The sequence below is a fragment of the Globicephala melas genome, chromosome 7, assembly GCF_963455315.2.
Source record: "Globicephala melas chromosome 7, mGloMel1.2, whole genome shotgun sequence".
In the NCBI taxonomy this organism is placed as follows: domain Eukaryota; kingdom Metazoa; phylum Chordata; class Mammalia; order Artiodactyla; family Delphinidae; genus Globicephala; species Globicephala melas.
The window spans coordinates 15,087,061-15,231,239 of record NC_083320.1 but is presented as its reverse complement, the minus strand read 5'-3'; the positions used below and the strand labels follow the sequence as shown (position 1 = coordinate 15,231,239).

Here is a 144,179-nt window from a genome sequence, read left to right as displayed (position 1 = left end):
TGCGTATTGATTTGGGAGTTACAATAAATTTTCGCCAGTAGGCAAATTTGCAAGTAGGGGATCTGAATAATGAGGAATGACTAACTAATCACTTAGAAACAAAATTCGCCCCTACCGTTGAGGAACACTACACTAGCTGCAGAAGCAATAGAGTAGCTGAGCTGACCTGTGACGCAGAGCACGTAGGTGGGGCGGAGCCACACGTGGGGTCAGCTTGGGGTCTGACGCTAACATGTTGTGAACGTCTGAACAGGTCGTGGAAGTTCATTGTGCCTCCAGTTTTCTCATCAGCAAAAATGATCTACTTACTTCAAAGGGGCGTTCTGAAGCTAAAATATACATAGGAAACCCAAGTGGATTAAATAAATTAGAAAAAAGAATTCAGGGGTGGTTATTCTATGCGAGAGTAGTAGATGCCACTTTTATTTTCTTCTTTGTAGCTCTCTAAATTATTTCACGATAATCTCGGTTTGGTATGCATAATATTTATAATTAAAAAAAAAGTTAAGGGGTAATAGCACCGGTGAGAATAACATACATTCATATGAAACTGCTTTGAAAAAAAGTACTGTTAAAGATTAAAAAGTGTCATTTTCCATGCAATAAATCAATGGGTACAATAGGTTAGTAAACTGAAATGAAATTCCAACTAGCTCTGTCACGGCTAGAAAAACAAGACCCACCTGGTTTGTGTAGTAATCTTGTCGTGAGAGGTGTTTGGCTCGGACACCTGCCTTTATAACATTAACGGGAGCTCTCCTGCACTCTGCCTACCTGCCTCATGGAGCTGCCAGAACCGCCCTTGTCTTATTTACATTGAAAGAAAAACAGAGGGGGTGGAAGTTGCTGGGCTATTTTCCACTGTAACAACACCTACTCTAAGCCAGGGAGAAACGGAATCTAAGTGTATGAAGAAGTCTGCACTACCTTCCCCTTGATTTAGTAAGGTAATTTATTTTTTTTCTTTTTTTGGGTCGGGGCCACACCATGCAGCGTGTGGAATCTTAGTTCCCCTACCAGGGATTGAACTCATGCCCCCTGCTGTGGAACCTCAGAGTCTTAACCACTGGGCCACCAGGGAAGTCCAGTAAGAAAAATTTTAAAATGTAACACTGTTGTGTTCTTTCAGTTCCAGGAGCTAACTTGACCCACTGTTTTAGAAGCACACTTCATCTTGGCACTTTTGAACAAAGAACCAGTTTGTCTCAGTGCACTCAAAAGTGCACTGCCTTCCATAAACAGATTTCTCCCTGTCCCTTTGATGGGAAATGTGATTCTTTTTCATTTTCTAATCTAAACTGTCCCTGGGTGGGGCTGAGGGCAATTCCCCAGCTGTGATGCTGCATGGGAGATGGTTGGCTCTCCATGCTAGGTAATGTGATCCTAAAATAGATTAAAGAATGAAGCCTAAGCCTTTTCGGTTCTGGCCCCTGACTTACATAAAACACAAACCTGGTTAATATATTTTATTGATTCCTAAGGAATTAAGTCCCTTGCAAAATTCAGCAAGAGCATCACGGTTGAAAGGTTTAAAATTGGTTTTAAATACACCAGAATGGAAAAAAAAGTGCAGAACTAACAAGGAATGATCTATGTGGTTATTACTATTTAATAATAAGAAAAATAAAGTAATTAATGTTTACTGAAGTGAACATTGTTTTAACATTAATTCTGTTAACAGAACTAAGGTACTGTGTTAGGCGGATTTAGAACATGAACTGTGTTCCATGAAGATTGTCCACATAAAAGTCTACAGTTTCACAGTAATCCTTCTAAAGGTCACTTGAGAGGAACCCAGAAATGCTAGTTAACTTAGTAAGGGAGTAGAGAAACAGCAAAAATTGGGGGTAATTAGCAGCCTACATGGAATATTTTTGTACCCCAGACAAATTACTTAGAGCAATCCAGACAAGATCTGCTCCTAGAGTAACAGAAAACAAACCTGACTCCATATTGGATCTATTCCTTTAGCTTTAACCCTTATGCTCTGTTGCCTGTGCTTCGTCATGAGGGCTCTGCAGCTTTGTAGAAAAAAATGTTGCCTGTAGCCTGAAATATACAAGAAAGTCCATTCTCAAGGTTCTGACCTTTAAAGGTATAACACTTTTCCATTCATATAGAGATAAAAAGTTGCAGAACAGGACCACTTATTGAAGAGGCTGTCTTTTCTCCATTGTATATTCTTGCCTCCTTTGTCGTAAATTAGGTGACCATATATGCATGGGTTTATCTCTGGGCTTTCTATTCTGTTCCACTGATCTATATTTCTGTTCTTGTGCCAGTACCATACTGTCTTGATTACTGTAGCTTTGTAGTATAGTCTGAAGTCAGGGAGCCTGATTCTTCCAGCTCTGCTTTTCTTTCTCAAGATTGCTTTGGCTGTTTGGGATCTTTTGAATTTCCATACAGATTGTAGAATTTTTTGTTCTAATTCTGTGAAGAATGCCATTGGTAGTTTGATAGAATGAAGGAAGTCGGAAAGAGAAAAAAAAATACAGTATGCTAACGCATATATATGGAATCTAAAAAAAGGTATTGACAAACCTAGTGGCAGGGCAGGAATAAATATGCAGGCATAGAGAATGGACTTGAGGACACGGGTGGTGGGGAGGGGAAGCTGGGGCAAAGTGAGAGTAACATTGACATCTATATACTACCGAATGTAAAATAGATAGCTAGTGGTAAGCAGTCACATAGCACAGGGAGATCAGCTCGGTGCTTTGCACCGACGTAGAGGGGTGGGATAGGGAGGGTGGGAGGGAGGATCAAGAGGGAGGGGATATGGGGATATATGTATGCATATAGCTGATTCACTTTGTTGTACCACAGAAACTAACACAGCATGGTGAAGCAATTATACTCCAATAAAGATGTATAAAAAAAGTTGAAGAACAGAGACTAACATTTCTCTTATTGGAGGTTTATAGAAACATTGTGGCCAGACCTACATGGAGAGCTGCAAGAACAAAGGATTCCGGCACCAAGCAATCTGCAACAATCAGCCACACCCCCTCCCCTTTTAGTACAAAAGAAGCCTGAATTCTAACTCCGATTAAGATGGTTCTTTAGGACGCTAGTCCACCATCTTCTCCATCTGCTGGCTTTCTGAATAAAGTTGCTATCCTTTGCCCCAACAGCTCATCTCTCAATTTATTGGCCTTTCATGAAGCGAGCAATACAAGTTTGGACTCAGTAACACTAGAACTATTCAAATGCATGAAATTTTGGTTAATCCATTTATAATTTTGTATCCTGGATTCATTAGGAGGATATTGCTAGCTACAACTCTCTTTGGGGAAAAAAAAGCCATTACTATACTGCTATTAGAGAATCACTAAAAAGTACTTACGTGAGTGAGGCAGTTAATCCTGATTCAAGAGTAGGAAATTTGATTGTGGCATTTGTAAGAATATCCTTGGAGGGAAACTGAATCTGGAACACGGCAAAGTTGATGACAATAAGCCTGATGGAAACAGGCCTATTTTGACTCTCTATTATTTCATGTAAAAAGTCCTATTTGAAAATATTTAGTACAATCTGGTACAATTTAGACATCTGAGAAGAGTTTTGAAGGTTGTTGTATTCTCAGACTGCTGGGATTCCTCCAGCAAGAGGCAAAAGAGAGAACAACAAAGAGAGAGAGGTAAACAAGGGAAAATAAAATAAAGAATGGGCCATTGGACAAAGATTTGGTTTCATGGAACATTCAAATAAATATACCGACCAAGTATCTTTGCTGACATGTATAGAATATGTCTTTCTTTGAAAGCACAAGACATAAGCAGATATCCAGAAGAGGTAAGAGGAGGAAGAATCTTGGGTTGACTGAACTCAGAGGGACCCTTGACATCATTGTACCAACCTTGTCATCTTACAGCCAGAGGCATTGAGCTCCAGGAACTTAGGGGAGTTGCCCAGCTGAGACTCTTTCCTCCATGAGTCACTTCTCTTGAAATACAGCACACTAAAAACTCCAGCAGTTCATAGAATCCCTCTGTGACTGAAAGGAAGAACAGAAGGAAGGGGAGAAGGGGGAGGGGAAGATCCTTGTTCCAGGAAGAAGCCATTCTTCCTGTGGCCCAGCCCAGAGCCCCTTAAACACATTTTTGTTAAATTTCAAGTTGCCTCTTCCTCTCCCCTCTTACTCCTAGTTATCTTTGCTAATATCATTAGTTCCCAAAGTTCTCTGCCCAGTTAAAAATGAAATGAACTTGAGGCTAGAATGCAAAGAAATTTTTAAAACAGCACATGATATATCCATATCAAAGAAGAATAAATTGACTGTTTAAATTTTAATCCTAATAACTAACTGTCTTACCAAAAAACATTTATGAGAGCGTATAAATGCTAACCTAATAAAAATATGCTCCGTGACCTAAATGTCCCAAATATTAGTTAGCCGGATGGATGGATGCTTGCAAGCTTGGAAGAAAGATTTAGGAGTCTTGGGTTTTATCTCTAAATATATTTGACCTTGAGCATGTCATTGTACTTTTGTTGTAGCTTCTCAGTGCATAAAAAGGATAATAAAATTACCCACCAAAGTTACCTCAAAGAAGTGTTCTGATGATTAATGAGTTGATGGTGGCTTACACGCATGAGATGGAAGAAGTGTATAAAAATGAAATATCATTGTTGTTGTAATTACTGTTATTGCTCACACATGAGGAGCAAATACGGGGGCTGGCAATACAGTCAGTCACAGCTAAAGACCAATCTGCCCAAGAAAAAGAATGAGACCATTTATGAATGGTGACTTCATTTGCACTTTACTTTCAAAGTTAATTATTTTAGTGAGAACCATCTTAACTTGAATAATTGGTACAAAGGAACATTTTCAGAACCTGATTTCCCGGGGAGGGGGTGGGATTTGGAACATGTGGAATGTTCTTAGTAGCCAGCACTCTGACCTTAAAAGCACCTTTTGGATCTCAGTTTCCACGTCTATAAAATCCAGTTGTAGGACTGGATGATCTTCGAGTTTTCTACTAGCTCTGAGAGTTTACAATTCTACCACTCCAAAAACCTCCAAGGCTGATCCTGCAGCTGATAAAAAAATAGAAGCCCAAAGGCAGCCGTCATTGCTAGTTGCGGAAGGTTGGTGACAAAACTGAGCAGTACAGTGGAGAGGTTTTGAGCAAGGACTCTGGAGTTAGAGAGCTGTGCTGGAATTCTTGTTCTGCAACTTCATATTAGCTTGTGGGCAGGTTTCCTCCCTGGAAAGTGGAGCTCAAATAGTATTTCCTTCAGAGGGTCGTTAAGAGGGATAACTGCAGGGGTTGGGAGAGCACCTGGTACATAGGAAATGCTCCATCCATGTCAGATCCTATCTCTGAGCTCTAGGCAGAGGTCCTCAGCACTGACATCATTTCTCAAGTACTCACTGAATGTTCATTAGGCACCCACTGTGCTCCTAGCGTGGTGCCCACCACCCAGTAGATGCTCGTGCACAAGTTTTTGTTTTTTTGTTTTTTTTTCAAGAAAACTTTGAATTACTCTATGAATTCAAATTGTTGTTGTAAGTGTTAGGAACTGTAGTGAACCCAAACATGAAGAAAGCATTCTCGGGGGCCTGGGGCTACCCCAGATGTAATAAAAATACTTGAAGCTAGGAGAATAAATTGGCGGGAACCAGACTAGGAGGAAGAGTGGTGAATGTTTTCCTTTTTTGGCTGACTAGACTCCAACCCCTGTACAAGGTTCGGAGAATTTCACATTGTATTTTATCTTGGCAGAAGTGATGCCCCATCTCCCCAAATGTTCAGATCCTCTCTCCCCTCCCTCCTCGCAGCCACTGCTCAGGACAAGAGCTAGCCTCAGTCAGCGGTTGCTTCCTTCAGGGATTTTGAATATCAAGTAATAAGGCAAAGAGGAGATGGTTGAATTCATGAGTGTTTATGGGCGGTGGGAAGCAACGCTGCGATTTCCAGATTGTTTCTGCTAAAAGAACACTGTTATGTGTCCTGCCTCACGGCTCTCCGGAGCTGCCCAGGTTTCCGAACTCTTCTCCAAGTCTGATCTGCAGCCCTCCCATCAATGCTGTGAGCCTCTGCTCCCTTCCAATTCATCTCCTATTAGGATTAAAAAGAGGTAAAGAAGACTTCTGGGCCTCCTGGTACCCTATTAGGGGTTCCTGGTGCCAAACCATCACTACCATCACTGATGAAATGGATCAGATATGGATTGGGTATTAGATGTTGTTTCTGTGACATTGCTAATTTTCTTAGGTACTTTGAATGATTTTGTGATCATGTAGGAGAACATACTTATTCTTAAGAAATGCACACTGAAGCGTCATGATACCTGAAACTGAGTTTTAAATGGGTTAGCCAAAAAACCTACTACATATTACACATATATAACATATATACAACATATATGTGTTTGTATGTTTATGTGTGTGCATATAAACACATTATCTATCTATCATCTGTCTATCTATCTATCTATGAATTTAACTGTTGGGCAAATTGGTAAAGTATTAACAATTGATGGATCTAGGCGGGTTCATTGTACTGTTTTTTCAGTATTTCTGTAGGTTTGGAAATTTTGAAAAGAAAAATCGGGGGGGAAATAAAATGACAGTATATTATGAATTGAGACATGTCTTTAGGAAAAGTCCCTATGATAGAAAAGTCCCAGGGATTTCCCCTGATCTTGGCAGCTGGAGGATACAGCACATTAACTGTAATAACCCAGTGTCCAGCATGTCACTGATATTCAATGAATGAACAAGTGAGTGGACATTTCAATGGCTTTTTAGCCCATTTCCTGCCACCCAACATCAACTCCCTGCAAAGTGCCTCCCCCCAAGTATGTGGGATGGCTTTCACATGTGCTCAGAGCCAAGGCTGGTTCTCAGACTTGTCACCCATCCATGAATTCATTCACCTACGCACTCTCATTTATCTAACAAGTACTTCCTGAGTCCCTGGCATGCTATGTACAGTAGCATGCTAAATGCCAAGATACAGTATTGAATCAGACAGCCCCCTCAGGGATCTTACATTCTAATGACATCTAAACTGCTTCTTCCCTCCTCTCTTCCCCTGGATCCTATTTGCTTATACCCTGTTGCAGTCAGGGACCTTTGAGGTGACAAAGCTCCCCAAATCAATATTCACTTGGAAAATGGAGAGGTGCTTCTCTCCCTCCACGTTTTAACACTGGCTTGATATCTGTGACAGTATGCACAGTTCTTAATCGTGACAGATACCATCTACTGAATGGTTTTCCATGCCAGGCACTATGCTAAATGCTTGTTTCCATGATCTCATTTAATCCTGTCCATCGAGGTAGCTACAATTAGCAGCCCTTTTTAGCAGGTAAGGAAACTGAGGCATAGGAAGTTTAAAGCAGCTTGCCTAAGTTACAGGTCCAATAAGTAATAAAACTGATATTTCAGGTTTAAAACTGCCTGGCTCTATGTTGCCTCTTTGTCTCATGGAGGTTTTGCTGAAATACCTGTTTTGGATTTAACTTACAGTCCCTCTCACCCTACCACTCCTTCCCTGTCTCAATAAGACTGATGGTCTCTGTGGAGACTGTGAAATGGGACTGTGAGATGTGAAAAAGGGACTTACTGCTATTCTAGGAAACATCCCTCTTCTCCTCTCCGGGGTCGAAGATTTTGCTCTTGGGTCCAGCCTCTTGGGCACAGCTCCACTGTCCCTTAGAAGCAGTTCATTCCCAGGAGGCTCCTAGCCCTTCATGCAAATGGACTTCCAGCAGGCAACTCCAGTCCCAGACATCACTGCCCTGTCCTGAAGAATTAGGCAACACACAGAAGTTTGAGGGATCTAGGTTTTCATTAATTCTAAGTAGGATATCAGTGAAACACCTTCATGATTATTGAGGCCTCATTCCATCTACATACACTAACTTTTTTTTTCAGCATTATCTTCTCTGGGCGTAACCAACGTATGCTTGTATGTAGCTGTTGGGATGGATGAGCAACTCCATTCACCTTCCTATACCCAGGTGCCAAAGTAGCAGTTAGCTCGCGTTAGGGTGCTGCCAGTTTGCACTACCTCCTCTTTCCAGAAGCACATGTATAGGTGGGTTACAGAGAGCTGTGTCATGAGTTGGAGAAGGAAGCCTGCCCTACGCTAAGGGGTAGGTTTAATAATCAGGTCAGCTCGCTGTCCCAGGGCAGGGGAGTGAGATCCAGAGGCCAGCTTTCTTGTAACATAAGTGAATGTTGTTGGAGTATATGGTCTTTGCTGATACGTAAAAAGCCACGTATGCCTCAAAGTCACACAGGCATAAAGTGTGAAACCAGCGTTATCTGTCCTCCAAGAGAAAAGGGATGCAAAGAGATTGTAGTAGAATACACCAGAGGTGTGTGCATAGGAAGTTCCAGGGACCTTAAAGAAGTTAGGGAACAAGAACTCACCCTATGTAGGATGAAGGATTAAATATTTTGGAGGGGATGGACAAGTACCTTTCGACTAATGTTTCTTACTGTCACGCTTCTCAAACTGAGAGCTTTAGGCGTGGGGGGCAGGAAGTGCATTTAGTTTAAAAACAAGTTATTAAAATATAGTGAAATAGTAAATATCAGAGTTCATAATCCATGATAAGTGTAAGTGTTGTTCTATGAAACCTTTGTTTATACTTACATATGTGTATTTATACTGTGGGTTGTACATACTTCTTTCTGTGGGTTGTGGTCAAAATATTTGAAAGTCACTGTTGATATCTTCAGTAATGACCCAGAATATTAATTAGTTTATATTATAAAATTATTCTTTCTTGTCCCCAAAATGATCACGGGTACAGTTTAGCTCATTTTAATTTAATTTTTAAAAAGAAAACTACAAATTTTAATCGAAATATATAAAAGACGTAAATAAAGGGAGAGAATCCTACGTGTCCTTGAATACAAAGACTCAATAGCATTTCAAGTCTATTGCAAATTGGATTTTCATTCCTTCATAGGTAAACTTCGTTTTTTAGTTTCATTCATTCAATCCTTCTGCTAATATTTGCTCGTTACATTTAAAATTTCCAAGATATGTAGTTATTTCTTTTCTATGATATCCTTTCAAATCTTTCTGAGGATGTTAACCTATGATGAAATCTTCTGCCTGCCTAATTAACTGCATTTCCTCAGGCGTTCATTCTTTTCTGTTGTTGTTGAATTTGGTGCTTTTTTACATAGTGCTTCTCCCTAAATACTTGGTTTCCTGTTGATCTTTGTATTGAAATTTTCTGGCCACCTGCCAGTTATACCTAATGTTGTAGAGAGACATGAGAGTGGATAGGAGAAGCCTTGCTGACAGGACAAGTCTTCCTTTAGCTTCTCTAAGTCTGGACGCTTCCAGTGCCCATGTTGATGTGTTATTCTCCAGATATTGCCTCTCTAGCATGTGTCCACACTCAAGGTTCTGTCCGTGAGCAAAAGCCCCAGCTCTCCAAATAGCCGACTCCTTCTCGCACATCTTTCCAGTTCTCCACCCTCTGTGTATGCTTCTCCTTCGATCTGTTGCCTCTCAGCTGGGCGCTCTTCTGGGACTTCTCCCAACAGGAAACTTCATTTTCCTCTGATGATTAACCCACAGTGCTGACCCTTAGGGCTCTCCTTCAGTAGTTCTTCAAATTTTCTGGTCCATTGAGGACACTCTTGTTTTCCAAGATGATATTAATTAATTGCTATTGATCCGTCTTAAAGTTTGCTCCAGCTCCCCAAACATGAAGTATGACATCAGGCATGTATCTTCTGACGCAGTCTTTTAACAGTCCCTTTGAAGTTTAATATTAACTTTTCATATCTTAAATCACTACCTCTCCCAAAGTGGGTAAATAGTATGTCCATTATCAGTCCTCTCATTTTAGCAAAGCAATAAAGGGTTTTTTGTAATCTTTTAGCAAAGCAATTTAGGTTTTTTGCTTAGAAAAAGTAAGAGAGAGCAATCCCAAGCATATAGAATTATTTTTTTCTTGTGGGATTGCTTATATCATTGATACAGACTGGGTCACAGTTAGTGCTTTATATACAAATATATCACCAAGTGAAGTGGCAAACTTCAAATCCAGCACATTGGTGAATCTATATAATAGGTTTTCATGATAGGTGTCATTTTACTTTCCACTGGAACATCAGGGCAGACACTTAAATGATGTCTTTACCAGACTTGCCTTCTATCCCCCAGTAGATAGAAACAAAGAAAGACTTGAATAAATTGGCTCAAAAGCCAAAAAACCTCGTCTTCTGAAGGTTCAATTTCCCTGGAGTGGGGCTTATTGCCTCCGTCTTCGTGTTTCTGCAGTCTCTTTGCGTCTTAGGTTAGTTGCACAAATTACAATCCATATCCCATTCAAGTACAAAGGCAAAGGAGCCTTCTAGGGTAGTTATTGAAGAAAAGGCTGAGTCTCTGACTAAAAGAAATGCTGACCTAGAACCAGACAAAAACTGTATTGATAGGAGACCTTTCCCCTTAATGGATCGATAAGATCAATCAACAATTGTGCACTTCCCAAAACTAAACAGGAAATTCCTTTAAGTTTCAACAGGCCTAGTTTTAAAAAATAGGAGAAAACAAGGAGACCAGAGAAACTACCAAGAAATCACTGCAGTGACAACCTGGGAATCATTACAGGAGGGATTTGGGGATATTTGCTTTCATTTTTGCTGGCATGGTGGATGAATTGGGTCTGCTTTTTCCTCTGCAGCCTTTATATAACAGTCTTACTTTTTCAGGTTGAATGGAGTTCACAGTGATTCTTAATCTCATTCTCTTCTGGCTAAAATTATGACTCATTTTATATACGCAATTGCCTTACTCTTTCATTTTTCAGTGGAGCTAAAGGGAGGGAGGGAGAGGGAGAGGGAAAACAGAGGAGAGGGCAGGTCTTTAAAGGGAAGCCTGAAAGATGGTGTGAAAGATACTAATGCTGACAAAGAATCTGTCTGCTTGGTTTTCTGGAACTAGGCCTCCCTCCTTCTGCTTGGAATGTTGTCTCCATTCTGTCTTAGTTTAAAAATCATGTCCTCTGGGGCAGCCTCACCTGACCCTCCGGACTGAACATATCCTTAACTTTCTGTCCTTATCCTTCTTTATATACTCATGTCTTTGTGTCCCCAACTGGACCTTAAGGTCACAAAGACAGTGTCTTTGTTTTGCTCACGAGTGGTACTGCTAAGATATTACAGAGTTCCTGGTGTGTACTGGGTGCTAATAAACATTTGCTGAATGAGAAAATGGTTTCTTCTTTCCCACCATTTACACTGAAGGTCTAATTGGGTGTGGGAGTCCGAGGGGTTGGGGAAAGTGAAGTTTCCCTGGCACTCAGTGGAATATTTTCCCTTGTCCTCTTGCCTCTATTTCAGTTTTCTTTTTCATTCACGCATTCCCATCTCAAGCTTGGCTCAAAAAGTGCTAAATATGACTTCGGTATTTTGCCGAAGGATTGTGTCTTGTTATTATCTGTCTGAATATATTCTTGACCCCGCATTAATATGCTTTGTAAAAAACAATGAGAACTCAGTTATAAAGCCTCTTGGATAAACTGGTTATAATTTTCATAAGTTGGAAATGAAATATTAATGATGTTGTACGAGTTCAAGCTGTTATATGGCTGTCATTGTAGGAAGTCATCTCTTCTGAAATCAAATCTGTGACTTAATTCTTTCTAAAAAAAATAATATTTTGACTATTACAAATAATCAGGAAAAAAATGTCTTTAATCATAGCAAAGGGGCTCAATCAGCTTTCAAAATAGAATTTGTCTCCCTGATTATCTAATGTTACCAAATGAGGCATCATTTTCACAAAATGTTTAAAATTAAGGGGAAATAAAAATGTATGAAGCAATTTAACCTGAAGTATTAATTAAATGTAGTAATTTAATAAGCAAGAATGTTAAAAAATTTTAAGAATGACTCCAAATGCTAGAAAATATTAGCAGTATAACATAGAATAACAGATACAGGAAACCAGAGAAAAAATTGATTAAAACTATTAAATAAACTAATTTTTAAGTTAATAATTATGTTGACAAATAAATTAGTTGTATGGATTTATTCTATTAATATATCATGTTAATAAAGTTTAATTTATCCTCTCTTCATACTTTCAACTTGTGATTAAAAATACATTAATACTCCCTTTTAAAAATTCATGTATAGTTTTATACTGCAGGGAGAAATTTCTAGAAGCTTCTATCCAAGGTGAGTTCCCATATAAATTGATAAGAGACGTTAAATAAGTCAATTTAAACAAGTAGTACATGAAATGGTTTTACTTTAAAGGTTGTTTTATCTGATCATAAATGTTAAACCTATAACTTATTTAGTTAAAATATTAAAACATTAGGAGGCAGAAACATTAAGGTATAAGTAACAATAGAAAGATAGTTTATATCGTTTTTATCAGAGATGACAAAACCCAAATGTAAGATGTATTAACTTAGACCAAGTCTACATGTAGTTAAAGGTTATATGTCTACCATTGTAGCCTGGCCACAAATACAGAGGGAAGAGTTGTACTGAAGCAAACATACCCCACTTGGCCAATTATGAGTCTAGCATAACGATAGCTGTAGAGTGTCTAGTACCCACTGAGATCAGAGCTTTATATTATTTTAATTAGTATGACTTGCTCTATCATGTTCAAGGTTCAAATAAGGTCAAATCTCCTTTAATAACCAGGTTAATCACTTGGGGCTTACTTGCCCAGATGTTCAGGAAGTCTGCTTTCTCTCTTGGGGGCCTCTACCAAGAACACCAAAGGGTTATTACACAGTCCAGCTGGGCCAGTCCTGCTTCCAAACGTCTTGCCAACAGAATCTGGAGAATCTGTTTAGTCTACTGATGGATCTTATTTTCTGAGGTTGTTGTTTCTTTGAATGTCCCTGGATTATGCTTACATGTTCAGCCACAGCTCCCCAAAGCACAGATTCCTTGCCAGGATAAGCCATGCACTCTGCTGGAACCAGCTTTCAGTAATGGAGACCCTGATTTTGGGCCTTGGAGTCCAGGCCAGTTTGTTCTTTCCTTCTTGGCAAGATTCCCCTTGCAGGCAATCTCAACCCCTTCGAGAGAATCAGAAGCCCCAAAGGATAGGAATTGTAAGTCTCTCTGTGTTCCCCCAAGCTCCCGGTTCCCTTTGCAAATGTGCCCACCTTCTCCTCAAAACCTACCACTCCAGCTTATCAGGGAGTATTGGAAGGAGCCTACTCTGATAGGTCAAAAACAAAACAATTCCAACCAAAAATAAAAATTAAAATGAAGGAGCAGTTCTTCCTTAAACCAGGAAAATATGCTTCCAATTTTTTTGCTGGGTGAGAGGTGACCGACATTATTTAAATGGCAATATCTCTAGGTAAATTTTTCAACACCAAGCAGTAAAAACATATTCCAGTTTATCACTCTACTCCTTCTTGTACTAACCGTACTTTCTTCCAAGCTTGTGAGTAAATTATCTCTATTTTTGGATGAAAGAACTTTTTAATGACCACTCCATAACATGTTGACAAAGAATGAGGCCACCCTTACAGCTTTTTCTCAATGTTATTTTTATTTATCTATTTGTTTGTTTTTACATATGCATATAAAAGTATATATTCTTTTTACGTTCTCTTCCATTATAGGTTATTACAAGATATTGAGTATAGTTCCCTGTGCTATACAGTAGGTCTTTGTTGGTTATCTATTTTATATACAGTAGTGTGTATATTTTAATACCAAACTCCTAATTTATCCCTCCCCCCCTTTCCCCTTTAGTAACCATAAGTTTGTGTTCTATGTCCATGAGTCTATTTCTGTTTTGTAAATAAGTTCATTTGTATCATTTTTTTAGATTCCACATATAAGCGATATCATATGATATTTATCTTTCTCTGTCTGGCTTACTTCGCTTAGGATGATCATCTCTAGGTCCATCCATGTTGCCATTCCATAGCACATTGACAAAGAATGGGGTCACACTTATAGCTTGAAAATATATATATTTCATGGTATATACAGCCAAGAAATAACTCTTAATTTTCTATTTCTCCTAATTTAACTTCCTGTATTTTTGAAATCCTTACTCAACTTCAAAGGCTCTCTCCTTGGAAGAAAATTATGAACCAAATCTAAGTTATCTGATTAAAATACAGCAAGAAATAATTAGAATTTATTACAGATGGGTTACAATTTGATTATTTCCCTCATGTTCAGCAAACCTTGGCAGTTTGACCATAATCAGATATAGACTTTCTATCTGAATCAAATGAAATCAAACAACCAAAAAAACCTCTTTAGTTTAGTTATCTTTCAGTCAGTTTTTGAATATGATGTTTTTAGATTCTGTGTCTTTATGGTAGAGGCATTTGGATGTACTTTCTTAAAAACACATGTGTGGTTTTTATTCTTCTCTTAATATTCATGCTTGTACTATTTAATATCAGAGCTGGAATTTATTTTCTTCTATACTTTTCAACTTAAAGTCTTATTTTTGGGAACAAAGACTTTCTATTTCTGGCCATTTGTGGGGTCTCCCTTTGAATTTCAAGAGTTAAACATTGTTTGAAAATCACTTAAAAATTTTTTTTTCTCAGTCAAATCTAGATGTCTCCAGATTTTGATGTAATATAAAAGATTGAAATACCACACGTGTAATTTTGATTACTTTATATTCAGTTTCCAGTGATTTGTTAAGTAGAATTAATAAATTGAAAAGTTTTGTAGGAATTCATAAAAAACTACTCAGGGTAAAACCTCTGACACTGATAACTAAGTTTATCCTGACCAAGTTCTTTCAAAATATTTAGAAGTTCATTTTCAAGGTCAGAACCCCACGTATATGGTACTCTCAGACATTGACTTCTGTTGGACTTTATGTCAGAGTTTAGCACAGTAGCAACACTCCATCTAGCGTGGAGGAAAGAAGATCCTCTGCATTAATTAGGACTTTTTCGCAAGTGACAGAAAAATACCTCTAGACAATGAAGGGGGTTTATTTGTTCACGTAATTAAAAGTCTCAAAATAGATAGCTTTCAGACAAGGTTTGAACACACACTTCAATGTCTTCAAGAAGGATAACATCTCTGGTTCTCCAGGGTATCTTACCATCCTTCATTCTGCCCAGCAGCTCCAATGGCAAAATGATGGCAGCATTCTAACACCTCACATTTTCATATCATACCATATGGCATAGCTTCACAAGCCTTGGGATTTACCATCTCTCTTTTTTTTTTTTTTTTTGGCGGTACGCGGGCCTCTCACTGTTGTGGCCTCTCCCGTTGTGGAGCACAGGCTCTGGACGCGCAGGCTCAGTAGCCATGGCTCACGGGCCCAGCTGCTCCGCAGCATGTGGGATCTTCCCGGACCGGGACACGAACCCGTGTCCCCTGCATCGGCAGGCAGACTCTCAATCACTGCCCCACCAGGGAAGCCCAGGATTTACCATCTCTTTGACCAAAATTGTTTAACTTGCTCATCCCTGCACCAATCTCTGTGGCCAAGAGAATGGAAGACATCCATAATCTTAGATTATTCAGCCACCATCCCCTTCCCAGAGATGAAATGGATCCGTTGGGCAGGGGTGAAATTCCTGCTATACCGTGCTGGCAGGAAATTGGGATCATGGATATAGAAGAGGCAACCATCAGGTACCCATGACACTCTTCCTCTCCATGCTCTTTTCTTTCCCATTGCCTTTTAGTAGGAGACACATGAATGTAGGAAAAGCTACCCAAGGTGTCAGCAGCTTATCTGACTGCTTTCAGATGGGTGTCCTCCAGGGTAACCTGTCATCTCTTTCCACAAGCAAAAAAAAATGTTCGTACTCCTTCTTGTTGATGTAATTTATTCAGCCATCAGTTCATTATTTTCTTCATTCATTTGTTTATTCAATATATATTTATGTGTCAGGTGTTGTGTTTTTCTTTCCATCTCTTCTTTTAGGACTGAATGAAGGTGCTAGGCCTGGTTGAAGGAGTTAAACCCAGGTAAAGCCACCATACTCAGCGGTGATTAGAGCAGAGGGGACAATGTTTGAGTCATCTTCTTTTCTAATACGCAGGCCTCCAAGAGCTTAGCTTCATGAGTTTATAACCCCACTCCCACTCTTACCTAAAAATGCCTGGAGATTTCAAGGATTGTTAATTAACTACTCAAAGATAATCCTTGGAAAACTCCTATTTTCAAACCAAGTATCTTTTAATGGTATCTTAAAATTCTCTTCTTAGATAACAAAGGCAATCACTGTCATTTATTGAACGCTTTTGAGACAGTACTTATTCATTTTACTTACATTATTTTATTAAATCTTTACAACAAACCTCCAAGGTAGGAATTATAATTTTACCCACAAAAAAATGAAGACATAGAGAGGCCAGGTAAATTCCTCAAGGTGGAGAGTGACAGAACCAGGATGTAAAACTGGATCTGTCCAAGGCCAAAGCCAGTATTTCTTCCATGGGCTTCTCTCCCCCATAGGTACACCGCACCCTGTTAGTAAACATCAAGTCTTATTTTCATTATTAGGTCACCCTCAACCTCAACTATCATATCAGTGTGTATTCAGTTCAATTCAGTAAGTCATTCTGAAACTGATATCTGGACCTGGAATGGACCTACGAGAACATGCAGTAGAATTGAATTTTCCAGAGCTCAGGTTTCCAGACTCCCAACCCAGAGTTCTTTTCTGGATCCCACAAAGGAGATGACACAGACCCCACTTAAGCTTACACTCTAGTCGGAGAGCAAGACTTACAGAAGACAACTTCACCTTGGTTGTCAAAGCAAATTGTACAAATACAGCAGAACATCAAATGGAATGCCATCAACAGTAAGAACTACAGGAGGAACCCCGAGTGCGCTCTGTTTCTGTGATCTCTTTTACTTTTCACAATTCTTGGGAGAAATCATCTTTCGCCTTGCCTCATTGCTCCACATGGAGGAAATCCCATCAGAATGACATGCCTGCATTAGAAGAGAGTTATCTGACTGGTGGATAGCCAGGATCCTACAGACAATGGTGCAAGTTCCTTGGTTGGGTAAAATTAACCTATTTAAAATCTGCAAGGCTACAACCACTGGAGATTCATCCTCTTCCCTCTCTGCCAGACCAGTACAAGGCAGTGACTCCAGACAAGTTCATCTGCTCAGGGGGCTGGCGCCACACTTCAGATGATGGTGTGGGCACAGATGATTCACCAGCCCTGCCCTTTTGGCCACAGGCTTAAATCCATGTTCTCCAATCTGCTGCCACTTTCGTCTCTATCTTTCTCCTGTGTCTTATTTTTCAGTTGCTCCGGAATTCCACAGGGGAAGAAAGAGGTGTTATTATTTACTGATCTCTTAAAACTCCCCCAATATAAAGCACCCACTTTCTTCTTCATTTAAAACCCAGCAACAATCATGGCTTATTCCTGAGTCAAAGGAACTCAACATAAACCTTCTTTGTAATACTATTTTAGTTTGCGTCATAAATGCTCAGCAATGATTTGCCGAGGTCTACCTTTTAAAAACATGTGACTGCTTTTCCTTGGGCTCGTGGCTGTTTATTTGACTGTAGTAGGGGTCGGTGGTGGCCTGTATCACAGCCCCCCACCCCTCTGATCTCAGCCACGGCAGAGGTGGAGTGTTCCTTGCGAGCTCAGACCATCCCACCTCAGGCAGATGTCCTGTATTGCTCCTTTTTCAACCTCAGAGCCCTCTCCCAACCTGCAAGCAGAGCCTGGAATTGTGGAGAGTCAGTGTTTGCAGGGGCAACCCTCAGGCAATGAAGGAGAGGAGTCCGTAAGTGAATAAATGCTCCAGATGCCTGTCGTTTGCATGGACAATTCTGGGAGGTATTGGGAACATTTCTCAGGAGGTCCCAGTGGAACTGAATGCCTTTTTCCCACAGAAATGACGGATTATACACCCTCTCATTAGCATTTCCTCTTTCCTCTCTCTGTTCTCTCACTCCTGCTTCCAGGGATTACCTGTCAATTAAACCACCTGCAGTCTAATTCTGGCTCTGCCTTTGGGGAGACCCAACATGGAGCAATGACGTGAAGCAATGACATGAAGCAATGACAAAAGAGGATATAATCTGTCCAGGAGGAGCAGACTCCTCCTCCCTTGTGGTAGATGATCCCCCTCAACCTACCCGACACACAAAACACACACCAACACACACCACCCCATGTGTGTACATACACACTCAGGAATAGGTGTGCACACACATTCACCGAGACATACACAGAGACACACATACACAGACTCACACAGTGACACAAACACAGACACAGACACATATACACAGAGACACACACACACACAGACACACAGAAACATACCCAGACACACACACAGAGCAGACCCCGGTCATTGTCTCAGGTCAGGTTTTGTGTCACTACCTAAGGGTAAAAAGAGAGACCATCTCACCATCAAAACCATGCCTCTGAATGCTGGCCTTCCTTCACAGCCTGGGCTTATCTAGCTATCTTCTTAATTTGTCTTGTTCACTACAACCAAGCAACTTGTTCGAGTGCAAGACAACATCTTACAACACTGAGAAAATGTCAAGGTCTTAGTTGAGCTGAAGTACAATAGAGTTTCAAGTTCCTGTGCTGGCTTGTCCTTACTTGGAACAGTTAAACTATATATATATATAAAAGTTTATGTATATTTGCTTTCGTTTGCCCATTTTAGCCAATAGGCCTTTTCTTTTAGATCCTGACTCCTAAGTTTTTCCTAGACCACCTTCGTTCTTTTTTGGGGTTATTGCTATTGAGTTCCCCTTGGGGTTTTTTGGAGGAACGCAGTTTTCTTTCTACTTGGGTTCCAGGACTATTCCTTGAGGTGCAGGATAAAACAATTACTTTGGAAGCAGCTTTCCACACAGTCTTTCCTGCTGTCTCACTGTAGCTGCAGCCTAGAATCCTACTCCTTTTGTATCCCCATAGATGTTTTTCTCTCTTAGAGTTTCCATATTTGGGGTCCTGTGACAGGTTGGGGTCCCCAGAAGCATACACTGAAAGTACCATACAATACCTTTTGAAGGGAATGTTCACGAGATCAACAGCTGGGGTAAGAGTAAGGCACGGCAGCAAAACTAGACAGAGGGAGAAGATGGGGTGCAGCACAGGTGCAACAAGGCCTTATCCCACAAAGAGTCCTGAAACTAGGAAGCCTCTTTGGGGTCCTTCTGAGTTGTGGCAAAAAGCTGGCCTTCAAGATATGGAAGCATCCTAAGGGTTCATCAAGAGATGAACAGATAAAGAAGATGTGGCATATATATATATACACACAGTGCAATACTACTCAGCCCCACAATAGAATGAAATTTTGCCATTTGCAACAACATGGATGGATTTGGAGGGTATCACGCTTAGTGATAAGTCAGACAGAGAAAGACAACTACTGTATGTTATCACTTATTTGTAGAATCTAAAAAATAAAACAAACTAGTGAATATAACAAAAAAGAGACACAGATATAGAGAACAAACTAGTAGTTATTGGTAGGGAGAAGGAAGCGGGGAGGGGCAAGATAGGGGTAGAGGATTAAGAGATACAAAGTACTATGTATAAAGTAAATAAACTAGGATATATTGTATAGCACAGGAAATATAGCCCTGTTTTATAACTTTAAATGGAGTATAACCTTTAAAATTGTGATTCACTATGCTGTTCACCTGAAACTAATATAATATTGTAAATCAATTATATCTCAATTAAAAAAAAAAAGCTTGATTACCTCCTTGGGGACAAGTCCTTGGATGCTGGCTGCTCAGGGAAGAGATAGTGACCTTGGGCATGGAAGGGTGACTCAGGCCAGGCAATTCCTAAAGAGAACTGACAGCTGAGGGCTGTTGGCTGCCAACATTCCCAGCAGCTGAAGAAATAGATCCTTCAGCACCAAAGGAATGGGGTAGGGATCTGGGAAACACAGTGCAACATCCACAATTCCTTAACCCTTCTCTCCTTATTCCTTCATGAGTCATCCCTCATCCTCTAAGTCCCTGACGCTCAGCTCTGTCTAGAAACCTTCTGGGTGAAAATCAAAGATCTAGCAATGTCTTAAAAAACAACAACAAAAAGCCCTATAAAAATTGTGGCACAAGGTAGTCCAATTTCTTACAAAGGATAAATTGAAACATCAAATCTTTTTTTATTTTTGTAAATGAAGGTTTATGTTTCAAAATATATTTCTGAAAACTAAGACCTTCTTTTCCAGATACGCTAAATTTTGTGAATTCTGTAGGAAATGGAAACTTTCTTTTAAAAATAAACGTTGAAGCAATTTAAAAATAAAGAAGACCTTCCTTTTGAAATGATGTTAAAAGTTAAGCAAGCCCACGGGCACTATGAACCAAACTTCCTAAGAGTTTAACATTTAAAAAGATTGCAATAACAGATGTCCTAGAGTATGTGGTAAGATTCTTCAGTAGTTTAGGGAATACCGAGCAGACGTCTGGTTAGAAATTTAAACGCTTTTTTCCTGAATTTAAAATACATTCCAAGGTCCTTCAGACATTATAAAATCAAGTGCAAGCCCATTTGGAGGTTCAAACAACTCAATATTAAGTCACTGTTACGACCTGAGCTGTGTACTCCCCCAGCCCCCCAAAATAAGATATATTGAAATGCTAATCCCCAGTACTTTGGAGATAGGATCTTTCCGGAGGTAATCAAGTTAAAACAAGGTAATTAGGGTGGTCCCTAATCCCATACGATTGGTGTCCTCATAAAATGCAGATCTTTGGACACAGAGACAAGACACACGTAGAGGGAAGACAATGTGAAGACACAGGAAGAAAGCCATCTGCAAGCCAAGGAACGCCTGAGGCACTCAGAAGCCAAGAAAGAGGACACAGAACAGATTCTCCCTCACAGCCTTCAGAGGGAACCAGCCCAGCAGACACCGTGATCTCAGGCTTTGATCTCAGACTTCAAGCCGCCAGAACTGAGACAATGAATTTCTATTGTTTAAGCCTCTCAATGGTGGTACTGTATTACTGTAGCCCCAGGAAGGCTGGGCTTCTGACAGCACCTTCTTCATTCAGATCACACTATCGTCCATGAAGGCAGCAGAAGTTAGGGGGACTTGATCTCTGTTCAATCATTCGGGCAAGTTACTTAATTCTCTGAGCCTATTTTCTCATACGTAAAATAAGAACATTAATAATGCTGACTATATTCTTTTGAGTATTAAGCAAGCTAAAATAGATAAGACCCTTCTTTTCTAGGTGCATATAAATTCAAGGGCACCACGTACAGCCTATTGACCATCTTCCAACGAATGTTTATAAGTCTAGTGGTGGGTAGTCTGACCCTTGTAATTTTTATGCCCCTTAGAGGTTCAAGTTCAGCATCACGTCCTCTGTCCATTAGTGCCCATTGTGAATATTGCTGTTAACGCTTCTTATTAATTTTCAATGATCAAAGCCGTAAAGTCTCCTGGAACAAAACAATGAATTATCTGTATGTACTGAGGAAGTCATAAACCAGAAAGACAACCTTAGAGCAAGCACCCAGCCTTTCTGGACATGCCATTGTGAATCAGTCTGGGGACACCATAGACTAATTAGCATTATGAGTCAAGGCCAAGGGGTCACCCAGCCAGAGACCAGCTTCCAGTCTCATTTTAGGCAGAAATGTACACGGGGCTGGGTCTTAGTTCCCCCCAACCAGGGATTGAACCCGCGGCCCCTGCAGTAGGGCTGCGGAGTTTTAACCACTGGACGGCCAGGAAAGTCCCTCCATGCAATTTTTAACCAGATAATCACCCTTGGTTTGTATGGCACAGACTCTTTCAAATAATACCCTAATCTTACAAAACTACATAGAGATGATCTCTGGACTATTGTTTAGATTTGACTATCTGAATTATTTTCTTGCATTGATAGAGATAAGTAAATGTTGATTAAATCACAAGATACCATTTCACACTTATTAGGATGGCTATAATAAAAAAATGTGGGAAATAGCAAGTGTTGGTGAGGATATGGAGATGTTGGAACCCTTGTGCATTGCTGGTAGACATGTACAGGTGCAGTGCTGTGGAAAGCAGTTTGGTAGATTCTCAAAAGAGTTTAACATAGAATTGCTCTATGACCGAATAATTCCACTCCTAGGTATTTTCCCAAAAGAATTGAAAGCAGGGACTCTGACAGAAACATGTGCACCAATCTTCACTGCAGCATCATTCACAACAGCCAAAGGGATGGAAGCAACCCAAGTGTACATCAACAGAGGAGTGGGTAACAAAATGCCGTATAGGCATACAATGGAATATTTGTAGAAAGAAATGAAGTTCTTAATTATTAGAGAAATGCAGATCAAAACTACAATGACGTATCATCTCACACCAGTTAGAATGGGCATCATCAGAAAATCTACAAACGACAAATGCTGGAGAGGGTGTGGAGAAAAGGGAACCCTCTTGCACTGTTGGTGGGAATGTAAATTGATACAGCCACTATGGAGAACAGTATGGAGGTTCCTTAAAAAACTAAAAATAGAATTACCATATGACCCAGCAATCCCACTACTGGGCATATACCCTGAGAAAACCATAATTCAAAAAGACACATGCACCCCAATGTTCATTGCAGCACTATTTACAATAGCCAGGACATGGAAGCAACCTAAATGTCCATCGATAGGCAAATGGATAAAGAAGTTGTGGTACATATATACAATGGAATATTACTCAGCCATAAAAAAGGAACAAAATTGGGTCATTTGTTGAGACGTGGATGGATCTAGAGACTGTCATACAGAGTGAAGTAAGTCAGAAAGAGAAAAACAAATATCATGTATTAATGCGTATATGTAGAACCTAGAAAAATGGTACAGATGAACCGTTTTCAGGGTGGAAATTGAGACACAGATGTAGAGAACAAACGTATGGACACCAAGGGTGGAAAGTGGCACAGGGGAGGAAGGGGGTGGTGTGATGAATTGGGAGATTGGGATTGACATATATACACTAATATGTATAAAATGGATAACTAATAAGAACCTTCTGTATAAAAAAATAAAATAAAATTCAAATATTCAAAAAAAAAAAAGAAATGAAGTTCTGATACATGTTACAGCATGGATAAACCTTGAAAAAGTTATAGTAAGTAAAATAAGCCAGACATAAAAGGAAAAAATGTGACTCCATTTACATGAAATATCGAGAATAGGCAAATTCATGGGCTCAAAAAGTAGAGTAGAGGTTACCAGGGGCAGGGGGTGGGAGATAAAGGGAGTTAATTGCTTAATGGGTACCAGAGTTTCTATCTGGAGTGACAGTGTTAACAGATAGTGGTGATGGTTGCACAACAGTGTACATGTAATTAATGTCACTGAATTATACACTTAAAAATAGCAAATCTTATGTTGTATATGTTATATTTTACTACAATAAAATAAAAAGAAAAAAGGTCGATTACATAACCATTCTATTCCTTTCATGTGAAACCAGGGGCTCTATACACATTGATGATCCTATTTCATCCTCACACAATGTTGTGAGGCAAGGATCACTGTCTCCATCTGACAACTAAGAAAACTAAGGCTCAGAGAGGGGCTCGTGGCCAAATAGCTACTACCTGAAGAGCCGGGACTGCACTGAAGTCTGAGGGCTTCCTCGGTGCTAAGTAGATGATACATAAATTTTTCTACTTATGATCTATCAAGAGGTCCAAACATAAATATCCATTCCTTCTTTACAGTATCAGATCCAGGTTAGTAGTGGAGACAGTCCCTTTGGGCCCCATAAAGAAGCACTTCCTGCCTCTGAAGGGAAATTGAGCAGTTTTCTCAAATCCAGTTGATTATTTGTAAAGATAAGGTTTGCCTTGAAAGCGTCACTGGAATCTTTTATGTATGTGTGATCTCAGTTGTCTGGAAGACAGCCAAGGATCCAGAAGTGAGGAAAAATCACCTGTTAACAACCTATAGGAGAGCAGAAATGAAGGAAATGATGTTCAGCTGGCTGTGATGTTGACGCTGCAGCCCTTTTGCATATTTTTGTAAAGGCTTCTCTTACCCCAGCTTCCCATCTGCAGCTTTAGCAGAGACGAGCTGGAGTGGGGAGGGGAAAGAGATAGTTTCTCCAAAGAGAATTAAAGGGGCTTTCCTGGTGGTCCAGCAGTTAAGACTCTGCGCTCCCAATGCAGGAGGCCCGGGTTCCATCCCTGGTCAGGGAACTAGATCCCACATGCCACAACTAAAAATCCTGTGTGCTGCGATGAAGATCCCACGTGCCCCAACTAAGACCTGGTGTAGGCAAATAAGTAAATAAATATTAAAAAAAAAAAAAAAGAGGATTGCAAATGACTCTGAAGAAGAGAATCTCCCCTTCCTGGTGAGGTGGACATCATCACTGCTCCCTTCCATGTCTCGTCCTTTTATCTTCGTCTCCTTCTTGACTCCTCTTTATCTATTGGAATTTTAGGTGTTGGTGGTGCTCAGGATTCTGTCCTGGCAACTTCTCTTTTCATATTATACCCTCGCCTTGAATGACCCATACACACACATGGCTTCAGCTACACCTGGTCCCTGATGATATCTGCTTCAGCCATGTTGGCTCTCCTGAAACTGGGACCCTTGTATCCATTACACCTCTCCAACTGGATGTAACTGTATTTATACACTTCCTCTGAAACCTCAGTTTCTGTTGGAATGACAGCATGAAGCAACCAGTCACCCAAACCAGAAACCAGGGAACCCTTCCAGACTCTCTTCTCCTCTCTCTTCTTTTACTTCATGCTCCTTAGTTTTTCTGTCTTATCAACTCTATCTCCTGTATGTAGTTAATCCAATCCCTCTTTTCCACCCCACAGTATTTTTTGTTTTTTTTAAAAATTATTTATTTATTTTTATTTTTTTGGCTGTGTTGGGTCTTCGTTTCTGTGCGAGGGCTTTCTCTAGTTGCAGCAAGCCAGGGCCACTCTTCATCGCGGTGCGTGGGCCTCTCACTATCGCAGCCTCTCTTGTTGTGGAGCACAGGTTCCAGATGCGCAGGCTCAGTAGTTGTGGCTCATGGGCCTAGTTGCTCCGCGGCATGTGGGATCTTCCCAGACCAGGGCTCGAACCCTTGTCCCCTGCATTGACAGGCAGATTCTCAACCACTGCGCCACCAGGGAAGCCCTCACAGTGTTTTGTTTTTGTTTAATGTCTTTATTGGAGTATAATTGCTTTACAATGTTGTCTTAGTTTCTGCTATATAACAAAGTGAATCAGCTATACGTATACATATATCCCCATATCCCCTCCCTCTTGCGTCTCCCCCCCACCCTCCCTATCCCACTCCTCTAGGTGGTCACAAAGCACCGAGCTGATCTCCATGTGCTATGTGGCTCCTTCCTACTACCTATCTATTTTACATTTGGTAGTGTATATACGTCAAAGCTACTCTCTCACTTCGTCCCAGCTTCCCCTTCCCTGTCCCTGTGTCCTCAAGTCCATTCTCTACTTCTGCGTCTTTATTCCTCTCCTGCCCCTAGGTTCATCAGAACCATTTATTTTTTAGATTCCATATATATGTGTTAGCATATGGTATTTGTTTTTCTCTTTCTGACTTACTTCACTCTGTATGACAGACTCTAGGTCCGTCCACTTCACTACAAGTAACTCATTTTCGTTTCTTTTTATTGCTTAGTAATATTCCATTGTATATATGTGCCACATCTTCTTTATCCATTTATCTGTCAATGGACACTTAGGTTGCTTCCATGTCCTGGCTATTGTAAATAGTGCTGCAATGAACATTGTGGTACACGACTCTTTCTGAATTACAGTTTTCTGAGGGTATATGCCCAGTAGTGAGATTGCTGGGTCATATGGTAGTTCTATTTTTAGTTTTTTAAGGAACCTCCATACTGTTCTCCATAGTGGCTGTATCAATTTACATTCCCACCAACAGTGCAAGAGGGTTGCCTTTTCTCCACACCCTCTCCAGCATTTATTGTTTGTAGATATTTTGATGATGGCCATTCTGACTGGTGTGAGGTGATACCTCATGGTAGTTTTGATTTGCATTTCTCTAATTATTACTGATGTTGAGCATCCTTTCATGTGTTTGTTGGCAGTCTGTATATCTTCTTTGGAGAAATGTCTATTTAGATATTCTGCCCATTTTTGGATTGGGTTGTTTGTTTTTTTGTTATTGAGCTGCATGAGCTGCTTGTCTATTTTAGAGATCAATCCTTGGTCAGTTGCATCATTTGCAAATATTTTCTCCCTTTCTGAGGGTTGTCTTTTCATCTTGTTTATGGTTTCATTTGCTGTGCAAAAGCTTTGAAGTTTCATTAGGTCCCATTTGTTTACTTTTGTTTTTATTTCCATTTCTCTAGGAGGTGGGTCAAAAAGGATCTCGCTGTGATTTATGTCATAGAGTGCTCTGCCTATGTTTTCCTCTAAGAGTTTTATAGTGTCTGGTCTTAAACTTAGGTCTTTAATCCATTTTGAGTTTATTTTTGTGTATGGTGTTAGGGAGTGTTCTAATTTCATTCTTTCACATGTGGCTGTCCAGTTTTCCCAGCACCACTTATTGAGTGGCTCTCTTTTCTCCACTGTATATTCTTGCCTCCTTTATCAAAGATAAGGTGACTATATGTGCGTGGGTTTATCTCTGAGCTTTCTATCCTGTTCCATTGATCTGTATTTCTGTTTTTGTGCCCAAACCATACTGTCTTGATTACTGAAGATTTGTAGTATAGTCTGAAGTTAAGGAGTCTGATTCCTCCAGCTCCAATTTTCGTTCTCAAGATTGCTTTGGGGATTCGGGGTTTTTTGTGTTTCCATACCAATTGCGCAGTTTTTTTGTTCTAGTTCTGTAAAAAATGCCATTGGTAGTTTGATAAGGATTGCACTGAATCTGTAGATTGCTTTGGGTAGTATAGTCATTTTCACAATGTTGATTCTCCAGTCCAAGCACATGGTATATCTCTCCATCTGTTTGTATCATCTTTAATTTCTTTCATCAGTGTCTTATAGTTTTCTGCATACAGGTCTTTTGTCTCCTTAGGTAGGTTTATTCCTAGGTATTTTATTCTTTTTGTTGCAATGGTAAATGGGAGTGTTTCCTTAATTTCTCTTTCAAATTTTTCTTCATTAGTGTATAGGAATGCAAGAGATTTCTGGGCATTAATTTTGTATCCTGAAACTTTAACAAATTCATTGATTAGCTCTAGTGGTTTTCTGGCAGCATCTTTAGGATTATCTATGTATAGTATCATGTCATCTGCAAAACAATGACAGCTTTACTTCTTCTTTTACAATTTGGATTCCTTTTATTTCTTTTTCTTCTCTTATTGTCATGGCTAAAACTTCCAAAACTATGTTGAATAATAGTGGTGAGAGTGGGCATCCCTGTCTTCTTCCTGATTTTAGAGGAAATGGTTTCAGTTTCTCACCATTGAGAATGATGTTGGCTGTGCGTTTGTCATATATGGCCTTATTATGTTGAGGTAACTTCTCTCTACGCCTACTTTCTGGAGAGTTTTTTTTAAAATCATAAATGGGTGTTGAATTTTGTTGAAAGCTTTTTCTGCATCTATTGAGATGATCATATGGTTTTTCTCCTTCAGTTGGTTAATATGGTGTATCACATTGATTGATTGCGTATATTGAAGAATCCTTGCATTCCTGGGATAAACCCCATTTGCTCATGGTGTATGATCCTTTGAATGTGCTGTTCGATTCTGTTTGCTAGTATTTTGTTGAGGATTTTTGCATCTATGTTCATCAGTGATATTGGTCTGTAGTTTTCTTTTTTTGTGACATCTTTGTCTGGTTTTGGTATCAGGGTGATGGTGGGCTCATAGAATGAGTTTGGGAGTGTTCCTCCCTCTGCTATATTTTGGAAGAGTTTGAGAAGGATAGGTGTTAGCTCTTCTCTAAATGTTTGATAGAATTCACCTGTGAAGCCATCTGGTCCCAGGTTTTTGTTTGTTGGAAGATTTTTAATCACAGTGTCAATTTCAGTGTTTTTGATTGGTCTGTTTATATTTTCTATTTCTTCCTGATTCAGTCTCGGAAGGTTGTGCTTTTCTAAGAATTTGTCCATTTCTTCCAGGTTGTCCATTTTATTGGCATAGAGTTGCTTGAAGTAATCTCTCATGATCCTTTGTATTTCTGCAGTGTCAGTTATTACTTCTCCTTTTTCATTTCTAATTCTGTTGATTTGAGTCTTCTCCCTTTTTTTCTGATGTGTCTGGCTAGTGGTTTATCAATTTTGTTTATCTTCTCAAAGAACCAGATTTTAGTTTTATTGATCTTTGCTATTGTTTCATTCATTTCTTTTTCATATATTTCTGATCTGATCTTTATGATTTCTTTCCTTCTGCTAATTTTGTTTTTGTTTTTTTTGTTATTCTTTCTCTAATTGCTTTAGGTGTAAGTTGAGGTTGTTTATTTGAGATGTTTCTTGTTTCTTGAGGTAGGATTGCATTTTATAAACTTCCCTCTTAGAAATGCTTTTGTTGCATCCCATAGGTTTTGGGTCATCATGTTTTCATTGTCATTCGTTTGTAGGTATTTTTTGATTTTCTCTTTGATTTCTTCAGTGATCTCTTGGTTATTTAGTAATGTATTGTTTAGCCTCCATGTGTTTGTGTTTTTTTACAGTTCTTTCCCTATAATTGATATCTAGTCTCATAGTGTTGTGGTTGGAAAATGTACTTGATAAGATTTCAATTTTCTTAAATTTACCGAGGCTTGATTTGTGACCTAAGATATGATCTATTCTGGAGAATGTTCCATGAGCACTTGAGAAGAAAGTGTATTCTGTTGTTTTTGGATGGAATGTCCTATAAATATCAATTAAACCCATCTTGTTTAATGTGTCTTTGAAGCTTGTGTTTCCTTATTTATTTTCATTTTGGATCACCTGTCCATTGGTGAAATTGGGGTGTTAATGTCCCCTATTATGATTGTGTTACTGTTGATTTCCCCTTTTATGGCTGTTAGCATTTGCCTTATGTACTGTGGTGCTCCTATTTGGGCGCATAAATATTTACAATTGTTGTATCTTCTTCTTGGATTGATCCCTTGATCATTATGTAGTGTCCTTCTTTGTCTCTTGTTATAGTCTGTATTTTAAAGTCTATTTTATCTGATATGAGAATTGCTACTCCAGCTTTCTTTTGATTTCCATTTGCATGGAATATCTTTTTCCATCCTTTCACTTTCAGTCTGTATGTGTTCCTAGGTCTGCTATGGGTTTCTTGTAGACAGCATATATATGGGTCTTGTTTTTGTATCCATTCAGTCAATCTATGTCTTTTGGTTGGAGCATTTAATCCATTTACATTTAAGGTAATTATCGACATTTATGTTCCTGTTACCATTTCTTAATTGTTTTGGGTTTGTTTTTGTAGGTCTATTCCTTCTCTTGTGTTTCCTGCCTAGAGAAATTCCTTTCACATTTGTTGTAAAGCTGGTTTTGTGGTGCTGAATTCTCTTAGCTTTTGCTTGTCTGTAAAGATTTTAATTTCTCCACCGAAACTGAATGAGAACCGTGCTGGGTAGAGTAATCTTAGTTGTAGTTGTTTCCCTTTCATCACTTTAAATATGTCCTGCCACTCCCTTCTAGCTTGCAGAGTTTCTGCTGATAGATCAGCTGTTAACCTTATGGGGATTCCCTTGTATGTTATTTGTTGCTTTTCCCTTGCTGCTTTTATTTTTTTATTTATTTATTTTTTTTAAATAATAAATGTATTTATTTTTGGCTGTGTTGGGTCTTCGTTGCTGTATGCGGACTTTTCTCTAGTTGCGGCGAGCGGGGGCTACTCTTTTTTGTGGTACGCAAGCTTCTCATTGTGGTGGCTTCTCTTGTTGGGGAGCATGGGCTCTAGGCACGAGGGCTTTAGTAGTTGTGGCATGTGGGCTCAGTAGTTGTGGCTCGTGGGCCCTAGAGCGCAGGCCTAGTAGTTGTGGCACATGGGTTAGTTGCTCCGTGGCATGTGGGATCTTCCTGAACCAGGGCTTGAACCTGTGTCCCCTGCATTGGCAGGCAGATTCTCAACCACTGCGCCACCAGGGAAGCCCTTTCTTGCTGCTTTTAATATTTTTCTTGGTGTTTAATTTTTGATAGTTTGATTAATATGTGTCTTGGTGTGTTTCTCCTTGGATTTATCCTGTATGGGACTCTCTGTGCTTCCCAGACTTGATTGACTATTTCCTTTCTCATGTTAGGGAAGTTCTCAACTATAATCTCTTCAAATATTTTCTCAGTCCCTTTCTTTTTCTCTTCTTCTTCTGGGATCCCTATAATTCGAATGTTGGTGCATTTAATATTGTCCCAGAGGTCTCTGAGACTGTCCTCAATTCTTTTCATTCTTTTTTCTTTATTCTACTCTGTGGTAGTTATTTCCACTATTTTATCTTCCAGGTCACTTATCCATTCTTCTGCCTCAGTTATTCTGCTATTGATTCCTTCTAGAGAATTTTTAATTTCATTTATTGTGTTGTTCATCACTGTTTGTTTGTTCTTTAGTTCTTCTAGGTCCTTGTTAAACATTTCTTGTATTTTCTCCATTCAATTTCCAAGATCTTGGATCATCTTTACTCTCATTACTCTGAATTCTTTTTCAGGTAGACTGCCTATTTCCTCTTCATTTGTTTGGTCTGGTGGGTTTTACCTTGGTCCTTCATCTGCTGCATATTTCTCTGTCTTCTCATTTTGCTTAACTTACTGTGTTTGGGGTCTCCTTTTCGCAGGCTGCAGGTTTGTATTTCCCATTGTTTTTTGTGTCTGCCCCCAGTGGGTAAGTTTGGTTCAGTGGGCTGTGTGGTCTCTGGTGGTCTGATGTCCTTAACTCGGCTCTTCCACCTCAGGGGCTCAGGCTTGACACCAGGCCACAGCACCAAGACCCTGTCAGCCACACGGCCAGGTATGTAGGGAGTTTCTTGCCTTTTGGGAAGTCTGAGGTTTTCTGCTAGTGTTCTGTAGGTGTTCTGTAGGAGCTGTTCCACATGTGGATGTATTTTTGATGTATTTGTGGGGAGGAAGGTGATCTCCACGTCTTACTCCTCTGCCATCTTGAAGGTCCCCTCCACCCCACAGTATTTTGCTTAATTCCTCCTTGTCAACACCTGCCAGGACCATCCTGTATTTGACTCCCTACCTCCCGTCTCATTCTTCTGCAATCTGCCCTCCAGGGAGTGATTAAACAAACAAACAAAACCATAGTTGGTCATATTTTTCTTCTACCTAAAAGCTTTCAATGGCTAATGCTTGCTTGCAAAATAAATTTCAAACATCCAGACTTGGCATGGCCGACAAGTTCATTTGTGTTCCTTACAGCCTTGTCTCAGGCCACTTTCCTACACACACCCCAAGCTGTAGTTCACCTGGCCTACTTGTAATTCCAAAAATGTGCCATGGTTCACCTTGCCTTTGTGCTCAGGTATATACTGTTTTCTCCACCTAGAACATCCATCCACTCCCTTGTCCTCCACCTCTCTGCATAACCCTTACGTGTTCTTAGGGACTTAGCTAGACTGTCATCTTCTCTTGGAAGCATGTCCTGACTGCCCTGAGCTGACTTGGAGTCTTCTCTTTTATAGTCTTCCCTTATCAGCCTGTCTCAATATTGATTTTCTCATATGGTACCCTTACCAGGCTAATTATCGCAGGCAGGATCTGGGTCCAGCACGTGTGTGATACATAGGAGGGATAAAAGGTATGTTGAATGAAAGCTCCCTGCCTGGAAAATTATTCTTTCTCAGCCCAAGTCATAGGGGGTTGATAGATAACTCCTCCCAGCATTGACAGTAATGCTCTGAGGGCTCCCTGAGACTCCAGGGTTGGAGAGAAAAGACCAGTTGTTTGAGACCTGAAAGTCAGAGCCTGTTAGACAGACATTAGAGATATAAAAAGAACAGTAATGATAATGAAACTGGATTATTCGGTGTGGCTACTTGTCAGGGAAACTGGTAGACATCTCTTGTTTGTGACTTCTGGCAATGTTTTCCCTTTCTTTTTTTCCTTTATTTTTTTTTGAATATTTAAGACAGGTTTATTTCCATAACTTCATTTCCCACTGTAATACATTGCTTCTCCATTTAATATACGAATTTTGTATATATACTGCCTTACTTTGGTCAACTATATAACTATACTTCAGACTGTAGACCTCAGTAGAACCTTAAAAATCTAAACACAAATTCTACCTCTAACCACCAAGACTTTGGGGATTAAAATAACTGACAGGCCATCATTTTTTATTTACATCAGTTCAGTTTGTACATGTTTAACTTATTCTAATGACTGTTTCCAGTGTGAAAACCAAGTTTAAAATAACTTGATCAACTTGTTTCAAACACAGCTGTTCACATACCATACTCCAGCTCCACCCATGTAAGTAAATCCTGTAACAGAGATAAAACTACTTAGCATAAATTCAGTGAAGTTGAGCCTTTCATAAACAGCATGAAAATATGAGTTGAAGAAAATTTTCCAGCATGCTACTATAAGTAGCTTTTTTTCTGCAGTATTAATACAGTAAAACAAAATATTAAATTTATTTAAAATATAGGTATGAGATTATTCCATTCTGTCCAAACCTATTAAATACCTTCCAAAAGTTTTGTAATTCAGTCCTAGAAATTTTTGGAGCTGAGAGCATTTCCTGTTCAGAAATGTTACCTCTATAAAAGCTCCCAGGAAATTTCAGAAAAATATAATCTTCTAATTTAAAAGTTGATCGAAAAAAAAAAGTTGATCGATTTGCGAAATGATGCAACCAGGTTTGCTTCTCTAAAAGCTTCTGGTAAGGTCGGATGTGCATGACAGACTCTAGCTATATCTTCTCAGGATGCTCCATATTCCAGTGCAAGAGCAGCTTCATTTATCATTTCACCAGCACCTGGTCCTAGAATATGTGCTCCCAATACTCTGTTTGTTGATTTCTGCCCAAGTATCTTCACCATGCCATCTGTGTCAGCGTTTGTCTTAGCTCTGCTCTTAGCAGCAAATGGGAATTTCCCAAATTTGTACTCAATAACCCTCTTCTTTCAACTGCTCTTCTGATTTGCCAACCCAAGCAACTTCAGGGTGTGTGTAAATCACCGATGGTACACAATTGTAGTCAATGTGCACAGCGCCACCAGCCATCCCTTCAACACAGATAATGCCTTCATCCACTGCTTTGTGAGCCAGCATTGGACCAGCAACCACATTGCCAATTGCATAGATATTTGGAATTTTAGTTTGGAATCTGGTATTTACTGGAATTCTACTTCTAGGATCCAGCTCAATTCCAAGCTCCTCTAGTCCCAAATTCTTAGTAAAGCGTCGTCGGCCAATGCAAACCAGGAGTACATCACAAGTGATAACTTCAGCTTTACCACCAGAAGCAGCTTCAATAGAAACATCAATTTTTCCATCTGACTTCTTAGTAGCACCAGTAACTTTGGTATTCAATTTAAAGAGAGAGATGGAGATCTCTGGTAGAGCTGTGGCTATAAGAATGTTCTTTGTATCAATAACTTGACTGCTGCCATCGGCTTTTGTAGCTGTGACCTGATTTTTCCCAGTTATCTTTCCATATCCATTTACATGAGCAACTTTATTCTATTTGAACAAGTGGGCACTTCCACCTGTTAAAGCTTTTACTGCATTACTCTTCTGCTCCATCATCTTCTCTAAATTCAAGCGAACTTCAGACATTTCAATTCTTCTAGATGAAAAATCTTTTTCCATGGGCCATATGGTAATAATGAGAGTTATTCAATAAAGCCTTAGAAGGAATACAACCAACTTTCAAGCATGTTCCACCGAGTGTTTCATTCTTCTCAACGCAGACTGCCATGAAGCCTAACTGGGCAGCTTTGATAGCAGCAACATATCCTCCAGGACAAGAACCTATCACTGTTAACATCAGCATCAATTGGTTGATCTGCATAAGTTCTCAGTGGCACTGCAGAAACTCCTTGCAGACCATGAGATGTTCGATTGAAATGGCCTCTCTTAGCCAAGGAACAGGACACACGACTCCAGCTCTGCATCTTGCCGCTGGGCTCTCCTTTCCGCCAAAGCTTTCAAACTCCGCTAAGCGTCTCTGCCGCCTCGCCAAGGTCTCCTCCCTTTCTTTTAATAAGAGTACCTTATTACTACCTATTCCACCAACCCAATCCCTGTGTTATAGGTGGGGCTGATCCCAGGCTCCCACGCCATTGGTCGGCACATGACTTGGGCCTGTCCACTCAGAACATCCCATTCCCTTTCCCTGAGCAATTGGTTCAGAGATAGGTGCGTGACCCGCGCCAGACCAATGACACTAAACACAGGACTTTCTCTGGAGCTAAATAGAGACAGGTTTTTTTTTGTTGTTTGGTGGAAATATAAGGTAGATGTATAAGCCTGCAGTGACTTGTTGCCAGCTTGGGCTCCATATGGGAAAAGACTTGAGAATGAAGGAGGAGTTGAGAGGCAGAAAACCAAATTGCTGCTGCTGCTGTTTGAGTGCCCAATCCAACTTTGCATTAAGCCAGGCCTGTTTTGTTTTGTTCTTCTGGTTACGTGATAAAATCATTTCCCCTTTTTGAGTAAGATGATTCAATCTGGGTCTCTGTCGCTTGCAACCAAAAGATGTTTATTAGTACAGAAATCAGGGTAGTCAGCAAATCTAGAGAGAAAATGTGAATACAGAGGACTCTGGCTCTGTGGTCATGGGAAAAGGATGTGTTTCCTTTCATCCAAGTCATTTTACCCAGTGACCCTCTAGGCAGGTAACGGAGGAAAGAGTACCCTGGAGGGAGTGGTGGGTCTCAAACTATGGCCCAACTAGACGGGATACATCTTTTCCCCCTTTCATTTGTACTTGTCAAAAAAAAAATGTTTTTCAAAATTTATTTTGTTTTATATTTATTTTTAATTACTAAGCAAACATGAATACATTTTTCTTATAGAAATTAAAATATTTTAGAAAATGCAGAATGTCTTCTGACTTTTACTTGACCACTCCCCTCCAGAGGCTACCCTGTATTCGGCTTATATCCTTTAAACCGTATAACTCGGTATAGACACACATAAGAACATAGAAGTTTCTTTTGCACGGTGGCTATGTGGGGATGGTGGCTGTGATTGTGTAGGTTCTGCTCACAAATGCACTAAGAGTGAAGTTGCGTTAAAAAATCCCACCTACAGAAAACACCTCCCTCTAATTGTCATCCAACCCCAGGAATATCTGAAACTGCCCCCTCCTGTAAATCCCTTTTATGTATTTAAGAAGCTTTTCTAAAAGATTCTTTTTAATCTGCTATTAAAAATTTTTCTGGAAAGAAGAGAATGAGTTAAACTATATTTTTTGTCATTTTTTCTCACTCATTTTGTAAAAATTACACACGAACACATGCTTAATGTAAAAGATTAAAAATATAAAATAAATGGAAAGTGGAATAAAAGGGAAAATCTGCCCTTATCTCACGATCTCACCTCACCATTCCCCTCCCCCCTCATTACATTGTGTATTTTTCTGGTCCTTCTCTGCATTTTCATTTTATACACATAGAGCAGCAATGTATTTTAGAAAACTTTCTGTGTCAGTGTTTTAAGATTAAAAGGTTAAGTTATAAAAAACAGAGAATATGCCTTTAGTTAATGAGACACAGGATGGACAAGCTTTGATGGGGTGGAGGCAGGAAATCTAGTACAATAAGCCTGTATAGGGAGGTTGGGCTGCTGGGGTGTTGAGAGTTTGTATGGGACGAAGCACTTAGTGAGGCCGTTTCAAAAGTAAACCTGACCGACTGCCCAATTTTTCCATCCTTGCTTCTCAAATCTTGGGTCTGGGAGGTTGGTTGTATTTCTGGCAATAATCGGACTTTAATTTTTTCTATTCTTTATTTTTTTAAATTTGTTTATTTTATTTATTTATTTTTGGTTGTGTTGGGTCTTTGTTGCTGCACGCAGGCTTTCTCTAGTTGTGGCAAGTGGGGGCTACCGTTCCTTGCAGTGCGCGGGCTTCTCATTGTGGTGGCTTTTCTTGTTGTGGAGCATGGGCTCTAGGTGTGCGGACTTCACTAGTTGTGGCACGTGGGCTCAGTAGTTGTGGCTCACGGGCTTAGTGGCTCCGTGGCATGTGGGATCTTCCCAGACCAGGGCTTGAACCCGTGTCCCCTGCATTGGCAGGCAGATTCTTAACCACTGCACCACCAGGGAAGTCCAATTTTTCTACTCTTAATTGCTACTTAAAGCTCAATAGTTTTTAAAAACCATAATATCTATCCTTTCCTTTCTCAGGTAAATCAAGCTGATTATCATTTTTTTCTTTTTTATGTATCAATTTCAAGTATGGCTAACTTGAGATGGATGGTCTTTGACGAATGATTCTTGTTTTGAGTTTTGTTTTTTAAATGGTAGAAATTTCCTCTTCCTCATCCTCTCCTTCCTCTTTCTTCATTCGTCTTCCTTCTCTTCCAGTAATCAACATGTATTTTTTTTTAGGGGGTAGGGGATGAATTTTCTTTATTTCCATTTCGGACTCTCATTCAATCCAGGCTCAGTCTTATCTAACGTGCTAACTATTTTTATACTGAGGCTTAGAGAATGCTGACCACACTTCCAAAATATTTTAGCATATAGACATTCGGTGTGATATAAACATACCCCCAGGATGACTGACACTACTGCCCTCTTCCCTGGGAAACAATGTAATGCCGTGGGGAAAATCATGGGCTGGGAGTCAGACAGGCCTGGGTGTGTGTCCAGGTGCTGCCCACACTTGTTTCAGGATCTCCAGGAGGTACCTGACGAAGTTTCAGTGTTTTCTTCCATGAAACAGGAAAATGCTTCACTGGGGTAGTTCCTTTATTAAATAAAATAATATGTGCAAACCACTGATTCAATACACAAGTGCTATTTTTCCACCCTAACATTTTGACTTAGAGAATAGTCCAACAGAAATTTCACACCATCCATTCAGTTTACCAGGACAGGGGAGGAGAGAGTGATACAAGCAGAAGGTCTGTCTAAAAGGAAACACTGTATTATATTTCTCTTTTATTCACTCAGAAACCTGAGTTTGCCTGACCTAGTGCAGGGAGAAAAGGAAGCACTAGAAATACGATTCCTGCTTCACAGACAAGGGATGATAGAATATATGGTAAATGATTCTGTTTGTTTACTAAAGACATAACCACAATTTCATAATAGTAACAAGCTACCTTCCTGAGCTTCAGTGAATTTCACTTTGAAATCCTTCTTTCATTTTCCTGTTTGTATACCAGGAAGTGTGTGTTGTGAATAGGCCAAAATAGCTTAAGCTAACACACACACACACACACACACACACACACACACACACACACACGTATTGACTTATTTTCCTAGAAAGAATGGGGGTGGGTTCAAGCACTATTAGATTTGGGGTTTCTCCCCACTGGCTCTTTCCTGAGCTGTATTGGTCTGCTTGCTGGCTTCTAAGAGAGAGTTGATCTGGACTCAGCAAACTTTAGGCTTCGATCATCCTAACTCAGCTTCCTTCTTAGGATACAGATATAAAATGCCAGGGATAGACTCCTATTGTGTCTTCCTGCATCATGTGACTGCCCTTGACCCAGTACCCAGTGACTGGGTGGGGGGATAGGATGTTCTGATTGGCAGGTTGGGTCCTGTACTTCTGTGGCCAGAGCGGATAAGGTTTGGTGACCAGTAGTTCTGCCAGGAACACACAGAATGGAGAGGGGCCCTTTCCCAAAGTCACAGTTTGGTTTTCCCCAGTTCCAATTAAAGCGGTTTGTACCCAGGTGTGATAAATCAGGTACTCACTTGACCTTTAGTTAATGCTTTGATACTTCCACAATTTATACTAGTTTGAGCAATATGCTCTTAAGCAAGGTATGCCCGTATAATGGATACTAGAGTGGTGTAGTTTCTAGGTAGAAACTACCTAGAAAGTATATAAAACAGATAACATGTAAAACATATAAAAGGTTTTTTATTTGTGTATGAATCCTAGAAGTGTTTACAAGATCATTAGAAATTCAGCATAAATAAAAATAAACTAGCAAGATGCAAGTAAACAATCTTCCCCAGTATTTTTTTTAATTGGCTGTTATGGCATGGCCTTACTTCATTAAAAATTTCTAGACTAAAAACTGTGTTTACCAAGATAAATACAAATGATAAAGGTTTTCAAGAGCTGAAGGAGCAACAGAGAAAAACCAAAATGACTTCTCTGTTTTGACTTTGACCATAATTCTAAATTCTGTCCACCTGATGCTTCTACCTTTAAGAGAGTGAAAAGAGGAAAAGAAAGGATGGAAAACTGGAGGGGAGAGAAGGAAGAGAGTGGAGAGGAGGGTATTCCCGATTAATTTTTACCTTCTCAAAAGTGGGAGAGTGAAATGAAAAAACACAGGTCCTGGGGCAGATGTTATTGTGTTTTGCACACCAGCTTGCTCTCCCCTCATCTGAAGCACGTTTACTCAAAGCCCTTCCTCACTCTAAGCCTACATGCTGCCTAACATTGCTGACCACACTCTCAGCTCTGGGGATGGGCCATGACTAACTTGAGCCAGAATGTTTTATCTCCCAACACGTAAGGGCTGTTTTAGAGGTAGCAATGGCAATTAATCCAATCATGGCCAATGCGATGCAAGATGATGTTCCCAGGATTTCTGAAAAATATAGTCGTTCTTTCTGGGCTTGATTTGGTGATTTGAGGAAGAGCTGCTTAGGGCTGGGGTAGCCGTGGAGGATGAAGTCAACCCATGAAGGAAGACAGTTCCGGAGAGGCAGAAGAACTGAGGACACATGAGTCTGGAGGAAGCTGCCCCAGAAGCCAACTCTACCTGTAGAATTTCAATGATATGACTGAATAAATGCTGTTCTTCGTGCCAATTAGTTTGAGTTGGGTTTCCATTCCATTGAAAATGAAAATGATCTTAATTGGTTTTCTTGGAAGTGCATGAATATCATTCTTCTTTATGTCTCTTCCCCCACTGGGTCCAGCATGATGCTTTTGCATACAGTAGGTGCTCACTGAATGAATGGATGCAGTGGAAGCCTCTCTGGGTTGGAAGTTAAAACCTAATCGTCTAATCCTAGTGTACGTAATAAAAAAAAAGTGTGACTAAGCATACATCACCCACCTGTCTGTATCCCATGTTCCATTTGAGATGTGAAGGGATTGGACCAGTTCCCATACAGTTGGCCCTCAGTATCTGTGGGTTTCACTTCTGTGGGTTCAACCAATCTCGGACACTGAGGACTGACTGTATTCATTATACTACGCCATTTTATATAAGGCACTTGAGTATCCTTGGATTTTGGTGTCCACAGGGGCTGCTGGAACCAATCCCCGCAGATACTGAGGGATGACTGTATTCTAGGCCGTTATTATGCTATTTCTTTCTAATGTGGCACTACTGATAGTTTACATCCTGGGTCTGTCTTGATTTTGTTTGGTCAGTACTTTTGCTGTGCTGGTTAAATATTTTAAATCTCTCTCCACTCAAACATATTAAGTCAACAAACATTTATTGAGTGTCTGCTACCCGTCAGGCACTGTACTGGGCACTGGGTTACAGTGGAGAGTGAAATGACATGGTCTGTTGTTTTCATGCATCTTACGGTCCAGTGCTGTGCCAATGAAACAGGAAGGAAGGAGGCAGGGCACAACCTTTAAAAGAATGACGTAGCCATAGGACATGACAAAAACTGGTTAGAACCAACGAGGTCCAAGATGGCAGAAGATTCAACTTCCACTAGACCTTGAGCCTCATCATACGCTCATTGTAACATATTAGCATCTAAATGACACACCCACCAGCACAGTGACAGTTCTGAGGCTAACCATAAAAGGACGAAAAGTGGGAGGTAGCCCAAGTCCTGGAAATCCCCACCCCTTCCCCTGGAAGAGTTGGAGTAACCTTCCCACTCATTAGCCTATGAAATTACCCAGCCCATGAAAACTAACCATGCCATATTTCGGGGCCTCTCACCTCTGAGATGGCCTACACTCTGTGGAATGTGTTTCTCTCTAAATCTACTTCTTACCTATCACTTTGTCTCTCACTGAATTCTTTCTGCCATGAGACATTAAGAACCTGAGCTTCCTTAAGTCCTGAGACCAGGTGTGTGATGTCAGTTAAAAGACCAAGTCCCAATCTGAGTTATGTGGTTTCACCAACTGCAGTAGCTGCTAACCATAGGTGGCTATCGAGGCACTTGAAAGGTGCTTAGTCCAAACTGAGATGTACTGTAAGTACAAAATAAACACCAGGTTAGAAAGAGTAACCCCAAAGAATATCTGATTAATTATTTTTTATATTGATTACAAGTTGAAATGATAATACTTGAGATAGAGTTACATAAAGTATACTACTAAAATTAATTTGGCTTGTTTTCTTTGTTCTTTTTAATGCGGTTACCAGAAGATTTTAAATTACATATGTGGTTCCTATTACATCCTCAGTGGATGGTGCTAGTCTAGAGCAGGAGACTTGTGATTCTCAAATTTTATGGTTTTCTATGAATCCTCGGAAAATCTTGTTAAAATGCAGATGTGGTTCAAGTAGGTCTGGGGTGGGGCCTGAGATTCTGCATTTTTTACAAGCAACCAGGTGACACTGATGCTGCCTTCCATGGAGAATACTTTGAGTAGACTAGATTTGAAGACTTACAAAATGGTAAATTAAATGTGGATTGAAATATATGATTGAGGAAAAAATATATAGGAATGAACTGGCTGCAGAAAGAATGACTATTAAGATAAACTAAATATCACAGAAGCAAGAACTGAAATAAATGTAGTGTGAGGACAGTTTCTCAGTCAAACTTTTAAAAAATAGTTTGATGTCTTGTGAGAGATTTAAATGTACTGCAAATACCATCACTGGTATATGTACTCCTCTACACTTACACATGTGTGTACCGTACTCTATAGTTGAATTCAGCAAATGTGTGTTGAGCTCACTTGGTGCAGGTATTATATCTATCAGCACATTGGGTGGACCTTATGGAATAAAAAGATGAAGATGTGGTTCTTCTTCTCAAACAGTTCATCATGGGGTTTGAGAAAGAGAGAAACACAATTGACCTAATACAGCACAAGAAGCACTAAGCTCACGGTAGTGCAATATGGTGCTTTTGTTTCCTTTCACCTTTCTACCAGTAACACGCTCTGATTTTCCTGTGGGACATCTACACGCACCTCCCAACACTTTCCCTCGTGCTTCTGAGATGTGAATTGCTGACCTCCATCCTTGGATCCCAGGCTGGAGCCGGTGAGTCAGGTCTGGACAGACAGAGTATACTGTTGGGGACATAAATTGAGCAAGGAGAGACATAATGCCTCAAGAGGAAATGAAATTTCTGGGAGGAGAGTTGGAATTTCCAGTGGGAGAGGAGTCTCCATAACCTCCAGCCGTCTTGATGCCCTGGGGGTGGGGAAGCCAGGATGAAGCAAACACTGTCACCAAGGAGTAGATCTGAGGAATGGAGAAAGTCAAAACTACTCTTTTTGATCCTTTTGAGCTCTGTATCAAGCTGTCCCTGAAGGCCGATGTACACCCTTTAATTTGTAAGCCATTAAACTCCAATTGCTTAAGCAAGTTGAATTTGCATTTTCTATTGCTTGTATCCCAAGGAGACCTAACTGATAAAACAATAGCATGAACAACGCAGGGAGAATGGGACAAGTAATTTTGCTTGGGATCTTCCCAGAGCACTTGACATTGAGTTAAATGCCTTAAATGACAAAGCAAGATATAATGGACGTTTGGGTGATAGGACTGTGTTCCTTGTTGTAATATTTATGGATTCTGCAAACTGGGCAGGATTTCTAAAAATGCCAGGTCAAGTCCATGTGATACGAGAATATATTTCTAGTTTCTGGGAGAGGCTCTCTAGAGTCACAAAATTATTTTCCTGCCAAAAATATCAGCCAGTTCCTCACTAGGGCTTAAATGTCACCTCTCAGAGTTGTCTCCCCTGACCTCCCTATCCAAAATTGTCTTTGTTCTTCTTTTCTCCTAGTTATCCTGTTTAAATGTCCGAAGAGCACCTCCAACTCTGGAACTATCTTTTTATTTATTTATTATAATGATTTAGAGCATAAGCTTCTTGAAGGTCAGGACCATTTCTGTCTCGATAAGTGCTATATTTGTGACATCTAGCACAGTACCTGTCCTCTGGTGGCACTTAAATATCTGTTGAATTAATGTTCAGTTAATTAGAGCATTGAATCCAGGTTTGGTTTCCAAATACTTTATAATGATGGAGAGAAATTATAGCAGGTCCAGAGAAAAGAAACAAAAAGGATGCAGGGAGTGAGAAGTAAGTTCAGTAAGGAATGCTAAAAGGAATTAAGACAGTTCCCAAGAAGTCTTAGGGGTTATTTACTTATTTCACAACTATAGGAAGGCTCTTTATCAGAAAAATATAGAACAGTTTGTGTTGCCTAAAACTCTCTATTGCCTTTTACATCCTTCTTTCTTTTTTTTTTTTAAAGCTTATGATGTTCTTAAGGGTTTTTTAAAAAAATTTATTTTATTTATTTATTTTTGGCTGTGTTGGGTCTTCATTGCTGTGCGAGGGCTTTCTTTAGTTGCAGTGAGTGGGGGCTACTCTTCACTGTGGTGCGTGGACTTCTCATTGTGGAGGCTTCCCTTGTTGCGGAGCACGGGCTCTAGGTGCGTGGGCTTCAGTAGTTGTGGCACGCGGGCTCTAGAGCTCAGGCTCAGTAGTTGTGGCACATGGGCTTAGTTGCTCCGTGGCATGTGAGATCTTCCCAGACCGGGGCTTGAACCAATGTCCTCTGCATTGGCAGGCGGATTCTTAACCACTGCACCACCAGGGAAGCCCCCTTTCTTCCTTCTTAATGCCAGCGTGTGGTTGTAATGGCTGGAGCTCTAGCAGCTATTTTATGACCTTGAATATGGACCTTGAATATGGTCCTCGAATATGGACCTTGAATATGGTCACATATGAAGAATCCACACACTGAGAATAGCAGAGCAGAAAGAGAGAAGCATCTTGGGTCCCTGATGATTTCATGGAATTGTTGTTCTAGCCTTGGACTACCTCGTTCCCTACTCCTTTTATGTAGAATATACACCTTTGCATGGTCTAGCCACTATTATTTTGCATTCTCAGGTACATGCAGCCAAAATTAATTCTAGCTGATACTCTAGGTTATCTCTTTTTAATCAAATATATTGAGTCTCTGTGCCAGTACATCTTTGAAAAATAATAGAAAACCAACTATTCTGGAGAGTTTAATATAACTGCCTGAATTCAGAGTTTTTTTACAGATATAAAATGGATAGGAGAGTTATATAATTGATAAATTACAGAGGTTTAATAAAAATAATATAAAAAGCTAAGTATTCAGAGACTAATACATAAAACAGCAAACAAGCCCAACAATGGATTTGAAGAGACTTTTAGACACATAAGTATGCATAGCTAATTAATGTTCACTGCCTTAATTGGAAGTTATCATTAATCAAAATGAACCAGGAATGAAAAAGTATGTGTGGTTACTTTAAAAAGCCAATTAATTTTAGGCTATTTTAATGGAATTCTGACAGGTAAGGACTTGGAATGGATTCTTTCAATATGTTTTACAATTGTCAGGCCCTTGTTAAAGTTTAGGTATTTTATTTCGTCCTCCAGATGACGAAGAAAGGAGAAAAATAATAAAAATGACTAAAGGGATAGACGATAGGTCATTTGGAAAAGAGTTAAAAAAAAAAAAGATAGTCTAGCCTGGAAAAGAAAAAGTAAAAGTGGAGTTTAAAGTATTTCATTAATATGAAGGGTTACTAAAAGGAGGCGGGTCGGTTCTTAATCACTAAAGTGGAACAAAATTAAATTACCTTAAATTGAAGAAAGAACACATTGCTAGAGTGTTTATGGAATCCAGTGTCATTGAAAGACATTGAGTTTGAGAGTCTCAATCCCTAGAGATCTTTAGTGGATGAGAGGATGTCCCACTGTGATGTCTCACCCCATGATCAACCTGTGCATCCCTCCTAAAGTTGATACCTGTGTTGCAAAGAACTTCCTAGAAGGACCACAGGATTTGGATATACAAGATCTCTTAGAATTCTCCTGATTCTTTCCTTGAAATTCAGTAATTGGAAAATTTCTTAAAATACATTCCAGTTTCCTTTTTTTAAAAACAAAATGATAATGGCAGACACTGTTGAGTGTCCACCTGTAGCAGATTCTGCTGATGCCCTGAACATATCCCCTCAGCAGTCACACGTCCAGGATTTGCTGATGGCGCCTGTGAATCTCCATCTCAGGGCTTTCTCCCTACCAGAGTGTAAGGCAGTAATTTGTCCCTATTAGGGCTGATACATAACCCAGGCACAGTTCTGCCAATCCTGCCTACTAAGTCTTGCTAGCACTACAACCTGAGGCCCCACAGAGTATCGGCTTTGCCTTCATGGAATCTTGCATAACACTGATCTGCAACCAAGAAACTCATTTTCCTGCACAGTAGCAGCAATGGGCATGTGACTATAGGATCCATGGATATTACCATATACATGCGGCCTGATAGAACTCTTAAAGGTCTCTTAAAGGCCCAGCTAAGGAGTCAGCTTGTAGATGATGCTCTTTTGGGGTGGGGCCCTGTGCTTCAAAATATGGCATAGGCTTTGAACCAAAGGTCAAATGATGCTCTGTCCCCAGTTGCTAGAACATCCTCTCCCAGCCCTAGTGGATGATCTATGATTGAGCTAAGCTTATCAGGGTATTTTCATTTGCTAGTGATTGGTTTAGGGGAAGTGGGCTGAATACACCTTGGGAAGATGCAGTGCCATAAAAAACACATACTGACATGTCGGAGAAGCCAATTTCCCCTTCTGGCTTTGGATGTAGTATTGTGTAAAGATAACGTTTGGAGCAGTTGCAGCCACTCTGTAACCAGGAAGAGACAGAACATGAAGACTGAGAATGGCAGAGTAAAGAGATAGAAGGAGCTGGGTTCTGATGACACCAGTGAGCCCTTTGAAGAAACCCTAGAATTGCCTTCCTCTGGACCTTTTAAGTGAGATAACAGATGGTTTTATTGTTTAAGCCACTTCTAGTCAGAGGTGAGTAATTTCCAGTGATACCCACGGTGGACACTTCTGAATTGGGCTTCCCACATTATTCCTTCCTATGGCTGCTTCTGTGTTGATGGTGTCCACCTTCCACTAGAAAGGCCAAAAATGCTGGCATTTCCTGGTTTCTCTTGCAGCTAGGAAATGACGTGACCCAATCCGGCCACTAGGACTTGAGGAGCGGTCAGTTGTTAGCTTTCTGAGAAAGGGTTTCCTCCTTGACGAGAAGCGGCATTTAGGCCCTATTCTTTGGCCAGATGCTGTTGTGTCTTCATGTGACACTTGAAACTGTGGCGTCCATCTGTGACTATCATGGTCTAAGGATAAAGCCAGAGTGAAAGATGTAAAAGCTGAGGTCCTCAGTGACCTAGCAGAGTCCCTGGACCAGTCGTGGACTTGTCCTGCCTCTTGAGTTATCTTTAAGTGAGGTAAATAAATGATGTAATTTAAGTTGGTTTTTGTTGGATGTTCTGCTCCTTGAGGCCAGCGCCATCTTAACTCAAAAATATAGTATAGTATGCTACCTCAATCACGGTCTTCCCTTCCCAATCCACCAGAAATGAAAGAACAAAAAGTTTCTGTTAAACTTTTAAACATCAGCTGGTCCTGGTTTTACCTTATAATGATTATGGAAAATGCTAGTAGTATATAGTTTGCTATAGGAGCACAAACTATTTCTATGACCCTTCACATGAGACAGATCATTAGGTATTCATGAAAATTACAAACATATCTCCTCTCAATAGCCTTGTAATTGGGAGAAATAACAAAACTGTAAAAGGAACTGTTGGATGTTTTCATTCAGTTGGCCATTATAGTTTCTGAATTGAGTTTTTCTAAAAAGAAGGGAAATGCAGCCAAATTCCATAATTCCCTCAAAAGCTCTAAGTAAAAATATACTGAAATCCTGAATAAAAGAAAAGCAACTGTGCATATATTATTTTATTTTAAAAACAGAACATCTTAGAGACTGGAAACATTACATTTCTGTTTACCCTAAGCGAACAAGATGGGAATTTAGAATTTTGAGTCCAAGGAGTATTTTCCTTTAAAATATATATATCATACACACACACGTACAGAACAAGATAATGAAGATGTTAAGATGTTGCTGGAATTCTACTAGTCTGCTTTATGCTTATTGATGGAAAAAAAGATTCCTCCCTTGTAAATTACTTATTTTGCTAGAGGCTTTTCCTGGTTCTGGAACTACCACTTTTAAGGTATACTTCCCTCAGCATGCAGAATGGTGGCAGTCTTTTCAGATAAGAAATTCTGCATTCTATTTATCTTCAGGATGTTAACCTTTGACAGCACTTCGAAAGATTAGCGAGCAAATTAACCTATTTTTCTAGCAGAAGAGCAGGTTGCCTGAATCAGGTATCCTTTCCTTTAGGTAGTTAAACTGGCCTGGGGCCCAAGGTGAGTGAGATTTCTTTGCTCTCAGCCTCATCACTCCACCCAGCTCAAGTTCAGGCGGCTTCACGGATTTTGAGATTCTCTTGGGAAGTGAGCCCCTGCTTTAGCCTGAGGCTGGCTCATGAACGTCACCTTTCACCTACTTAAAGACAAGTTTTGCATAGCATCGAGGTTTACTATTCAAGTAGCTATTTCTAGCTCCTTCATTACTTCAAAACAAAATAAACCCCTCCAAATGTTTTATTTCCTGTGGTATCAAATCTGACTTAATGTTGTAACTTTGTCCACAGACCAACTAAATAACATGTTGGATTAAAGAAAAAAAAAAAGCTCAATCCCACTGCTGCTTGGGTAATGAAAGCCATCTTTCTTACAGTGTATTGTACTTGCTGTTTTAGGCATTTGTGTTTTGGTTCGTTTGCTTGCAGTAAGGCAGTCTACCTGCACTCTATGTTTTTTTCCTTTTTGTAGTGTCTAAAGTGAAATATAATGGCAAACTTTAAAATACAGGAACACCTTTAGCTTCATAAAAAGAACGTACAAAGACAATAATTTGGGGTCAACTTTATCATTTGAAAACAAATATCAATATGGTATAAGTAGTGAGTGCACTGAGGGGAGATGGGTTATTTGCTGGGTTCGGTAAGGCCAAAACAAGAGACAATAAAGAAACATGCTTTGAATTTTTGAGACCCTCTCGCTTCAGACATTTCCAAAAATCATTTTATTTTACAAAATCTGACAAATTTGTGCAAGAACGAAACAAGTAATCCAATTAAGAATGAAAATAATAACGCTCATTTTTTTCCTGAACTATATTAAGATTTATGCATTACAGCAATATCTGCGTTTTCTAGTTCTTTTTTCGGGAGACAAGGCGGTGGTCTTTTACCCCAGGAACTGCCCTCCTGCAGACCCGGCCGGCCCCGCCCCATCTCCGCCCATGTCGTGGCCGCACAGACTGGCTCCCCTCCCCTCCCCCGGCCGCAGTGGTCCCGTCCCTCCCCGCCGACCTGTCCCCGCCCCGCGCCGGCTGCGGCTGGGTCCCATCCGCCCTGGCTCTGGCGAATGACCCATAGTAACCCCGCCCCGCCCCCGGCCGCCCGCGCCGCGCTCCCGGCCGGAATTCGATAGGCCCAGCCCCGCACGCGCCACCGCCCGCGGGCCAATGGGCTGCTGCCTCTCTGCATATGCAACGAGCGCCGGCCGGGGGCGCGCGTCCTGGGCGGTTCGGCTCAACAGACGCTGGTCTGCAGGCGCTGGGGCGCTACGCTGCGCTTGTCGCGAGTGCTGGGGCTGAGACGAGTCGGCGCGGCAGCTCACCGGGCAGCCGACCGCCGCCCTCTCGCAGTGCGACTCGCGGAGGCTGCGTCAGGGTCCCCAGGAGGCGGTCCGGGGCGTGAATGCTCTGGGGGCACAGCCAGGCCTGCATGGGCCGGAGGAACCGGAGCTCCGGCGTCGCGGTGAGTGCAGCGCCTGTGGGGAGCGGCGGGGCCGTGTTGGCGGCGGGGCCTCCGCGTGCGGCCGGGCTGGGCCCGAGGGCAGCCCGGGACTGGGGGAGGGACGCGGCCGGCCTGGAGGCCCCGGCTCCTCGACGTGGCCGCCGAGCCCGGCGCCGAGGGTGTGCGCGCTGGCGGTGCGGGCTCTGGGGCCGGCTCGCGGCGTGTGTGGGAGGCGCGCCCGTGGGGTCCGGGAAGCGGGTGAGGTGGCGCCCGGGCCGAAGGGCCCACGTGAGCTGGGGGAACCGCAGCCCGGGCGGCCGCGCTGTTCGGGGGAGGAAGGCTGCGCGGGGTCTCTCCCGGCGCTTTGGGGGCGGGGTGACCTGGGGGATTGGCAGCTTTCACTAGCCCGGCTCTGACGCCGTCGCTGGGAGGAAACTGAGCCCTGCGGTTTCGGAAACCCACACTGGGGGGGTGGGTTGCTGCGGGGTGTGAGGAGATATTGGGGGTGTGAGATGGGTCGACTTTGGTATTTGTTCAGGCCACGACCGGTGGTGATGGGGCGGGGATGAATACTGTTGTTTTGGGGTTGGGAGTTGAAGGTTTATTTTCCCTAGGTGCGTTTTAATTATACAGCAGTAGTGGAATGTGTAACACTGAGAGAGTGCTCACTACCAGCAGCCCAGTGGGGTAGGGATGATCCGGCCCGTTTCACAGATGAGGAACCTGAGGCCCAGAGACATAGAACTGGTTTGTCCAGGCTGGATTTAGAAAATGTGCTCGAAGCTATTGTGTATATGGCCCTTCAAAAATAGGGTAGAACAACGTCTTTGAAATTATATGGACGTTAGAGAGAATAGGCCTCGTGAAAGTGATTATAGCCGAATAAGATGACAAACAGCTGACATTTATTGCAGGTGTTGTGCTAAGAGCTTTCTGTATAGTATCTCTGAAACTGTTAACAACCCACTAGGGTGGCGGTTATTCCCATTTTACAGCTGGAGAAACTGCCGTTTGGATATATTAACTTGCCCCCAGATCCCAGCCAGTAAGAGGAGAAGCTGGGATTCAGATCCGCCTGTCTGAAAATCCAGAGCTTTCACATCTAAGCACTATAGTATGCTGCCACTCCTTGGTGGCTGGCTGAATAGTTGTCACCGTGGATTTTTGTTTGAGTGGCCAGGAGAGCTGTAGTTTGATGATAACCTTTTCTGTTTCCCCAGATTAGTTCCGAGAGTTGAAGGGTGCTGCTGAGGTGCTCCTGAAAGTGTATTAGTAGGTTATTACAGGGCGGAGGTGTGACACAGGAGTGTGCTGCACAGACTTTATTCTTTTCTTTTGTGTTCTGGCGTCTCCCCATGCACTTCTCACCCTTAGGAATGAGTAAGGCTTCTTTAGTCACTCTGGCATTTTCCCTTTAGACTTTTCCTGGTTTCTCTCTTTTTCTATAGAAAGAGTTGCTTCTGTAGGAGGGCAGTGTTGGGTGTAGAGCAGAGATCCACTGGATGTATGGGTCACCTAGTGTCTTTGGGTCTCAGTTACTGGGTTTGTAAGATGTTTGCGCTGGTTGATTTAAAGCTGAAATATTCTGAGTCATGTCCTTGAAGGAAAGAAGGAAGGAAGGAGGGATGGGAAGGAGCAATCCCTGTCTGGTTTGGGAAGTCAGATCTTAAAGCCCCAACATTTTTCTCATTGCTTATGTGCTCCTCTGCTGTCTGGTTCTGCTTAAATTAACCATTCCTCTTTCAATTAATTGCTCACTTAGAGCCTTTAATTCCTATTCTATGTCAGGCACCATGTAAAGTGCTAAGAATGCAGCAGTGAACAGAACTGATGTGAGCTTTGCCTTTACGGAGGAAACAAACGAAGCAAATCTCATACAAATAATATATAATTACAAATTATATGTGTAATGTGTAATGAAGGACAAGTAGTGTGTGAACAAATATTATATAGAGGATTGTGATTTAGATGGAAACCTAGTCTAGGGAGGCTTTTTTGTTTTTCCCCTTAGATGGTTGGTGACCAGTAGTGCTTGTTGACTAGACTGGGTACTATATATATATTTTTAAACTTTTTATTTTGGGATGATTTGAGATTCACATAAAAGTTGCAAATATGGAATATTCCTGTATACCATAACCCAGCTCCCCTGCTCTTATATTAACGTGTCACATAACCTTGGTTCATTTGTCAAAACAAGAATTTAATATTGATATTATCCTCTTAACTATAGACTTTATTCAGATATCACCAGTTTTTCCACTAATGCCCTTTTTTCTGTTCCAGGATTGAGTCCATGATACCAGCTGGCATTTTGCATTCATGTTATTTTAGTCTTCTCTAATATTAAATACTAATTTTAAAATTTACCTTTTATGAGTTTACTTCTAATAATTTTTAAGAGTGGTATGGAACACTAAGAAAATAAATATACGAATATGTAAAATAAACTATATGTCATTTTCCAGCGATTCCAGTTTTGTTTAAATTAAGATTGCCCAGTATCAGTACGGTAGAAAGAAAATTGATCAGACTTAAAACTCAGGATCTAGAAAGGGAACATTTTCACTGGCATCTCTCTTTTTTTTTTTTTTTTTTTGGTGGTATGCGGGCCTCTCACTGTCGCGGCCTCTCCCGTTGCGGAGCACAGACTCTGGACGCGCAGGCTCAGTGGCCATAGCTCACGGGCCCAGCCGCTCTGTGGCACGTGGGATCCTCCCGGACCGGGGCACGAACTTGTGTCCCCTGCGTCGGCAGGCGGACTCTCAACCACTGCGGCACCAGGGAAGCCCTCACTGGCATCTCTTTACCTCTCAAATTACTTTTATTTAATTTTACTTATTTCTCTTTCTTTTTCTTTGACAGATTATATTCCATTATAGGTTATTACAAGATATTGGGTATAATTCCCTGTGTTATACAGTACATCCTTGTTGCTTATCTATTTTACGTATAGTAGTTTGTATCTGTTAATCCCGTACTACTAATTTGTCCCTCCCCTCCTCCCTTTCCCCTTTGGTGACCATGTTTGTTTTCTGTGTCTGTGAGTCTGTTTCTGTTTTGTATATATATTCATTTGTATTATTTTTTAGATTCCACATACAAGTGATATCATATAGTATTTGTCTTTTTCTGTCTGACTTTTTTCACTAAGCTTAATATTCTCTAGGTCCATCCATGTTGCTGCAAATGGCAATATTTCATTCTTTTTTATGGCTGAGTAATATTATAAACACACACACACACACGCATATACACATCACATCTTCTTAAGCCAATTGTCTGTTGATGGGCACTTGTGTTGCTTCCATGTCTTGGCCATTGTAAATAGTGCTGCTAATATACATGTACCCAAATGTTCATTTTGAATTAGACTTTTCATCCTTTCTGGAGTGGAATTACTGGATCATATGGTGATTCTATTTTTAGTCTTTTAAAGTACCTGAATACTGTTTCCCATAGTGGCTACACCAAATTACATTCCCACCAACAGTGTAGGAGGGTTCCCTTTTCTCGTTCAGCATTTATTATATGTAGACTTTTGATAGTAGCCATTCTGACAGGTGTGAGGTGATACCTCATTGTGGTTTGTTTGGATTTGTATTTTCTTTAATAATTAGTGATGTTGAGGATCTTTTCATGTGCCTGTTAGCCATCTGTGTGTCTTCTTTGGAGAAATGTCTGTTTAGGACTTCTGCCCACTTTCTGATTGGGTGGTTTGAGTTTTTTTTGATATTGAGTTGTATGAGCTGTTTGCATAGTTGGAATATTAACTCTTTGTCAATCGCATCATTTGCAGCTATTTCTCTCATAGGTCGTCTTTTCATTTTGTTTATGGTTTCTTTTGCTGTGCAAAACTTTTAAGTTTGATTAGGTCTCATTTGTTTATTTTTGCTTTTATTTCATTTCCCTTGGGAGACTGATTTAAGAAAATATTGCTACGATTTACGTCAAAGAATGTTTTGCCTATGTTCTCTTCTAGGAGTTTTATGGTGTCGTGTTTTATATGCAGATCTTTAAACCATTTGGAGTTTGTTTTTGTATATGGTTTGAGGGAATGTTCAGATTTTGTTGTTTTACACATAGCTGTCTAGCTTTCCCAACACCACTTTTTGAAGAGACTGTATTTTCTTCTGGGGAGATTTTTGAATTGTTATGGTGAGATATTACTAGATGACCATCTTGCATTCTGAGGCTGTAATTAAAAGTACATAAAGCAAGAGTTAGAGAACTTTTAAGCAACAGTATTCTTTTAATTTCAATGTCTGTTTCTACTCAGAATGTCACTCCAGCTCACATTGCAAGATATGAAAGTGAGAGGGAATTTTTTCAGGAAGTCATTCTCCCTGCCTTTGGGGTACTTAAAGCTTAAATATTCCTGTAATACTTAAACTTTCCCCTTTTGGATGAACAGTTGGGAAGCAAGAAACTTATGTGAGATTTGGACCTGAGGATGGGATTTGGATGTTTTCAGGAAAGCTAGGCAGTTTTTTCTAACTTTAGATAAGTAGTAGTATAATTATCGGAAGTATCCGGTGTAGTTTACACTTTACAGAGTGATTTAACTTAAAATTCTCACCTCTTAGGAGACAAATGATGACATGATTTGGGAAATATAAGCCATTAAATGTGTGACTATTTCAGTTGAACATGTATTAAGCCAATACAAATAGTTCATTGCAGTACATTTACTGAATGCCGTCTGCATGCAAAGTACCGTGCTAGGTGTACAATGTGGAATAAATAAAAAGATGAACTTGTAAAGTCGTTGCTTTCGAGGAGATTTCAATTTAATGAATACTAATACTCAGATTAAAGTTTCTTTTCCTTTTTAAAGTACTATCATTTTAGCTTATTTGATCCTCTTAAGAGCCTTATATCATTAGCAGAAATATTGAGAAAATGGAGATTTAGAGGCAAAATTGCCAGACCTGGTGATTAATAGTAGTATATGGGTTGGGAGAAGGAGATGTTGAGTGATTACTCATATACCATTTTGACGCTATCAGTGTAGAGATTGCCAGTGGAGAGACTAGAAAGAGAACAGGAAGAGGCCAGGGATGGAGCTGGGTATAGGAGGCTGAGCTTGCAAAGGAAACAGGAATAGTGGCCAGGGAGGTGTGAGGACCGCCAGAAGCAGGTGTCCCTGCTGCCAAGGGGGAAGCTGTCAATACTGTGGAACACCCCTGTGAGGAAAATTGAGTATCATCTGTTGTATTTAGCAACTGGGAGGTCATGGGTGACCTTGGCAGGAGATACTGATGTGGTGGTAGGGGTAGGATGGGGAGCAGAAGTAAGTAGAAGATGGGGAAAATGGAGACAGCAAGAATCGGAAACTGCTTCCGCGAGTTCTGATTTTTAGCATATTTAAATGCTGAAGGGAGGGTGTCTGTTGAGGGGGGAGGTCGAATATAGATGAGAAAAGTGTTACTTGTTTGTGCAAAGTTCGTGAGAAGATGGGAGGGCATGGGATCCAAAGCACGTGAGCCCTGTGCCTTAGCTGGGAGGAGGGACACCTCTTTATAGTAAGAGAAGATGGGCCTGTAACCACCTGACAGGAGTCAGTACCATATTATGGAGCCCTGAGCAATTTCCAGAAAATTGCCAAGAACTGTTGAATTCCGAAAAATCAGCCCAATATTTGCCGACTCATGACATAGTCTTTTTAGAAAACCTCACTACAAAGCATTGTGTGAAATTGATTTAACATGTGACTTAATCTCGATTTTTATCCACCTTAATATGGTATATACTTTCATCTGACTTCTGATTATAGTTTATTTCTTTTCTGAAGAAGAGGACAATATAAACATTAAATCTTGTGATTTCTTCCTTATGTGCTATTTTTAGTTTCATAATAGTTTTCGCACTGCTTCTGTCTTCCTGACATTTTAAATGCCTAAATTCTTTTTATTTAAAATCTTAACTGCTGTTTTTACTGAAATATGTTTACTTCTCATGTTTCCCATTTGGAGGAGTAAAGAATTACTGGATGATTCAGTGGGCTTAATGGATCTGCTAATTTTTATTTTGAACTGAAGATACCTAAGTAACCAATGTTTTGGATAAATTGCCTCCAACTATAGTTCCCTATTTGTTTGTGAAGGTATTACGAGGATATATAGGGGCAATGATTTATTTGCTCATGTATTTCTTTAGTATGTATCTTGCAAGACACTGGGAATTTGAAAATGATTAAGAGATTGTCCCTGGGCTTCTCTGGCGGCAGTGGTTAAGAATCCGCCTGCCAGTGCAGGGGACGTGGGTTCGAGCCCTGGTCTGGGAAGATCCCACATGCCGTGGAACAACTAAGCCCGTGCGCCACAACTGCTGAGCCTGTGCTGTAGAGCCCACGAGCCACAACAACTGAGCCTGCGCACCTAGAACCCGTGCTCCACAACAAAGAGAGCCACCACAATGAGAAGTCCGCTCACCGCAACGAAGAGTAGCCCCCGCTTGGTGCAACTAGAGAAAGCCCACGCAGCAATGAAGAATAAATTAAAAAATTCACTTATAAATAAATAATTTAGAAAAAGAAAAAAAAGAGAGATCGTCCCTGCTCTCGAAGAACTCAGAATTCATGAAAGGAAAGTGTGAACATTTTATGGTGTAAGGGAAGAAGGTATAAGAATAGATGCATTACTGTATGGTATAGCTCAGGGCAGGAGGTATATACCATAGCTCCTGTCTGGTATAGCTCAGACAGAACAGGGCAGGAAAAAGGGGAGACTTTACGGTGGAGGTGGTAGCCCAGTTTTCTACAACAAACTGGACTTTTTGCTAAGTGAACAAGGGAGACGGAATAGAATGTTTCACCTTGAATCTGTACCAGGTGTGTGTGTACACAGATATGTACACATTGGAGGTGGTATAACAATACTAAGGAATGTTAGAAAAATAAAAACCTTATCTTGCTATAAAAAGCTTCCCATTTGTTTGTCATGTCATGGTCAGCTTTTCTATCCTTTATTTAATTTGGAAAGTAATCACACTTAGATAATATTTTTCTGATACAAAGCCTGGTTTTTCTTTTTCTATACTAATGGTCTTTGGAATAAAGATGATAGCCAATACCTTTACAGTATTTCCTCTGGCCAGGTGCTGTTCTGATTTTCTTCTCAATTTTATGAGATAGTTTTTTTTTTTTTTTTATCATTCTTATTTCACACATGAGGAAATTGAGGCACAGGGAGCTTAAGTGATTTGCCCAAGTGTGTGCTGTACCTCATCCCAGGTAGTTAGGTTCCAGAGTCCAAGGCCCAGGCGCTGCACCTCCTCTCTGGGGTGACAGCTTGGTTTGAAGTTCATATATACTTCTGAAGGCATGATTATACTTGGAAGGAGCTGTGATGACAGTTTATCTATTTTTATTACACATAACTTACCTCTCCCCCCCCCCCATAAAAGCCCTGTTTTTACAGAGGAGAATGTGAGGAGTAACAAACTAAATTGAGAGAATTTAACTAAAATTTTCTTCTTGAACTTGAACGTAAATACATCAGGATACATTCTCCTTTAACATTCTTACATAGGAATCATTAACATTGCCCTTTTAGCATTTTTTGGATCAGGAATATAAAGCAATTTTGGGTTCTGTAATCTGCTAATTCCATTTTTTTCCTTTTCTTTCTTAAGAAAAAAAAGAAAGGAGACCTGCTTTCTGTATGTCTGAGAAATATTTCGTACTATTTAATCCAGTTAAAGAAACCCACTTCCTTCCCCCAAATCCTCCAGTTAACCACTAATCTGAATTTGGTGTTCGTTATTCATATCCATTGCTCTGCAATTTTACTACATATGGATGTATCCCTAAACAGTGTACAGTATTGTTTTATGTATTTTTAAACTTGGTATAGATGGCATTGTATGTATTCTTATGCAGCATCCTTTTTTTTCAATCAATATCACTTAATCTATGTGGTTCCATCAGTTGAGTTTCATGACTGTGGGTACATCTCAGTTTAGCTAATTTACTTTAAAATTGTTTTACTTTCATTTTTATTTCCCTTTTTGTTCTTAGTAGATAATTTTGCAGATATATATCTAATATTGTTTCATTTTAAATTCCATAAATGACTGTAGGGATAATTCACATGTGTCCTTCCTTTTGGGAAATTTTTATAAATCTACTTTTGATTTAGCCAATTCTGTATTTGAGTGCTTGTTTAAGAATTTTCCTCTAAAATGTGCCTTTTTCCATTGTAATTTTGGTGGGTAGGGACATGGACTTGGAGTTAAGTTTTCTTGGAATTGAATTCTGGCTTATTAGTTTTGTGAACTTGAGCAGCTTATTTAACCTCTCTGTGCCTCAATTTCTTCTGTACAAAACAGATAATAAGAAAATCTGCTATATATTGTTGTCAGGATTTATATGAGATAAGTTCCTGGCACATAGTCAGCACTCAGTAAATATTAACTATTTTAAATTTATTTATTTTTAGAATATACAGTATTTTCTAAGTTCATCCACTCACTTTTTGTCATTGCCTTACCTTTTGAAGCAGCGTTATCCTTACATAGACAAATACACTTCAAGGAAATGTCTAATGTATTGTAACCTCTGGTTAATGGAGATTGGGAAGAGATATTGTAAATAGTAAACTGAGGGACATTAAGTAGATTTTGTTATATTTTAACGTCAATAATTTAGGATTTACCTTGTGCTTTAGTTTTCTGGAAGTGTCTATAAAGCACCTTGAAAGTAGGTTGACATGGTGTACTTCTCAGTCGGGTAACTTAAGAATCTTCGTATTAGTTTTAAACATCTTTTGAATATGACCTCGATAGTGGTTCGGGTAGCATTTCTAAATATACTATTTTAGGTCATCAACTTTGTGTTGAGTGGCGAAGGAATCATTGCCATATATGTGGGTGAAACTTGCTGTGTAAATTTGATCTGATTCCTTCACCTTTCTCAGCCTTCCATTTCAATTTCTGTAACATAAAGATGTTCTTACTTTGCAGGGCTATCGCAAGGATTGAGGGAGATGACAGATAGTAGTTTAGGGTACACGATTGACCCACATATTAGTTGGTAGTTATTCCTCTGCCTCCCTGTCTTCTCTTTTTTCCTCTTTTCTTTCTTCTCTATTCTTTTTTTCTCTTTCCTCCTTTCTCTGTCCTTTCATTGATACATAAAAATCTGCACATATTTAATGTATACAGTTTGCGTTTGGACATGCATACACCTGGGCAGCCATCTCCACAATCAAGGTAATAGGCGTATTGATCACATCCAAAAGTTTCCTTGTGCCTCTTTGTTTCTTGTTTTTGTTGTATTTTGATTTTTTCTGTCCTTCAGAAGCAGTTTTTTGGTAAGAAATAACAAGGTATTCTGAGTCCAGCATGTGACCAAACCCATCATATAAGTAAAAAGCATACATCACTTAAAGGGGACTAAGGAATACTAATTCCTTAAGGATGAGAGTGTTCAAGATACATAAAGGATGTGGTTAATGTTGAGTGAGCAGTACAGAGGTCAGAGAGGTCAGAGAGGTCATGTTGGCCAGGGTAGCCAAGAGTCAGCTGAGCAAGATTGGATTTGAAAAAATAGTTGAGTTTGAGGTAGAGGAACTCAAATGGGGATGTCCAGGGCAGTTGGGGAAGAGCAAGGTTGACAAATAAAATTGAGAAATCACTTGTTCCGGGGGACTAGAGAAGCTGTGAGGATAAGTCACATCCCTGCGGAGAAGCAAGAACACCAGAGATTTGGAGGACAGAGACAATTAAAGACCTTGCCTAAGACTCATTTATTTATTGATTCCTTCAACTCAGGAAGTACAGTTGACCCCTGAACAACATGGGTTTGAACTGTGTGGGTCCACTTACTTGTGGATTCCCCCCCCCCCCACTAAATGTGTACTACAGCACTACACAATCCAAAGTTGGTTGAATCCCTGGATGTGGAACTGTGGGTATAGAGGACTGACTATAAAATTATATCCGGATTTTTGACTGTATGGAAGGTTGGCGCCCCTAAACCCCGTGTTCAAGGGTCAGCTGTAATTGTTGAATGAATGGAAGGTAGTTGGAATAGGAAGGGACACTGGGCAGCCAGCAAGTGAAGAGAACCATGTGGGCTCTGAGTTGTTACAGGAGGAGCATTCAGGGTCTGGCCCGAGTTGTTTCTAACCCTGCTGCTTGACTGTCAGTGTGGCACTGCCCATGCCGTTTAGCCTTTGTGGAGCTCAGTTTCCTTGTCTGTAAACCTTGCTCAACGCTGTTGTGAGCTGCTTCTCCATCGGTGCTCTTTTTCTTTTACCTCCCTTTCCACCTCTTCCTTTTTCTTGGTTTAGGACTTTTTCTATTTCTGCCACGTTTCTTTCTTAGGCTTCTTTGAAACTTCATCAGTTAGCTTTGTGTGTGTTTCCCCCTCTGTGTTTGCTTATGTGTTTACTACTTGTAATTCACTGGGGTATTTGTATGGATTTTATTAGATACTAACTACACTGGCTGCTGCATAGGTGTAACCTTTAGAATATTATCTTCTAAATTGGTATTGTAGGCATAAAACAGTTCATTTTTCTGCATTGCTATTTCTAGGTTATAAAATACTCAGTTATCACTTTGGCCAGAATTATGAAAAATTCCTACTTCAACCAGAGAAGTTTCTTATTTTTACTTATTTTACTTTCATCAGGATTGAAGTGATCCTCATTCTGGACCCTGACTTTGGCTTTTTTTTTTTTTTTACTGTAACATTAAAACAATCAGAAATCTTTCTCTTCTCTTTGGAAACTGACTTGATCTCTGAACTTATTACCTCCTGTTTGGGGGAAGCTTGGGGTAGTCGAGTTCTTTCTAAAATGAAGTAAGGAGTTAATTTTAGTTCCATGGAAAACCAGAATGAACCAGAATGAATTAATCTTAGAACTGTACTTGACATTAATTGCAATTATACCACATGGACCATAATACACGGAATTATTATTTGTTACATATTCACAATACTTCCGTAAGTCATTTTCCTTTCGTACTGAAACTTTCCACATTGCTAGTGTGTTAGAGTCTAGGAATTTGTATTCATCATTGACTCTGAAACTAGGCCTGACTTCTAACCTGATGCCTGTTGAGACTCTCCTGCATAGTATTCTCCTTAGAAATTCAAAATGTTTATTTGTAAATCACTTTCTGAGGCATAAAAAGAATACCTGTTTTCTCCAACATCTTGAGGTGGGAGGGTTGTGAGAGGTAGTGGCTGGTTGGGAGTGAGGTGTGAGGTCAGAGAGGGGAGCTCATGGGACCCCAGGTATAAGGGGTGAGATTGGCGTGATAGAGGGGAGCGGTGCAGGGCTTGAGCTTTACGACCACATTGGCACTTGAATTCCCAAATCTGACTCCACCTCATTTTAGTTTTGCAACCACAGCAGATTACCTCCAAGCGTCAATTTCTTTAAGATAAGGATGGTCTCTGTCTTGCAGCGTACGTGTGCTCCGGGGTGTGCATGCAAGTCATCTCTGCAGTGCTGGAAGAAAACGTTAGAATTAAAAAAAAAAAGTCTATATTTTATGCATGATTTGTGGTGTTTATAGTATGCTAGAACAATAACACATATGTACAATGTTAAAGGTACACATGTTTGGAATGCCAGCAGTTTTACCAAAAGGGGCTTGTTGTGATCCTAAAGTTTAGAGACCCTGAACTAGTAGATAAAAGCTAGGCCCATGCTCGGAGGCTTATTAGTTTGGGGGCAGCATTATATATAGATGAATTGGGGATGGGGTTGAAGAACTTGGGTTATTTGGCTCTGGGAAATGAAGGGTATCAGATTGAGGGAGCACGTCTCTGCAAGTTCATTTGAAAAATGGTAGACATAGTAAATCTGGCATGGGTAATGATTTGAGTTACTTTGTGAAAGTTTTAAACTGTATATTCTTACATTATCTCAGTGTTAGAAGATTACATGGTAGAAATTTGGGTGGGACATAACCCAGAAAAGTGAGTCAGTGTTAGGGAATTGCTCTTGATATGCATGGGTAGTTTACCCACAGATAACTGAGAGCTGGCTAACATAATGTTTGTTTATATTGTATGATGCCAGAGGACAGGCTTGTTAACTATAGGTGATTAATTACAGTTTTGTGTTTCATGCTCTCAATTTCAAATTGCTTTATGAAATAAATGTATTTGCTCTCTTTTCTTTTTAGATAAGTCTAAAACATAATGTGTTTCTTTTGGGCTCCTTTAAGGGAGAGTAGCTGTTTAACGTAGAAAGTAAGCATCTCTGAGGACAGGGATACTTGTTATTTACTGATGCACGTCCAGTGCCCAGCACATAGAAGATACTCATATTTGTTGTTAGAATCCATCTCTGCATCCCTGTCACCTAGCGCAACAATGAACATGAGATACTCAGTAAATGTTCATTAAATTGAATGGAAAGATTTGAGCATACTACCAGAAAAATTTTGGAAGGCCAAAAACCTGACATCAAAATGACCAGTGTACGCTTATTAGTGGGAGCTCAGGAATTCTGAAAGAGTAGACTTGCTTTTGATATGCATTTGAGTAGCTCACTGGTTGAGTAATAGGTATAGTTATAATTTAAAAATTATGTGATAAAGAAAGCAAGAAAGTGCGATGGATTGTCTCGGGCCAGGCCAGCTGCTTGTTGTACTTTAATATCATAACCACTTGTAGCCTTTGACACTCTTGACCGTGCCCTCATTGACCCTTATGTCTGCCTTTGGCTTCTAGGACACGCTCTTGGTTTCTTTACCCTTCTAGCTGGCTTTTATAATAACTGTCTTTAATCCTTTTATCTTATGACTGAGTATACTATTTTTGAGGGATTCCATGGTTTCAACTCTAACATGGTTGGAGTCAGTGATGATTCTAAAATCTACATCTTCAGTTCTGTCTGGAGCCCAGTCTTGTATTTCTGACAGTATTGTGACTATCTTTTCTGGCCATTTCCCCAGACTTAATATCCTACCCTATACTCAGGTACTCATATGTATCTGTTCTTCTTCCTGTATTCCTCATATCTATTGCAAGTCATCCAATATTCCAGAAGTGTTGACTTTAATCTTCAAAGATGAATCTTCACATCTCACCACATCCTATTACCTCAGAGAAGTCTCTCCGGTTGGTCCTCGTACTTCTGTATCTACTGCCCTAAACCCTGGACCTCGTCATCCTTTCTTGGGCTATTGTAATGACTACATACCGGGAATCTTTTGTGGTTTGTTCTGTTTGTTGACCCAAGTAGTCATTCTGAAAAAACAAATTTGGTCAAGTGCCTTGCTTATTAAAACCTGTCTCTGCAACATATTCCTCTATTCCATTTTCATTTCTACCTTCCCCCAATTTCCTGTGTTCCATCTATCTCAAGCTACTTGTGATTCCTTATTCTCTGCCCCTTCATGCCTCTGTGTGTCAGGCAGGAGTGGAGGGTGGAAATGGGGCACAGAGGGATTGAGTTAGCGCTTGTCTGTGGGACCAGGGAGGCCTTCACATGGAGGCCTCCGCTGAATCTTAAAGAATGAGTTTACTTTGGCAGGCCTTTTAGTTTCTTTTAATTCTATCAAATTCTTTTAATTCAATCCCAGTTCCGGGTTCTAGAGAGAATATTAGTGAACCAACACATCAGTGCTTTCGTTACAGGCCTCACTGGTCATAGGCTCCTGGATCCCTGTGGATGCCTGTGTTTGCCATAGTCAGCTGGGGTAGAGATGGGTGTGAAGTGGCGTAGTTCAAACGAAACCAGTGCTTCTCTTCCCAACAGAGCTGTAGGCCAGGCAGTGTGGGCTGTGTAGGCTACCGTGATAGCACTGGAGATGGTTTTATAATGAGAAAAAAGACTTAGGAACAAATCCTTTCTGGGACATGGGAGCTGTGGAAGAGGTATTGCTAGGCTGATTGTTTCAGGGATGTGTTCCTCATCTTTCTAGGACTCACATTCAGCCATTGGCTCAATTCTGGTTTTACTTTGATGCTGTTTAATTTATTGAATAATCTATCCTTCACTCATTGATCTGAAACGCCACCATCATTAAGTATAAATGTCCCATGACTATTTCTAGTTTTTACAATTCTGTACCAGAACAGTTAGTGTTAGTTTTGGCATCTAATAGGCTGGTATGGGCTAAGTATTCTTGTTTTCAGATTTTCTTAGTTAATCTTAAAATGTTTCTTCTAGATAAACCTTGGAACTAGTATATCAACTAGCCATACAGAATTGACAGAGTCCTAGTAGGATTTTGATTGGGATTGTATTTGGTTTATAGGTTAATTTTGGTGGAGTTATAGTTATCCTTTCTACCTGGGACCTAGTCTGTCTTTCCATGTATGCAAGTCTTTTAGTGTCTATCAGTAGTAGTGTGTATATATATATATATATATACACACACACACACACACACATATATATAAAATCTTTTTCCTTTTTATTTTCTAACTGGTTATTACTACTGTATAGGAAAATGATTGGTTTTTGTTGTCTACCTAGTATCCAGATATCTTAATGAACTTCCTCTCTGGTTGGATAATTTTCAGATGATTCTTTTGGATTTTCTTGTCAGACATTAATTATCTGCAAACAGTGATTATTGTGTGTCTCCTTTTCCAGTATTCCTATTCCTCATTTCTTTTTTTCATCATTGCATTGTCTAGACTGCAGTGCTGTCCATAAGAAATGCAATTAGAGCCACAAATGCGAACCATATCTGTAGTAGTTTAAATTTCTAGTAGGTATCTTAAGAAGAAACAGGTAACTTTAATACATTTTATTTAATCAAGTATATTCAACATATAATCAATATAAAAATGATTAATGAGATGTTTTACATTTTCTTCATACTAAGTCTTTGCAAGTCCATGCGTATTTTACATTTAGAGCACATCTCAATTTGGACAAGCCACACTTCAAGTGTTAAGTAGCTCCATGTGGCTGATGACTACAGGGCTAGAGCCTTTTTAACAGTGTTAAATAATTATAGTCACAACTGGCCTCCTTGTCTTAATTCCTGACTTTAATGTAAATTTGAGTCTGATGTTTGCTATTGGTTTCTGATATGCTTTTATTAAGTTGAAGTTTTCTTTTGTTTCTGAGTAAGAAGTTCCTTTTAATAATTGACGGTGATGGGGAAATTGGGCAGCCACATGCAAAAGAATAAAACTGGACCCACTATCTTATACCGTAAACAAAAATTAACTCAAAATGGATTAAAGACTTGAGTGTAAGACCTGAAGCCATAAAGCTCCTAGAAGAAAACATAGGTGGTAAACTCCTTGACAGGTCTTGGTGATAAGTTTTTGAATCTGCCACCAAAAGCAAAAGCAGCAGAAGCAAAAATAAACAGGTGGGACTACATTAAACTAAAAAACTTTTGCACAGCAAGGGAAACATCAACAAAAAAGGCAGCCTATTTAATGGGAGAAAATATTTGCAAATCATCTATCAGATAAGGGGCTAATATCCAGAATATATAAACTGATACAACTGAACAGCAGAAACAAAACAAAACAAAAACCAACACAACCACAAAAACCGATTGAAAAATGGACAGAAGATCCAAGTAGATATTTTTCCAAAGACATACAGATGGCCAACAGATGAGTGAAAAAATGCTCTACATCATCATTCATCAGGGAATTGCAAATCAAAACCACAATGAGAGATCTCCTCATACCTGCTAGAATGACAGTTATCAAATAGACAAGAAATAACAGTGTTGACAAGGATGTGGAGAAAAGGGAACCCTTGTGCACTATTGATGGGGATGTAAATCAGTGCATCCAGTATGGAAAACAGTATGGAAGTTCCTCAAAACATTGAGAATAGAACTAACATATAATTCAGCAGTTCCACTCCTGGATATTTATCTGAAGAAACTGAAAACACTGATTCAAAAAGATATGTGCATCCCCATGTTCACTGCAGCACTATTTATAATAGCCAAGATATGGAAACAACTTAAGGTGTCCATCAGTGGAGGAATGGATAAAGAAGACATATATATACACAGTGGAATATTAGGCATTAAAAAGAATGAAATCCTGCCATTTTTGACAAAATGGATGGACCTTGAGGGCATTATACCAAGTGAAATAACTCAGAGAAAGATAGACACCATGTGATCTCTCTTTTATGTGGAATCTTCAAACAAACAAATAAACAAACAAAAGCTAAGGTCATAGATACAGAGAACAGATTGGTAGCTGACCAGAGGTAGGGGTTGGGGGAGGGAGAAATTAGCTGTTTTGGCAAAAGTTAATAATATTTATTTTTCTTAAATACTTAAAACATATACTGACATGATTACACCTTTCTGTCCCACTTAAACTGTTAATATAAATAATGATAATAATAGAGTTCTGTAGTATAATACAAGAGATATATAAGGTTTTTGTCCCCACTCTTGACACAGAGCTCCTGAGACCCTTGGAATTTCCTGATTGTTAGGAGTACCTTTTATTCATAAAAGCTCCTTTGGATCACACCCTAGTTTACGCTAATGAAGTGACTTAGGATGGAGTCCCTAGAGCATCTCAGGATGGAGCTGGTCACCAGAAGGACCAAGTGATTAGAGGTTTGAACTTTCAGCCCTACTCACCGACCTCCTGCAAGGAGTGAGGGGGCTGGAGACTGAGCTTTATAAAAACTCTTGAACAAGGGGATATTCAGTAAGCTTCCGGGACGGTGAGCATTTCTGTCCAGGTGCTGGGGAGGCGGCACACCTGGAGAGGGTTTGGAAGCTCTGCTGCATACCTTCCTCCCCATCCCTTGCCCTGTGCATCTCTTCCGTTTGTCTGTTTCTGAGTTGTATGCTTTATAATGAACTGGAAAACATAAGTAAAGAGTGTTCCTGAGTTCTTTGAGCCATCCTAGTAAGTTATTGAACCTGAGGAGGGGTTTGTGGGAATCCCTATTTATAGCCGGCCGGAGACTTGTAACTACCAAGTGGGGAACAGTCTTGTGGGACTAACCCCTTACTTAAGCTGTGGGATATAGCTCTTATGAAATAGATTACAAAACTTAGACCGATGCTGGCTTAAAAATTATCTCTAACTTTTATCAAAAGAGTGTACGCACACGGTGGAAGACTTCTTAAAGTAATTTCTTGGCAGAGTGTGTTTGTGGAATTAAATTTTCTGAGTCCGTGCGTGTCTGAAAACGTCTTTATTCTACCTGCAGTTGAACAGGAATGTAGATGGGAGTAGAGTTCTGGATTAAAATTTCCCTCAAAAGTCTGTAAGGCAGGGCTTCTCTGGTGGCGCAGTGGTTGAGAGTCCACCTGCCCATGCAGGGGACACGGGTTCGTGCCCTGGTCCGGGAGGATCCCACATGCCGCGGAGCGGCTGGGCCCGTGAGCCATGGCCGCTGAGCCTGCGCGTCCGGAGCCTGTGCTCCGCAACGGGAGAGGCCACAACAGTGAGAGGCCCACGTACCGCAAAAAAAAAAAAAAAAGTCTGAAGGCATTGTTCATAGCCTTCTAGCGTCCAGTACTGTGGAGACATCTGCTGCCAGTATGATTCTTATTCCTTTATAGGAAGGGTGGCTATACATCCTGGTTTGTCTGGAATACCTTCAAATTTATCTTATAATAGTACATGCTTTTATTCCCAAAAATATCCTTCTTTGTTGATTAATTATAGAATCACCTTATTTGTAAGTGACCTGGTTTTTGTTTTTTGGAAGCTTTTAGGGTATTCTTATACCTGGTGCTCTGAGAATTCACAAGGCTGTGTTGAGAGTTCAGTTAATTTTTTCCCCCCCATTTATCCGCTCAGTACTCAGCAGGCCCTTTCAATTTGAAGACTAGTGTTCATCAGCTCTGGGATATCTTATTGCAGAATACTTCAGTAATTTTTACCTCTTCATTCTCTTTGTTCTTTCTTTCTAAAACTCCTTTTAGTGGAACTTGGTCTTTGGGATTAATTTGACACCCAATTAGAAAAACAAAAACTTTTTAACCTCCTGTTCTCTACTTCATTGCTTTTGCTTTCCTTTCTGGGAAAATATTCCCAACCTCATTTTCTAATACATCTGTTGACTTTTATTTTCAGGTGTTACTAACTTCCAAGAGCTTTTTCTTATTTTCAGTCCTTCTGTATACCATACTATTCTTGTTTCATCAACAAGATGGTCTCTTTCATCCCTTTGAGAATATTAATTACATATGCATATTTAAAGTGTTTCCTACATTGTCTATCTCCATTTCATACCCCCCTCACACACACTTTCTGTTTTCATCTCTCACTGTGATTTTTTCCCCTCAAATATCTGGTGATCTAGAGCTTTATTTTCTGTCTGGATTTTTGGTTCTGATACATCTTCCTGCTTCTAGTTTTTTTCCATCAATACATTCTAAACATTGGCACTAGATTTAACATTATGAAACAGATCTGATTATCCCATTCACTTGCATAAAAATCTGAATGGGTCTTCAGAGATCTGGATAATGTCTAAACCACTTAGCGTGGCACACAGGGCAGTGGCAGTGAGGTACAGTGTTTTCTAGAGCTGCTGTCATGCCACAAATTTAGTGGCTTAAAACAACAGGAATTTAGTCTCATAGTTAATAGAAGCTAAAAGTTGGAATCAGCATTACTGGGCTGAAATCAAGGTGTTGCCAGGGCTGAGCTCCCTCCTTCTAGAGAAGAAGCTGTTCCCGCCTCTTCTAGCTCTTCTAGCCTCTTCAGCTTCTGGGACTGCTGCAGTCCGTTGCTCCACTCGAGGCTTCTAGGCCAGCGTCTTCAAATCTCTTTGCTTCATCTTCACTGTGTATGTCAAATCTAGTGCTTCTGTCTTACAGGGACACTTGTGATGGCATTTAGGGCCCACTGGGTAATCGACGATTGTCTCCCCATCTCAAAAGCCTTAATTTAATAACACCTGCAAAGACCCATTTTCCAAATAAGGTAACATTTACAGGTTCCAGGGATTAGGACCTGATACCTTTGAGGTCGTTAATCAGCCTACAATGAATACTTAGAGTTTTCTTAAATTGCCCTTTTCTTGAATACCTCTGCTTTTCCAAATACTATTACTGCCTGCAGTTTCTTCTCTTGCCTCCTTGGCCAAAAATGAATGCATCATTAAATCTTTGTTGCGGAGATTCAACAATTATTGAGGGTCAATTGAATACTAGGACTTGTATTATTAGAAAACAAAACAAGGTAAAGTAAACATGCACCTGTGTCAAACCTTCTCTGCGGCAAATTACTCAGAAGGGATTCACTAAGTCATAGGAATTTACACTTTTAGCTTTTGCTGCCAAAGTGCTCTCCAAAGTGGCTGCACTTCCCCTAATAATGCCAAGAGCGATCTTGTTTCCTATATCCTTGCCAATACTTGTGATTTTTTTTATTAAAAGAAATCTGATAGGGGAAAATTACATTGTTTTAACTTGCATTTCCTGGATAACTAGTGATGTTGACCATTTTTTTCAAAGTTAATAGGCGTTTGGATTTTTTCTCTGAATGTGCATAGCGCATTTTTTCTATTGGTTGCCTTCTATTTATAGAAATTCGACAAATATGGATATGTATTGTTCATATATGTTGTTGCTGTCCTCATTTACATACTGAGTAAACTGGCACAAGAAATAAGTAAATTGATAAGGTGCCCCCCTCACTCCCCATGGACAGATGGATAGATGAATGAAGATAGATGAATGAAGAAATGAATGAATGCGTCTAGAATCATAGCTATTAAAAAACAGAGCCGGGATTTTGGACCCACATATATCTGGTTTTAAGGCCTGTCCCTTTTAAAGTACATCTGGCTGCCTTGTAGCGAATGAGGAAATTAATAGTGAGGCAGTGGTGTGCTGAATTTTGACTCAAAATACTTAACCATTACTTACTAGCTCTGTGAGTTTGGGCTGATGTTAATATATTTTTTAAAGTAACTGTAATGATTCCTAACCTATCTGCTTTGAAGGTGATTGAGAAAATCATTGAGATGATATACAAAAGTATGGTATATACAATGAAATACTATTATAAAACTTACTAATTCTCCTTGACCATCATAACAGTGAGTGAAAAAACTCAACATACTTTATAAAAGTTTTGGATATACCTTTTTTAAAAAGGTAGACTTTATTTTTTAAGAGTAGTTTCAAGTTCACAACAAAATTGAGCAGAAGGTAGTGAGATTTCCCAGGTATCCCCTGTCCTCCCATATGCACAGCCTCCCCCGGTTTCAGCGTCCTGCACCAGAGTGGTACATTTATTACGATCGATGAACCTACACTGATGCATTGTTATCACGCACAGTCCTCAGTTTACATTAGAGGTCACTCTTGGTGTTGTACGTTCCATGGATTTTAGCAAATGTGTAATGTCGTATATCTACCATTATAGTATCGTACAGAGTAGTTCCACTGCTCTGAAAATCCTCTCTGCTCTGCCTGTTCATCCCTTCTTTCTCCTTAACCCTAGGCAACATTTTGCTGTCTCAGTAGTCCCAATCCTGTCTCCGTAGCTTTGCCTTATCCAGAATGTCATATAGTTGGAATCATATAGTATGTAACCTTTCAGATTGACTTCTTTCACTTAGTAATCTGCATTTGGGTTTCCTCTATCTTTTCATGGCTTAATGGCTCATTTCTTTTTAGTGCTGAATAACATTCCATTGCCTGGATGTAGCAGTTACACATTCACTTGCTGAAGGACATCTTGGTTACTTCCAAATTTTGGCATTTACAAATAAAGCTGGTATAAACAGTTGTGTGCAGCTTTTTTGTCTAGACATACATTTTCAACTCATTTGAGTAAATACCAAGGAGATCAGTTTCCGGATCATACGGTAAGAGTCTGTTTAGTTTTGTAAGAAACTGCCCAACTGTCATCCAAAGTGGCTGCACCATTCTGCATTCCTACCAGCAGTGAAGGAGAGTTCCTGTTGCTCTGCATTCTTGTAGCATTTAGTGATGTTAGTATTTTGGATTTTGGTTATACTAATAGGTGTGTAGTGGTATATACAACATGCTTTTTTGGTAAAAGTTTACATGATAAAATGTCATTTGCTAGTATAATAGATGATGTTTCCAGAAAAACTCAACAGAAATTTTCCCGTGAGGTTTGGAGATAGAGATATCTCCAGGAAAAGGTTGATATTTGGCTCTATGATTAACCAGATGAGGAGTGGTAATGCTTGCCTTCATGTGTTTGTTTTGACAGATATTGAAACAAAGGCACGTATTTGACGGCACTAGTACCTCCTACCATTGTCAACCGGTAAAATGTTTAATTTTATTTAACTACAAAGTTTCTATTATTAGGTGTAAAATGTATTAAGTTAAAACCAAGTGTGGGTAAACTGTCAAAGAAAAAATTATTTTCTCTCCATTTTGTGATTGTAGAATTATGAAAGTTATGAGAAAGTAGCTTTTATACTAATTTTAATTCCATGTAAGCCCATTGGAACATTGAGCCATGTTATTCAGCAATATTATTGATATTTAACCTTCCTTTCCTCAATTTGAATATCACTAAGCATCTTTGCAAAAGTTTGAACCTCAGTATCCTCTTTATTTGGCAAAGTTTAGCCCTAATTAGACTGGTAGCACCATGTCAACACGTGATGGTCCTTTGAAATTTGTGTTTTATTTAAAATTTCAAACTGGACATTTTAACAGAAATTGTAGGTTGAAGGCCAGTAAAACAGTGGATTTGTTGTTGTTGCTTTTTGTTTGTTTTTTAGCATCTTTATTGGAGTATAACTGCTTTACAATGGTGTGTTAGTTTCTGCTGTAGAACAAAGTGAATCAGCTGTACATAAACAATATCCCTATATCTTCTCCCTCTTGCATCTCCCTCCTACCCTCCCTATCCTACCCCTCTAGGTGGACACAAAGCATCTAGCTGATCTCCTTGTGCTATGTGGCTGCTTCGCACTAGCTGTCTGTTTTACGTTTGGTAGTGTATATATGTCCATGCCACTCTAGTCTCTAGGTCCATCCACCTCACTACAGGTAACTCAATTTCGTTTCTGTTCATGGCTGAGTAATATTCCGTTGTATATATGTGCCGCATCTTCTTTATCCATTCATCTGTCGATGGACACTTAGGTTGCTTCCGTGTCCTGGCTATTGTAAATAGAGCTGCAGTGAACATTGTGGTGCATGACTCTTTTTGAATTATGGTTTTCTCAGGGTATATGCCCAGTAGTGGGATTGCTGGGTCACATAGTAGCTCTATTTTTAGTTTTTTAAGGAACTTCCATACTGTTCTCCATAGTGGCTGTATCAATTTACATTCCCAGCAGCAGTGCAAGAGGGTTCCCTTTTCTCCACACCCTCTCCAGCATTTATTGTTTCTAGATTTTTTGATGATGGCCATTCTGACTGGTGTGAGATATCTTATTGTAGTTTTGATTTGCATTTCTCTAATGATTAATGAAGTTGAGCACTCTTTCATGTGTTTGTTGGCAATCTGTATATCTTCTTTGGAGAAATGTCTATTTAGGTCTTCTGCCCATTTTTGGATTGGGTTGTTCGCTGTTTTGATATTGAGCTGCATGAGCCGCTTGTAAATTTTGGAGATTAATCCTTTGTCAGCTGCTTCATTTGAAAATATTTTCTCCCATTCTGAGGGCTGTCTTTTGGTCTTGTTTATGGTTTCCTTTGCTGTGCAAAAGCTTTTAAGTTTCATTAGGTCCCATTTGTTTATTTTTGTTTTTCTTTCCATTTCTCTAGGAGGTAGGTCAAAAAGGATCTTGCTGTGGTTTATGTCATAGAATGTTCTGCCTATGTTTTCCTCTAAGACTTTTATAGTGTCTGGCCTTACATTTAGGTCTTTAATCATTTTGAGTTTATTTTTGTGTATGGAGTTAGGGAGTGTTCTAATTTTATTCTTTTACATGTAGCTGTCCAGTTTTCCAAGCACTACTTATTGAAGAGGCTGTTTTTTCCTCCACTGTATATTCTTGCCTCCTTTATCAAAGATAAGGTAACCATATGTGCGTGGGTTTATCTCTGGACTTTCTGTCCTGGTCCATTGATCAGTATTTCTGTTTTTGTGCCAGTACCATACTGTCTTGATTACTGTAGCTTTGTAGTATAGTCTGAAGTCAGGGAGCCTGATTCTTCCAGCTCCGTTTTTCTTTCTCAAGATTGCTTTGGCTATTCCGGGTCTTTTGTGTTTCCATACAAATTGTGAAATTTTTTGTTCTAGTTCTGTGAAAAATGCCAGTGGTAGTTTGATAGGGATTGCATTGAATCTGTAGATTGCTTTGGGTAGTAGAGTCATTTTCACAATGTTGATTCTTCCAATCCAAGAACATGGTATATCTCTCCACCTGTTTGTATCATCTTTAATTTCTTTTATCAGTGTCTTATAGTGTTCTGCATACAGGTCTTTTGTCTCCTTAGGTAGGCTTATTCTTAGGTATTTTATTCTTTTTGTTGCAGTGGTAAATGGGAGTGTTTCCTTAATTTCTGTTTCAGATTTTTCATTATTAGTGCATAGGAATGCAAGAGATTTCTGTGCATTAATTTTTTATACTGCTACTTTACCAAATTCATTGATTAGCTCTAGTAGTTTTCTGGTAGCATCTTTGGGATTCTCTATGTGTAGACATGTCATCTGCAAACAGTGACAGCTTTACTTCTTCTTTTCCGATTTGGATTCCTCTTATTTCTTTTTCTTCTCTGATTGCTGTGGCTAAAACTTGCAAAACTATGTTGAATAAGAGTGGTGAGAGTGGGTAACCTTGTCCTGTTCCTGGTCTTAGTGGAAATGGTGTCAGTTTTTCACCATTGAGAACAATGTTGGCTGTGGGTTTGTCTCATATGGCCTTTATTATGTTGAGGTAAGTTCCCTCTTTGCCTCCTTCCTGGAGAGTTTTTATCATAAATGGGTGTTGAATTTTGTTAAAAGCTTTCTCTGCATCTATTGAGATGATCATATGGTTTTTCTCCTTCAATTTGTTAATATGGTGTATCACACTGATTGATTTGCGTATATTGAAGAATCCTTGCATTCGTGGGATAAACCCCTCTTGATCATGGTGTACGATCCTCTTAATGGGCTGTTGGATTCTGTGTGCTAGTATTTTGTTGAGGATTTTTGCATCTATGTTCATCAGTGATATTGGTCTGTAGTTTTCTTTTTTTGTGACATATGTCTGGTTTTGGTATCAGGGTGATGGTGGCCTCGTAGAATGAGTTTGGGAGTGTTCCTCCCTCTGCTATATTTTGGAAGAGTTTGAGAAGGATAGATGTTAGCTCTTCTCTAAATGTTTGATTGAATTCGCCTATGAAGTCATCTGGTCCTGGGCTTTTGTTTGTTGGAAGATTTTTAATCACAGTCTCAGTTTCAGTGTTTGTGATTAGTCTTTTCATATTTTCTGTTTCTTCCTGGTTCAGTCTGGGAAGGTTGTGCTTTTCTAAGAATTTGTCCATTTCTGCCAGGTTGTCCATTGTATTGGCATGTAGTTGCTTGTAGTAATCTCTCATGATCCTTTGTATTTCTGCAGTGTCAGTTGTTGCTTCTCCTTTTTCATTTCTAATTTTATTGATTTGAGTCTTCTCCCTTTTTTTCTTGATGAGTCTGGCTAACGGTTTATCAATTTTGTTCATCTTCTCAAAAGAACCAGCTTTTAGTTTTACTGATCTTTGCTATTGTAATCTTCGTTTCTTTTTCATTTATTTCTGATCTGATCTTTATGATTTCTTTCCTTGTGCTAACTTTGGGGTTTTTTTGTTCTTTCTCTAATTGCTTTAGCTGTAAGGTTAGGTTGTTTATTTGAGATGTTTCTTGTTTCTTGAGATAGGATTGTATTGCTGTAAATTTCCTTCTTAGAACTGCTTTTGCTGCGTCCCATAGGTTTTGGTTCGTCGTGTTTTCATTGTCATTTGTTTATAGGTATTTTTTGATTTTCTCTTTGATTTCTTCAGTGATCTCTTGGTTATTTAGTGTATTGTTTAGCCTTCATGTGTGTATTTTTTTTTTTTTTTTTACAGATTTTTTTTCCTGTAATTGATGTCTAGTCTCATAACGTTGTCGTTGGAAAAGATACTTGATAAGATTTCAGTTTTCTTAAATTTACCAGTGCTTGATTTGTGACCCAAGATATGATCTGTCCTGGAGAATGTTCCATGAGCACTTGAGAAGAAATTGTATTCTGTTGTTTTTAGATGGAATGTCTTATAAATATCAGTTAAGTCCATTGTGTTTAATGTATCATTTAAAGCTTGTGTTTCCTTATTTATTTTCATTTTGGATGATCTGTCCATTGGTGAAAGTGGGGTGTTAAAAGTCCCCTACTGTGATTGTATTACTGTCGATTTCCCCTTTTATGGCTGTTAGCATTTGCCTTAAGTATTGAGGTCCTCCTGTTTGGGTGCATAAATATTTACAATTGTTATATCTTCTTCTTAGATGATCCCTTGATCATTATGTAGTGTCCTTCTTTGTCTCTTCTAATAGTCTTTATTTTAAAGTCTATTTTGTCTGATATGAGAATTGCTACTCCAGCTTTCTTTTGATTTCCATTTTCATGGAATATCTTTTTCCATCCCCTCACTTTCAGTCTGTACGTGTCCCTAGGTCTGCTATGGGTCTCTTGTAGACAGCATATACATGGTCTTGTTTTTGTATCCATTTAGTCAGTCTGTGTCTTTTGGTTGGAGCATTTAATCCATTTACATTTAAGGTAATTATTGATATGTATGTTCCTCTTACCATTTTCTTAATTGTTTGGGTTTGTTATTGTAGGTCTTTTCCTTCTCTTGTGTTTCCTGCCTAGAGAAGTTCCTTTACCATTTGTTGTAAGGCTGGTTTGGTGGTGCTGAATTCTCTTAGCTTTTGCTTGTCTGTAAAAGTTTTAATTTCTCTGTTGAATCTGAATGAGATTCTTGCATGGTAGAGTGATCTTGGTTGTAGGTTTTTCTCTTTCATCAGTTTACATATGTCCTGCCGTTCCCTTCTGGCTTACAGATTTTCTGCTGAAAGATCAGCTGTTAACCTTATGGGGATTCCCTTGTATGTTATTTGTTGCTTTTCTCTTGCTGCTTTTAATATTTTTTCTTGCTATTTAATTTTTGATAGTTTGATTAATATGGTCTTGGCATGTCTCTCCTTGGATTTATCCTATATGGGACTCTCTGTGCTTCTTGGACTGATTATTTCCTTTCCCATATTAGGGAAGATTTCAACTGTAATCTCTTCATATATTTTCTCAGTCTCTTTTTTTATCTCTTCTTCTTCTGGGACTCTTGTAATTTGAATGTTGGTGCATTTAATGTTGTCCCAGAGGTCTCTGAGAAAGTCCTCAATTCTTCTCATTCTGTTTTCTTTATTCTGCTCTGCAGTAGTTATTTCCAGTTTTTATCTTCCAGGTCACTTACCCATTCTTCTGCCTTAGTTATTCTGCTATTGATTCCTTCTAGAGAATTTTTAATTTCATTTATTGTGTTGTTCATCATTGTTTGTTTGCTCTTTAGTTCTTCTAGGTCCTTGTTAAATGTTTCTTATATTTTGTCCATTGTGTTTCCAAGATTTTGGATCATCGTTACTCTCATTACTCTGAATTCTTTTTCAGGTTGACTGCCTATTTCCTCTTCATTTGTTTGGTCTGGTGGGTTTTTACCTTGCTCCTTCATCTGCTTTGTATTTCTCTGTTTCTCATTTTGCTTAACTTTCCTCGCTTGGGGTCTCCTTTTTGCAGGCTGCGAGTTGGTAGTTCCCGTAGTTTTTGGTGTCTGTCCCCAGTGGGTAAGGTTGGTTCAGTGGGTTGTGTAGGCTTCGTGGTGGAGGAGACTGGTGCCTTTGTTCTGGTGGATGAGGCTGGATCTTGTCTTTCTGGTAGGCAGGACCATGTCTGGTGGTGTGTTTTGCGGTGTCTGTGAACTTACTGTGATTTTAGGTAGGCTCTGTGCTAATGGATGGGGCTGTGTTCCTGTCTTGCTAGTTGTTTGGCATGGAGTGTCCAGCAGTGTAGCTTGCTGGTCATTGAGCGGAGCTGGGTCTTAGCATCGAGATGGAGACCTCTGGCAGAGCTTTCGCTATTTGATGTTATGTGGAGCTCGGAGGTCTCTGGTGGACCAGTGTCCTGAACTCGGCTCTCCCACCTCAGAGGCTCAGGCTTGGCACCCAGCTGGGGCACCAAGACTCTGTCAGCCACCCGGATGAACTGTGCCCTGAAGAGCAAGCATATCTTCTACCACCTGGTTATGAGGTTTAGAAAGTGAAATGAATGCCATTGCATTGTAGGCGTTCAAAAACTCGCTTTCCGTGGATCCTCAAGTGCCGGAAGACCTGGCTTCACATGGACCATAGACGTCGTATGCCTGTGCCTGCGCCCACTGCATCCGCATGTGTCCAGCAGTGGAGTTTTTGTTAACCTGTAGCAAGATCTTCCTGTTAATTAGTTGTCATGGGGTAAAATATAGCATAATTTTATTCTTTACTTACTGTGACTTGTGAAGTGAATTAGAGTTTGTGAAATTTTGGGGCAAGAATTTAAGGATCATGTGTCCAGGAAGTTTTTAGCATTCTGAGAAGTGAGGGTAAAGTTGGTTAGAACCGTTATAAGGAAGAGTCTGTGTTGTGTAAGTGCTTTGCAAATATAAGAGCAGTAAGCGTTTTATCTCTTAGAATCATGATTGTTGACATTTATCTTCTATTTCAGAAGATCATTTCAGAATCTTTGCCCACAACTGTTGAGTTTACTGATTTTACATTTTCTACTGATTTTAAGAAATTACATGAAGAATGTTTATTACTAAAAACTGTAAACAGTATAAGAGTGTGTAGGTAAAAGGAATCTTCCCTGTCTCCTGTTTATTTTGCTAGAGGTTACCCCTTACCAATTTGGAATGTGTCCTTCTAGACTTTTTACGTGCATATCCAAGGTTACCATCTTTTAATGAAGCAGATATGATGGAGAAAGGCGAATACCTTGCCCGTTGGTGTGCCTTTGTTTTACTTTAGACATTTCTTTGCCTATATCTTCTTGAGCGATATACTTGGCTAAATGAAGAATGCTTTGAAGTGACTAAATATATTGGAACACTGTTATTTTCTCTACAAATTTCTTTTAGCGAACATAAAAGGGAAATTCTTTGGAAACCCCAAACTTCAAATTTCTAGCTAAGAACAGATCAACATAGTTTAGATTTACATTGAAATTAAAATCGCAAAGTTAATTTACTGTGTACTGAACAACAGGTATTAAAGAGTAAAGCATTTATATAAATGACTTCAATTAGTGTTGCCTTTATTGAGGGTCAGCTAGATTGGGGTAGAGAAAGAAGTGGTTTTGGAAGTTTAGTCCATCTGTTTAGGGTGGGGGAGGGAAACAGTGCATGGAGAAAAAAGTGCTGTGGCAGAGTGACAAAGGTAACTTTGTCTCTCATAATTTTGCCTAGACTTGATCAGGTATCCAAAAAGAGGAAAAGAAATTCATCATTTTATGTAGGCTAACTGTATTATGAAGTAAATAGAATTTCATGGGCTATTTGAGAAATCCAGTGTCTGGAATTATAAAACTTAGAACTCCACCTCTTCACATTTGGGAACTACTCATATTCAGAAGTTTTGTGACTTAAGATATGATGTAAAAATTGACCTGATTCACTTGTGTGCATATCCTTTGTGTAGTTGTTAGATTGAAGCATTTAAAACTCCTTAAGAAATTTGGAGAAGCAGATTTTGATTTGGGTTTTATTTTAATGCTACTTATTAGTAGTCCCCCCAAAAAATGACATGTAGAATTTAAAAGAGAATATTAACAAGTAGAATTGTATGTGAATAAATTTAGATTCATTATCATTGCTATTCAGTAGTGTTTTAAATCTATGTTACAGATTCACAGCAAGTTGATTACTCTTTTTCTTGATGTTCAGTTATACTTATTAAAAAAAGGGAAATTCTGTCCATGATTCTAGTGATTCATACTTAAATATTTTATAGAGTAGACAAGTTTTGATGGCCTTCAGGATTTCATCACTTACTTGATCCAGTAGTCCATATTCAGCTGGTAGCAGAAAGTGTTACTTTGTGCATTTAGTTGTGCAGTAGAGAGAAATTATTCAGAGTATTTTCATTTGTATTTCAGTGAAAATGATGCATATTATAAGTTTGCAAGGAGATGGGGACAGCAGCGGTTTTGCCACTCCCTTGGTGTAACACGAAAAGGTTTCTTAGAGTCAGGCCAAATACTGCTCATACGTATTGAAGGTGGATTCCTTTTTTTTTTAACACCTTCTGTTTTTAAAACACAATCTAGTTTTTGAACATTGATGGAAAAACTGCAGAGGCCAGAAAACTGAGCACATCGGAGAGTGGTGGAGAGGAGTGGGAAGACAACGCTTTATCTTAGTAGCTTTGATTTTGAAACCTGTTTAGATAAAACTTTATTAATGGTAAAATAAATGAGGATTTATGGAAAGAAGAAAATATTTTATGTAAATTAAACAAGGAAAAAATCATGAATAAAATACAAGTAAAAGACTATTGACTAAAGGAAGTAGTTGAATGTTTAAACCTTATTCTTAGCTATCATTCAGATAGTATAAATAATGAAGTTGATGTAATGTTGTGATACAGGTCATTCATCCAGTTCTGTGTATTTCCACAGTGTACTTATAATGTCTAATTATATATGTTATTTGCTTTTTCTTAAGTTTGATTTTAACTGATATGCCAAAATTTAGATAAGAAGGGCTTTTGGGGTAAGGAGGTGAAAAAGGAAATAGCTAAAGAATCTTACTGAACAATTTATAAATCCTTGGAATTGAAAGAACAGGTATAGAGTCAGACTGGATAGTTTTCAGTAGAATTTAGATTGCAAAATTATTCTAGCATTTTATTATTTTTTCTTTTTTACTGGAAGCATTTAAAAATTATCTTAGATTAAATTATCCTGAAAATCTTAATTTAGACACTTGAATCTCTTCATATTCCTAAAGGCTAAACTTACCTGAAGTTCTTTCTTTTCTCAAACGTGCATACTTTGCTCATTATAAGCACATTTAGTTTGCTGACATATTTCATATGTTTGGAACTATTAAGCCTTTGAATTTTCTTTAATTTTATTTTAAATTTTACTCTAGGGAAGAAAATAGGTAAGTTCAAAAGGGAAATTGTTAATACAGCTAAATCAACCTTCACTTAAAAATTAGGCCATCTGGGGAATTCCTTGGTGGTCCAGTGGTTAGGACTCTGTGCTTTCACTGTGGAGGGCCCAGAGTCGATCCCTGGTCGGGGAACTAAGATCCCACAAGCTGCACGTTGTGGGGCCTCCCAAAAAAAACATTAGGCCATCTGTTTACTATCCTAGGTATGGGTTCATGTAATACTATATATAGCACTTAGCTGGATTGAGTTGGAATTATAAAGACCCTCAAGTACCAACCAGCCAAGCTGATGTCATTATATAATTTAATAGTTCACGTTCTCCTGAAATGTTTATATAATTGGCCCTCATTAGCCATTTTGTGTGAGATCACTGGAATAAATAAGGAATAGTCCTAAAGGGGAAATAGTCCTATTTAATATATGTTTTAATATAGTCAAGGAATTCAATTCTTGGCCGGTTAGTACTTACTGGTAAGTATTGTTAATAATGTCAAAACAATGCTAGTAAGTAGGTGTCCTAAGTTTGGTTTCTCTGCCGTGCCATTTGGGTAATGTAATAGTGACTAACATGCCATTCTCCCCATTCCCCTTCAATGAATCAACCTTGAACAAAATTCTCAATGAATCAACCTTGAACAAAATTCTAATGTAAAAAGCTGTACTTTTGTATAGAGAATTTCATTATCACTTCTTTTGGATATAATAAGAGGAGGGTATATGTCTTGGGAAGGTAAGTAGAAAGCAGAGTAGGGGTAGGTTTTCCCATAGATGAGGAAGTTGAGGCAAAATGATTCAGAACCCTGAACCTGGGGCTTGTGTATGTGTGTTTGTCTGGGCGGGAACTGTTTGGTGAACAGCCACACGTAATGAGATAGATGAATGGACTCTAGAGCCACCTCTTAGTACTTCCCTTTGTGTTGCTGGGTCCAGGTATGAGGTTGTTAAGGGTGGACCTAAACCCCTGAGAGTTAGGGAAACTTGTTGAGGATCATATTCTTTAGGTGTATGGGGGCTGTGTAAGTTGAATTGGTTAAACAGAGTTGGTCCTGAGTTGTGTTCCACATGTATTCTCTACCTTTGGGACTGGAGTGGGATCCAGGGAGTGGGATTCAATAGTTCTGTGTTGTAAAATCCAAGGACTTAAAATTTTTGCATGGAGTACTAGACATGAGGAAAAAATATTAGTATATGTATTTTCTTAAACATAAATTTGTAATCATCTAACTAAAGCTCATGGAGAGAAATTCCCAAAACTGACTGGCTAGCTAAGGAGGCTCAATGGACTAGTACCAATTCCAAATACAAGATGTGTTAAGCGTCATTATTTTTGCTTACTATTTTATAAGGGACTTCATGGATGTATATATGGTTTCAGCTTCTTCTTACCTTTGAATCTTTATTTAATCAATAATAATAGCAGCTGAGACTTGAGTGCTTATTATGAGACAGTTGTTATATTCTTTACATGTATTAACTGTTTATGTGATACAGATATTATTTTCCACATTTTACAGATGAGGGAACTAAAGCTTAGAAAGGTAATTTACCTAAGGTGACATTTCGTAAGTAGTAGAGCAAAGTGTCAAACCCAGTGTGTTGGGACTTTCCTGGTGGCTCCGTGGTTAAGAATCCGCCTGCCAATGCAGGGGACGCGGGTTCGAGCCCTGGTCCGGGAAGATCCCACACGCCGCGAAGCAGCTAAGCCCGTGTACCACAACTACTGAGCCTGAACTTTAGAGCCCACGAGCCACAACTACTGAGCCCATGTGCCACGACTACTGAAGCTTGTGTGCCTAGAGCCCGTGCTTTGCAACAAAGAGAAGCCACCGCAATGAGAAGCCCGCGCACCGCGACAAAGAGTAGCCCCTGCTTGCCACAGCTAGAGGAAGCCCACGTGCAGCAACGAAGAACGCAGCCAAAAAAAAAAACAAACAAACAAAAACCCAGTCTTTTACTGAGAGCTTAGGCTGTGGAGCCAGAGTACAGCTGAATTGACTTCAGTACCTTCAGAATCAGGGGGGTATAAGAAATTATCAAGATAAAAATATTGATATTGGTATCCATAGTTTTGTATAAACAAATTTAAAGTGCTACTAAAACATACATTGTATTTTGTAATTTATGAAGAATGCTTTCACTTCTCTTTGTTTTTTCCCCAAAGGAGTTTTGTGAGGTATTTGTTATCACCCCAGTTGTACAGTGAACCTGAAGCTTGGGGGTGTAAATTGACTTGTCCCGTGTTATACAGCGAAAACGTGGGGGGCCAGCATCAAACCCACAGCGTAGCCTTAGTTCTGAAAGGAGCAGGTCTGTTGGAACAGTTTCTGTGTGCAATCAAACCAGTGTTGCAAGGAATAGAACCTTCAGTAGGTCATGTAAAAAGTATATAAGTGAAACAAGTACCTGTCTGCTTTGAAGCTCCACATGAAAAAGAACTTTGTACCCAAACCAGCTATGCTGATAATTAGCATTTACATGCCTTTGCATTTTTCCAGAGTCCCTTTTATCTACCGCACTTTACATTTTGTACATATGGGGAAATAAGGTACAGAAAAGTTATTTCATTAATAAAAGATCAGACTTAACTAGTGGTGGAGCCCAGGCTATAATTGGTTTGCTTACTTGGTGAAATTAATTTTAGGGTGACTAGCTCATTCTGGTTTGCCTGGAACTTCCCTGGTTTTAGTACTGAAAAGTCCTGTGTACCAGGAAACCCTGAAGTCCCCGGCAAACTAGAGTGGTTGGTCATCCCAATTTTCCCACTTTGTGGTGGATTGGGGATGGGAGTAGGGTTGCCATATAAAATACCAGGCACTTAGTTAAAGCTGAATTTCAGATAAATGTTGAATAATGGTTTACTGTATGTCCCAGATATTGCACGGACATATGTACACTGAAATTTGTTGTTTAACTGAAATTCAGCTTTACCTGGGCATCTTGTATTCTTATTTGTTAAATCTGGCAACCCTAAGGAAGAGTGAAAGGACATTCTAATGGGTAAAAAGACCACTTTACTGCTTCTTTTGTGTGGACCTCAGGTTTATACATTTACCTATGTAAGGGAGCATCATCCGGCAGTTTCCTTTTCTGGGGTACTTGACTCGTTCTTTTAGCCAAGTAGACATAGATGTGAGAGGTCAGGATGAATGCGTGAAACCACATTTTGCCAATGCATTAAAACTGGTGCGTGCGTGCGTGTGTGTGTGTGTGTGTGTGTGTGTGTGTGTGTGTGTGTCTTGGTTTGAGCAGTTAGTTCTCCTTTACATGGTGGGAAACTTAACCCAGATCTGAACCCCTCTCCTCTTTGTTGAATCAGTCTGTCCAACACCAGCACAATCTCACAGATCACCCATATCATCTTTAGACTATATGTATGTTAAAAAGTACTTTTGTTGTTAAGATAGTACGTTCACGTGATTCAAAATGAAAAGGAAGTAAAGGCTTTCCCTACCCCTTTCTTGCAACTCTTCTTTTTCTCACCATGGAGGCAATCTGATTAGAAAATGTTAGAATTTTTTTTTTGAAGTGGACCATTTTTAAAGTCTTTATTGAATTTGTTATAATATTGCTTCTGTTTTTATGGCTGGGAGGCATGTACGATCCTAGCTCCCCGACCAGGGATTGAACCTGCACCCCTTGCATTGGAAGGCAAAGTCTCAACCACTGGACCACCAGGAAAGTCCCGAAAATGTTAGAACTTTTGAAATGGAGTTTTAGAGTCTTCTCGTTGAGTGTTTTTTCTTTGTGTGTGTATGTGCGTTTGTGTGTGTGTGTTTTTAAGCAGGGAACTCTTTCCCTACCCCTTTTCCCTTCACCCCCAAAAGGAGAGGGATGTACCTTATAAAGAAGACAGAAATGGGTTCCTCAGGGCATTTAAATCTCCAGTGTTTGATGGTTGTCAGTACTTCTAAATCAGTCTGGGAGTCCTTTACATCAATAGAATATAGCCTTGAAATAGATCTAGTTGAATTCCGTCAACATTAATGGTAAGCAAATTAGGATTTAGTGACTTGGACAAGGACTCATAGTAATTGGTTGCAGAGCTGAGACTGGTGTAGGTGTGTATTTGTGTATCCTTGTGCCTGAATTTGTTTAAAATCCTTGTTCTGTAACAAGCAGAAAAAGGTATAAATTTCCTTGCCTAATTTCTTTGTGTCTTGTTTAATTTTATGCCGGGACCCAGCATTTTTTATTTTTTGAAAGAACGTCTGGCTTGGACTTTATTTCGAAAAGGAAAATGGAATAAAAGTTTTCAGACATATATCTGTATTTTCAGATTACTTTCTGTTATAGGTTATTATAAGATATTGAATGTAGTTCTTTGTGCTATACAGTAAATCCTTGTTGGTTATCTATTTTATATATAGTACTTTGTAGCTTTTAATCCCATACTCCTAATTTTTTCTCCCCCCACTTCCCCTTTGGTAACCATAAGTTTGTTTTCTACACCTGTGAATCTGTTTCTGTTTTGTATAGATCCATTTGTATTATTATTATTATTTTTACCCTTTGAGAAGGCTGAACTTTTTTTTTTGAAGTATAGTTGGTTTTCAATGTTGTGTTAGTTTCAGGTGTACAGCACAGTGATTCAGTTTTTATATATATAAAGAATATATATATAAAAATTCATTTATGTATGTATAAAGAATATATATACTCAGTTATGCATGTAAAGAATATATATATACTTTTCCAGATTCTTTTCCTTTATAGGTTATTACAAAATATTGAGTATAGTTTCCTGTACTGTACAGTAGGTCCCTGTTATCTATTTTATATATGATAATGTGTGTATGTTAATCCCAAATGCCTAATTTATCCTTTCTCCCCTTTCCCCTTTGGTAACCATAAATTTGTTTCTGTGTCTGCAGGTCTATTTCTGTTTCGTAAATAAGCTCATTTGTGTTTTTTTTTTTTTAAGATTCCACATATAAGTGATACCTATGATATTTGTCTTTCTCTGTTTGACTTACTCCACTTAGTAAGATATTCTCTAGATCCATCCATGTTTCTGCAAATGGCAATATTTCATTCTTTTTTATGGCTGGGTAGTATTCTATTTTGTGTGTGTGTGTGTGTGTGTGTGTATATATATATATATATATATGACATATTCTTTACCCATTCTTCTGTCAGTGGACATTTAGGTTGCTTCTGTGTTTTGGCTGTTGTAAATAGTGCTGCTGTGAACATTGGGGTGCATGTATCTTTTTGAATTAGAGTTTTCATCTTTTCCGGATATATGCCCAGGAGTGGAATTGCTGGATCATATTGCAGCTCTAATTTTAGTTTTTTAAGGAACCTCCGCACTGTTTTCCATAATGGCTGCAACAAATTATTGATATATTCCCACTGACAGTGTAGGAATATTTCACACCCTCTCCAGCATTTGTTATTTGTGGACTCTTTGATGGTAGCCATTCTGACAGGTGTGAGGTTGATACCTCATTGTAGTTTTGATTTGCATTTCTCTACTAATTGGTGGTGTTGAGCATCTTTTCATGTGCCTGTTGGCCAGCTGTATGTCTTCTTTGGAGAAATGTCTTCTGCCCATTTTTTGATTGGGTTGTTTGGGGTTTGTTTGATGTTGCGCTTTATGAGCTGTTTGTATAGCTGTTTGTATATTTTGGATATTAACACCTTGTCAGTCTCATCGTTGCAAATATCTTCTCCCATTCTGTAGGTTATCTTTTTATTTATGGTTTCCTTTGCTGTGTGAAAGTATTTAACTAGATTCCATTTGTTTATTTTTGCTTTTATTTGCTTTGGGAGACTGGTTAATTTATTCCTAGGTTTTTTTTTTTTGACATAATTTTAAATAAGAAATTTTTTTAACTGCTTTTCAGTTTTTAATTTATATTTATGGCAAAGACTTGAATTTTCCTCCCTCCTTTCTTCCTCCCTTTCTCCCCTTTTCTCTTTCTTTCCTTCCCTTTCTTCCTCCCTCCCTTCCAATATATGTCTTTAGGGTCAAAATCTTATTTTCTGAGGTTAGAATAAATATAAGCCTCATAGTTTTCTTGAATAGACCAAACTATTATTTCCTCATCACATTTCCTAGTTGCGAATTGAAAGTTCATTTAATCCAGATGGTAAAATGACTCATCCCTGTAAAAATGTCTTTAATAGACTTTCTGGCCCAGAATTTCTTGAGCTTTTTAATTTGTTGTATTAAGGAAGTAGTTAACATGGATCAGTGGGCTCAATTTTCAGCTGTACAGTCTAATTTCATTCATAGAATAGTAATAGCTGTGAGGTCAGAGTTCAAATTTTTAAATTTGTGAAAGATTGTATTAATATTTGAAGTTTTAAAAAGGAAAAATCTTTTTCAGTAAAGGAAGAGTGAGAACCAATGCAGTACTGAGTCAACATAGTAAATTAGCTTATATGTTGATATTTGTAAGAATTAAAAAAAACTTTCCTACAGTTAGGGTCTGGGTGTTTTTTGTTTGCTTTTTTGCAGCAGTGCACACAGTCAATGAATGTTTTAAAACCATTCTCCTGAAGCAGATGTGTATTTTTCATATTAGGATCTTAGCATTGGGAGGCAGAGAAGCAAACATGTTCATCAGAGGCAGGGTCCCGCCTCTAAAATTCTTTTCTGATAGCAAATCATAATTGCTGGCTGCATTTTCTATGACGATTCAGAAAAGTCTAGTTTCGGGAAGGAAGTCTTTCCTTCTGCCCTTCTTGACCCCAGTTTCTTATTTCAAAATAAGTAATTTGGATAATTTATCAGGACTCTTGGTTTCTGTAGAATGTATGTGACTGTGACTATTGTGGAAGGGAGAATCTATAAGTAGTGAAGGGCTTTTTATCTTTTTTTCCACCCCTTTTTTTAAAAGAGTTTAGGATGTGTGGGAAATTAAAAAGTTTGGGTTGGCTTTGGAGTCAAACATGTTGGTTAAAATTTCACCTCATCTGTTAGATGTGTCTTTGGGCACGATCTGTTTGAAAGTGGGTTTTTGTGACAATTAAATGAGATGATATGAAGCTCCCTACATAGTACTTGATTGCTTGGTACTCAGAATTGCTTCCCATTTATTGCAAGCCTGGTGAAAAATTCTAGTTATGCTTTACGCCAGCAAATGCAGATTTCTTGGTATTCATCGCTGTGCAATCCACTTATACCTCATTAGAAAATGCTAAGCTGTATTTTTTTCCAGATGTGAGTAGTTATATAGTATTGATGCATGTTTGGGTGTGTAGGCTACAAGGAAAATATAGAGGAGGAAATAGGACTGCGTGGTGGGTAAGGTTAAGCAAGAAATAAATTGTCTGTGGGCATCAGGATGCCTCCTCTGGAGCATTGTTTTGTCACCTCCTCTCTCTTTTTGGGTCACTCCCTCTGCCCTCAGTGAATTTGTAGGAGAATTTCCAAGTTTAGGGGTTCTTCCCCTGCTCTGGAAGTTGAACTTTCAGGTGGCTTTTCTTGGTGGGGGTGAGTGTGGAAGCGTAAAAGACTCTGTTGGCAGAGGGAATATAATTGTGTTAATTGACCTCTTCCCTCCTGTAGATGTTGCAGATGTCTTAGATTCAGAGTGACTCCCATTTCCATTGTTCAGTCTTCCAACTTGTGGAGGTTGATGGATTGAGATACTGCTGTGTTGCATCTCTCCTGAGCCTATGACCTTCTTGTAGATGAACCAGATCTAAGCAGGTAGAACCATGGAATATGATAGTATGAACTTGATCCCTTTGGCAGCCTATATACCCCGACCCCTCCCCTCCATAAATTCAGGCATTTATATTTTTTTCCCTGTTACTAAAACATGTTGTCTCTGGAAGCTGTTCATATGAGAATTTGTAGCTTTTTTTGGGGGGGGGCAGCATTTAAAGAAAAGTGGGGACTTAATATAGGTTGTATGACTGATATTTCTGATACCCCTTGGTAGCAATTTAAAACATAAAATTTTATCTTAACATCAGAATTTCATATACTCCTGAAGCATATTATTTGAAGGTGGTTATTAATCTCCATTACTTTATGCACAGTCATTTTCATAACCCCAACTTCTGTCTTCAGTGTTCTGACAGTTACCCACAATCCTGTCTGCCCTCCTTCCTCGTCCTCCACTCTCTCCAAGTCTCCCGTGTTCTTCTTCTCAAATAATAGAGGCCACACTTGGAGAGATTTTTCTTAAACTTCATCATTATGATTTTAAACAAAAGCTAAATAATATGAGATCTGAAAAACTTATTTTGATGCAATACAATTGACCATTTACATAAAACGTTTTAAAAACATATTTCAGGTGTTTGAACCTAGCTAGTTGTAATCACACAGTTTCACATTTAAAGATTTAGTGTTGGCTAATCTAGCATTGTGTAAATAATGATGGGTCATTTTCTTTTAGTGTTAAACTTGACTCATTTTGTTATTTTAATTAGCAGTTCTGAGAGCATTGGAAAGGTGGAAGTTATCATGGTCTTCAAAGATTAATGTACTTTGACCAATTATAGCTGCATTTAAATTTTTTTAGAATTAACAAGATATGTGGAAGTCCCTCCAGGTTAATTGCAGGTACATATAACTTGTTTGTGATGGCTGCATAATTGTCCACAAATAATCGTCCATAATTGTTTGTAATGGCTGTATAAGTTCTTTAGCCATTCTTTGATTTTAGATTTTCTGATTTTAATTGTTAAAATTTTCCACAATTTTCTGATCTAGTAGGATTTATTCAGCAATTCAAGAATTAGGCAGCATCCAATCTAGCAGACAGAAAGGAACTCCAAAGAGCTGTACAGAGCAAGAGGTTTTTGTAGATCACAATGAGCAGGAAAAAGGAAGTTATACTGGGCATTTGCTGATTGGTTAAAGCAGGCTTATTTTCCTTTACATGGTGCAAAGGGTGGTATTGGAGCTGGGTCAGGTAACTTGTGCTGAGCAGGCCAGACTGATTGGTTGACCTACGCCTGCCTTTTCTGGGAGAGCTGAGCATAGAAACTTAGCTAAGTTTTGCTTTGCTGACGTGGGGCTTAGCATGAGCGACTTCATCTTGGGCCTAATCTGATTAACAGTTTTTTTGCCTTTGAAACAGTACTACCACATCCTCCAAGCTGTGCCTTCAGACTGTACTACTTACCATACGTAATTCCTTTTCGTTACAGTCATCTATCCCCTTATTCCTTAAATATTAGAACCTCAGGCTTCCTATGACTCTACTGCTATCCTATCGTGATTCTTAGCGTTTTCAATCCTTCCAATACCACAGCCTTTCATTTCCTTAACCTCCTGTCCTTAAATGATCTCATATTCCAGTCTGCCTCTGCTTTCCCTTTCTCCGTTACTATAATCTAGACCTCCCCGTGATGGATAACCGTACGGCCTCAGCAGTCTCAACTTCAGACATTCTGCACAGACCATTACCTCCTGTGGTTCCAACTCACACCCTTGTAGCGCCTCACCTCCAAGAGTTCTATGACTAATTCCACTGATCTGTTTCCTCATAAATGCTTTCCCTCCTCGTGGCCTTCCTTTCTCAAGTTAAAATTGCCTTATCAGTCATTATACTGACTGCCTTGGAAACAGACTTAGTTTACTTATCTTTCCTTTCTTTACCCCTGTTTTGTTCTGGAACTTGCCTGGTGAAATCCCATCCTTGGTTAATCTAGCTCTCCCTGATCCATATTTATGCTCTGTCCACTGACCTTGGCTGGGAAGCACACAGCCAGCTTGATTGGTCTCCTTTCACATCCATGGCGGCTGACCTCAGGTGGGCCTTTCGAGCTGCCAGGCGATCCTGCTCTGTCCCCTGCTCCATGCACCCTCCTGCTTTCCTAGATGACTACTTTATACTTAATTTTTTTAAACTTTTTATTTTATATCGGAGTATAGCTGATTAACAGTGTTGTGATAGTTTCAGGTGCACAGCAAAGCAACTCAGCCATACATATACATGTATCCATTCTCCCCCAAATCTTTCTCCTTAATTTTTTAATACTTTCCTTTTTTCCTCCCTCTCAGCCAGTGATTTTTTTCTTCCTGTTACTCTGATAACATAGAAGCACCCAGAAGAGGATCTTCCACCAGCTCCTGTTAGCATTTCTACCCACTCACATGCATCTGCCTCCCTGTTCCTATCTAAGGCCAACCTCTTCCACTTGGGTACCATGCTCACCCTCTCCTACCCAAGGATGTGACTCTCTTCTGCACACAGTTGACTCTTGGTATCGGTGGGTTCTGTATCCATGGGTACAGAGAGCTGACTGTACTGTGCCGTTTTATGTAGAGGACTGGAGCATCCCACGGGGTCATGGAAACGGTCCTCTGAGGTTTCTGAGGAATGAGTGTAGTCCTTTCCTCTTTTGGGTCATAGCTATCACTATGCAGACAAGCTATACTATCTCCTATTTTTATTTTTTTGACTGCCACGTGTGGCTTGTGGGATCTTAGTTCCCTGACCAGAGATCGAGCCCGGGCCCTGCAGGGAAAGCTCCAAGTCCTAACCACTGGACTGCCAGGGAATTCCTGTTATCTCTTATTTTTGAAACAAAAGGAACCGCTTTGTCCTGTCCTATTACTTATTTCTCTACTCCTCTTCCTAGAGCTCTCTTCCTGTTCTTTCTCGAACTCTCTCCAGTTGGGCTTTGATCTTTAACCACAGTTCTTTTCAAGGTCAGTAGTGACCTCCGTGTTGTTAAATCCAGTGTCTGATTCCCAGTCCTCATTTTTTTTTATTTTTAAAAAATTGTAGTAAAATATACATAACAAAATGTACCATTGTAATCATCTTTGAGTGTATAGTAGGCATTAAGTATATTCACATTGTTCTGCCCCCATCACCATCAGCCGTTCCCCAGAACTTCCCCATCGTTCCAAACTCTGTACCCATAAAACATAATTTTCCATTCCCCTGCCCCCTCAGCCCCTGGCAACCACCATTCTCCTTTGTCTCTTATGAATTTGCCTATTTTAGGTATGTCATGTAAGTGGAATCAAATATTTGTCTTTTTGTGTCTGCCTTATTTCACTTAGTGTAATGTTTTCAGGGTTCATACGTGTAGCATGTCTCAGAACTTCATTCGTTCTTTAAGGTTGAATAATACTCCATTGTGTGGCTGCCACATTTTGTTTATACATGTATGCGTCATGGATATTTGGGTCGTTTCTGTCTTTCGGCTGTTATGAATAACGCTGCTATGAACTTTGGTGTGCAGATATCTGTTTGAGTCCATGCTTTCAGTTCTTTGGGAAATATACCCAAAAGTGGAATTGCTGGATCATATGGTGATTCTGTGTTTAATTTTTTTTAAGGGACTGCCAATCTGTTTTCAGTAGCAGCTGTGCCATTTTACATTCCCACCAGCAGTGAATAAGGGTCGCAGTTTCTCCACCTCCATCTCCCAGCCAATGCATTTTATTTTCTGTTTTGTTTTTTCTTTTTTGGTAATGGCCATCCTAATGGGCGTGAAGTCTCATCTCATTGGAGGCGTGGCTTCCATTTATCTTTGTTGACAACACGTGTAAAGCGGATCAGTCCTCCTTGACTCCACCCTCCTGCTTCTCCTCTGTCAATACCGACCCCTCCTCTCATGCTCTGTTTGCTGGCCCCTCTCGTCCCCGGGTCCTCTAAACATTGACATGCCCCAGGATCTGCTGTTTGTACCTCTTCTCACTCCCTAGGCCATCTCAGCCAGTCTCATGCCTGAAATACCACAAATAGGCTGAGAATTCCCAAAGTTAACCTTTCACAAAACGGAACTGCTCTTCTTCAAAATCTCCTCCTGCAGCCTTCCCCATCTCAGTAAATGGCAGCTCAGTAGTTTTCAACGTCTCAAGCCAAAACCCTGAGAGTCACTTTTGACCCCTCTTTCTCTCTCGCTGTATACAGGGCTGTACCTTCAAAATAGAGTCAGGTCATTTCTCACTGCCGCCTCCGTCCTCCTCCTGGTCCAAGCCAGTGTCATCTCGCCACCTGATCCCTGTCAGAGCTCCTGCAGCAGCTGTGGTCTCCCACGTCAGTACTGTTCTCACAGTGACAGGCCCTTCAGGATCCGGCTCCTTTCTCACAGTATCCTCTCCGACCTTGTCTCCTTTCACTGTTCCCCTCTCTCCCTGGGTTCAGCTAGAGTGCTCTTCTCCCAGATATCCGCTCGTAACATCTGAGATGCCTTTTCTTTTTTTTTTTTTTTTTTTGTGGTACATGGGCCTCTCACTGTTGTGGCCTCTCCCTTTGCAGAGCACAGTCTCCGGATGCGCAGGCTCATTGGCCATGGCTCATGGGCCCAGCCGCTCCGAGGCATGTGGGATCTTCCTGGACCGGGGCACGAACCCGTGTCCCCTGCATCGGCAGGCGGACTCTCAACCACTGCGCCACCAGGGAAGCCCCTGAGATGCCTTTTCTTAACTGCTTTCTGATGCAACAGTCCTCTCCTCCCTCAAATTCATTCCCTTTAACCTGCTTTATTTGTCTCGGTAGCTCCTGTTACCTCTCGGTATTTAGTTACTTGTGCGTGGTCTGCTTGCTTCCCATGTTTTGTTCATGACTGTGGCTCCATCCTCTGGAAGAGGTCTGGGTATGGAGTCTGTGTTCAATATTTATTTGGCAAATGAATGATTGAATCTTTGTTTATATGTTTAATAAGCATTTGCTTTTCTGTAGACTAGAGTTTGAATGTGGGATTGCAAAGGGTGTGTTTTGTGTGTGTGTGTTTTAAATATTAATACTGTACTGCTGGAATACTTCAGTGCATTCTGGATATATGGTAGTCTTTTACATATTTGTGAAACTGTTGGATGCAAATTAGTATGGTTTCATTTTAATCTTGATTACAAGTTCAGGAGAATACTGTCTGTATGTATTAGCCATCTGCATTTCCTCTTTTTTGGCTTCTCTGTACATATTCTTTGCCCAGTTTTCCTTTTTGTTGCTTGAATTTTTTTTTTTTTATAGGAGTTCTTTCTATATTCTGTCATGGCATTTTTTTGTTTTTTTCCTAAATCTTGTTTTCCTTTTTTTAATTGAAGTATAGTTGATTTACAATGTTTCAGGTGAAGAGCATAATGATTCATTCATATATATTCTTTTTCAGATTCTTTTCCATTATAGGTTATTACAAGATATTGAATATAGTTCCTTGTGCAATACAGTAGGTCCTTGTTGTTTATCTATTTCATACGTATCAATAGTAGTATGTATCTGTTAATCCCAAATTCCTAATTTTTCCTCTCCCGCCCTTTCCCCTTTGGTAACCATAGTTTGTTTTCTGTCTGTGAGTCTATTTTTGTTTAGTAAATAAGTTTATTTGTATCATTTTTGTAGATTCCACATATAAGTGATATATATATTTGTTCCTTTTTTATTTTTAAATTTAATTTACTTTTTGTTATTTTTTGGCCGTGTTGCGTCCTCATTGCTGCACGCGAGCTTTCTCTAGTTGCAGTGAGCGGGGGCTGCTCTTTGTTGTTGTGTGTGGGCTTCTCGTTGCGGTGGCCTCTCTTGTTGCAGTATACAGGCTCTAGGCACACGGGCTTCAGTAGTTGCAGCACGTGGGCTCAGTAGTTGTGGCTCACGAGCTTAGTTGCTCCTCGGCATGTGGGATCTTCCCAGACTAGGGATCGAACCCATGTCCCCTGCATTGGCAGGCGGATTCTTAACCACTGCGCCACCAGGGAAGTCTCTGATTTTTTAAATTGTGTTTCACCGTAAAGAAATGTTAAATCTTTAAAATTTATGTGGAATTAATCTGTAAGAATTGATGAGAAAATTTTGAAAAATATGGCTGGTGAGGGTCTTACTAGCTATTTAAAGCAGTAGTTCTCAAACATAAGTGCACATTAAAATCACATGGCTGCTGTTTAAAACTGAGTCTGCCAGTAGTTTTCAGCTTATAGGTATTGGGAAAGAAAGGAAGGGAAAGGTATGTCTGAGGAATCTTTATTTAAAATATACTCTAAGGTAATTCTGATCTGATTGGTCCATGGATCACAGTTGAAGAAGCATTGTTGTAGATCTGTCTTTGGTGTAGTGTGGTATTAGCAAAGCAGTAGACAGGTGGATCCAAGAAACAGAACAGCGTCCAGAAACGAATCCAAGTGTGAATGGTAACTTATTATGGAAGATGACATTCTGGTTAATTGAGAAAAGGATGGTTTATTTCATAAATGGTTCAGACAGTTCACCTGAAGGGAAAAGTTAGCTTTTTCCCTTAAACAATAGAGAAATTCCATGTTGATTAAAGATCAAAATACAAAGATTTTGCAAATACTAGAAAAAAATATAGGATACCATTAGTTTAACCATGGAGTTGGATGAGGCCTTCTTAAACTAAATTGGAAACCTAGAAGCTGTGAAGGAAAAGATTAATAGATTTAATAGTTCAAGTTTACTTTCTGAAAGGTGATGCTCATATTCTTTTTTTTTTTGCGGTACGCGGGCCTCTCACTGTTGTGGCCTTTCCCGTTGTGGAGCACAGGCTCCGGACGCGCAGGCTCAGCGGCCATGGCTCACGGGCCCAGCCGCTCCGCGGCATGTGGGATCCTCCCGGACCGGGGCACGAACCTGTGTCCCCTGCATCGGCAGGCAGACTCTCAACCACTGCGCCACCAGGGAAGCCCAATACTCATATTCTAAGATGTGGCAACATAATAAAGTAGCCGTGACTGGTTTCCTAGTGTGCATGAAGAATGTTGCCTGCCACATCAGTAAACAAAGGATGTTGTGGCCGTCAAGCCATGAGCCCATTCAGGATAGAGAAAAACAGAATAGTGGCCCTACACAGTTAAGGTGCATATCAAAGGAATGATTTCAGTGAGCCCAGACTCTTGCATCTTCCTATATATAGAAAAGCACTAAGTTCATTAACTTGATGTTTGTTTTTTTTCTTTAATTAGCAGAAATCTTTTGATATTCAACTACGTGATTTGTTTTTGAACAACTCCTATATACCCTGGCTCCTTCCTTACCTCTTTGAAACAGTCTGTCAGAGCTATCTGAGAGCCTGTCTCCTGGGCTTAAAGTCCTCAGTATGTCTGTGGAATAAAACATAAACACTCGACTTTTTGGATGTGCGTTTTTTTCAGTTGACACTAGTCTACATTTTCTGTAGCCATTGAGCAAATAAGATGCAATTGACCAAAGTTTTGTTACTTTACCTAGTTTATCTAAAACATTGTAGAGACATTAAATGTCTTAATTGCATGTGACTGGTACATCTAGGCTACGCTTGACACCATTAACTCTCCCCTCCCTTGACTTTCATGACACTGCCCTTTCCAAGTTCTCCTACTTTATTGGCCTTTTCCATGGGATTTTCCTCCTCTCAGTCTTGGCATTAGTTTCCCTCCAAAGTTTTCTGTCCTTGAACTTACCTTGGAGGTTTCCTGTGTGTGTTTTTTTTGGGCAGCTCTGACCCCTCTTAACTTTCACAGTTTGTGTATTTGGATGACTCACAGACATCTTAAACCCATTATTTTCAAGACTTGTATTCATTTCCTTTCCACCAATCATCCAGCCACTGGCCAACCTCTTCACTGTTTGTATTTCTGTCTCAGTTGAAGGCACCCTAGCTGTTTTCCCTCCGTTCACTGCCTCTGCTCTAATTTGCAGCTTTATTCTGTTGACGATTCAGATACAGTACCATCCTCACTATGTTAAGCAGAAAGATTTCAGTTGTTGGAAAGGCTGGAGGAACAGCTGCTACCCTTGCCACCCTCTGGGCAGTTAGGAGCCAGGAATCCTAGCTGCTGCTCCTTGTCACACCCACCATAGCCTTGTGACCTAGGAGTAAATGATTACTTGTTGTCTCTTATGTAATTTCCTTCGCTCCAGTTTCTGCTGCCTTCAGGTTATCCTCTGCATAAAGTTATTTTCTAATACTGTGTGTTTATGTACATTTGAATGCAAACTAAGTTTCTTCCTCAGCATCAAAGGCCACAACAATTTGACCTTTAAAATTTGGGGCCTTTAATACCCTGCCCTCATCTCTCATCTCCCATCTCCTCATCCCTACCCTGCTCTACTGGGTGGCTGATTATTTCCTGAACACCTGCTGATTTGGGGGCTTGTTCAAGCTGTGTGGTATCATCTATTCAAAATCTCCATTCCTCTGCCCTTCCTGTCCCCCGACTTTTAAGATCATAATAAATTGCTGTTTGCTTCAAGAGGATGTCTCAGAAAAAACCAGAACTAGCCTCTACCTTTTACTGTACTCTTCTTGAAACACTTTATACTCAATGATTAGTACTTATTAAAGTTTCATAGTTTTAGTTCTTATATTTAGGCCTGTGATCCATTTTAAGTTAATTTTTTGTATGGTATAAGAAAGGGGTTCGTCTTCGTTGTTTTAGGTGTAGATGTCCAGATGTTCCAGCACCGTTTGTTGAAAAGACTGTTCTTTCCCTATTGAGTTTTTCTGCCATCTTGTTGGAAAGACTCTTCTTTCCCTATTGAGTTTTTTTTGCCATCTTGTTGAAAATCAGTTGTCCATAATAGAGAAGTTTATTTCTGGACTCTCAATTTTATTCTGTTAATCTATATATATGTACTTTTTCTAGTACCACACTGTCTTGATTAATACTGCTTTGTATCAAGCTTTGAAACTGAGATGTGTGAGCACTCCAACTTTGTTCTTTTTCAAAAGTTTTGGCTGTTCTGGCTACTTTGAATTTCCATGTGAATTTTAGGATCAGCTTACAAAATTCTCTAGAAGTCAGCAGAGATTTTGATAAGCATCGTGTTGAATCTGTACGTCAGTTTGGGGAATGTTGCTATTTTAACAATATTAGGTTTTAAAATCCATAAACAGGATGTTTTCTATTTTTAATATCTTTAAACAATGTTTTGTGGTTTTCATAGTACAAAGTTTGCACTTCTTGTTATATCTAATCCTAAGTATTTTTGAAAGTGTTGTAAATATAATTGTTTTCTTCATTTTCCCATTATTCATTGCTAGTGTGTAGAAATACAGTTTATTTTTGTATATTCATCTTATATCCTGCAACCTTTGCTGAATTCTTTGTTTGTTCCATTAGTTTTTCAGTGGGTTCCTTTGGATTTTCTATATTACAGTCATATCATCTGTGGATATAGTTTTTTAAATCACAGTTATTTTTAAATTCAAAATGCAAACATGCAGAATTAAATTTCAGAGTACTTAGTGAGATAACATCATTCTCCTGGGTTATTAAGGTGCATCTATTCTTTGCAATTCTGATGTCCTGAAAGTATTAGGGCTGTTGTTTTCGTTGTGCCACTTTTCTTTACAGAAACCTTCAGTGGCTCCCCATGCCCTTTCTGGCAGAAATCTAGATTCTTTGGACTCAATTCTTCAGGGTACTACACAATACGTTGTTGAAGAAAAGAGCTTGGAATGGTGAACAGAGCCCAGAGGTCTGTTGGGAGTCCTGGCTTCTCACCAGCTGTGCATGAGCAAATTCGGAGGTGTCCCTTTTCTTGTAAAGTTGCAGAGTTTGACTTTTAATTTTTTAAGAATGGTTCCCTTTAGTTCTCTGAACACATTTACAATAGCTGCTTTGATGCGCTGTCTGCTAAGTCTGACATTTGGATCCTCTCAAGGAGGACTTCTGTTGCTTGCTTTTCTCCCTGTGTGTGGGTCATACTTTCCTGTTTGTTTGCATGCCTCATAATTTTTTGTTGTAGACTGGGCATTTTCGATATTTTTGTAGCAGTTCTGAATACTGATTCCGCCTTCCCCTTTTCTGCACTTTCTTGTTTGCTTGCTTGTTTGCTGACTTGGCTGACCGGTTTTGGTGAAGTTTACTTTTTCTGCAGTGTGCATCCTCTGATGGGGCTCCTTCAAGGGCACAGCCTTGGGAACACGCACAGTTACTTTGAAGTACCTTCTTTCAGGGGGTGACAGCACGGTGGTTCTTGTAGGGCTCCCTTTAAAGGTCTGCCTCCCTGGTGTGCCTCTTGGCACCACACCCAGCAAATATTCTCCACTGATAGCTAGTCGATTGCTTTATTGTTTTGCACAGTGCCCTGGGCTATAAGTTGCTCCTCAGGGTGATCCGGTTAAATTAGATGGTCCTTGTAGGGGTTGTGTTTGAGGCCAGTCTTTGAGCTGCGCTGACTCTAGGAGGGCTCTTCCTAGCTGTCTCTTTCCATGATTCCATTGAACTTCTCTGGATCTGTTCTTTTGCTTGTTCCTGTTGTGGAACTACCAGCCTCATCTTAGTTGCTCACCACTAAAGTCTCCATTGTTTTCCATAGTGCCATTAGGCTTGAACTTCTCTGTTCTCTGTTGCAACTAAGGTCAGTCCTCTTAGGGATTGCTTAGTGGTTCTATCTGTGTTCTTACAGCCTGCTTCTCTGGCCTGGGGAGAACCTCTGTGCCATTGCTCCAGAGCCAGGGGCAGGGGCAGGGGCAGCAGCTTGTCCTCTGCTCTGTGAGTGGGGTCCTGGGCTTGGCTGTAGCCACTGGTCTCTGGAGCTTCTCTCCCTGTATCCACCTTACGAATCACGGTGCCCAGTAGTCTTGGTCTGCTGTGTCTGCAGTAGAGCTTCTGCCCTGAGTGGAGACTGGGTGAAAGAAGGGATTCCTCAGATCTCTCGGCCACACTTTCCTAGAATAGAATTTCTATGACATGGAGATGAAGAATGCTAGAAATCATAATCCTGGATTTAGAGCTGGGTGGAGTAATCAGTTAGTAGTTAGCTTCACTTTTGTTTCTTCAAAAATGATACTATCACCTGCCTACCAAACAAAGGCTGTGTCCTCTGCCTTGTGTTCTTCTTCCCCACCCTCCCTCTTCCTTTAGGTCTCAGCTCAGTCTCCCTGGCCAGGGAGGCTCTCGTGGACCACCCACATACTAGAGCACCTCTTTAGCCTTGCCTGGCCACCTAGTATTTCCCTTGCTGGGTCCATTTTTCCCTCTTAGGGCTTCTCACCATCTGGTGATATTTGTCTGCCTCTCCCAAGGGATGTATAGGTTCCATGGGAAGAGAGATTGTTTCTTTCACTGTTATAGTCCCTGTACTTAGAACAGTGTCTGACACATAGTAGATTCTCAATAAATCTGATAAATGCAACATGTAAAAAAAAAAAAGTCTGTTGCCTTCTTGCTTCACAATTTAACCTGCCTAAATTGAAAAATACCTAGAATCACTGTGGGAAGTGAATTTCATATTGTTTGCTAACTCCAATTGCTTGTTGCTGCCTAGAGTGGGAGAAGGGGGCTCCCTGGGAAAGAAAGCAGTGATGATTCAGCAGTGGCTGCAGGGGTCGGGAGAGAGGAGAATGTGGCATATGTGCTAAGTGTCTGCCATCTCTAATGTAACGAGACACTGAAGAACAGGAAATGGGTGCATTGTTGGTCTCCATTCTCTTGTAGGTCTTCTGGCTTGCTTCCTCTTCACCACTGGGAAGTATTTGTGGTTACTGGGGGTTAGGTTGGAAAAGCCACCTGTGTACAGAATGATGTGGAAGCTTTTCTGTAGAACTCCCGTTGTTAATAGATATGGCATACATGTGTATCCTATAAATATCAGGAGCGGACAGGACATTGCTGGCGGCCAGTATACTAGCTGCTGCTTGTTGGGGAAAAATCGTGTGCCTATCTGATATGAAGACTTCTTCTTTAAAGTTACTTAAGAATGATTTTTTGACTAATAACTTTCTTTCTTTTCCTTCTAGATTCTTACAGAAATCTGTTAATTCTACTTTTTGAGCACTATGAATAACCACATATCTTCAAAGCCATCGACTATGAAGCTAAAACATACCATCAACCCCATTCTTTTATATTTCATACATTTTATAATATCACTTTATACTATTTTAACATATATTCCGTATTATTTTTTGTCTGAGTCAAGACAAGAAAAATCAAACCAAATTAAAGCGAAGCCTGTAAATTCAAAACCTGAGTCTGCGTACAGGTCTGTTAACAGCTTGGATGGTTTGGCTTCAGTATTATACCCTGGATGTGATACACTAGATAAAGTTTTCATGCACGCGAAAAACAAATTCAAGGACAAAAGACTCCTGGGAACACGTGAAATTTTAAATGAGGAAGATGAAGTGCAGCCAAACGGAAAAATTTTTAAAAAGGTAATGTGGCTTTTTATTGCCTTTGAATTCGCTCTGAATAGAATGTACGCTTAGAAATGGTGGCAGGGGACAAGCACGGCCTGCTTCTGTTGGAATTTGCTCATGTGGCGGGAGAAACGGGGTAGAAGGGGACTAGACTGCGCTTTTTTCTCCTTCTGTACCCCCGGCATGGATTTGTTGCGAATTTTCACGAAGACCTTGAGATCACTCACTGGTGTGGGGCACTTCTGAGCCTGAATGGCTACCAGGACTTGGAATAGAATGTCTAGGGCAGTTTGGGGTTTGCAGCTATATTCCCTGGTAGTTCCAGAAGCACCTGTGAGCTCGAGATTGCTCTGGGTTTTGGGGTGTGACCTGCTTTTTCTGATTATAACGTAGGTTCCATTGGATACAAAGTACTTTGGTACTTGGGTTTGTGGCAAGTGCTTTGGTTTTCTAAGAATTTCTTTTCACAGATATAGAACTTGCCATTATTGATTTGAAACAGAGGATAAGACCTCCTTAGAGGCAGTGTAACAGTGCTTGAGAGCCTGGACTCCAGATACAGACTGTGGGTTCGAATCTCGGCTTTGCCACTTACTAGCTGTGTGTGACTTCCGAAAAGCTACATAACACATTTGCCTCAGTTTCTTTAACATGGAGGTAATGATCATTGCTGACATTTATTAGCATTTCTTATGAGCCAGGCTGTTTTAAGAGCTTCACACACATCAACTTATTTAAGACTTACAATAGCCCTACGGGTTAGTGTGGTCGGGATATCCCTCCTTTACAGATGGTGGCACTGAGGCACAGATAGGTTAGGTGACTTACCCAAGGGCATTATAGCTAGCAGGTGGTGAAGCTGGGACCAGAACCCAGGGTGTCTAGCTCCATACTCCTTAAATAATCCCAGCTCAGAGTTGTTGAGAGTATTAGTAGATAGAGAAAGGGAGTGAGAGTGTGTGTGTTTGTGTGTGTACATTCTACAGGTATGTGTGTGGAACAGTTTGTGGTATCTAGTGTAAATGCTCTAGCTTTTATTATCATCTTGGGAATTCACTGGGCAAAATTGTATGAATGAATCTAAAGACTTATATCATGGAGTAGTGCAGCCCTGTGAGGGGTAATAAGTATAAAAATGTCATGAAAATGCTGTTTATGAACTTGGGTATGTGAGTTTCTTATAAACGGTTCTTGAAGTTCTGGTAGGTGAGAATTGAAGATCAAGTTTTTTTAGAGGCAGTAAGATGATCTGTAGTTAGTTGATAATTTGGTTAGGTTATAGGTTTAATACCTGTGTGGGCACAGTTGTTTTTCCCTTACCCTCTTTTTCCAACTATATCCTGACTCCAGTTGTCTTTTTTCTGTTAATCATGAAGGAACTCTCAGATCTTGGAGGAGAGTCCAAATAAGCACAGCTATGGAATGAAATGCTCAGTTTACTCCTGTTACTGCAGAATGTGGGGAGGGGTGTGAGAATGATGTTGTTTGACTTAATGGTCCATTAATGTTGCCACTTACCACACAAATTCCAGTCATCATCTTCTAAACGTAAAGGAGATGGCACGCAAGTTAATAATCAGTGACGCCTAGAAATTCAGAAACATTATTTTAACTCTAGACAACAGAATCTGTATGTGTTCCTAACCTTCGAATGGAGTGATGTTTTATCCTGTTGTGCCTGGACCCCTCCTGACTTACACTTGTTGTTCTGGCGTTAATAGTGCCCCCTACAGTCGCCAGGGTGATTTGGATAAATCCTGTGGTCACTCTACTTTTAAGGCATTTTCCCTGTTTCTTTTGGTGACTTAGTTTTGCCTCACTTAAATAATTTTTTTTCCCTTTTTTTTTGCTAAATTAAGATCTAGCTGGGGTTAGTTAATAGCACATTTTGAGAAATTGAAGTCATGTAGTTAAGCATGTTTGATTACTCTTCTCTAGCCTATAGATTATAATTTGCAAAACACTTTATCATAATGATGTCTGATTTTTGTCATATTTAGTTGCTACTTTTTATGCTGTACCTTCCTTGATTCTGTCTTTGCGAGATCTGGTAGTTATAAAAGATACTGAAAACACTACATTTTTTAAGTGCTAAAGTTTTCCACTCCTCTGCCTTCTTTTCTGTGCTTTTTGTATCTAAAATAAACATTTATTTTTGTCCTTTGACAATTCCTACTGCTATTTGAATTCAAAGATTGGGTTCTCTTACTTTTAATGAAAGCATATATAACAGAAATCCTGTTTTAGCAGGAAGCTTATTTTTTCTCTAGTATCCTGCGCACACTACAGGATGGTGTGTGCAGGATACACACACTACATGCATTTTGTGGAGCTAGCACTTTCAGTCATCCAGTACTCATAGCAGCAGACTGGTTCCCAAGTATATAAAAAGGAGAAAAATATGGTGAACATGAAATTCTTTCTTAATTCAGGTGTCAGTGTAATTAGGACAAAATAAAATCCTAGAGCTGTCATAGTTGTTCCTTAAATGTGGCCAGATAGGGCTTCCCTGGTGGCGCAGTGGTTGGGAATCCGCCTGCCAATGCACGGGACGTGGGTTTGTGCCCTGGTCCGGGAAGATCCCACATGCCGCGGAGCGGCTGGGCCCGTGGGCCACGGCTGCTAAGCCTGCGCGTCTGGAGCCTGTGCTCCACAGCGGGGGAGGCCGCGACGGTGAGAGGCCCGCACACACACACAGAAAAAGTGTGGCCAGGTAATGCAATGGACACAAGCAAAGTTCTTCTTTTTTTAAAAAAATTAATTAGGTTGTGCTGGGTCTTAGTTGCGGCACATGGGCTCCGTAGCTCTGGCTCACTGGCTCCCTAGTTGTGGCACGTGAACTCTTAGTTGCGCCATGCCTGTGGGATCTAGTTCCCTGACCAGGGATCAAACCTGGGCCCCCTGCATTGGGAGCACAGAGTCTTAACCACGGCAGGACCAGGGAAGTCCCGACACAAGCAAAGTTCTTATGCCCTGTGCGTGGTGTGTGTGTGTGTGTGTGTGTGTGTGTGTGTGTGTGAGAGAGAGAGAGAGAGAGAGAGAGAGAGAGAGAGAGAGAGAGAGGGAGAGAGGGAGAAAGAGAAAGTATGTGGCTCTTTCCTCCCTGTCTTGACCGTGGTGCCTTTGTATTCATTGTTTATTCAACAAAGAAATATTTGAACTCTAGTAGAAAAGTTAGAAGGTGAGAGAAACCATTTTCAGTTAGCACCCTTTTCTGTCTATACTATATCACTGTCCGAGGGTGTGCCTACCATTGATTGACATTTGCCATTAACTTCGCATTTGTGATTCATCAAACTTTTTTCAGAAGTCTTTAATCTAAACTCTGGTGTAGAAAACACATATTTTTTCTTGTTTGAAATTAGACTCATTGGGAAAGTAGGTTTTGTGTATCATAAACAAAGCAAATATTTTTTGTTAGCCTTACTTGAGAAGGTGTGCTATACCACTGGTTAGCCAAGACTTCAGTTTCTGTTGGTCTGCATTGCAATTGTAGCAGTGGTCTGTAGACTGGATAAGGGGGTATCTCCACTGTGTATTAAACTAGGCTGCCCCGCCCTTGGTTTCTTATTTAACACCCATTGTATTGCAGCAGCAGCTGCTGCTATGGAAGGATAGTGAAAAGGGGACCTTTCACAACCTGCCCTTAGATGTAAAAATAGAGTTGCTTAGGCAGTGTGGCCTCTGCTCAGAGTGCTTACTAAGAGTGGAACACATACGTAATTTTTTTTTTTTTTTTGTGGTACGCGGGCCTCCCACTGTTGTGGCCTCTCCCGTTGCGGAGCAACAGGCTCCGGACGCGCAGGCTCAGCGGCCATAGCTCACGGGCGCAGCCGCTCCGCGGCATGTGGGATCTTCCCGGACCGGGGCACGAACCCTGTCCCCTGCATCGGCAGGCGGACTCTCAACCACTGCGCCACCAGGGAAGCCCCACATACGTAATCTTGATGGAGTGTATCTTCATTTAATAGTTTCCATATTTGAAGATAATCTTATATTGGAAAATAAAGCTAGTGATTAGCAGCATCTAAAAGTTTTCTCCCTGTTTTGGGGGACTGAGCTTTGGGGATTAACCCTGGAGTGTATCTGGCATGGTTGAAACAAAGATGCTCAAAGCTCTATTTCAAATGAATGAACTCTGAAGCTTTGTTTCTGTCTTATCTTAAAAGTCTCTTTTGAGCTTCCAAGGGAAGGTAAGTGAAGATGCGATGGTTCCGCTGTAATTATGCCCAGGATACTGCGGCCATCAGCTTCACCAAGACAAGTTTCCCGAGGGGCACAAACAGAAGAACAGACAGCGAAGAAACAGAGGCGGCTGTGTTCCTGAGGCTTGGCCAGCTTTTCCAGGACTATATTATGCTGTCATTTTAAGTCTCGTATGGTTTTATAAAACTGTGGCAGAGTGAAGCGTGTGGAATGTGTCAGTAGCTCCTGATTCCAGCCTTCCCAGCAGCAAGTGCTTGTACTGATGTCTTTTGAAATGAATTAACAATGAAATGATCAGTTTCCAGAACGTTTTAAAAATACATGTACCTGAAATAGAACAGAGTTGCAAAGAATAAAAATAACTTTGCAGTGAAACAGAAGACACAAGACCAGCTCAAACATTTAGTGATCTAACTTCCGGAGATACTTTACATCTTTTTCTTATATATTTTACACACCTTAGAGAGAAGAAACTAGAAGGAATTATGCAGTCATAGTGCTTAGAAAGAGAAGTTTCACTATGACTGACGTTCCTTCTAAATTGATGCAAAAAGATACTAGAAATACTCCTTTCTGTTCTTAGGAGTTGACTTAGCTTTCTTTTCCTCTTCCTCATTGCCTACTTTTGTGTTATTTCTTTCTTGAGTCATGTTTTTATCCTATTTGCATATGTGTATGATATTTATTTTTTGACTTATTAGGATATTTACATAATTTATATAAAAAGTAATGGCCCATCTCTTGGCCAGAATTTGTGGTTGGTTATTATGTTAATACTCTCCCCAGCCAGAACGCTTGGTTTTCTTTTCCATACTTGCTCTTCTCCCTGTCATCCCCCTGTTTTTTAAAGGCACCGCTGTGTACCAGATGGCTCAAGTCAAAAACCAGGAGTCTGATTTTTTTTAATTTTCCCCTTACAGCTCCCTCCACCCCCGTTCCCTTTAAAAAGAAAAAAAAATCAGGTCTTCTGCTTCCACTCTTGCCTCTACTATAATCCACTCAAACACAGCAGTTGAAATGATATTTTACAGCTGTTAATCAGGCCACCTTACTCACTTGCCCAGCAGCATCTCAGCTCCTTTCTATAGTGCAGTTGGAGCATTGTGATTTAGTACTTAGATTCTGGAATGAATCTGCCTGGGTTCATATCCTAGTCCGTCACTTAATAGCTGTGGGATTTGAGCAAGTTATGTTTATTCTGTCTATGCCTCAGTATTCTCATCTGTAAAATAGAGAGAATAATAGTAATTATCTTAGTTATTGTGAGAGTTACCTACAGCATACCTAGCACGTAGTAAACACTAGTAAAGGTTAGCTGCCCTCATCGTCGCCATGGTTATTACCAACTGTCCAGATCTCTTCAGTATTTTCACTCTCTGGCTCCCTCACAATAATTTGTTTGTAAAGATCTTCATTTGCAGAGGGAAAGGTTAAATGAAGCCAGATGTACTTTGTCGACGGTAGGAAAGTATATATTTTTGAGATATCTCTGTTCTGAATAGTTAAAGTAAAAGTTTTAGTGCTGATAGAGGTTAAACTCAGCTACCTGAACACTTAACCTTTATAGAATATCTCATTCTTCAGGGCCCTGACTGGTTAAGTATTGTGTGATTTTGTTTTATGGAATGTTCTGTATCTTATCTCCATTTTATTTTTATAGTTTTCTTTTGAGATAAGAGGCCTTCCTCATCAGCATAATCAAGGTATCTAATTTCATAGGTTCCTGAACAAAGGTAAATTATTAAGTTCCTATGTCCCAGGCAGTGATAGTCTGAGCGACAACATTGATACTTACATATGTGTATGTCACACCTGTCATAGAATGAAAATACAGGCAATTAAGTGTGAGAGAGGAAAGCGACCGTAGGGATCATTTAGCCTCCACTGTGGCCGTTCACGTAGCCACACTAGGCGTGCGTCTTCCTGACTCTTAGGACAGTCAAACATATTTATGTCTCATGGGTCACAGATAAGAATATTTAAGAGGTGGTGGCAAAGGATGTATGCGATTGAATGGTGATGAGAACAAAAGAAGCCGAGGGAGTTAAATGATCAGGTGGATATGGACCTTTAAAAAAAAGCCATCGGCTTCCCTGTTGGCGCAGTGGTTGAGAGTCCGCCTGCCAATGCAGGGGACATGGGTTCGTGCCCCAGTCTGGGAAGATCCCACATGCCGCGGAGAGGCTGGGCCCGTGAGCCACAACTACTGAGCCTGCGCATCTGGAGCCTGTGCCCCGCAACAAGAGAGGCCACGACAGTGAGAGGCCTGCGCACCGTGATGAAGAGTGGACCCTGCTCGCCACAACTAGAGAAAGCCCTCGCACAGAAACGAAGACCCAACACAGCCAAATAAATAAATAAATAAAATAAATTAAAAAAAAAAAGCCATCTTTTAAACAAATGAGGCTGCTGGAGGAGAGGTTGAAGACCCCGAGGCCCAGAGTGAATTGAAGTTGTTTCGTTACACCGGTCCGTTCCACACATTTAGCGAATAATCGCTGAGTGCCTGCTGCATGCTAGTACCGTCCTAGGCACTAGGAGACAATAATGAACAAGACACACAGATTACTTTTTTCTGGATCTTGTATTTGTATGGGAGGAAGAGAGACAATAAATAATAAGGTAACAGATTTAATAACTGTCGTGAAGAAAGAAAGCTGATTGGAGATCAGTGATAGCCTCTCTGAGTAAGTGACGGCTAAGTGGAGGCCTGAAGGCCGGTAACGAGCCCTCTTTGCAGTGGGACAGGATTGTGCAGTGGCTCTAAAACAGGAATGAGCCCAGCTGGGAGAGGCACTTAGGGAGCAAAGTTCATGACGGCATTCAGACCCTGAGACCGAGTGCCTCCTTAAATTTCGTGCCCTGAGCACCTGTTTTGCCTCATCTTGGGTCCTGCGCTGCCTGGTTGAAGGACAGAAAAGACAAAGTTGTATTTATAGGAAGTGAGTCAGGACAGAGGTTTTGAGATGGGCACAGAGACACTGGCAAAGTCTTAAGGCTTTGTAGGCCAGGGTAAGGTTTTCCAACTCCATTCCTACTGGAAAGGGAAAACACTTGCAGAGGAGTAAGCTGACTTATGTTTTTCAAAAGCTCACTACTGTAGGGAGAAGGGGGTAAAGGGGAATAAGAATGGAAGTTGGCCAGTCAGCATTCCTTAGTTCAGGGGAGAGACGGACTAGGGTGACAGGGTGCAGGTGGAGGGCAGTGGTTGCATTGGGGGAATACCTGCTAGACAGCTTAGTTGCATAATCAAGTGAAAAAGCAGGTTGGAGATCCAAGTATGGGTGGTCAGGACTAGAGATGGAAACTTGGGAAGCTCTTCAAATTAAAGTCCCAGTGAGTCGAGCTTTTGTCAGGGACACTTCAGCCACTGTGATACCGTGAGGGACTGCAAAGGGTATGGGTACAGGTACGTGTATGTAGGTTATTAAACTTGGTGGTAGGAAGGTAAGGGAGTTTCTGTTTAATTTCTGATCTCTCAGTGGAGTGTGAGATAGTATCGTCACATGGAAGTGGAGAAGGGAGAGAAAGGGTAGAGGATATTTGAGTAGGGAGAAGGTTTCAGATAGCCATTTCAGAGGGTGAGAAAATGAATGTACCAGGGAAGCATAATAGGATTGCTGGGTGGTGAGATCTGTGATCCTGGATTTAAAACACCTGGTTGGTGTTCTTCAGCAGTGTTCCACAGTATAGGCAGGGAATAGATACATGAGTTTAATCTCAGGGTGGGCTAACCATAGGGTCAAAGTTAGGATTTGAGACCTTTTCTAGCACAAGTCAGATAAAATTATGGGGTAGATAGGGTCCCTTAAATGTAATCTTTATGGGAAAGATCACTCCTAGAAAATTCAGTGGTTTAAAGAATTAAATTCAGATTTTGGTTACACTTGAATTAAACTCATGACTTGATTTCTTTGCACCATCATTTATTTGGGTTTACATATTTGGGTTATATAGCTAATGCTTTTTCAGAACACATATATTCTCTGAAATTTACAAAACTCATTTAGATTCTAGAATCTAGGAGGTAGCTCATGCCTATCTTTGGAGTGTGAAATTCTTAATAATGGTGAATCCAGTTCCTACACGTTTCGGCCCAATTCTCGTCTGCCTTCTCACCGCCAGAGAGCTCCTTTTGAAGCCATTGGAGCTCTGCGTGCTGAGCATTTCATGGGGGTGCAGAGCAGGGTGAGGGTTTGGGACCCACTGAAGTTAAGTGAGCATTTTAATTTCAGCTGCTTTATCCAACAAAATGAGAATTTATTTCTCAAGTCCAGTTTGGAATAGGGCACTAGAGGGCAGTATTTAACTTTTTCCATTTGTATCTTCATCCAACCTCTGTTTTCTAGAAATCTCTTAAATATTATAAGCATTTTTGAAAATGAATATGGTTAGATGGTTTTAAGGCATGAGAGACGTATGTTAGTGACGCAGCCATGTTTGGGAAGTGTCTATATATTTTTGCAGCAAGAACAGCTTTCTGTCTAATCTGTATATAATTGGGGATTTATGGCCTGATCTAAGTTGGAGAAAATTCTTAAAGGTAGTTAAGAGGGGGTTGTTACTAATGTGAGCCTTGATGTCACCTGCACAAATAAAAGTCAAAAGCCCTGGCACGCCCGCGGGCATTCAACAGAGGGACTGTGGAAAATAGTATGACAATTCCCCACCCGGTCGTATAAATAGGGACTTGTTTACTTTGCTTATCCAGAGTTAGTTACAGCAGTTCCAACTGAATGGCCATAAGCATTTCTGTTAGCTGGGGTCTGCCAGTTTCTGTTTGTGAATCATGTTATACTGTCTGATACTGAAATCCAGGAATTCATAAGCAGAGGGAAAGTAAAATGTTGGTATCAGTAGTACTTGACACTAGGTTAAATTATAAACTAGCATCTACATTGTTTAAGTAAATGAAGTCTATAAATGAATTCTTAATATATGTGCCTTTGGCCAGAAAGTTGACGTTTAAGATCCTGTCAAACCTTGAATAATTTTTTTTAAAGGAAAACAACCCCCTACCCCCAAATTACAGTTAAAGATTTGGCAAAAGATTTGAGCTGTCATAGAAGATATCACAAAAGAGCTAATTTTAAAAATAGACTTTTCACTTGAAACTCACTTTCCAGCTTTTCGTTAGAACAAAATAGCTTATATACAAACACAGCTTTCTGGTCTGTCAAAATGTGGAACACATCCTGGCTTCTTTCTAGAAGTTAATATCTTGGTTAATTTGAAAACCATTCGTATGCTTTCTGTTTTATCAGGTTATTCTTGGGAACTATAATTGGCTGTCCTTTGAAGATGTCTTCGTTAGCGCTTTTAATTTTGGAAATGGCTTACAGATATTGGGTCAGAAACCAAAGACCAACATTGCCATCTTCTGTGAAACCAGGGCTGAGTGGATGATCGCTGCACAGGCCTGCTTCATGTATAATTTTCAGCGTACGTGGACTTTCTTATCTTCTCAAAGCGTGGACCTAATGTGGGAGAGATGATACTCACTTTTTATTATAAATATTTACTCCCAAGAGATTTAAGATTCTGATGTTAATTTTTACCTTGTATCCAATCAGTGGATAACTCTTTGTTACCACTTAGAATTGTTGATCTATTTTGGAAAAGGAACCAGTCGTGGAACAAATTATACCATGTATAGTAAGGGGACTTGAACCTGTTCAGAGGGGACTTTCTGGGTCTGGGGAGCTAGATCTGTACCTGTGGGTCATTGCTCTGCTACCCCTCTCAGAATTTTCTTTTGAAGTTAGTGTCATCTTGTTATGCCACTTCTGTCAGTAACAGCTGGCCTCTAAAACACTTCCAATACTCAAACCTAGCTGCTCCGTTAAATGATAATTTTTATGTTGTAACTATAACACAACCTGTGGAAGTTGTGGTGCTTCAGTCTGTGAGGTAGTCCTGGAGGCTTAGTTCAGAGGTCTTGGTGCCAAATATGATGCAAAATATGGACATTGCTTATCCTTCAGATGAAACAGAAAAGCTACTTTTATCAGATTTCTTGCTGTAAATGCCTCTGCTGTTTTTTTTTTAAACTGGCATACCTTTTTGTTGTCACAGGTTTGGGTTTACAGTATGTTTCTTCTAAGAAGATTTAATTATCTCTTACAGTGACTTTAAGTCTACCTTTTTTGAGTTAGGGAGAAAGCAAATAAAAATTCTCTTCATCCTCATCATCATTATTTAATTTTGACATTTCTAAGAATGTCTTTCTTTAGATTTTTCTACTTTAGCATAAGCAGTATTACCACTTGTTCATGCTATGTTCTTAACAAGTAATATCTTAAATATGACATTCAGTGTGTTCTCTTATTGGTATATTTTTCATATTTTAGTATCAAGTAGTTAACAACTAAGACTGTGACATTTTAGAAGTCAAATGTAATTCCTTTCAACATGACAGTCTCAGAATAGCATCTATAGGCAAAACAAAATAAAATAAAAAAATTTTAAATTTTAAAATATTGCAATTTTGGGGGGAAGTTATAGAAGGGTGAGTAGGCATAATGTTAGTTAATATATTAAAATAATTTAGAAAGACAGCATGAATAGATCACAAACTGTGGATCTAACAGTTTAGGGTTTAGTATGTTCCATCCACGGTCAGAGGCTTTATTTAATTCCTTTTAGTATTTCCATGAAATGTCCAAATGTCTGACTTGCCCTTCTTTTTCCCTGTAGTTGTTACGTTGTATGCTACTCTAGGGGGTCCAGCAATTGTTCATGGATTAAATGAAACAGAGGTGACCAACATCATTACTAGTAAAGAACTCTTACAAACAAAATTGAAGGTGAGAACTAGTTTTCTAATAACTGTCCCGTACTTTAGAATTTTCAGTGCCATGAGCTCATTATTGATACTTAGTTCTTTTATGATCTTTAAAATCCTTAATATCTCTGTAAACTTTGTGGGACTCTCATACTTTATTCTTCTCCTTTAGAAAAGAAAAAGTGGATTTCATATATATTTGTGTATAAGCAGCGCAGAGAGCTACAAATTAATTGTCAGTGTGTCCACGTCAAAGGTGAAGGGATCACAACCTTATTGTGCTCATCTGTTTTCTAGTCTATTTTCAATAAATTTGTAATTTTTAAGGATTATTTTTAAACTAGTAATTCACTTGGTTCTGAAGCATTTGAGTCATTACAAGTTTCAGAATTTTTTAAAGGGAAGAAAAAGACTTTACAAAACTACAGGAGAAGGGGTTTCTTTCGTCTGCAGACAACTCTGTGAAAACAATAATATCTGATTTTTTTTAAACACAAGTTTATAAGAGGATTCCCTTCCTCTCCCCCTGTATCTTTATTTGCCTCTTAAAAGCATGAGGAGTGTTTGGCTACCCTGTAGTTCAGGCAGTGTGTGTTTACATGCCCGTTTTTGTAAGGAACTGACTTTATTGATTAAGATTTTACCAAAGAACAAGGGTACACACAGTAAATCTAATGTCATAAAACAGTAACTTATATTTCAGACCAGTAGTTCTCCATCTGAAAAAAGGCGTATTCGTACCACTACACCCTACTCTTGCTTTTTTGAGGCAAGAAATTAACAATTTGCTGAATATGGTAAACTGCTTTTCTTGTGTCCTGGGCTATTTGTCAAGCTATTTAATGAAGAGTAATGAAGAACACAACGAATGCTTGTGTTTTTCCAGGATATAGTTTCTCTAGTCCCATGCCTGCGGCACATCATCACTGTGGACGGTAAACCACCGACCTGGTCTGAGTTCCCCAAGGGCGTCATCGTGCACACCATGGCAGCAGTGCAGGCTCTGGGAGCCAAGGCCAGCGTGGGTATGTGGCGGTTTCCCAGTTCCTCATGCATGTTCTACAGTGACCGTGTTCTCCAGAAGTGCTCCAGATATTTGATTCTAAAGTTAGATCAAGTGACAGACTAGTTTCCTAGGCCATCACTTTGGGAAGAAAGGTCACTCTAGGTATACTGTCATCTACCCTTTAAAAAAAAAGCTTAAGGAAAAACAACGTTAATTTATTAAAATGTTCTAAAAGTAGTATTTATTTGAAGTTAATTTAAAGTACCTTTTACATTATACAGTTTTCCCGTTTCCCTTTTTCTCTTTGGTTTAAATGTTAGTGTTTAAACCAGATAACAAATAATGCCATTATTTGTTTAAACAAATTTAAACAAATAATGCCATTAAACTTGCCCTATGTGAATTATCTGTAAGTATTAACAGATATGTAAAGTGTCTAAACCTGCATTCCTCCTTTTACTTTCTGCTCTAACTGTGTTGTTTCCAGAGGGGACATCTTTCTGTCCTCCAGCTAGCACACCCAGGCATGGTAACCGGAAATTCCCACTCTCAAATAAGTGTCAGAAGATGTTAGAGAATATATTGATGTTTAAGGATATCACAAAAGCTGTTAGGATGGTGGGACTGTACTTCCTTTACAGTTGGAAACATAGTGATGAATTAGATGTAAACATTCACTCAGCTTGGGAATGGGGTTATGCTGAGGTTAATTTTGGACATGTTGAATTTACCTGCTGGTGGGACATGCAAATGTAGCTTTGTAGTGGGGAGTGGCCTATACAAGTCTAGTACGCTGGAGTTTAATTTGGAGTTAAAAGATTTAGAAGCTAGAAACAGATTTTAATTAAAGCTGTGGGAGTAGGTGAGGTCACCCACAGAGAATGGTACCTCCAAAGGCCACCAAGAATTGGTCAGAGAAGAAGGAAGAAGACATGCAGCGTGTGGTTCGTGGGAGCCGAGTGAAAGGAGCCCCCTCAGTGATGCAGGAGTCTTCAGCAGGACCAGGTGCACTGGAGGAGTCCGGTGATGCGGGGATTGCAAAAGCACTGTTGGACTTCTTAGCCAGTGTCACGTCAGAGAGAGCAGCTTCTAAGTGCTGGTGGCAGAGGAGAATGGTGCCATGGGATGAAGGAGTGAATGGCGGATTAGGAAGCAAGAACTTGAATGATAACAATTGTCAAGAAATATATCTTGACAGGTGGGAGAGAAAGAGTTCACTTGGGAACGTGTTTAAAATGTTTTCCTCATTTATTTAAGAAGACCGCATTTAGGATAGTTCCAAGATTAATTCAGGCAGATCACCAGTGCTATCCATGACCTGCTTCTCTTAGTCTTTCTTACTGTGTCACCTCTGTAGGATGTTGGCTGCTGTTCTTAGGCTTGTGCAAATGAGGGACAGTGTCTTTTAATCCAGGATTCCGAGTATAGCCATGTTAACTTCACCGCTCTGAAGCAGAGAACGTTCTGTAGCAAATGTCTAGGTACCCTCGTCTGACCACCCTTATTTCTTAGTTGAGTTGCTGGAATGGCCTTTTCTCTCCCTATACCTCCTTTCTTTCCTTTCTAAGTTAGGTAACCACACAGTAGCTAAAGTGATCCTTGTCACAGGTGATGACAAGCCTCTGTTGAAAGTAACATTGCTTTCCACCCAGAGTGAAATCCAGAGTCCTTCGCGTGGCCTCTGAGATGGCATGATATGGTGCTGGCGGCTACTTCACCTTCATTTCCTGCCACTTTTCCTAACATCTTCTCACCTTGCCCTGCTTTATTTTTCTTCAAAGCTCTTATAACATTATAGATTTGTTTGTGTCTGTCCCAATAGCATATATCTCTTATGTGCAGGGACTTGATCTGTTTTGTTGAGCTTGTATGAACCCAATTAATAGTTGTTAACTCACTTAGACAAACAGATGATTATGAAAAAGTTGGTGATACAGCTAAATTTCTCAGAAGTATGTGTGTCTTTTCTTCTCCAATACAGAAAACAAACCTCATAGCAAACCAGTGCCCTCAGATATTGCAGTAATCATGTACACAAGTGGATCCACAGGACTTCCAAAGGGGGTCATGATCTCCCATAGTAACCTTATTGCTGGTATAACTGGGATGGCGGAAAGGATTCCAGACCTGGGGTATGTCATAGTAAATAAATTTGGGGTAGTCCAGTATTTATGTCTGTTGTTACATTAACGTTTGTGTCATTTATTACTACGCTGTTAAATTAGTCCTTCAGAGTCTGTTTACAGTAGGTATTTCTTCAAGAAAAGGACACTAAAATTACAAAATAGTTACAGTTGGGCTTTTTTTTTTTTTTGGCGGTACGCGGGCCTCTCACTGTTGTGGCCTCTCCCGTTGCGGAGCACAGGCTCCGGACACGCAGGCTCAGCGGCCATGGCTCACGGGCCCAGCCGCCCCGCGGCATGTGGGATCTTCCCGGACCGCGGCACGAACCTGTGTCCCCTGCATCGGCAGGCAGACTCTCAACCACTGCGCCACCAGGGAAGCCCTAGTTGGGGGTTTTAAAGTATAGTTGATAGACATCATTGTTAATATTTACTTATTACTTTAAAAGTGCAAACTTTAACTGACTTAAATGTCTTAAATTATTTTAATCAGTCGGTGTTGTTACCTTCATAGTCATTTTTATACGTAAATATTATACTTCAAGTGAACAAATAATATATCCAATAAATGCTTATTGAGCTTCTCTATTCAGTCTCTGATTTTTCTTTTTAAGACACATTCCGGTAGTACTGGGGGAGAGTGGGTATACTGGGATGGGAAAGAGACCAGTGGAGGAAACCAGACGGGAGCGAATTTTAGGGGTGGTAAAGCTAGCATTCCCAGAGATGGAATCAATATTGTGATGACTGATCTAGTGCAGTGGTTGGATGCACAGAAATTATACACACACGTGTTACTGTGGAATTGAATTTGGGGATGGAGAGAGAAATTTTTCTTGTGTGTGCATAACTTTTAGGAAAAAAAAGTAAGAGCAACTAATTCCTTCTGGGAATGGGAGCAGTTCTTGAAATATATGGATATGTATACATACACATTTTATTACATAAGGTATAATTTAACTCTCAGAACATGAATCTCATCCTGAGATTCCTGGCAGAAGGTTGTGGATCCTATTTGAACTCTCCTGTTTGATAGCCCATTAGCTTTAAAGACCATTTCCTCCTTGGGGGAATTTCTTCTGTCCTTCCAAAGAACCCTCATTTTCTTTTTCCCCCCTCCAAGCCCATGTTTCTTCTGTCCTGGTGCCTTGCTTCTGCAGCACGCACAGTTAGTGAGTGCCTTCCAGGAGGACCTGGAAACAGGAGCCACTTCCTCAGAGTGTCTGCCTCCTTAGCTTTAGGTTGAGCTGTACTACAGTTCTTTTCCCTGACACCCTCAGTGTCTGTCTCTGTCTGTCTGTCTCTCTCTTCTCACACACACACGCACACACACACACACACATGCACGCATGCACGTGCATGCACTCACAAAGAGCCCAGATTGAGCCCTGAGGGTAAAGCTCGCTCCCGTTTTCACAGAAACAGCACCTGACTGTCGCTTCCTGTATCTCCTTTTTCTTTTAGGGAGAAGGATGTTTACATCGGGTATCTGCCTCTGGCCCATGTTTTAGAATTAAGTGCTGAGCTTGTTTGTCTTTCTCACGGATGCTGCATTGGCTACTCTTCACCACAGACTTTAGCAGATCAGGTAAATTAAATTCTGTGATTTGAGATACTAAAAAATCATAATTATCTTTAACACAATTTTCATTCAGTATGACAGTATATTGTAAGGCTGAGAGTTAATCATTCTAAAGGAACTTGCCTTTTAAGTGCTACGTAGAATATGAGTGAATTAAAATGATGAATTTGTAATGTGTTTTTTAAGAGTTTTATTGAATTTTTAAAATAAAGATCACTTTATATAGATAACTTTTTCTCTCTGTAGTCTTCAAAAATAAAAAAAGGAAGTAAAGGAGATACATCCATATTGAAACCAACACTGATGGCAGCTGTCCCGGTAAGAATTGACCATTAATCAATATTGCCTGCTATAAAAGCATCTACAGAAAGTAAATGCTAGTGGAAAATATGCTGTTGACATGGTAGTTTATGTAGGATTTATTCCTTATTCATTATCTATGTTACCTTGAGCTCTACAGTATTTATTTGATCTTGTTTTATCTTTTTTTTCTTGCTTATTAAACAATCAACTTAGTTTCAGCTTCGATATGATATTATCAGTGCCTTTCCCTAAATAGCTTCTTGCTCAAATCATTTTTGTGATATCTGTTTGCTATTGGTAGAAACCTGAAGCCCAGCAGGAGATAGGAGAAAAGGTTTGAGATCACCTCCTTCTAAGCAAATCATATCTCCCGAGTCCTTGGGGAAAGTCTGGCCTAGACATCAAAAAAAAAGGGACAGAGAAGTTGGTGCAACTTTGAATTACCCTAGCAGCACTGTGCATCTTAATTTAATACCAGGCATAGGGAGGGGCCTGGGAATAAGATCAGTAGAAATGGGATAGCAATGATTTTCTGCTCCCTTAATGTAAATTTTATGAGGCTCTCTGATTTTGTTTGAAAGTGTTGGGAATTATAATTGGATACTGAGTGTTCACATTCAAGCATAATTGCTTAGTTATTCCAAAGTCAAATATAAATGACCAGTAATTTTGGAGTTTCATTAGGTATGTAGTTTCCTTAGTACTATCTTTCTTTAAAGTTTTGGTTCACATAAATATTAAATATAATTTAAAATTGTAGAGAGAAACTCTTTCAAGTCATTAAAGTATGTGTCGTAGGAATAGGCATAGTAAGCAAAACACAGTGCAGACAAGGAAATTTTTCATGGATGCAGCATTAAAAGTCAAACAACCAACCAAAATAACCCCATGGTCTTGTTGTGAGCAAAGAATGTAGTACTTTATATCTTTATAAGATAGAATGGTTTTTAAAATTCTCTTAATTTTATATAGTTGTTCATTTATTTAGTGAGTTTAGTTTTTAGTTCAGAATAAATAAGAGCAAAGCAGTATAAAGAATCAATAATGGCATATTACTGCCCTAAGGTTTTTAATATCTCCCTGCCCCCCCTTTTTTACTACTCATGAGCATCTATTAAAAATTACAGAAATCTCATTTTTAAACAAATTGTGGCTCTATTTTAAAAGTTTATTCTTGACAGAATGTATCTTTTAAAATGCCTCTATTGATGGAAATAGTAATCTGATGTTAAGGTTTTAAATAAGGTAGCTGATAGCATTATTGACTGTATTAACTCATTTTTATACATCTAGGAAATCATGGATCGGATCTACAAAAATGTCATGAATAAAGTGAATGGAATGAGTAATTTTCAACGCACTCTGTTTATTCTCGCCTATAATTACAAAATGGAACAGATTTCAAAAGGGCATGGTACTCCGCTGTGTGATAGGTAAGTAAAGGCTCTCCCTCTCCTTGATAACTTGATCATTTTATTCACATTAATAGCCCAATTAATTGAGATAGTTATAAGAAAAAATTATCTTAAAAAGTCAAAGGGACTCTAAAAAAAATCCATCTTGCATAAGAATATGAGCAATTAAAAAAGATTGCAAGGTTATTTGAAAAAAATTTTCACTAAAAATTTTACTGTGTTAAATGTGTGCTTATGTCTTCTGTGGACACTTAATATAATTTTAATTATTTTGAGAAGTTTCTCTTTGCTTTTATATTTATTTCAATATGAATATAAAATGGCAACCAAATATGATTAAATGTTTTGTGTTTAAAGTGTTAAATGAGTTTTACCACACACCTGTCTTCCCCCCCTCCGCCATGGCACTAATAGAATAAGTAGATTTAACTATAAAATTGTTTAGAAGTTAGAAAATAAAAGTATGACATTCAAATTATTTTTATGGGAACGTTAATGTAGTTTTTACATGTGTTTCACATTATTTAAAACTTTATAATTTTTTTCCTGCCTTTTACTCATATCTCCAGTGAGATACAGAATTGCTTTGTAAAGCTTATTTACATATATATATATATATATATATTTTTTTTTTTTAATGATTGCCTCTTGGTCTTTTTTCAAAGTTATTAAAATACAAAACAAAACCCTTCCCCCTTTTTCATCTAGGTGGTAAGCAATCTTTTTAATTAGTGTGTTTTCAGAAACATATCAATTAGATGTTTGAATTGTTTTCTTTTTTAATTTACCAGATACTTCAACTTGAATTAGTGAAATTTTAAAGAGTTAAATTGCTGTATACAAATACATATACATCTTTAATGAAGTAAGCGAAAGCAAAAAAATAATTTACTTTTCATACTAAATTTTATGAAGATACAATAGGATTATTCAGTATTAATATAATATGTATTATATAATGATATAAAACTAATTGCTCTGGCCATAAGCAAGGGTTTTCCATTACTATATAAAATTAAACCTGACAATTTTGAATTCAAATATTATTGAAGTTCTCAAGAGAAAAATCACAAGTTCTTGGTTGAATAAACTTGGTTGAATAAACATTTAGATTTAAGTAGTGGGTCAAGAGAGTCTCTTAAATTGGCTTTGTGGCCTTGGATAAGATACTTAATCTCAACATCTCATATAGGTGTACCTCGTTTTATTGTACTTTGCTTTATTGCGTTTCACAGATACTGTGTTTTTACAAGTGGAAGGTTTGTGGCAACCCTGTATTGTCAGATGGTTAGCATTTGTTAACATAAAGTGTTCTTTAATTAAGGTACGTACATTGCTTTTTAGACGTAATGCTGTTGTACACTTAATAGACTATAGTATAGTATAAACATAATTTTTGTATGCAACGGGAGACCAAAAAATTCATGTGACTTGCTTTATTGCAATAATCACTCTATTGCGGTGCTCTGGAACTGCACTCTAAATATCTTCACGGTGTGCCTGTGTATCAGAATTTGAAGATTAGGCTAAATGATTTGGAAAATCCCATTCAGCTTTAAAATTCTGTGATTATCTGATTGATTTTTCTTTTTTTTTTTAAGCTTTATTTTCCGGAAAGTTCGAAGCTTGCTAGGTGGAAATATTCGGCTTCTCTTGTGTGGGGGTGCTCCACTTTCTGCAACCACACAGAGATTCATGAACATCTGTTTTTGCTGTCCTGTCGGTCAGGGATATGGACTCACTGAATCTTGTGGGGCTGGAACAATTACAGAAGGTTAGTGTTATCTACAAAGTGGTGTGTCCAACAGAGGCTGGGGTGCAACTCCAGGCACTTTTTAGTATGGGTTGTTTTTTGCAGATATATAGAAGAGCAGTTAAAATATTTGTGTAAATCCCAAGTAGTGTGATTATTGATATGTTTTTAGAATGTATTAGGTGTATCTCATTGTCAATAATTCATCTAGAGGAGTTTTCGAATTAAGACTATGGAAAAGACTATGATAGTATTAAAAACTACTTAGCTGGGCTTCCCTGCTGGCGCAGTGGTTGAGAGTCCGCCTGCCGATGCAGGGGACACGGGTTCGTGCCCCGGTCCGGGAAGATCCCACATGCCGCGGAGCGGCTGGGCCCGTGAGCCCTGGCCGCTGAGCCTGCGCGTCCGGAGCCTGTGCTCTGCAACGGGAGAGGCCACGACAGTGAGAGGTCCGCGTACCGCAAAAAAACCAACCAAACAAACAAAAAACAAACTACTTAGCTTTCTAGAAAAGAAGTTTTTGTCACAAGCATTGGCTGTATTGTGTACATTTATCATATCAGTTTTTAAATTTCTTTTTATGTAGAAAAATTAATGTGTATTTTCAAGTTGTTTAGGTATGTTTATTAAGGCTCAAATTCAGAAATGTTTATTGGGATGGGTGGTCTGTGTTAAGTGCAACGAGAAACTAGATTCCGGTCTAGAGAATCTAATTTCCAGAGTTTATCATGGTGACGGGGTTGAGGGGGCAGTCCATTACCTGAGTTGTTCCCAGATGACTCCCCTAGTGCCTTATATGCCCTTTTATGGAAGAAAGGTACTTTGTTCTCCAGTCCTAGATAAAACTATGCTCCTCCTTTGTATTTTCTAGATATTGATAGACACTAAACCTCTTAACTTTTCATTTTCCCCTATTTACCTTGAGCGCTTTTGTGCACCATTCTTATGTCAGGTTTATCCTGCATTACTTCTGTATTTTCCAGTTTTCAGTTACGTTCTCTATATTTTATGTATTTTGGGAAGCTGCTTCTAAGTCTTGTTTTGCACAAAATAGATAAGCAATCTTAAAAACATGCATATACGGTTCCTGAAGAGCCTTAATTTCTTCCATTTTTAAGGTTTCCATTGGATGTGTGATTAATCAGTTACAGTTTATGGTGTAAATAAGTCTGTAAAGTATTAAATATCAGCCTTTCATTTCTGATATTTGAATGCTCTTTGAAGAGGAAACATAATGCAGTAGTAGTTCATAATAGTGGTGCGTTCTTTCCCAGATCCTTGAAAGTTAACAATCTTAATCTCCAGTGTGATCTCTGAACTCTTACTATATGAATTTATGAAAAAATAGGGTGTGATAGTATAAGCTGATGTGAGGGAAGCTTCAGAGATCTCAGTTTGAAATAGTGGTACATGGGAGAAGGTTGGAGAGGTTATTTGTACTGCAGATCTGTTAAGTCTAGTAAGAAAGTAGAATAGGTGTAAACCATTGTGTTCCTTTATCCTTTAAGATAGAGAAGACAAACTCATGAACCAGGCAGCTACTTAAATGAGTGAAGTGGGCCCTGGTGTAAGAAAATGTGATGGTAAGGGATCTGGGGAAACTGGAGCAGGCCTGCACCGTCTGATAGGGGCTACAGTTGTTGCTGTGCTGGAAATGTGGGCCCATTGTTCTCGGAGATTCCATACTCTTTTGTAAAATGTCTTGATTTTTAAATGTCTAAACCAATTCGGATTAAAAAAAAAAACCAAAACATTTCAGTGTGGGCTACACAGCTTGCTTCACCAGTGTGCTACTTCTGCATTTAAGGGTTCTCTGGGGATATCTAAGGTTTGGGATAAATCACTGGTTTTTTGTAGTTTAAAAAAATGAAGCGATTTATTAACTACTATAATCAAATACTTTTTTTCATTTGCATTTTAGTGTGGGACTACAATACTGGCAGAGTGGGAGCGCCATTAGTTTGCTGTGAAATCAAATTAAAGAACTGGGAGGAAGGTAATAACCTCTTTTAACCACAGAGCATTCATTTGTATAATATTAAACTTTAGAATTGTGCTTCATTTCCTTCCTTACTTTAGAGTGTAAAATCACCCACAGTGCTCACTTTTGTCCTTTATAATAGAAATAGTTTATCTAGAGCTGTATGAATGCATTTATTTTGCTTCTTTCAAAGATGACTTCAAAGAATTATAATTGTTTTTATTTGCTTACTTTATTACATAAATGCAAATAAGAATTATGGGAAAAACTTGAGAAATGTGCTAAATAAATAATGCCCATAAGTTACAAATGAACATATTTTGTAGAAACAAAATCATATAATTCATTCTATGAAACTGAAGATTTTTACCTGTTTTTTCTTTTTTCTTTCCCTTCTCTGAGGGCTTCAACCCAAAATTATCAGAAGGAAATTTTTACTATAATTACATGAAAATGTATTGCTCATGCCATTTAAATACTAGTCACTTCTTAAAAATTTTATATGACCCTATTAGCATGTACATGTTATCTCTGATTTGTCTGGGTGCACTTTTCTTTTATGCAAAGAGAGTCTAAGGCTTGGGTGTCATTTTTCAGCTCTCTTTTAGCAGAACTAGTGAAAATGTTTAATAAGCTTAAACATGGAACCCTTCTGAAATTATCTGTAAGGAATAAATCTTCTAAATATATAGTAATTTGATTTTATAGGGAGATTTATTCTCAAAATGCACAATTTAACACTTTTATCAGTTACTAGTATGATATTTAAGAATCTCTACAGAATCCTTAAAGGAATTGACCAGTGTCGTCCATATGTAATTATTTTATACAGTAGATGTTGGATTTTTGAGTTTAATTTTTTTCTTGGAATAGTAGTTTGAAAGCAGAAGTGCTTAGGGTTAAGCAGCTGAAAATTTGCAACTAGTTTTATGTTGATGAATTTTGTTCGTAGTGCCTGCCTTATTTCCTTTGGGAAACGCTGATTGGATCAAAATCAGATGTCCCTATTTAGAAACTAATAGTTTCAAGTATTCACACGATGCACGCAGGGATAAAAATGTTGAATTAACTCTAAATTATTCTATGTTTGTTAGGTGGATACTTTAATACTGACAAACCACATCCTAGGGGTGAAATTATTATTGGTGGCCAAAATGTGACAATGGGATACTACAAAAATGAAGCAAAAACAAAAGCTGATTTTTTTGAAGATGAAAATGGACAGAGGTGGCTCTGTACTGGAGATATTGGAGAGTTTGACCCTGATGGTTGTTTGAAGATTATTGGTAAGCGAAGTAATACTTTTTTTCTTTAAGTGGATGTTTCCAAAATAGCTTTTCAAAAGAGAGACTATATATTTAGAGAAGCTGCTTAATAGTGTAAGAATTCATCTTTATGTAGTGTTGGTATGGTCTCTGCATTATCCCTGGAATATAAAAATGTACAATAGGGACTGTGTGGAATTTATAAGGCTTGACATATTATGAGGTCTCAAGGTCTGTTCAACAGCAGTGGTATTTTTTTTTTTTTCCTGCGGTACGCGGGCCTCTCACTGCTGTGGCCTCTCCCGTTGCGGAGCACAGGCTCCGGACGCACAGGCTCAGCGGCCATGGCTCACGGGCCTAGCCGCTCCACGGCATGTGGGATCTTCCCGGACCGGGGCACGAACCCGCGTCCCCTGCATTGGCAGGCGGACTCTCAACCACTGCGCCACCAAGGAAGCCCAGCAGTGGTATTTTTAATTACTACTAGATAATCCTTAAAGAGTCCAGTTCTTAATAGGGAATATTCATTTTTGTGAATTCTTTGCTATCTGGAGGTTATTAGGGCTCTTTTCCTGTCAGAACCATGTCCTTCCCTTGCCTGTGAGAGCTAAGGAAGGCCTGGCAGCTCAGTACTAGGACCTGTGGGTGAGAAATACCTTCCCTGCTTCTCCTCTTAGGTTCTTTCTCTCAGTTAATGGCACTTCTATCCCAGTCGTGCCATCTAGACACTGGCAGGAGATGAGAACCTCTTCAGTCAGCTCCCCATATCTAATCCATATCCCACTGCTTTACCTTATGACATATGCCTCAAGATCATTCTTTCCTGTCTGTCCCTCTTTCTGTGATCGTAGGTCAGGCCTGCACTTTCTGTCACCCTATTGCAAGAAATTCCTTTCTGTTGCTGTGCTTACCCCCGCTGAATGCACCCTCTCGCTGCCGCCGCGTGATTACTAAACCCCCGTCTCACTGGCTGCTTTCCCGCTGAAGACCTTTCCTCCTCCTATAGCTGCAGTAATTCAAGCTGGCACGGCTCTCTTCTTTGCCAGTGTTCTTCCACTTGGCCACTGCTCAGTCTTCCCTCAAGACTCAGCTCAGGCCTCACTTGTGGGAATTCTTTGAAAATCAGCAGGTTGGAGAGTCCTAACACCTAGTACTACTGTATCGTATTAAAGTGATACGTTTTGTCGTCCTGCTTCTCTTCAGTTAGAATGTGAGCTTTCAGATGGCATTGAGTATATTCTTGACCTTCCTGGTATTAATGTATACCAGGAACAGAACCTGTTCAGCAGAACATGCCTGAAGCCCTGATGATGGGGTCCCTTAATCAGAATCTAGTTCTTTAAAAGAATATATTTAGTCGTACAAAAATAAGGGCCTAATTTTATGTGTTTTTAATTTTAGCATAACTACTATAGTGAACTTAATTGATAGCAAATTACTTAGGGAATGGCCAATATTTCTATGCATTAAAGGTATAATAATATTGTCCTCCAATGTGCCCCTCTCCCGGCCTTGTTTTTGCGCAGATCGTAAAAAGGACCTTGTAAAACTGCAGGCAGGAGAATATGTTTCTCTTGGGAAAGTGGAGGCAGCTTTGAAGAATCTCTCACTAATAGATAACATTTGTGCATATGCAAACAGGTAAGAAAGTAGAATTTATGCTACTTTTACTTAAAACATTTGGTGTGCTGTTGGCATTTCCTTTCTATGCCGGCCTTCTTTGTAAAGTGATACCAAGAACTCTTCCTTCTTATCCATTGTCTCTGGGAACGGCCTGTTCTCATTACGGCCATTAGCGATTCTTCCCTTGTGATGCTCCTCTCCTTATCTTCTGTCCCTGTTTTCTGTTTTACATCTCAGTGCGGTGTTCTGTGTGACAGGAAGGGGAAGGAAATAAAATGCCTCCTCCCTGCTGCCTTGCTACCTGTCGCCCTGCACAGGGAAGCTTCCCACAGCCAGTCCAGAGGAGAGGCGAGTAAAGAAGGAAGTTGGGGGGTGGGGTCAGAGAGCAGTGCTCTGCTCCGTTCTTACTACCCCCTGTCAGTTTGAGCCTGCTTGGGACCCTAGCCAGGTGTGGGCTTCCGTTCCCCCTTAAGCCATGTTAAGCTGTGGCTTCATACATAGCATCTCGAGCCCACGATGATATAGAGGCAGCTGGGAAGGAGAGTTTAAAGTTAAAATCCCAGAAATGCACTCTTGGGAAATGTGTTGGAATTTCAGATTGGCACTCTGATTACATTTTTTCATAACAGTATTGCATGTGGCAATCATTCTCCAGGGTTAATGATCGGATATTTTCTGGCCAGCCTGGGACCCTTACTGCAGCAGTTGACATAATGCTTACTATGAAAAGATAAAATCTGGTGTTAGGAGAACCAATTTAGAAATAGGCTTTGAGGTACAGCCCACTTTAAAGATTTACTACATTGGTTTATAAATGATTCTGCCCTTTGTTAGTCATGAAGTGTTTTCTTTAGTGATGCTACAGTTCTGGATTTTCATATGTGATATTAACCAGAACCGACCTTCTCCTGATGCCGCTGCCATCTCTTCAGGTCGCTGCCCTCAGCGGGCACACTCCAGAGTTCCTCTAGAACACATATTCCCACAGTAACAAAGGAAGAAATATGTATAATCACAGTACTTTGATTTGTTGCCAAATTTTTTTAGAAACAGTTTCATATCTACATTAGCTTTCAGTTTTGTTTAATCTGTTGATGTGAATTACTGATTTTTTAAGGATGAATTTTCTGATTTTGTAATTTTCTTTTAAAAAAGCATAATTCCTAGCAGTTATATACATAGTTGAAATTTATCATGAAATGTCAGGTTCAGGTTTCTTTAGCAGTGAATTCTGCCAGAGCACCGCAGCGCGTTATGAATCAGACAGCAAGCGTGGCGGTACCAGATACGCCCTCACGCATGTCGCTTGGGGTGGTGAAGAGCTGCTCGCTAAATGTCAGCGTAGCCAGTTAACCGCAGTTAACACGGTGTACACCGTGTGGTGCCTTAACCAAGTTGCCCTTTATTTCAGTTATCATTCTTACGTCATTGGATTTGTTGTGCCGAATCAAAAGGAGCTAACGGAACTAGCACGAAAGAGGGGACTTCGAGGGACTTGGGAGGAGCTGTGTAACAGCTGCGAAATGGAGAATGAGGTGCTCAAAGTGCTCTCTGAAGCTGCTGTTTCAGGTGAGAGAGTGTTCAGCTGATTCTGAGAACTGAGATGGGAAGAGGCTACTTAAGCTTGCTTATCCTGTTTTTGCTACAAGGGCTTAGGTTACATTTCCTGCTTAGAAACCAATCATATTTTCCCACCATTAGTAGGGAGAAGAACGTACTTATCAGTCCCCCACTATAGCCCCTTTAGGGACACACAAATCATCCACGCCCACCACTGATGGACGTGTCTCAGAATGTCCTCTTCTCAGCAGCTTCTGTTTTCTGGGTTGGCCCTTTCTCCACTCTTCTCAGCTGTTTCCAAGGCCCTGCTTAGCTTCCTGGACACCCCAGCCCGCAGTGAACCGTCCAGGACTCTTTGCTACACTGTTAGTGTGCTGGTAGTTGGTTGAACTCATGTGTCCTCCACCCCTTGTGCATGTGTGTGTGCGTGTGTGTGTGTGTGTGTTGAGGGGTGAGTGCAGAGAGACTTCGTCTAATGTTGGTTTCATAAAAACAGCTGTACCTTCTGAGTCATGGGTAATACAAGTATGCATTTTTATTCTCCTTAGATATGTTATTCAAGATTATGAAAAATGTAAATTGCGTTTATAGTTAATCAGACGAAATCATTTTGACCCTTTATTTCAACAGTAATTGTGTTTTGTAGTATGTCAGCTTGAAAATAGTTTCCAACTTTTTCTAGGTAACTTGAAATCCTTGGTCTGATGCTAAATTGAGTTAATTAATGGATATGAAATTAGAAAGCTACATAATTTCTAAGTAAGGTAGAATACTGAAACAATAATTAAGCATAATTTAAAATGTATATGCCTTCTTGCTTTATTTTTAAATTTTATGTGTATGTTAACAGCTCTGAGATATATTATAATTCACATACCAAACAACTTGCCCATTTAGTATATACAATTGCCTAGTTTTTTAGTATATCCACAGAGCTGTACAATTACCATAATCAGTTTCAGAACACTGTCATCACCTCAGAAAGAAATAGCGTGTCTGTTAGCAGCCACTCCCCACCATACCTCGAACCTCCTAGTCCTTGGGGACCACTAATCTTTCTGTTTCTATAGATTTGCCTGTTCTGAAGATTTTGTATAAGTAGAACCGTATAATAGATAGGGTTTTGTGACTGGTTTCTTTGACTTAGCATGTAGTGTTCATCCATGTTTTCTTGTCGTAGCATGTATCCACACTTCATTCCCTTTTATTGCCAAGTAATATTTGGTTATCCATTCATCAGTTGACACCTGGGTGGTTTCCAGTTTGGGCTGTTAATGAATAACGTTGCTGTGAACATTTGTACGCAAGCTTTTACGTGGATATACTTATTTATTTCTGTTGTTAGATAACTAGGAGGAGAATTGCTGGGCCTCTGCTAACTTTATGTTGAACCTTTTGAGGAACTGCCGGCTATTTTCCAGAACATATTTTTCTAAATATTTTCCAGACAGTTTTTAAAAATGGTGGCACCGTTTTACATTCCCACGAACGTTGTATGAGGCTCCAGTTTCCCCACATCCTTCCCGGCGCTCATTATCGTTCATCCTTTCAATCTTCGCCATCCTGGTTCGTGTGAAGTGGCCTCTCATTGCGGCTCTGATTTGTATTTCAGATGGTGGTTTATGATGTTGAGCATATTTTCATGTACTTAATGGCCATTGTATGTCTCCTCTGGAGAAATGGCTGTTCAGATTCTTTGCCCATTTTTTAAGTGAGGTTGTCTTTTTATTATTGAGTTGTATGAGTCTTTATATATTCTAGATGCAAATCCATTATCAGATATATTTTCTCCCATCCTGTGGGTTGTGTTTTTACTTTTCTTGATGGTATCCTTTGAAACAGGATCCTGATCCTTTTAATTTTTTTTTTTTTAATGTTGAGCCTTCTTTTAATTTATTTTTATTTTTGGCTGTGTTGGGTCTTCATTTCTGTGCGAGGGCTTTCTCTAGTTGTGGCAAGCGGGGGCCACTCTTCATCGCAGTGCGCGGGCCTCTCACTGTCGTGGCCTCTTCTTGCGGAGCACAGGTTTCAGACGCGCAGGCTCAGTAGTTGTGACTCACGGGCCTAGTCGCTCCGCGGCATGTGGAATCCTCCCAGACCAGGGCTCGAACCCGTGTCCCCTGCGTTGGCAGGCAGACTCTCAACCACTGCACCACCAGGGAAGCCCAGTTTTAATTTTTATAAGATACAGTTTATTTGTTTCTTTTGTTGCTTGTGCTTTTGGTATCACATCTGAGAAACCGTTGCCTAATCCAAGTTACAAAGAAATAGCGCTTTGTTTTCTTCTAAGAGTTTTATAGTTTTAGCCCTTATATTTGGGTCCTTAATCCATTTTGGGTTAATTTTTATATATGATGTAAAGAAGGGATCCAACTTCATTTTTAAGCAAAATCTATATTAGGTTTACACCAGAGAAACAGAATCAGTAAGTTAAATATATTAAGAAACTTATTGTAGGAAATTGGTTTACATGATTATTGGGGGCTGGCTAGACAAACCTGGAAATCTGTAGGGCAGACTGTTAAAAAAAAAAAAAAAAAGGTGGATTGGAACTCCTAGGCACAAGCCAAAGCCCCTGTCCACAGGCAGAATTGCTTCTTGTTTGGGGGTGCCTCAGCTCTGCTCTCAAGGCCTTTCAACTGACTTAGTCATATCTACAAAACCACTTTCAAAGCAACACCTAGATTAGTGTTTAACTGAATAACTGGGAACTCTAGCCTAGCCCAGATGATGCATAAAACTGTCACAGCCCACCCTTTGTCAGCTTGGCACCCAGATACATTTCCTTACACCATAATTAATTTCCAAGTAAAGACAGTAACACCTAACATTATACACCTGTTCTGCGTGCAACTGAAGATACATTAACCTTTTCCCCAGAAGTGGATGAAGACCCTTTGACTGATTTTTTTCTTACTCTTCTCCTTTGATATCCTGTAACTTAAATACTGTGATATAAAGTGAACTTATTAATCTATTGTGATAAGAGAATAGGAGGGAAGAAAACAAAAATATTGGCTTAACATATATACAAGCATATTCACAACAAAATAGGGAAGAAATACTCATAATTATACTTAGAGTCCCCATTTCTTCACCTGGTCATTTGGTTGTAGCTCTGTTCATTTTTCTAAAACCTGGTCTAGATGATATCACTGTACTTAACTAACGTCATGTTGAGTCAGGTCGTAGAGTGCGGTGCCGACTGAGCGCTTAACAGCTGAACGTGGGCTTCCAGTGCTTGCCTGTGAGTCTCCCCACATCTCCGTAGTGTCAGACTCCTGTCCCTTAAGAACTGTGTCCCTGCCTTACTGCTTTTTCTCATAGTGGTTTTTCCTCTTAGAAACCACTCCTGACATATTCTTCATCTTTGAAGAATAAAACTTTGTTATTTCTGTTTCTTTTTACAGGTTAGAGTTAATATATCATTTTTGTCCCCAAGGCACTTATACCTTTTAATTCAGTTCTTTTAAGGTATATACATTATTATGGCTAGGTGTTTACCTGTTTCCCGGTAGTATACCAGTTGAGAGCAGAAACTATTCATTTTTGTATTTTAAAAGAATGTTTAGTAAAGCACTTTATACAGTATTTTTTCCCTGGTAAATATTTGTTAAATGAATGCTAGAGAAGTAAATCAGTCTTTTTAAGGAAAGGTGTTTCTTCAAAACTACATCTCTTTTCCCTGTCTTCCCCCCCCCCCTCACCGCCCCCTTTCAGTTTTCCACTGTTGAGGACCTACTTGGTATCAAGCAGTGTGGGAGAAGCACAGTAGTGAGGAGACATTCTTCCTCAGAGCTCATGGCGAATATCGTGGCTCAGTGACAAGATTCTGTTTAAACTTTATTATTTCTTAGTTTCTAAAGTGATTTTTAAAAATAAATTCAAAGAAAACAAATAGGTGTAACGTAAAAAGTGACATTTCCTTTTCCTTAATCCTGGATCCTAGCCCCCTAGAAGTATGCGGTTTATTTTGGTGTGTACCCTTGTCGTACACATCTAGTTGCATATAAGTTTATCTAGTGTTAAAAAACAAAACAAAACTTCTTTTAAACCTAACAATATATTGCAGGTGTCTTTATATACCCATACCAGATAGATCTAACTCAATTTTAGTGACTGAATGTTGTACGTTTTATGCCTGTAGCATAATTTATCCAACTCCTTCTATTGATGGACATGTAGATTTTCTCAGCAGTATTTTGCTATTGTAATTCTCATACATAATCTGTTTCTTCTTGTATTTCTGAGGGATAGATTGTTTAGAAGTGAGATTTATGAGCTGTTGGCTTTGCATTTTGATGAGTGCTCAAAGACTGAGGAAGTTAAATTATTTGCCAAGAATTTTAATTGTATATTTTTCATGACCTTGCATTTACATTTCTTTTCACCGTCTCAGCAAGTCTGGAAAAGTTTGAAATTCCAGTAAAAATTCGTTTGAGCCCTGAACCGTGGACCCCTGAAACTGGTCTGGTGACAGATGCCTTCAAGCTGAAACGCAAAGAGCTTAAAACACATTACCAGGCGGACATTGAGCGAATGTATGGAAGAAAATAATTATTCTCTTTCAGCATCAGTTTGCTGCAGGGAGCTCAGATCAAATAGGAAAATACTTGAAATGCATGTCTCAAACTGTGAGGCAGACTCCATTCCTCATATTAAACCTAAACTGTTATTTCTCATGACATCACCATTTTTAACTAACAGGATTAGTAAAATATTAAGACAGCAAACTTGTGTCTGTCTCTTCTTTCTTCCCCTCCTCCAAGTTACTTTACCACCTAGGACTGCACTTGTCAGCATGAGGACTTTTTTGAATCATCTTGGGGGAACAGTGATTTTAAAACCTCAAGTTTTTAAACATGATTTGTATGTTCTGTATAGTGTTCAGTTTGTAACTTTTTAAAGTTTGGATGTATAGAGGGATAAATAGGAAATACAAGAATTGGTTATTTGGGGGGCTTTTTTACTTACAGTATTTAAACATGCAAGGGTATGGATGTGAAATTATGTAAATTTAATTCAAATGCTTATGAATCAAATCATTGTTGAACAAAAGATTTGTTGCTGTGTAATTATTGTCTTGTATGCATTTGAGAGAAATAAATATACCCATACTTATGTTTTAAGAAATTGAGACCTTGTGAATATATGCCTGACAGTGTCTTCTTTATATATTTATTTTTTCTTAGAAAAAAAATTAAGTTTGGTTGGTCCTGCATGAAACAAAATAGCAATAGAGGGTTATGGTTTCATAGTAAAGAAGAAAACACAGCAAGGGTAGCACCAGTGGATCATTCATCTCTGGTAGTTTACCATCAGAATATCAGAGTCTTCTAGTCAGCTGTGGAAACTAGGAAACTAAAGTTTTAGAATTGGGCGCAATTTGAAAAGTTAAGGTAGAATTAAAAAAAAAAGGGATGGAACGTTATTCTTTATTTCATTGACTACATGTACATTGAGTTGTCTGTGTTTATGACATATTAGTCACGGATAATTATTCTGTCCCACTCTACTTTTAGTCTAGCTGTTTAGTGATATATCTCATTTCCAAATTAGGATTATTTTCTTGGATAGTTTGCACTGGGTGTGTGTGTCAGCCACTGTCAGTGTCTGTTGGCACCTTATTGAAAAAGCACCTTATCTTTTCTACCATAACCTTTCTACACTAGAAAATGAAATAATTGAGAATGCTTCTAATAATAGCATTCTTACTATGATACATGAGCATTTAACTTTATAATGAGGTGAGTTAAGATTTAATTTGCAGGTTTTTAATGTCAGTGTGGAAATTATTTGTGATTCTAAAAATACTGTGTTATATATAGTACGTCTTTTCATATGTATTGCTTGTCCGTTGTTTGGCTATTATTAAGAGTGATGTTGCACCAATTAAGATGTGTTTAGACTAGGATGTAAAAAAATCATAGGTACCATGTTTTTCATGTCGTATTAGTTATTTTCTTGATTCTCAGTTACTTTGGGCACCAAGAAGGCAAAACAAAACAAAAATACACATATGTGAAAAGGTATGAATGTAGATCTGCGTAGGATAGTGGGAGTGTTGAGGACATGTAACCCTGTAGTTTTTGGCCATATCATGAACACATCGTATTTGGAGATATTGTAATATGGTGTTTTTTGTTTTAAACTTTTCTTGTACTCATGTATATATTTGTATTATGTTTTGAATGCTTTTCTGGTCATAGTTTAAGTTTTCACAGAGTTTTGAAAAACTGCCAAGAAGAAGTAAAAATAGGGAAAAATTAAATGGAGCCTCTCTAAAATGTTGTGATCTAAACATTAAAGTTAGCTTGGGTGGACAGAATTTGTTTCTGATGCTTTATCTTTAGAATTATTACTTGCTTTCAAATGACTTTTGGAAAGTATTTAGAAAAAACTATTCAGCGCTTCAAAGGAGAGATATCAGTATAACTGTGACTTGAAATAGTGGCATATGAATATGTAGCTTATCACTGATTCAGAATAAAAGTTGTTTCTTTTCAGAAACATCTAATAAGACTGGCTTAATCTGTACATAGTCCCATTTTTCTCTCTGTCTCTCTTTTTTTTTTTATAATTCCTTTAATTCCTAAAATACCAGATGCCAGGTGTCACATGCCACAGCAGAATATGAAATTAAATAAGTAGAATCCCCTTTCCAATTACTTTCTAATCCAAACCATGTTTAGTGACTTGGAAAATAGTACGTTTTAATGTTATCCTTTCAAAAAAGAAAAAGTTGGTTGATTTTGGGGGGGGAAAACCACCCAACAACTGTAATTTGATTATAAGAAAAATACTGGTTTAACCAGAAGATACTTGGAGGGAAACTTTCAGGAATTTCACAGTAAATGGCTAAGTCTAATTAATATACACGTCTGAAAAGAGACTATAGATTCTAAAAGGATGTCTTCTGAGAACTGTTGTTTCCCAGAAGTAAGCTACATGAAGAGTTCTTGAATCTCTCCTGTAAGTCTAGCAGTTTACATCAGGTAGATTGGTGGCCACCTCTGTCCCGTCGTTCCCCCCCCCCCCCCGACCCCGCCCCGCCCCACATCCCCACTCCCCCTGCTGGTATTTCTTAGCTTAAACTTCATTAGAAAGTTCTTACTGACAACAGAACAAAACTGTAAGCGTTAGCTACTTTTTAATACTACTTTGTTTTTAAGTAATGGATTTGATATCTATGATCTCTAAAGTTTCTGATATTAAAACTCAGTATTTTGTTTTTCCAAAGAAAGAAAAGCTCTCTCCATAAAAGTCAAACTTGATTTGACATTCCTGAAATACTCATTGAAAAGGAGTTAGGAGAATTGTCTTTCTCGGCCTAGCAATCCACTTGAAGGGAGACTTTACTGGAGCTCTGTTTGAACGCGCAGGCTCAGCGGCCATGGCTCAGCGGCCATGGCTCACGGGCCCAGCCGCTCCGCGGCATGTGGGATCTTCCCGGACCGGGGCACGAACCCGTGTCCCCCGCATCGGCAGGTGGACTCTCAACCACTGCGCCACCAGGGAAGCCCGAGAAACTCTGTTCTTGATGTGCCTGCTTTGCTAGCATTCTGTCCTCACTTGCCCTGAGCCCCCTGAGTCCCTCCCTCCCTTGGGCTTTGAGGGCACAGGAGCCACACTGTCCGCCAAGTCAGTGGTGATAGGTTTTCTGCGCGTAGAACATTCACATAGCTTGAAGGCTTGCATAGAGATGATAAATCAGAATTTGGCATTAAAATTTGTGGGGCAAAGGCAAGGTGGCAGCAATGAAACATCCAAATTTCGTGCCTGCACGGAGTCCTGGCGTCACGGGAGGAAGCTTCCTGTCTCTGAAACCGACCCCTCCCTGCCTTCAGCTGCTGTGCATGTTGGTTTCTGACAAGACCGGGTGTATGTACCTTTATACTAACGTGAACTTCTATAAACGTAGGTCTTTGTGTGTAGTCTTGTAACTGTAACAAAACATATGGCAGCTTCAGTGTTTGGTTTGAATCAGTTTAAAAAGATTATTGTGCCTCATTTCTGTCATTAACGTTGCTCAGATTATTAAACATAGGTAGCTTAGTATTTCTGCCATATCAAATACACCTGTAATTTTAGGATGAGGTAAGTAGGTCTCTGTTGTCATGGAAAGATTCTTCGGACATATCCGTGTAAAAACAGCAGGCTATGTACCTGTGTTGCCTGATTTTAAGTAATGAAAATACGTTAACCTTCAATCTGATTCCCCTCCAGCACTCCTGTCTCAGATTCCCTTCTCATTGGCCAACATGCAGGCACGCAGGCTACAAGGGCACGTCTGTTTAGAAACCACCTTTCACCCCAGGGCCTTGACATGGGACTGAGTAGCTGTTGCTTAACTTTTCTGAGCGGATTAAAGTGTTAAAATTATAATGAGGGATATGTGTGTCCACATTTAATGTTACGTGCATTTTTTTAGTCAGTTCAGACTTCTCAAAACACTCTTCAGCAAACCCTTCCGCATCAGTGCCTTTCTTTACTGATGCCTTTGAATACTGTTCACTTTGGTGGGATTCATTCAGGGGCAACTTCTCCCATTTGGTGGTGGTTCAGGCTGGGCTGGAAAGGAAGAAGGGCAAGAAGGTGCTGATGTATAAAATACCAGCCCTAACAGCCCAGCAGTGTGTGCCCTGGAAGCCCGCTGTGTGGGTGCTGAGAGCTGGGCCTCTTGGTCCTGAGTTGCCCAGCCCCCACTCGGGCCTCGCCCCCTCCCCCTCCCCCCCCCAGGCGAGCCCGGGGCACGTTCCCCTCCTCTGCTACGTGCTTGGCCTGCCCTGCAAAATAGCCCTCTGCTCAGCTGCAGTGCTGACAACAGTATCGCTTACCTACCTGTCTGTGTTCCAATGATTTCTGCCTCAAGAGGAGTGTGGCAAAACCTCAGGGAGTAAAAAGAAAAAAGTGCCCACAAATGGAGGAAAGACAGCTGTTCTACAGCCACCTCACAAGTAGCCACCGGAATCTGATTTAAATCTGTTCGCTTGATCAGTAGCTCATCTTTGGAAAGCAAGATGTAGCAGAGGCTGAAAATGTTCTTATGTTTTTTGCCCATTAATTCCACTTCTAGGAGTCTAAGAAAATACCCAAGATGTGGATTGAGAGTTCCTGCACGACCTTCATTGTGACGTTGTTTACAGTAATACCCAAACAGGTGATATTATATAACATTCATTTGATTCATTTGATGGGTTATGTAGGCAAGAAAAGTGTCACTGCAACTTCTTTTATTATGAACATTATTTCATATTATGCATCATTTTGGGGGGAAGAAAGTGGGAATAAAACTGCGGCAGGCTCTTCCAGTCATAAATCTGTGTGTGTGTTTGTATGCATGTATAAATGTGCGTGTGTGTATTGCATAGAGAAGAGCCTGGAAGAAAACGTGCTAACATGGTGGTTTAGGGAGTGTGGCTGACTTATTTTTCTCTTCCTACTTTATTAAAAGCTTTTTACAATGGCATTTCTTACTCTTGTCATAAAAATCCAAGCTTATAAGAACAACTAGTTTAAAGCTTTTTTATTTTTCTTATTCTGGCAAAATTAATAATTTTTAAGAGAAAAAAAAGTCTTGAAATTGTCTCATGTTTTGGTAAAGAAATAACCAGAAACCCTTATATTTTCTAATCTCTTATTTATATTAGTTTCCTAGGGCTGTCATAAACTAGTACCACAGATTGGGTGATTTAAACAAGAGGAATCTATTCTCTCACATTTCTGGGGGCTAGAAGCCCGAAATCGAGGTATCGGCTGGGCCGGGCTCCCTCTGAGACCTCTAGGAGAATCCTTCCTTGCTTCTTCGTTGCTTTTGGAGGTTTGCGTGATCTTTGGTATTCCTTGGTGGGTAGATGCATGTCTCCAGTTCTCTGTCTTCACATGGCATTCTCTCCATGTCTTCATCTTCCCTTTGCAAATATCCCTGTATCTAAATTTCCCCTTTTTATAAGGACTTGGTCATGATTGGGTTAAGGCCTACCCTAATGACCTCATTTTAACCGGACCATCTGCAATGAGTATCTCCAAATAAGGTCCCATTCTGAGATTTAGGAGCTAGGACTACAACATACCTCTTTTTTTTTGGAGCAGAGGGAGACACAATTCAGCCCATAGCTGAATTTGTATATTTTTTGAAAACTTTCTTCAATTTTACTTTTTTTTTTTTTTTTTTGTGGTACACGGGCCTCTCACCGTTGTGGCCTCTCCCGCTGCGGAGCACAGGCTCCGGACGCGCAGGCTCAGTGGCCATGGCTCACGGGCCCAGCCGCTCCACTGCATGTGGGATCTTCCCGGACCGAGGCACGAACCCGTGTCCCCTGCATCGGCAGGCGGACTCTCAACCACTGTGCCACCAGGGAAGCCCTTCAATTTTACTCTTGCTTATCAGTTTTATTCTGTTTGTTCTGTCTTTATAATGTGATACGTGAGTACCTGCTCCAGTCTTCTACTCTTACATTAAACATGTTTTCCCTTGGTAATTCCTTCCCTGTTATGAATATCTTTATTTTCATATACTTAGTTTGATTTTTTTCCTCTTATTTACTGTTTCATTGCTTTATTTGAATTTTGCCATAACCAAATACTGTGGAACTTTTGTCCTCCAAGCAGATCTTTTCTAAACCCTTCATGTATATCCAATAGATTTGTTACATTCTTCTCCTTCCCCTCTAATGTGGAACTTTATCAGTATCAGCTCAGGTGGTTTATTGTTTTTCAGATCATCCATTTAAATAAGTGTAGGTAATCTGCTCATCTTTAAAAGCAGCTCCCACAAGAAATGGAAGATCAGAGAGGTGGTGCTTTCCTCCTATGTTTTCCCTGAAAGGCAAAAGTTCTCCTCTGCTCTTTGGTTTTGTCTTTGGCTGATACGCTGATTCTGTGTTATGGCACTGGTGTATTCTTGGCTTGTTTCCTCTCTGCCCCCAGTCCAGTGGCCACCCCTGTGGGATGGTTATTGCGAGTCCTTTAAAGACCAGGCCTGTGACTCCATCCCTACTGTGAAACTTTTAAAAAGTTTCATTTGAAAGTAATTCCAGACATAAAACATTGCAAAAATATAATAGTTTTTAAAGAATTGCTGATTTAACATAATAGATGAATGTATGCCCATTATAAAATTTCTAGCAATTCAGAAATATAAACTGAAAATAAAAATTCTCCATCTACACACAGAGTTTTTAAACAGCTTATTAAAGGCTGAATTATATCCCTCCCCTCAGTTCATCTGTTGAAGCCCTAACGCCCAGTACCTCAGAATGCGACTGGAGACTGGGCCTTTAATGAGGTAATTAAATTAAAGTGAGGCCTTTAGAGTGGGCCTTAATCCAATATGGTTGGTGTCCTTATATGGAGAGGTTAGGACACAGACACACACAGAGGGAAGAACTTGAGACAAGCCAAGGAGAGCGGCTTTAGAAGAAACAACCCTGCCAACACCTTGACCTCAGATGTCCAGCCTCTGGAATTGCGAGAAAGATTTTAGTTGTTTAAGCCCCCCGGTCTGTGGTGTTTGTCTTAGCAGCCCTAGCAAACTAGTACAGAGCATAAGTGGACCATGGTGTATATTCTGGAACTTGCCTTTTTTTCATGGAGGGTACACTGGGCATCTTCCCAGGTCAGTATGCATAGGTTTACCTAATTAATTAATAATGTGATCTTTTTAATGGCTTCATAGTATTCCATAGCATGGATGTATTGTATAGTGTGTTTAATCATTTTATTGCTGGGCATTTAGGTTGTTGAAAATTTCACTACTAGGATCAGTGTGACAACAGACAGCCCTGACTAAGATTTTTGTGCCTAAGTGGAAACTCATCTATAGGATAGCTCCCTGATAGCGGACTGGCTAGATCAAACCTTTTGCAAGCTATTCAACTGCTATTTTGTTTTGAATGTATATATCCTAACTCCTCCGGTAAATTTCAGTTCCAGAGGATGTGAGTCCTTTAGTGATCCTTTGTATCCTCCTAGTCTAGTGTAATATGACTTTCTCCTGAAAGATTCTGAATAAGTGCTACTGTTTTGCTTTCATCAGTTAGCCTTTAATTCAGTCTAAAATGCAGGGAACAAGGCGAAAGATGGTGAGCAACGTGACCCTGGCAGGCCCGTCCCTGTGAGCCGCCATGGACCCAGTGTCAGGTTAGGTTTTTTTGGTCATATGTTTCCTCCCTCCCTCCCTCTCTCTCTCCCTTCTTTTTTCCCTGATTACAAAGCATAATTTCATATGCCTTTTGAGTCCTTTGTGGAATTGTTTTGTTCTGCTGTTTCCCAGGAACACACTAGTAATGAGTAACATAAAACCGAATCCAGTTCCATTAATCAAGCAGAGCTCATGCAGGTATTTTCTGTGGAACTTAGGCAGCCTTGCTGTCGTGTATCTTGCCTTGCCTCCTCCGCGGCATTTACAGGAAGCAGCAGGGGCTGTGTGGGGGTAACTGATGTTGCTGTCTGCCACCGACTACCACCTGTTGTACCGTGAATCAGCAGCCCCGTGACACTGTCCAACACACATGCGGAATGTTTGTCAGCTGCCACTTCCCGTCTTCCCAAAGTGGCGTAGTCACAGAGCCTCTCTCTCTCAGACTCAGGGCACTCTGGGCAGCAGGAAAGGCTATTTCCAGAGGTAGAGAGGATGATGGATGCAGACTCACCATAGCAAGACACCTACAGCCACTAGTCATCTCCATGCCCTTGATGTTGAAACTGATTATGGATACGTGAAGAAAAGGATGGTTCTGGGATTGCAGTGTTGGTAACAAGAATTACCTTTTGAATTTTATGATCGGTCTCTCTATTTACCCCCCAAGTCCTGTCTTTTTTTTTTTTTTGCTTTAAAGATATGGAAAAAATAATTTCAATTTTATTGGAAAAACCTCTTGAACAGCCATGCTCCGTGAGATGCTAACAATTCTCATGCTTGTGGGTTCTGGAATAATAATAATAATGTAATGATAGTTATTATTATTATAGTTAACACTGAGAATTAGCCAAGTATTTGATGTGTGTTAATCCCCATGACAGAGCCACAAAAAAGGGTGTCCTTATTCATCTTGCTTTACATGAGGAAGCTGAGACTTACAGCAGTTAAATGAGTAAGTGACAGAGCCGGGTAGGCACTGAGTCCGTCTGACACACATTGCAGACTAGTTTGGTGGACCCCAGCCTCCTAGACTCCAGACTCTCTTGGTTAACGCTGCCAGGCCTTTCCGAGCTGTCCTGCTGGTCCTGACCTGTTGACTGGCTGTAATAGCTCCAGACCTCTCATCCCTGCCTTGTTGACCCAGGATGCTAACCATATTCTGCCCGCGTAGTCTCCCACCCTTGCTTCTCCAGGCCTGCCCCAGTGTCCAGGAGTGGCACTGACATCTTTCCTGAGAAGTCAGTGAAATGACAACCACTCAGCTGATGGCTTACTGTGTGCCCCACACGGCGCCAGACGCTTTATGTAGACGAGGTATAAATGAACACATTGACTATATGAAAACAGGAAGACTGCTATATCCTTAGAATGGAGTTTTGTTAACTTCGGTTTAGAGTGGACATCCTAGTTACCCTGTTCCTGACACGCACGTTTGAATTTCTATTTTGGTTTGAATTTGATAATTGTACCCACATTTTCCATTTAAATTTTCCATCTATTGGTTTCCTTTTTCTTTTTAAACTTTATTGAGGTATACTTTATATACCATAAAATTTACCCACTTGAAGTGTGTAATTCAGTGATATTTAGTCAATTTATAGAGTTGGGCAACCATCGCCACAATCCAGTTATAGAGCATTTCTCTAACCTCATAAAGATGCCTCGCCTGTTTACAGCCACTCTGGGGGCTTCTTTTGCTCCCTCCTGCCCCCACCCTGGACTTTAAAATACTTTCTCAAGGAGGGGGGTCAGAACTTGCACTGTGGACCTTCTGGGATTTCCTTCTCTGTTAGCACGAGCTGTGGTGTCTGGCATCAGTGCTAAAAGTCTAGTTGGTTCTCTATATCCTGGTGGCTTCAGATGCTGGCTCCCTCAGGGGGACCTCAGATATCTGCAGCCTCTCCCCTGGCGACATCACCCAGAGCTTTTCGATATGGGGACACAGACACCTGCTGTAGCCCCAGCAGGATCCCTCCCACCTCCACCCAGACTTTCCATGGGGCTCTTTCACCTTGATGAGGAGATTCTGTGGGACGAAAGAGAGCTGGCATGTCCTTGGGTACTAAGGGCAGCCTTCTCTGGGTGCAAGGTCAGCACAGACCTCCCCACTGCACCCACCTCTGCTTGGGGAAATGGTGGTGGCGGTGGGTGAGTTTGTTCCCGTCGCTTCTCCTGACTCACGTGGTTGCAACGTCATCTTCCCATGGCTCTTCTTCAGGTTTCGGCAACGCTGGAGTGGTTTGCCAGTCCTGCTGTTGAGCAGAGTGCTGGTGAGATGTAATTGCATCTCACACCTCACCATGTGACAGTGTACTGTGCTCCTATGCAACCCTAGACCTCTCCTCTCTGTCCCACTTTATGTATTTGTTTGTTCGCAAAAGTTGCCAAGGAGATGTGCCTCTTATGAACTGTGGACTGAGATCCTCACACCAGGAAGTGCAGAGCTACGTAGAATATAGAATCTTTGCTGTCACTGGGAGCTTTGTCCACGGCAGTCCCTTCACCTTTTGTTTGGGTATTTCACACACCAGTGTTCCATGTAATATACACTCCTTAGGTTGAGAAAAATTGAGGCTCAGAGACATTAAGTAAACTGGACATGGTCACACAGCAGAGATACACACAAACTAGGTCTGTCTGCAGACTGAGGAGTAACAAGGTGCAAGGAAGAAATCTTGTACCCAACACCAGGGACATAGATTAAAATGAAGGAACAGTCCTATGATGGACTATTATGCAGTTATTTAAATTCCTCTATTTAAAAATATTTAATTGAGCAACGGAGGCTGTTAGAAGCTATGGACAAAATGGAGCTTGTGAATATGCAGAGTGAAAAGCCCAGCGTGAGATGTGTAACGTGCTCACTCCACGAAGCGATGCACATTATAAGAGCACAAGCAAACAAAAAGGAGAATGGAGATAAAGTGAATGAATAAAAAAGGTACTGTTGACAAATATAGACTCCGTGAAGCACAACACCCCTCTGGCACCATTCCCCTTACATTTCTAGGTCTGTCTTTGGCTTCTCCTGTGTGGCTGTATCCTCCTCTAGCCAGCCCTTTAAACAGAAAGGGTTCATCAGGCTCAGTCCCAAGCCCTCTTCTCTCCCCAGGTGATCTCGTCCAAGCCCAAAGCTTCATAGCCAAAACACGCTGGTAACCCACACACTGCTGTCTCCAGCTCTGTCTTCTCTGAGTGCCAATCCAGTGGCTCTGTTTGCCGAACATCTCTACTTAGATGTCCCAAAGCACCTCTAAGTTAAATGCGTAATAATCCTGTCCATAAAAGCAAGCTCGGTCCTTTCAGCATGCTCTGTCTTAGTGAATGCAATCATTTGTCCATCTAGCTACGGCCTGGGTACCATCTTGGACTCCTCCCTTGCACTTATTTCCAGTAGCCAACCAGGCACCGACGCCTGTGTATCATGCCTTCTAAATCTCTCTTGAATGGTCCGTGTCTCCACCTCTGCCACCACCACTGTAGTGCAGTCTGTCATCAACACCCACCTCGATTGTGAAAATAGCCTACTCACCGGTCTTTCTGTGTTCATTGTCTATATTCCTGATTTTTCCCATGCTGCTACCAGGTTGATCTTTCCAAAACATGAATCTAATCATGCCTTAAAAAGAAAGTCTTATTGAGATATAATTCACATACCATACAATTTGCCCATCTCAAGTATAAAATTCATGCTTTTTAATATATTCACAGAGTAGTGCAAACATTGCCACAATCTAGTTTTAAGTATATTTCCATCACCCCAAAAAGAAACTACATATCCGTTAGCAGTGACCTTCCATTACCGTATATTCCCAGGCCTAGGCAAACACTAGTACTGTACTTTCTGTCTCTCTGGATTTCCCTATTCTGGACACTTTCTATAAATATAATCATACAGTATGTGGTGTTCTGGGACTGGCTTCTTTTACTTAGCGTAATGTTTTCAAGTTTCATCCATGTTGTAGCATGTGTCAGCCCCAGTTGAATGAAGGAATGATGGACTTGGGGCCTGAGGATATCGTGGGTGAATTCTCTAACACCAACCAGGTGTGTGATACAGTTGTCCCTCAGTATCTTTGGGGATTGGTTCCAAGAGCCCCTCAGATACCAAAATCCGCGGATGTTCAAGTCCCTTGTATAAAACGGCGTGGAATTTTCATATAACCTATGCACATCCTCCTGTGTACTTCGTCATCTCTCGATTAATTATAATACCTAATACAGTTGCTGGCACATAGCAGATTCAAGTTTTCACCTTTGGAGCTTTCTGGAATTTTTTTCCGAATATTTTCCATTAGTAGTTGGTTGAATCTGTGGATATGGGACCCATGGATACAAACGGCTGACTGTACATCACTTCTCTCTCCCAGGCTAAGTGTTCTGATCCATAAATGAAAGCTGTGAACTGGTTGTGATGATTCCACTGGCTACAGTATAATGGGCTTAGACTAGTACCTGGAGTTGCTGATGCTAGAGAAATGGTTGTTGAATCTGAATCTGTGCAGTTTCCATGGGCACAAACCATCCTCTTTCCTGGTCTAAACTCTTACTCACAGGGCTTTGTAACTGGCAATCTCTACTTCTCCATTAGTCAGAATCCTTCACATCCTTCCAGGTTGACCTGAAAACTCCCCTCCTTTGTGACCTCTTTCCTTACTAGCTGAACCCGCAGTGATCAGTCCCACCTCTGACTTCTCACTGTCTTGTATCACTTCTTTGATAATTTCTTCTTCTCCTGTGTTCTCTGTCTCTCTTTTTCTAGAAGTCTTGTTAGTCTGATATTGGATCCGTGGATTGGTCTTCTGTTATCTTTTCTATCTTCTTTTTTTTAATCTCGTGTTTTGGACCTTATTTTTGGGACGTCATCTTAGTTTTACTTTCCAATTCTTGTGATGAATTTTTCTGTTTGTAGTCATTTAAAATTTTTCAATAGTTCTTATTTTTGTCACAATTTTCCTTTCTTTAGCATCCTATTTTTATTTTATGGTGCAGTTACTGATTAGAGTTTTCTTTTTTTGAGTTCTCATCTATAACTCATTTTTCTGTAAATTTGTTGGAGTCATTAAAAAAATAAAGGTCTCTATGCTGAATGGCTGGTCATACTTGCGTTCATTCAAATTAAAGTGTGAGGCAATAAAAATGTCCTGTATGTGGGCAGGACCTGTTAACTGGAGGGCTTTGGAGTTTGAGAGCAGCCTGAATGCCGGAATGCAGAGATGTTTCCAGTGGGGCCGTTTGATTTGTTTTGAGGAGAACTCTCTGATGATTAGACTGGAGAACTGGGTGGGTGTGGGTGCTGTCTGGATACCAGGTGTTTAAAGTGAGTGCAGTGGGGCAATGCAGCTGCTTCTTGTTCACAACTTCATTTCACTGTATTCATCATTCCTGTTGTTTCTGAGTTCTGAAACTCACCAGGGTTTGGCAGAATAGACAAGCTTTTTTTCTGGAATGTATTCCCTTCCACACAGACTCCAGGCTGTGATTTCCTGTTATTTTCATTTTAACCTGCCTTCAGCCATCCTCTATCTTCCAGACATGTGTTGAATTTTCATTAACCACCTCCTCTCTTTAATTTTCTTTACTGTTGTTGGGTTTATGTCCACTTAAATTTTCTGGCTACCATTTTTTGGGGGTTTTTTTTGCGGTACGCGGGCCTCTCACTGTTGTGGCCTCTCCCGTTGCGGAGCACAGGCTCCGGACGCGCAGGCCCAGCAGCCATGTCTTACGGGCCTAGCCGCTCCACGGCTTGTGGGATCTTCCTGGACCGGGGCACGAACCCGTGTCCCCTGCATCGGCAGGCGGACTCTCAACCACTGCGCCACCAGGGAAGCCCCTGGCTACCACTTTAATAGGAACTCAGGAGTGGGAAGGAGTTAAACATATTCAACTTTCCATCTAGAACTTTCTATACTACTTATTTAATTATTCAAATCAAGATAATTTTCTGCTTATGAGACTGGATTGTTAGGGATCATGTTTATTCTTTACTTCTTGAAGTCTAGCTCAATTTCTTCTATGTGGGTGCTCAATTGATGTTTCCCAATTGAGCTTTAACATGTAAGGTCCGCCACTTTACTTCCTGTTTCACGTTTTTATCTGTCCTCACAAGTGCAATTTCTCCTAAGATGGACTCACATCTGGAGAGCCATTTGCATCTCCATCTTATGGCCTTTTCTATTTTCTGTCTTGACTGTGCACTTCTGCAGGATTTGAAAGAGATGAGAAAATATGGTGAGTACCCTCGGTGGAGAGATTCATATTCTATAACTCGTCTTCAAAGTGATAGTCCTCTTGGCTTACTTTCCTTCCAGGGAAAAGCATAACCTGGGCATTTTATCCCTTATCTCTTGCTTGTTTTGGCTCACTAGGAAGAGTAGTTTATTTCCTTTTGTAAGTGCCAGAGTTCTCTGAGTTGGGGGGCGCCTTTCCCTCGTTCCCCACGGCTCTGAACACACACCTCCATGCCCCCACCCCACATACCCTAGTATACGCTGGACATTTTTCCCCTCAAAAGAAAACCAAATTGGTACTCTCATCCAAGTAAAAATCATCAAGCGGAGCAGCACGACATGGTCCTTAAATCCCATAGGTCATATTTTTGGCAAATAGCTGTGTCCTGTAACTGTCATTCCCATAATATCCAGCTTACTCATCATCGAATGCATGACATTTTCTTGGTCTTGGAATGTTCCATCTCAATTAATATTGGAGGAAAAAAAGTCATTCTTCTACACTGTATATGGAAAAAAAGTACATCATGGGGGTTTCCCCGGTGGCACAGTGGATAAGAAGAATCTGCCTGCCAATGCAGGGGACACGGGTTCGAGCCCTGGTCCAGGAAGATCCCACATGCCCCAGAGCAACTAAGCCCACAAGCCACAATTACTGAGCTACTCACCGCAACTACTGAGCCTGTGTGCTGCAACTACTGAAGCCCGCGCGCCTAGAGCCCCTGCTCTGCAGAAAGAGAAGCCACCGCAATGAGGAGCCCGCGCACTACAACGAAGACCCAACACAGCCAAATTAAAAAAAATATATATATATATACATCATGGAGACTTTTCTCATCAAACTATAGAAGAGAAATTGGTGCCCTGCTGGGGTCTCCCAGGGGAGATGACTGGTCCAGCTCAGGAGGAAAGCTGGAAGATTCATGTATTGTGTACTTGGAAAAATTCATTGGGATGTTTTTTCTTTTTGTGCTTCAGTAATTAATAAAACCACCCCAATTTATTCACAACATGTATTCAACACAGAATAAAATTTTATTTGCACAGAATAAAATTTAACAAATCCATAATCCAACCCATTTGGAAATAGACAATATAAGAAAGAACATTGATTTTGGGGGACTAAGAAAGACATGACTTTGAATAGTAACTCAGCACCATCTTCTTGCTTTCTATCTTTCTATTTATTTACTATTGTGGTAAAATATATATTAAATTTACCATTTTGACCATTTTTAAGTGTGCAGTTCACACATTCACAGTGTTGTGCAACTATTACCACCTTCCATTTACAGAAGATTTTCATTATCCCAAACTGAAACTGTGCCCATTAATACTAATTCCCCATTTCTCCCTCCTCCCCTCCTAGTAAACGCTGTTCAAGTTTTTGTCTCTATGAATTGAATTTGCCTATTCTAGGTACCTCATTTAAATAGACTAATTTACAAATTAGTAAATTACAAATATTGTGACAGTACAATATTTGTCCTTTTGTGTTTGTCTCTTTTCGCTCAGTGTAGTGATTTCAAGGTTCATCCATGTTGTACGTAACATGTGTCAGAATTTCATTCCTTTAAAAAGCTGGTTCCGCTGTACGTATAGACCACATTTTGTTTATTCATTCATCTGTTTATGGGTATTTGGGTTGTTCCCACCTTTTGTTTATGGTGGCTAATGCTGCTTTGAATATTGGTGTAGAAATATCTGAGTTCCTGCTTTCATTTCTTTGGGGTGTACCCCCAGAAGTAGCATTGTGGGACCATAGGGTAATTCTATGCTTAAGGCTTTAAGGAATCATCACAGTTTTCCACAGCATCAGCATCATTTTACAGATGAGGAAGATGAGGCTTGGAGAGGTTGCCTTACTAGCCCAAGGTCACATAGCTGGCCTCTAAGGAGAGTTACTAATTTAGATAAATAAGTGTGTAACATGTATAGAGCTTGCCATAAATAGGCTGTCCATAAATGTATATTCTCTTGCCTTCTCCTTAGAGTTTACATTTACTTAAGACTCCACAGTCTTTCGTGTTCTTTACAGATCTCACAGAAACAACCAAACCCCTGCATCTTGGCTAAAGTGATTCGAGAAGCTTCTCATGTTTCAGAAGTGCCAGCTCCTTTCAAGCAACTCATGTGCTAATTACAAACCACCCACCTGTGTCCCTAGCCTTTTCTCAGACTTTGGTGCCTGTAGTTAATTTGTAGTTTGTGGTTCTTGAGAGTAATAGAATTGCTTTATAAATTATTTCAATGTCGAATTTTCAGAAATGCAGATTGATCTGCCCCTTTCCCCTGTCTAGTCCCAAACACAAAGG

At 39.8% G+C, this 144,179-nt stretch overlaps 1 protein-coding gene and 1 pseudogene across 2 annotated transcripts; one reads left to right on the top strand and one right to left on the bottom strand.

Moving 5' to 3' along the window:
• Nucleotides 1-32,620: 32,620 nt before the first annotated feature.
• Nucleotides 32,621-33,957, bottom strand: LOC115852664 (dihydrolipoyl dehydrogenase, mitochondrial pseudogene; annotated as a pseudogene).
• A 13,667-nt stretch (nucleotides 33,958-47,624) lies between these two features.
• Nucleotides 47,625-128,629, top strand: ACSL3 (acyl-CoA synthetase long chain family member 3). 2 transcript variants are annotated; one of them, XM_030835676.2, is made up of 16 exons: nucleotides 47,625-47,871; nucleotides 68,984-69,040; nucleotides 97,490-97,906; nucleotides 107,362-107,539; nucleotides 108,794-108,903; nucleotides 109,768-109,906; nucleotides 111,869-112,019; nucleotides 113,475-113,598; nucleotides 113,839-113,910; nucleotides 115,189-115,328; nucleotides 116,912-117,084; nucleotides 118,985-119,059; nucleotides 120,139-120,330; nucleotides 121,836-121,950; nucleotides 123,344-123,501; nucleotides 127,892-128,629. In XM_030835676.2, the coding sequence occupies exons 3-16, from the start codon at nucleotides 97,529-97,531 to the stop codon at nucleotides 128,047-128,049; spliced, it is 2,163 nt and encodes a 720-aa protein (XP_030691536.1). In that variant the 5' UTR covers nucleotides 47,625-47,871; nucleotides 68,984-69,040; nucleotides 97,490-97,528; the 3' UTR covers nucleotides 128,050-128,629. The 2 variants fall into 2 exon arrangements, with proteins under 2 accessions (XP_030691536.1, XP_030691448.1); XM_030835588.2 differs by lacking the exon at nucleotides 68,984-69,040.
• The last annotated feature ends 15,550 nt before the right edge of the window (nucleotides 128,630-144,179 follow it).

Coding starts and splice junctions, on each gene's coding strand:
- ACSL3 (XM_030835588.2), top strand. CDS start 97,529: ATGAATAACCACATATCTTCAAAGCCATCGACTATGAAGCTAAAACAT. Junction 97,907..107,361: donor ACGGAAAAATTTTTAAAAAG/GTAATGTGGCTT, acceptor CTGTTTTATCAG/GTTATTCTTGGGAACTATAA. Junction 121,951..123,343: donor ATTTGTGCATATGCAAACAG/GTAAGAAAGTAG, acceptor CCTTTATTTCAG/TTATCATTCTTACGTCATTG.